Raw genomic sequence first — 110,572 nt, 5'->3', positions numbered from 1 at the left:
AGGGACCCTGACTCCGCTTGGGCAAATCCCTGCACTCAGGTTTTCCAAAGCCCGAAGGTGGGGTGTGCAGCAGTGGCACTGTTAACCCTTTCACCGCCAGCTTCTAGAACACTCCTTGAAAAGTGGACCGAGTGGGATGGGGGCTGTTGACAGCAAATCTCTCCCTCCTGCCTCTTTACATTTCACTCAGTTGAGCCTCACTACGCCACAAAGACTTCCCTGGGGATTTCGTTCCTCTCAAAGGCGGATCCTGCTTACTGCCTGGTTCTCCAATGAGCTGGTCTTGCCTCCCCCAGAGCAGGGCTGCAAACAGGAGCAGAGCTCAAGTCCAGAGCATTTGGGCGCAAAGTCTGCTCTCCACAGAGCCTGGTTGTTTGTTCTGCTGTCGAAGAACATACCCGAGAGCAGGCAGGTCAGTGATTCCTGGAGTTGTGTGCCACACACTAAGGCTGTGTGCCAAGGAAAGTATGAGTGCATATGTGCTCTGGTGAGCGCGTGTGAAAGGCGAGTCTAGGTACTTGTGTGAAGAGTTTCGTGTAGTACGCATATGGACAACAGTATCTGTATTTCTGAGCAGCGTATTTGTGGGCCTAATCATTTTATTTTCCTGTGTGGTCCACAGTGTGCATTTCTGTGTGTCTGTGTTACCAGCAGTGTGCTTCTGATTCTGGGATATACATGGTGTGTCCCCATGGGTATGACTGGCAGTGATGTGGAATTCTGTGTGTGTGATAAATGGGATTTGGGGGCTTTGAGTGGACACCAGCCGTGTGGGAGAACAGAAATCACTAGCCCAGCACAGACTTGGGATCTCTAGATCCATTCCCCACCCTCCCTGCTCACCTATCAGGCCCTCCCAGCCCCGCCCATGGCTATCTCCAGGTCAAGGTCCAAGGCCATCCCAATGAGGTAGCCACTAGGTGGTTCTGGCTGCAGCTGGCAGCACACTAGGCAGATGGGGGTAGCTGAGAGGGAGGAGTGAGACCGTCCCACAGAAGGAAATGCATGTTCTGCAAACTGCTACAACAGCTGGCCCAGGGGAAGGGGCCATTGCCAGACAGCTCCCGTATGGCTTCTCCAGTTCTCACCTGAGAGGTGGGCAGTGAGATGGCCTGCACTGGAGGTCTCCGGCCTCACATGCTGCTTTTAAAAGCACATGCTGCTGCCTCTGGGTTCCCGGGTAATGACATTACCTCTGGCTTTGTATCTCCCTCCCTCTCTAATCCCCCATGGCAGATTGGGCAGTTTCCTTGGTTTCTCACACCACCTTGTTTTTCTTAAGGCTCTTTTCTCCATGTCTGCTTTCCTGCCCTGGCTCCTGTCCTCATCCTTCTATATCGGAGGAACACTGCAAGCCAGTCCAATGGTCTCCCAGCCCGTTTCCTTCTTCACACTGGCCACAGAGATGTCTTTCTAAAGGACATCTCTACTCCTGTCCCTTGCACCTTTGGGGCTGGCTGGAGGGTAAGGTCCACACTTTAGCCTAGACTCCCCTTCTGGGTTCTTCTCCTTTATGAAATGGAACCTAGCCTACTTATTAATACCAAAGAGCTGATATTTATTGAGTTCTTATTATGTCCCAGATAGTGTGCTCAGAGATGTGCATGCATTGGCTTCTTTGATTCACAACAACCTTGTGAAATAGCAACCTTTGTCATTCCCATTTTACAGATGAGGAAACCAAGGCATAGGGAGGCCAAGTGACTTATCTACTTCTAAGTGGCTGACTGGGATTCGATCCAGCCAGCCTGCCTGCCTCCATAGGTTAACCTCTGAGTAGAGGGCTCAGTTAAGAACTAGAATTTCCTGCTTGCCTAACCCAACTGTAAAGTGAGGAAGTCTGCCTGGGGAAACCTGAGGTCTAAGAGGCCTGTTAGAACACCGATGTGCTGCTTTTGGGTTCTGAAATTCGGGTTGGGCAACTTGACACTTCTCCCTCCCATTCTCAGCTCAGCCTGGCTTCCGTAACCAAGAGGAGGAAGACCTGTGAGTAGTGAGCAGAGCAGGAATCAGGAGACCCAGGTGCTAACCCCAGATCTAGCCTTTAGTAAGACCATGGTCACTGGGTCTTGATTTTTGAACTCCTGAAACAAGAGCGTTGGTTTGGATGAGCTGCAAGACCATTTCCAGCTCAATCCACGTGTCCTGTACCTTCAGGCAGTTTGTTTGACCGCTTGGACCCTTGGTTTGCTCATTAGAATAAGGGTGATCACCCTTGCCCTCCTCCCGTGGGATTACCCATTATTCTCAGCAAAGCTGGGGCACAGTAAACATCAGGGGGTTCCAGATAGCCAGCAGTTCCCACACCGCTGTCCAACAGCTGGAAATGTGGCCGTGGCAGTTCTCAAATAGCGGCTCTCTGCTCGGGTTAGAAGGGCAACCGCCTCCCGGCCAGTCACTTCAGATGTTTCCCTGTGGCCCCAAAGAGCGAGGTTGGAGCTTCCCAGTCTGGAGCTTCTGAGAAGGGTTCACTCTGAACGGAAAATGCAGGGCTGGAGGCAGGAGGCTGGGCGAAGAGCAAGGGGCGGAGCTGGGGAGAGGCTGAGAGAGAAGCCCCGTGGCAGAAGGGGGAAGAAGGAAGACAGTGGGAGAAGACACGGGCGGGGGTCCAAGAGCACCAGATGGGGCAGGACTGCAGGGTTCCAGTTCTGCCTGCCGCAGAAACGCTAAGTGCCCTTGGGACAGTTGTCTGTGAGAGGGAGAGGGAGGTGAGACTTTCCGAGGGCCCCTTCCACACTTAGAACATCACCACCATCCTCCTTTTCTCCCATTTTGAGACAGCAGTGGTTTGGGCTTCTGCTTTCTCTTTCCTTTTAGTTTTAATTTAGTCCCCCGCCACTTCTCTCCATTGAACTTTGGCCACAGAAGCAATCTCCGGTGTCATTTAACAGCGTGTTTTGGAGTAAGCTGGGTGACAGGGACACTCAAATGTCCACTCTCAAGGATTAGGAGGCAACAGTCTTAAGTTTTGATATCTTTAGTATCCACCACATATGGCATGGCATACAGGAGGCATTCCAGAAGTGTAAGCTGCAAGAGTGAATGAATGAATGAATGAATGAAGTGCAGGGATTCTGAATAGTGGCTGCTGCCTCCTCTGCCACAGCTCCAAGGGAAAAAAAATGTGATTTGCTCTGCAGGCACCTGAGTCTTAAGTGGGATTGTTGCTTTAGCCTTCCAACTGGCCACCCTTCCCTCACACGGTTGGTTTTTCTCAAGTGTGTGGCTAGATGCATACCTTCCCTCTAAGAACCTCCAAAGGCTCCCCTGTGGTGCAAGATAAAATCCTGACATTCCCCCATAGTTGGGTGCACACTCCCATTTCTAATGCCGTCTGCCTCATCCCACAAGCCCTAAGGGTCTCCCTCCTACTAGAGACCAATCCCAGAATGCAACCCACCTTAACTGAAAAGCAAGTGAAAATTGCACCTTGAGGAACTACAACAGGCTTGTACATTGCGAGTGATCAGTTTCAGCTATCCTCATTCCTGGTTTCTGGGAATTCAAGACATTCCTGGCCTCTCTGCTTGTGTGTTCCCCTTGGCCTCAGGGGGCCTCCCCCTTCTATTCCCTCCGATTCCATCACTCGTTCCTTGCCACTCCCAGAACTGTTCTTCCCTCGGCACATGTTTTTAAGGTGCTTTCATGTTTGTTTTTGGGTGCCTCTGTGATCTGCAGTTGACTTGATAGCAGAATCAGAAAACATCTTGGGATCCACTTATCAGCCTCCTACAACGGGGCCTGGCTCTGGGCAGGTGGTGGCCGACAGCTGACTCCGGGCAAGGCAGGCCCCCGCCGAGTACTTCCCTGCATTACCTCATTTCCATCTCAAAGGCTAAGAGATGGGTGGAACTGGACGCCCTGTTCTCTAGATGAGGAAACTGAGGCTCAGAAATGCCATGCTCCCAGTCAGTTAGCGGCAAGGGCCTGACTCCACAGCTTTTAACGTGGCAGCTTTGTTAATTTGTCTTTTGATAATAGTTGCAGTAAGTTGGGTAAATACCCAAAAAAGCTCTCAGCTGACTCTCCTGGGATGTGGGTTCCCAGCCTGGTGGAGGACAGAACAAGATAAACCATCTTGCTTTCAGCCTCATTATGGCAAAGATGAAGATAGGACTCTTTAAAACCACTGGGTCCAGGGGCGCCTCGGTGGCTGAGTCAGTTAAGCGTCCGACTTTGGCTCAGGTCATGATCTCATGGTTTGTGGGTTCGAGCCCCAAGTTGGGCTCTGTGCTGACAGCTCAGAGCCGGGAGCCTGCTTTGGATTCTGTGTCTCCCTCTCTATCTGCCCCTCCCCTGCTCACGCTCTGTCTCTGTCTCTCAAAAACAAATAAACATTTAAAAAAATTAAAAAAAAAATTGTTGGATCCAACCCTTCACTGTACAAATGTAGAAACTGAGACCCAGTAAGGGCAGTGGCGGGCCCAAGGTCACTCAAGTTTCCCAAACCCCGTGCCCCCTGCACAGCTACTATAGCAGACACACTTGATTTGTCAAAGTAGGTCAGGTCAGTCAGGATAGGGAGCAGGGCCCCCCAGTCAGCAGGCGCCCTCGCACCTCTGTCACCGTCACCAGACAACTTCAGACCCAAGTCGCAGAGCAGAAACACATCCGATGGAAGGGAGACGGAGAAGCTGCTGCTTATCAGTGATCTTCACAAAGTAGAAACTTTCCACGGGCCTCCCCAGATCACGATCACATCTGGTGCCCTTGAAGAGCTCAAAAGAGGAAGTTTTGGTTTGGTTGTAATGAATGAAGAATGCACAGAGACACGTCCAGGCAGCAGAGGGAGGAGGGAGTATCTGAGACCTGGAGGGGACTGAGGCAGCCTTTCCAGGCTAGATGTTAGCTCAGACTCTCACTCGGATTCCCAGTCAAGAGCATGAGGGTAGAACTTACTCCTGGGTGGGTGAATACCTCAGGCTGTCATGAGGACAATCCAGCGGCAGGTCTAGGTCAAAAACACAGACCCCGTGGGAAATATGTTTATGTGTCTGTATGTGTGTTTCTAGTTAGAGAGGAAAGTGGAAAGGGAATGACTTGGGGGCACATCTTACACTGTCAATGTTAGAGAAAGCCAACATCCTTTCATCCAACTCTCCTACTTTGTAGATAAGAGAGTAGAGACTCAGGCAGGGACAGAGGTTGGCCTGAAGCTAGAACGCATACATGTGGCAGATGCAAATTTGAACCCAGGTAGCTAGACTCCTGGTTCCATCTCTCTGGATGGGGGCAAGTGGTGAAACAGTGGGGGGACTGGCAATTGGCTGGAAGGCATTGACCCGACCCTTCTCTCCCCCAGGACACTTAATCGGCACCTGCCACCACACGCTGCCATTCAAAGCACACGCTTCACTCATTTCACAGACAGAGGCTCAGTATGTTTTTGGATTTGACAAAGCCCAAAGCAGGGCAAGGGCTGCCATAAGGGATGGAAGCTGGGAAGGGCTGAAGAGGACGATGGGGAGTGGAGGTGGACGGGATTTGTGGCTACGGCTCTTCAGTTGCTCACATGTGAGCAGAAGTGACCGTGCTGGGCCTTTAGTGGCCTGTGGGAGTGGGAGCCTTTCCTAAACCCCAGCTGAAGACAAAAGCCCACCCCTGACCCCCTCCCCCCACCCCTGTCCCTTCCTTAGTCTCTGGAGCTGGAGCAGTTAGGCTCGGTCATGGCGGCTAGTGCTGCTGACCATTTCTCGGCACAGGTGCCAGCCAAAGCTGGTCGCCCTAGTCCTCGCCTCCACAGATAGCCAGCAGGGCCTTCAGGAAGTCTCCAGAGGTGTCACCCTGGCAGGAGCAGAGGAAGAGCAATGAGTTAAAACAATCCTGATGGCCTCAATGCCCCTTCCTCCCAGCTGTTGTCAGCCTAATGTCTCCCAAACACACAAATGTGACCATGTCCCTTCTGTGGCTCCCCACTACCCTCAGGAAAATGTCCAAGCTCTCAGCCTGGCCTCAAGGCCTTTTGTGGTCTGACCCCCATGAAGCTTGGTGGCTTCACCCCCCTCCCCCACTTCTGGGAGCATCTAGGTTCATCTTCCTACTTTAATGCCTACCACTCCTGTGTCCAACATGCCCTCTGCACCACTCCCAAATCCTGCCTGGCCCCTGATGCCCCTTCTTCTGTGAAGTGTTCCTGCCCTCTGTTCTTCCCTTCCTCCTCCCACAGCCATTAACACATGCGCAAATGAGATTCCTTATTTGAACAGACACTGTGGAGCACTTACTGAGTACCAGGCCCTTGCAGGAATTTATGTGAATGTCATTGTGTTTTTGACACATAATATCTGGCCTCCAGCAGAACTGTGGGAGGCCAGACTCTCCCTCTTTTTAGAGTGGCTCCTGTCATTTTTATTTTTATGATATATGCTTTTTTTCTCTTTTTTTGGTAAACTCATCATTATATCAAATCATCATCATTTTAAAAAATCATCATTATAAATAACGATGTAAGTCAAAGGAAAGATGATACAATAAAAATCTCCCATTCCTGACTTCTCTTTCCCCAAATCAAGAGAGAGCTACGATTACTGTTGTCTTGTGCGGGTTCCCAGCAACAATCTGAGCATATACTAATATGTATATGTGTAGAATGTCCCTTTTCTACACAAATGGACACATAGCACTCACACTATTCTGGGCATACTTTTTTTGGCTTAGAGGAGATCCGAAATCAGCAGATAGAGCCTCCTCAAGCTTTTTCATGGTTGTATTGTGTTCTATCGTATAGGTGTACCATACTTTCTTTAACCAGCTCTGTACAGAGGACTTCCAATATTTTGCTACATAAATATTCTCTTACACATCTTTGGGAACATGTGTAGCTAGGTCTATAGGATCAATTCCCACATACAGAAGCAGCAAGTCCAAAGTGTACGCATTTAACATTTTGAAAACTGCCAGACTACTCTTTAAAGATGTGCTAACAATGTACATCCTCCCCACCAAGTCTGTGTGAAGCTGCTATAACATTTCCCAGTCTTGTCGGCCAAGCCCAGTATCAAACTTTAAGATCTTGGCCAACCTCGAAGCCAAAAAAATGGGCTCTGTAAGTGAAAGAAGTCAGATACAAAAGATCTCACATCACATGGTTCTATTTCTATGAAATAGCCAGAAAAGGCAAATCTATAGAGACACAAAGTCGCTTGGCGGGCAGGGGTGGGAATAAGTAAGGAGGTACAAGGGATCTTAGTGGGGTGATGGAAATGTTCTAAAACTGGACTGTGGCGATGGTGCACAACTCATTAAGTTTGCTAAAAAAAATATTGGGTCACCTAGGTGGCTCCATTGGTTGAGAGTCTAACTTTGGCTCAGGTCACAATCTTACAGTCTGTGAGTTGGAGCCCCGCAGTGGGCTTTCTGCTGCCGGCACAGAGCCTGCTTTGGATCCTCTGTCCCCCTCTCTCTCTCTCTGTCTCCCTGCTCACGATATCTCTCTCTCTCTCTCTCTCTCTCAAAAATAAATAAACATTTAAAACAGGTGCACTTTATGGTCTATAAATAATATTTCAATAAAGTCATCTTCAAAAAACAAAATAGGCTGTTTTATCTGGAAATCTTCCTTATAAACCTTCGAGCCATCTGGAATTTATTTTGGTATACACAATGAAGTAGGTCTTTCATTTATCAATGTCCTGACTGAGAACTCCTTGAGAAAAAGACTATGGGAAGAGAAAGGACTTGTAATCTCATGGTCAGGGATCTGACACTCACGCCCCCTGCCCCACTGACCTCTAACCCCTCCCCCTTACTTCAATGGCTTGGTGGAGAGACTTGTCGTATTTCTCGATGAACTCCCGCCGGATGTTGAGCAGGTCGATCTCACTCCGGGAGATCATGATCCTGGTGAGGGTCTTCTCATCTGTGCCAGCACCCTGGTGGAGCCAGGTGAGAAGGAGACACAGGGCAGGAGAAGAAATAGGGTCAGGTCAGACAAGAGCTCATGGGTGTCTGTCTGCCTGTCCCTCTTTTCCCTCCAAACCAGGGTGGGGTATCCTGCCTCTGTCTTCCACAAGTAGTCCTGACCCTGCTTCCCTTGTGCCTGGGACTGGCCAGACAGGCAAAACCAACCTGTATGAACTGAATAGTATGCCCCCCAAATTCAGATCCACCTGGAATCTCACAATGTGACCTAATTTGGAAATAGGGTCTTTGCACATATAATGAGTTGAGGTCATATTGGATTAGGGCGGGCCCTAGATCCAACAGCTCGAGTCCTTGTAAGAGAGGACACATGGACATACACACAGAGAAGGCCATGTGAAGATAAGGCAGAGTCTGACGGAGGCATCCAGAAGCCAGGAAACACCAGGATTCCTGGCAACCACCAGGCGCTAGGAGAGACGCATGGGAGAGTTTTCCCCTCAGAGCATCTAGAAGGAACCTAACACCCTCATTTTTCACTGCTGGCCTCTTGAACCACAAAAAAATAAAATCTCTGTTGTCAATTTGTGGTGATTTGATAAAGGAGCCCTGGGAAATTAACAAGGGGCCTGTGCAGCAGGCACATGACATGGGATGTGTGGGCAGCCACAGCCCACTTCTGCCCCCACACAGCTCAGGAACACCAACTTGGGGGTCAAAGCTGGACGTGGTGAGTGCTCAATAAATGGCCATGATGTTTGGGGACTGTAGGCCGAGAGGGGTCTCAGGCTCATTCCCACCAAACAGCCTGCCCAGGCTCTGTGAGCAGCCAAGGGCAGTCCATTTGCTGGGCTGAGAAGGTAGCCAGAGTGGCCGGGGTTTTCGGGAAGCCGGAGCTAGTCCCAGAGCCCAGCACTTGCTACTTTTGTGATCCTTCGTCATAGGAGGTGACACTGTGTCACCTACTGGAAGGTGAGTTCTAAGAGGGCAGAGATTGAGCCCCACTCAGCCCTGTGTCCCCAGAGCAAGTTTCTCAACCTTGGCCTTTGGGGCCGTGTCATTCTCCGTTGCGGGATCTGTCCTGTGCATTACAGGCTACTGAGCGGCGTCCCCGCTCCCATCCCATCAGAGGACAGCAACACTCCCCAGGTTGCGTCTGAACATTGCCAAATGTTCCCCTGGGGACAAAAATCACCCCTACTTGAAAGCTACTATCGTGGAGCCAGACATGAGGCAGATGCTGGTAAATACCAAGTGGGTGGACACAGTTGCCATGAGTCCTGACCCGGGGAACTGCACACACCCATGTTTGCGGGTGAGTACAAGGGCAGGAAGGGAAAGGAACAAACATGCAAGTTTACCTTCATGGATTTGTACAGTTTGTCGGCAAAGAAGAGAGGCTTGTTCTTGACACTTTGAACTGGTAGGAAGAGGAGAGAGATGCAGGAAACTTGGTCAGAGGTGGCGTGCCCAGACTAAGGGCCCCGGCTGTATCCGCCCACCTCCTCTCCCCCCAGCCTGGGCCTGCAGGGCATTGCCAACCCTGGGCTTGTCCTCAGGGCCTGACACCTTCCCTCTCCCTTCCCGAAGCTCCTCCTCCCGCTCATCCTAGACCTGGCTCTCACTGGGGTGCAGCTCAATCCTGCTGAGGTGCCTGCAGCTAACCAAGGTGAGCGGAGGACACAAAGGGAAGAAACCCTCAGAAGCCCAAGGCACGGGGACTCCAACTTCTAAGTGCATCAGAATCACTGGAGAGCTTGTTGAAAACTTGGGTTCTAGGCTCCACCCTACAGGCTCAGATTCAAGAAATATTTTGAGCGGCAGTTCTCAAAGGATGGTTCCTGGACAGCTACAGCAGCAGCATCTCGGAACTTGGTGGAAATGCAAATTCTCACGGCCCTCCCCAGATGGGCTGAGAATGCCACTCTGAAGGGAGGTAACCCACTTTGCCCGGGACATTTGGGGTTTTAGTGCAAATCAGAATGGTTGGCCTCCCTACTCTGGTGCAGCCCACTGTTTGAGAACTACTGATTTGGAGGAATATTATGCCAGAGAATGGGTGTCTGTTGGCCTAACTGAAGGCACCATGTGAATCCCAGGGGCTGACTCTTGCCCCAGAGCCTACACGCTCTAGCCTCACTGGCAGCCCCTGCCCCCCACCCGTCACCACCCCAGATAACGTCTGCCTGACTCTGCCGGTCCCTGCCTTTTCTCAAGGCCCAGGGGGTCTCCAGCCCTCAGCAGCTACTGGATTTCAAGGCCCCAGAGCCCACACGAGGGTGTCTCAGGCAGCTCAGGGAGAGGGAATCAGACCCTAGTGCCAGAAAGCCAGAACGACTCTGGATATAAAGGTATCTCTGGGAGGAGGGCAGGGGGCAAGGGGCTGGAGTTGCGTACCCCAAGGGCATGGTCACCCAAGATGTGGCCATGCACTGGCTCAGGAACCCATGGGAAAGATCGCATTGTACACTAACCTTCCCAACTCCTCATGTATAGCGTGCACACCCTAGTCTTGCAGGACACTGTGCCCCTACCCGATGTTGCCATGCCTCCCCCCGCCCCCCATTACCTCCCCAGGGAAAGCTGTTCCGTCATCCTGCCCTGCAGCCTGGAACAAGTCCTCACGCTACCCCACCAACCACACACTGGCAGGACCCCCGCAGCAGCAGGGGTTATTTTCCAGTAATAGTAGCTTAGGAAGTTGCCACGGCCACACTTGTCCAGGGAATCTGGCCACGTTCCCAGTGTCCCCAGAGCCTCCCCAGGACGTCCATCCCCTTCCTTTGGTCCCCATTAGTTACCAATGGCCACAAACACGTCCCTGACATCCCCTGACATCTCCTTCTTGATGGTGTGCTCCACGTCGTAGTTGGTCATCTTGACAAACTCCTGGAAGACTGGCCCCAAGAGAAGAGGGTGGGTGAACTTCAGTTCAGAGGGAGGGGAGAGATCACCCTTCCTCTTCCCCCCAGGCCATGCCCAGGAAAGGGGGAAGGGGCAGCAGGTATGGCCACAGCCCAGGCCTAAGTGCACTCACTGGGCAGGACTCACTGAGCCTCCTTGGGCTCAGAGCCAAATCTGTGTCACGTCAGACACGGCTCCAGAGCCCGAGACCAGTTCTACCCAGGCTGGGGTAGCAAAAGGAGCTTGGGTCCTAGCAAAGGCTCTGCCCTGAGCTCACTGAATGACCTTGGGTAATTCCCCTTCCCCCTTCTAGGCCTCCCTTTCCTCCTGTGTCAAGTTGGGATAGAGATTAATGTAAGTAATCATCATGATGACCCTGAGGAAGTTACTATGTGCCAGGCATCGCCCAAAGGGCTTTTCACGCATTATATTTTTCGTATCCTGACAACAATTGTGTAACCGTGTAAAATCCCAACTTATAGATGAGGGAGTTAAGGCACAGATATTCACTACCTCGCCCAAGGTCACACAGCTGGTAAGTGGGAGATTCAAATCAAGGCAATCTGGCTCCCAAGTCCATTCATTTAGCCACTAAGCTAGAGCACCTTGAGTGCCAGGCAAATGCACGTTAAAAGAAAAATGTCTCAGTGGACAGGGCGCTTCATTGAGTACCTAATGTCAGGGCCACCATGTACTGGTGTGCCCTGTGCATGTGACAGCCTGGGGCTCAAAGAGGTGCAGGCGGTCCTTGTGCCATTAGCGCCCCTCATTGCCTTGTTCCCGGCAGACATCAGCAAAGGTTCATGACACTGAACCTTCGAATCTTCAACACAATATTCTAGGCAGCCACTACCAATCTACTGAAGTGGCCTTGGAGGCGGAAGCCACCTGCCATCCCTTATCTCAGGCATCCCACCTGCTTCCCTAAGGAGGTGAAGGGGGTTGGTCCGGGGCTGAATGTTAGCGGTAGAGCCAGGACTCGACTCGGCACCAGCTACAATATTCTGGGGTAAGGAGTGGGCAACCGGCTCCTCTTGTCAGAGAGAACGGGGAGGCTCCCATCAGATCTGGGGAGCTTCCTGCTACATTGGGAAGGGAAGGGACTGAGACCTCACCTCTCCGGAGATGCTGATAGCTACGTGTGCACAGGATCGTCATGAAACGTGTCTCCAGGGAAGTTTTGTCTCCACTGGGTGTGTCTGCTATTTCCTGCAGAGACCAGGTGGGGGCAAGGAGTTGGGAGGGAAGACACCGGAAGGCCTTGGTTATTCACTTTCATGTCTTTGCCTAGGCTGAGGGCAACTACCTAAGGAGTCTGACGTTGGCCCCTTCTTCCTTCGTCAGCCTCCACCTTCCCCACTGCCAGTTCCCAGGAACCCTCTGGACTGACACAGAGGGGCTTAGCACCAGGCATTTCCACTCTGGCCTCAGGACCTCGAGACTGGGACCCAGGGGAGGGCAAATAGGTACCGGGCACGGGGACTCAGAGTTCTTCTGTCCTTAAGCCCTTCTGAAAGCCCCTCTGGGAAAGTGGGTCTGTCCATGTGCAAAGAAAACAGCCTAGCCAGTGTTTAGCCAAGTGTGGTAAATGGACACATGTATTTTGACACACCACATATACATGCTGCTACAATAGTCTTCCAGCCAGCCACTAGCTCCATTTATATTGACATTAAATTTCCCTTTAAGAGTTCATTTCAGATTTCAAAAGGGCCCCTTGAAAGAAAACTACCCACGGCTGATGGCGTGTGGCACAAATCATGTGGCAGGTGAGCGGCTGAAATGTGGGAAACACTTGCCTGGCCCATTTTTTACCCAGTGGGGTTCTTAAGAGGCCCTGAAGCGGGGAGAGAGAACCTGGGGGCAGCCCCAACCACTGCCTGACTGGCCGCTTGGCCCTTCCAGAGGCACAGTCACTCAGCCTTCACTCAGAGAAGCCATGAAAATCCCCGCGAAGAACAGGACACTCACCAAGATCTCAGCAGCCACCTGAGAGCAGGGAGGAGAGAGAGGAGGGAGAGAGGGAAGGCTTGAGTCAGAGGAGGCTGGGAGAGGGTGGCTCAGGGGCTCTGGGGCCCTGGGGGCAGGGGCAGGGCGGAGGGAAAACACCTTTCCCTGATCTTTGGGCCAGAGCCCACAAGGGGGAGAGGCCTGGGAGTTAACTCTGAAGTATTCACCTGAGGGGTCGGGGCAGACACAGAACGGGGCACTCTACCTGGCACCCCCAGCCACCTAGGGCAACTCCAGCCCTCAGCACGCCTGTCTCCACAGAGCCGCCCAGAAGTTAGAGCAAGAGAAGTGCTGAATTCCCCACACCCTTTACCACAAGGGGGTCTGAGACCTGTCATTTCACCCCCTCAAGTTACAGCAGGAGAGACAGGAAAGCTGAGGTCAGGAAGGGAGGGGACTTGTGGGAGAAGGGCACAAAGCCAAAATCAGGTGGGACGATGCCAGCTGTCCAGTCATTTTACAAGGGTGACTTTTAATCACTGTGCTATGCTGAGTCATTAGGGCACTATCTTGTTAGGCAAGCAGCAGCGCCCTGGAGTGCCTGGGAACAAAATACAGCCAGCCCTGTATTCCCTAGACTGGGTTTTGCCCTTGCCTGTTTCCCTGAAACTCTGCCGACCACTTTTTTCTATTGGGCAAACCAAAACCATCCTCTTTATAAACTTCACAATAGCCTTCACTCTTTCCGGTATATAAATGGGCAACGTCTTTCAGAATTTTAAATGCACCTGCCATTTGATCAAGCGGTTATGTGGCTAGGAGTGTGCCTTTATCAATAGATTGGCCAAAGCCATTCAAGATATAATACAAGGGTGTTCACTGCAGCATAACTTTGTGACAGAGAAAAACTGGAGACTGCTAATAGCCCGATGATTTGATAAGCACACTATGGCTACCCAATAATGGAAATCCATGCCACTATTAAAAAGAATATTATTTAAAGGGAAACTCTCATCAGCACAGTAGACTGATAAGGAGAGTTTCCCTTTAAATTAAGCAAAAAAATTAAGGATAGCATATGTGTATAACAATGTTCCTTTTATCTAGCTAAGAAAAGGCTTGGGGTGGGGGGGTGCCTGGATGGTTCAGGTGGTTAGATGTCCGACTCTTGGTTTCGGCTCAGGTTGTGATCTCAGTTTGTGGGATCGAGCCCCGCATTGGCCTCTGCACTGACAACGAGGAACCTGCTTGGGATCCTCTCTCTCCCTCTCCCTCTCTGCTTCTCTTCCACTTGTGCTCTCTCTCTGTCTCTCTCAAAATAAGCAAATAAACTTAGGGGGAAAAAAGGCCTGGAAAGCCAATCTTTAGAAAAAAAAAAAAAAGTTTAGCTAAGGAAAGGTAAATGCACAGTCACACTTACGTATTTGGTGGTAAGCCAAGCTAGAGGCACAAGTCAAGATGGACAGTGGTTACCTTTGAAGAGAAGGGCTGGGAAAGCTTGTGCATTTTATTTTTCCGGAGATTTTATGTTCACATCTTCTCAACGTGCAAATGCGTTCTTTTTATGCTTTCTTTTAATGTCAGATAGGTGTTGTTGGAGCTACTGGGATTATGGGATCCTTTTGGCTTTTATTCACCCCTTTTTATATTAAAAACTTGGTTGAAACATGAGGACATTACATACAGTGACATAAGCCAGTTACAAACAGGGAAATGCTGTTTGATTGCAATTGCACGCGGTCCCCAGCGTAGTGCGATTCACAGGGACAGAGGGTATGCTGGTGGTTGCCGGGGCAGGGGGAGGGGGATGGGCAGTTACTGTTTAATGAGCACACAGTTTCAGTTTTACAAGATGAAAAGAGTTCTGGAGAGGGCTGGTGGTGATGGTTGCACAACACCGTGGATGTCCTTGACGTCACTGAACTGTATACTTAAAAATGGTTGAGATGGCAACTTTTACTATGTGTCATGTTTTATTATGTGTTATGTGCCTCTCACCACAATTTTTAAAAAGTGGTGCTAAAAATGCTAGCATTCTTTTAAAAAGAATCTGACGTGTCATTTTTCATTTATTTGAGCCACAGGACCCCAGACATATTTGTTTTTTCAAAGCATCTTTAAGACAGTAATATGTGTAATATGAAAAATGCAGTGGGATGCTAAAATAATTTTCCAAACATTTGACACAAAGGCTTTTCCTTATTAGCCTAGCTACTTTGGGCAAAAATCAATCTGGGAAGTTCCTCCAAAAGTTAAACACAGGTATCATAGGACCCAGCAATTCCACTCCTATGTACCTAAGAGACATGAAAATATGTGCATACACAAACATGTATACATGTGGGGCATCTGGGTGGCTCAGTTGGTTAAGTGCCCAACTTCAGCTCAGGTCATGATCTCATGATTCATGAGTTCGAGCCTTGCGTCGGGCTCTGGGCTGACAACTCAGGGCCTGGAGCCTCTTGTGATTCTGTGTCTCCCTTCTCTCTGCCCCTCCCCCACTCGTGCTCTGTCTCTCAAAAATAAATAAACATTAAAAAAATTTTCTAAAGCAAACACATACATGTGTTTATAGCAAGCAGCATTATTCTGAATAGCCCCAAAGTGGAAATAACCCAAATGTCAGTTAGCTGATGAATGGATTAAAAAAAAAAAAAAGATGGGGTGCCTAGATGGCTTAGTTAGTTAAGCGTCTGACTCTGGATTTCGGGTCAGGTCATGATCTTCTCAGTTTTCGAGATCAGGGTCTGTGCAACTCGGAGCCTGCTTGGGATTCTCTCTTTCTCTCTCCCCCCCATCCTTCCCCCCCCCCAAACATGTGCTCTTTTTCTCTCCCTCTCTCAAAATGAATACATAAACTTAAAAAAAGGTGATACATACATACAATGAAACATTATTTGGCAGTGGGATGGAATAAAGTACTGATATATGATAAACGTGGATGAACACTGAACATACTAAGTGAAAGACACCAGTCACAAAGGGCCACATATTGTATGGCACCATTTATATGAAACGTGTAGAATGGGTGAATCTATAGAAACAGAAAGTAAGTTAGTGGTGACTCAGGGCTGGAGGGTTGGGAGGAAATCAGAAATAAGTACAACATGTACAGAGTTTCTTTGGGGGGTGATGAAATGTCCTAAAATTGATGGTGGTGATGGTTGCATTCAATCTGTGAAGATGCTAAAAGTCATTGAAGCATAGGCTTTAAGTGGGTCAATAGTATGGTGTACGAATTATATTTCAATAAAACTGTTATATTAACAAATAATAGCCTGGGGATTGAGGTATCCCAAACTGGCACCAATTCTTCACTCTGAGTCTCCAGTAATTAGATTGCCTATATTATTTGTTGCTCAAACTGGAACATGGGGAGGATGGAAAGGAGGCTATCGGCAATCCCTATGGGGCAACAGGTGAACACTGCACACACACACACACACACACACACACACACTGTAATAACAGACCCGGACTTCCGAGAGCTTGGGGGTGTGCTGGACACCCAGGGTAGAGTGTGGGAAGGAGAAGGTGTAAAACAAACAGTGCCAAGTACTGATATGCATTATCTTTCTAGGAGGAACCTGGCTCTGCAGACCAAATGCCTTCAATTTTTGTTTTTGTTGTTTTTAAATGTTTCTTTTGAGAGAGAGAGAGAGAGAGAGAGAGAGAGAGAGAGAGAGAGAGAGAGAGAAAGAAAGGGCATGAGCGGGGAAGAGGCAGAGAAAGAGGGACAGAGAGAATCCCAAGCAGGTTCTGTGCTGTCAGCACAGAGCCTGATGCAGGGCTCGATCTCATGAACTGTGAGATCATGACCTGAGCCAAAACCAAGAGTCAGACGCTCAACTGACTGAGCCACCCAGGTGCCCCTCTACAGACCAAACGCCTTCAATTTTTGTAGACATTTTCCTCTGGCTTTCCCATTTTGCCTCTAGAAACCTATTTAAGGAAAACATTCCTGCATATGATGGAAGAATTGGTGACCAGGAAGAGGGTTGGTTAAAGAAAGTTTGGTAGCTCCTTAAATGGAATAGTACATGGCCATGAAGGGATGTCAATTTTTAAAAATAGGAACAGTGCTCACAGAATATTAATTTTTAACTGTTATACATCAGGAATGCATTTTTATATACACATAAAAAGATAACTAAAGTGATATATTCCAAAATACGAGCAATGGCTATTACTAGTAGGTTATGGATTTCTTTCTTTATTTTGGCTTGTCTCTATTTTCTAGAGGCTCTACAGAGGAATATGTATTACTTTTGAAACCAAGTATTCTGGCTCGAAGAAAATGAGCCCACATGAAGACTAATCAGGGTCTAGCATCTGTGAATCTGGACGGGCAGCTGAGTTGGGCAGGCCTCCGAGTTTTCCGCCCAGGTTCTCTCTCACCCCTTCGTCCTTGCAGTGTTAGCCAGCGTGGCCCACCACTGTCCCCTGCTGGCCATAACTGGAAGCACAGCCCCATAGGTAGGCCCCAGGTGGACTCATTCCCTGAAGATGAATTTCAGGGCGGAGGATGGATTTGGGGTGAGCTCTAAGGAGGAAGCCACGTTCAAATACCCTCAAGGGCACAATGAGACTGTTCGTAGTAGTACTTAATACACGTATGTTGAATAAGCGAACGAAATGTGGCCTCAACAGGCCGCCCCAGGGGCTGGGTTCCCAGGCTAGCCCCCATAAATATGCCCACATGCAGCTGGAAAACCACATTTAAACGGAGCCCTGCAGCTTCTGACACCTGCATCCCAAACCAGGGGCCGCACAACTGGAAAGCAGCAGCCACCTGGTCTGGAAGCTGCAGGGAAATTGCCATACTGGGTCCTGTATTAGCATAAACTTTGGAGTCGGGCAGGCCTGGATTCAAGTCACACCACAGCCACTTAGAAACCAAACCCTTGGATAGGAGCTTCATTTTCCTCCCGTAAAAAAGGGAATATGATAAAGTATAAAACAGTCTTAGCATCATGCTTTGTATTGGTATGCATTTTATAGTTTCGTAACCATTGGGTTATAGCTAAGGATTCTCGCAGCTCAGATGCTGGTATAACACTCCCCACTTCTCTGTTGGCGGAGCAGGGGTCGGAGCTGGTGCCTCCATCCCCAATCCATCAGGGTTCTTTTCAACCCACCAACTGTAAAGGAAGCGGGGCCAGATCCCAGTCTGTGGTGTCTATGCCCAACGCCTGGACCTGGGTCAGGTCAGAGGGTACTACTGGGAGCAAGGCACAGGTGAGTGGGGACAGTGCACACGGCCTCAGGAGGGACTGCCCAACCATAAGGACTCTCAGGGATGATGGATTTGGGGTTGTCCAGCCTCCAGACCTCACGCGCCCCAGCCTAAGGAGCAGGACAGAAGCAGAGCAGCTAAGAGACCTAAGAGAACCCTTGACTCCATTATTCATTTAATATTAAATATTTACTGAGTTCTGACCATGTGCCACTTTGGATACATCAGTGAGCAGGACAAAGATCCCAGCCCCGGATGAACTCATTTTCTAGGTTTTCCCAGGACACTTCCTTCAATCTTGGTTCCATTTCATAAATAATAAACTCGAGACCATTAGCACTCAGGGCCCCTTCCCAGCAAGCTTCTGGACCTGCTCCCTCTGGGTCAATTCTACCTGGGCCATTGATTTGCTGTGTGACTTTCAGAAGTTATTCATCCTCCCTGGGCCTCCATTTTCCCACTGTAACATGAGGAGTTTGACCTGGATGATCTATAAGTCCCTCTCAGCTCTGAAGGTCTGAGGGCTCTCAGCCTACTCTTCACCCAGGAAATGCCAGTAGGACCAGCACCACAGTCGTGAGAATCTTTCTGGAAGTTGTGAAAACACTCAAAGTCTTGCTTCTAAGGGGTAGAGAGGTGCAAGGGGTCCATGAGTCTAAGTATCCACCAATGTCAGCCATGTCCCTGCCAGGGGCCTTCCCCACTCCCAGACAGCCAGGGCCTGGCACGGACGGATGTCAGCTACAGCCACTTAGGGGGTTCTCACCTGGGCATCTTCCCGGGCCTGGTCCCGGTCTTCTCCTCCCTCCTCACGGTTCCCCTGCAGCAGGACCAGCGAGAAAGATCAGTCCCTGCACATCCACCCTCTTTACCCCTCAGCGGCCACAGGATGTTGGCTCAGCTACTCTGGCTCTCCGAACCCTTTCTCTCAGATTTCACATGGGGGCAATAATCCTGCCCTCAGAGCGAGACTGTTGTGAATGTTAAATCTGAAGGTACTTAGCTCAGGGCGACTCGGACATAATGAGCTTGCAGTGCTGTGTGTCGGGGCCTGGCGACCGGGTTGCAGGAAGTCAGGCGATGGTGAAGGAAGCTTGTGGGTCATATGGAGGTCACCCACGTGGCTGCCCTATGAGCTGGGGGCCCAAAAAGCTGGGCTGAGGGTCACTGGGGAGGGCCTGCTGGGAGAAGGTGGCACCAAGCCAGCTTTGAAAACTGAACAGTGAGGGGTTCCCGGGTGGCTCAATCAGTTAAGTGTCTGGCTCTTGGCGGCTCAGGTCATGATCTCAAAGTTCATGGGATCAAGCCACACGTCAGCCTCTGAACTAACAGTGCAGAGCCTACCTGGGATTCTCTCTCTCCCTCTCTTTCTGCCCCTCTTCTGCTTGTGTGCTCTCTCTCTCTAAATAAATAAACTTAAAAAAAAAAAAAAGAAAGTGAACAGTGGGAGAAGGCCTTACATGAGGCAGTCATGGTCTCAGCAGTGGGACTGAGAAGGCACGTGGGTGGGGAAGACACCCTTTCTTCATCAGGACTGGGCTCCTAGCTCCCTGCCATCGTCCCGGGCCCCCGGGGGGGGGGGGCGTGAACTCACTCACCGTGGCCAGAGAGACGAGGATCCTCTTGAAGTGTCCAGACGTATCTGAGCTCAGAGCATCCTCAAGGGACTTATGATAGTCTGAGACAGAGAGAGGGTGTGTGGACAGCTGCTGGGCAAGGATGGGGGGCTGCTTCTAGAACCTCAGACTTGAGCCAGAGCGCATTGGCAGGAGTGGTGGGGATGAAGGAGTTTGTGGTTGGTTCTTGGGAGCATCCAGCCATGGAATTGTGGATCGCGACACTGATGCCTCCAGTCCATCGCCTCCCTCCCCCTGTCCCAGCTGAGGACTCTGGGAATCCTGCCTCTCCTGCTTCATAGCCTCCCTGTCTTTCCTCCTGCAGGACAGGTGTCAGACCCACGAGCAGGGCTCAGGTGTGTCACTACCCTGCTCAAAAGGTCTACTGCTTTAAAGCTACTTACAAGGGGAAAGTTTAAACATTTTTGATGGGTACTCAAGATTCTTTAAAATAATATTGTGACCAAGCACAGGCCTTCTGAATGAGGGCTCAGAGTGACTGCACAGGCCGCCCACCCAGGACGCTGCCCTCCTGTCCCCCAGAGGCCTGGACATTCTCTCCTCTGTTTCCTCCAGGCCTTCGTGGAGCTGGGACTCTCTGCCTGGGGCACCCTTTCCTCAGACACAGAGCTGGGCACACCCAGGGGCTTATCACAGCCTTGTGCCTGAGCGAGGGGAGATGGGGCAGAGCAGTGGGGTGACGTCAGAGCTGGAGAGGTCACTCTTCTCCCACCACCTCCCAGCGGCACTGGGCCCAAGGCTTCCCACACTCACCTTCCTTATAGGCCTCACAGATGGCCCGGATTTCCGCATTGGTCCGAGTAGCGAGGATTTCGATGAGAGCCTTTTCATCTGTGCCAGCTCCCTAGAATGTGAAGACAAAGAGCACTTGAGCCACAGCCCTGATCCCCATCAGAGGCCTGAGGGGCCCCGGCCAAGGAGGTCCATGGTCCAAGAAACCACCCAGGAGGCAATCACACAGACCACCAAGCCTTCCTGGATTTTCTCCTTACCCCTAGACCAGAGATAGCACAATCACGATGGAACGTGCCAGCTTGTCAAGATTTCCAGAACCTTCCATGAGAAGTGCTTTGGGCCAAAAATTTAAAAGAAAAGAGTATGTGGTATATGGGTATGTGCATATAAAAAGGCATATACACATATGTCTCTGAATATAAATATTTATACATAAGGGTATAAAAAGAATTAGAAGTAATGCATCACAGTATAATAGTGATTATGGTCTCTGGGTGGGCGAAGCCTCACAGGTGATTTCTAGTTTCTTCTTTTTTTGCTCTGTATTTTCTCACATATTATTTTGCCAGAAGAAGAAAGTTTTGTGCTTTAAGGAAAAAAACATGCCGTATTTGTTTATATTTGGATTTGATGAGTGATCTATGGACAGATACATTAGGCCCTCTGGATGAAGATAGCTTGGGGGGATGTGCTACTCAAAGGTCCCCACTTTGGGGGAAGGGAGGGAGGTGAACAAGACAGATCAATCGATAGATTCAAATATCTGTTAAACACCTGCAATGTGCCAGTCACTGAACAAGCTGCTGCGGCCACAACTATAAAAAAAAAAAAAAAAAGTAAGGCGCGTTCACTGCCCTTGGAGGTTACTGCCTGCTGGGCGGCCAGTCCGTGGGTTCTCTGACCTCAAGCAGACTGAGGCTGACTGAGATCTTAACAGGCTCTTTATTAAAAGCAAGCACGTGGGGAAGACAGCCTGATCCTCAGAGCATCCTAAGACCCAGGGTCTAGCCCCACCCTTCCCTTCCCCGAGCTCACAGATGTGCTGGGCCTCCCTCAGTTTCCCATTTGTAAACTGTGGGAATGGAAAGCGTTAGGTCAGGTTAGCTCACTGGTCCCTTCAACTTCTAAACTCCGTGTTCTCAAATCATTTGCTTTTTTGTCGGCGCATTTTAAATGGACAATAATCTCGATTTGCTTTGCCCAGGGAATGTCTGTTTTCTTCTCTTAATCCTCAATGGGCCAAAAGCCCTAGTGGTTTCATGTGGTTGTCGGGTCAGGCTCTAGAGTCAGACAGAGTTGTTCTGAATCCCCGCCCTGTGATTTCATAATGCTGTGACTTTGATCAAGTAATTTGGCCTCTGAACATGAGTTTCCTCACTTGTAAAACGGGGACAAAGTAAAAGCCTTGCCTTGTGGGTTGAGACAAGCAGCTGAGCTAGTATACGGAGCCAGGGACAGGTTACTGGATGCTCCTAGAAAGGAGACCAGTCTCGGGTACAGCTGCTGCCTCGGGAAGAAAAGCAGCTCCAGAAAACAGCTGCACCAGGACATAACGCCCTTTCTTGCTAACCAATCACAAGGGCAGGTCTTCAGAGTTAATAGTGCCCTCCATGCCCATGACCTTGCTTGACCCACTCTAATGTCTGAAGGGCAGGGATGACTGCTCCCATTTCACAGCAGAAGGCATGGAAACTTAGTGCAAGTGGCCCAACATCACACAGTAAGTTAGTGGTGAGGCCGGACTAGAATACAGAATCCAACTGCTGTCGTTTTCCTTCCAGATCCATTCTGCTTCCTCTACTGCTCCCTGAGATCCCAGTGACACCACCCATCACTGGGCATGTGACCTCACTTGCATCAACCAGAGTAGAAGCCAAGATTTTGGTGGAACGCCGAGGAAGAAGGAACAGAGGTGCTAGCTGGTAGGACAGACACCAGCTGTCCTACTGTCTATCACGAGGAGAAACGGTTTCTGAGAGTGAAGCTACCACAGAGGGTAGACAACCAAGGTGGGGCAGAGATAAGAGGCCACATACCATTATTTGAGTCCCTGGACTCAGCCATGTCTACAACCAGATGGGAGTCCTCTACCTTTCAGTTATAGGAGCCAACACCCCCTTTGGTGTTCATGCTAGTTTGAACCGGGCGTGGGAAGGGCTCGGCCAAGGAGCTACAGCCAAGCCATTTGGGCTTGTAAGGAGCACCTGTGTCCCCCCACCACGTGCAGACTACACCCCATCCCATCGGTGCCCACACCATACCTCCATGGCCTTCTTCAACTGCTTGGCATCGTAATGGGCCGGTGGCATCATGAGCCCCAGAATCAGCCTCGCCAGGTCTCCAGAGATCTCCGACTTCAGGTCAGCCATCAAGTCCTACAAAAGGCAGGGCTGAGGTCACGCCAACATCAGCACTTGCTCACATGTGACCCAGGATAGGGAGGAGATATGGAATGAGGAAATAGGGGCTCCATGTGAATGCAGGGGATAGAGGGAGACTGTCTGTCTTTGCTGCTGTTTGTCTTTGTTTACTATTTAGAGGACGCTAAAGAGGGCGGGATAAAAAAAAAAAAAACAAACAGCAGGAAGACCCACTCTCCTTGGAGGCAAGGAGGCGGGCAAGGAAAGGGACATGCCAAAGGACATTGTTTCCATCCCGGGGGAAAGTCGCCAGCATGACACCAAGGCACAATAATCACTGACGCTCAGCCTTGGGGCCTTGAAGCCTCTGGAGCTCCGAGATCCAGAAAATGCTACATGAAAACAACTCATGTCCTTCATTTCTGCCCCCAGGTACTGATCACAAGGAAGCGGGGGATGGAGAGAACGTGTTGCAGGCAGCCCGAAACCGACGTGGGAGATACTCCAAGAACACGGGAGCCACAGGGAGCCACAGGAGCCCCGGTGCCATGAAGACCCAGGTGCCCAACTGTGCAGAGCTGGCAGTGACAGGCCACGCCCCTGGGAGGAGGGAGGGTGCGGGCCCCGGGCCCCCAGCTGAAGCCTCACCCGGCCAAAGTGTGACTTGAAGGTCTGGCGGATCTGCTGCCGCTGGGCGTTGCTGCGGTGCGTGATGATGTCGATGATGGTGTCCTCATCAGTTCCTGAATCACCAAAGCCACACGGCTCAGAGGGAGGCCCGTGGCCCAGCTTCCCCACGTCCCCCCACGGATGGGCTGTCCCAATCTTAGTCAGGGTAGAAGCCTGGCTAGGGCCCCTGAGCACCTGCAGGAAGCCTGACTCTGGCCCAAGCCACTGACTGCCCCAAGGTTCCTCCTGGCATTTCCATCTGTCTGCTCACTGGCTGAGAAAAAGACCCCCAGAGGAGTGGGGAGCCCTGGGTTGAGAGTCAGGGCCTCCAAGTTCCAGCCCTGGTTCTGGCAATGGCTGAGCAGGTCCTGGCCCCTTTCTGAGGCTCAATTTCCACACCTATACCCTGAAGAGCCCGGAGTAGTTACTAGGGGATCCTTCTAGCCTGGCAATCTAAATCCCATGGGGACCCCATGTCCCTCCTCTTCAACTCCCTGGAAACTGGAGCCCAAGTCCTTCTAACCACAGCAAGTTGACTCTGGGAGACATCAGGATACCACCTCCAGCCTCTCAGATTAATGCCTTGGACCTCAGACCTGGCACAGGACTGTACCTTTCACAAGTGATTTTATACCTGTCATCTTACAGTCCTAGCTGTGCTCGGTAGATATTATCATTTTTATTTTATTTTATTTTATTTTTTTTTAACGTTTATTTATTTTTGAGACAGAGAGAGACAGAACATGAACGGGGGAGGGTCAGAGAGAGAGAGAGAGAGAGAGAGAGAGAGAGGGAGGGAGACACAGAATCTGAAACAGGCTCCAGGCTCTGAGCTGTCAGCACAGAGCCTGATGCGGGGCTCGAACTCACGGACCGTGAGATCATGACCTGAGCCGAAGTCGGCCGCCCAACCAACTGAGCCACCCAGGTGCCCCGATATTATCATTCCCAGGAAACAAATGAAGATGAGGCCCAGAAAGGAGAGAACTTAAGCCAAGGCCCCTGGGAGGTGCCATTAGACGGACTGGGGGGAGAAAGGACGACGGTAGCCAGATTCTGGATGTTCTGTGCCTGCTGGCCTTTCTGAGAACAGGGCATCTGTCCAGAGTGGTTCTTCCCACGCGTTCCAAATGGAGAATGCGATGTGATAACCAGCAGGGGGCGCTCTCAGCCCAGAACTGGGACTCTTGGATCAATGGGTCCACATCTCTTCTTTTACACATGGCGGGGAGGGGGTGGACACTTGGAGGGATTGAAGGACTTGCCTAAAGTTACACAGTGAGTCTAAGGCAAAGCCAGTGGGAGAACCCAGGCTTTATAACCTAGTACTTTCTTCTGCACTAGAAAGGGCTTGTGCCAAGTTCCTTACAAACCTCCTCACTCCCCTGCTCCCTATACTCAGGGAGCCAGGAGTCTCCTCTGGAGGTTAGAGACTTATGTAAAATTTGCCTCATTCTATGGACCCTCCTTTGAGGCCTGAGCTCTTACTCCTGCCTGGCCCGCTGCCAAACATGCCATGCCCGCTGCCCCAGAGGCCAGCCTGCCCCCTTCGTGTCCCCTTACCAAGTCCCTTCATGGCCTTCCGCAGCGCTTTGGCATCTGCATCAGGGTTGAAGTTATCGGCTGGACGCACAGTTCCCTTCAGCTGCAAGAAGCAGAAAGAGACTCAGCAGGTGCCTGCAGGCCCCCCTGGGGGCCAAGCCACTAGAGGAGCATGCAAGGGAAGGGAGGCTTTCCCCACAAGCCCCAAACCAAGCAGCTTGGGGGGAGAGAGGCAGGGGTGAAGGCACAGCAGACAGGCCCCTGCCCTACAGCTGAGAAAGAGAGAGGAGGAGAGACAGACCCAGGCCTGGGAGCAGGGCAAGTGCTGGTCAAGGGAAAAGTAGCCAGCTTCCTGCCCCAGGAAGTCAGCTCTGTCCTAGCTCCACTGGGGCCTCCCCAGTCCCTTAGAACTGTGCCCTGTCCCCAAGGCCCTCCTGCCTCTTCAAGAGTTCCTCCCTGTGAAAAGGTAACCAAAATATCCTGAAATACCAGAACAGAATCTCCCAAATTTCAGTCACTCCTAAGTGAGGTTCCTGATGTCATATTTGCATACATCCTATGTTATTTCTTCATATTTTTATGTAATTCAACTTTTCTGTTTTACTTAAATGCATTCATTTTTAAGTACATTGAAATACTCCTAAAGGGCAAGGAGTTTTGTTCATTTTGTTCTTGGAGATATCCGAAGTATCCACAACAGAAGTAAGCACTCAAAAAATATTTGCTGAATGAATGAAAATAACTTTACACCGCTCTCATGAAGAGGAAATTGGTATGATGTGCCATAAACAGATGATAAGCGAAGAAAACAAATGTAAGAAAGAGAAAACCACGACGTTGTCGAACATCACCAAATTTAACGAGACGCCGTTGCTCGCCAAAAGCTCTGAACTTGAAGCCGGCTCTCTCAGCTGTTTGTGAAAAAGGAAAGCTGGGGAGTGTGGCACCCAATGGGGCCTCTCTGACAAAATGAGTTGCGTTGATGAAATCGAAAAGGAGTAATGCTCTCACTCCGTGAGGTTCAGTCTTATTTAATGCCGCGGAGGCTCCCCACCTCCACACTAATTCATTTCTTATATAATTTAAGGTCATCTGCAATGACAGCTCTTGCCTTGTAATTTGGGAAATGCTGTTCTAGAGCATCAGAGCTCAAGAGCCCTGGGAAGGCACTGAGCTTGCTGTGTCTAACACCTCATTCTAAACATGGAGACAGAGGCCCAGAAAGAGGGGGCTTGGTAAGTGAGTAACAGATTGCAAGGTTCCAAACGTTTTCACGTGGACCAAGTGTACCAGGGCCTGGAACGGTTTGCCCCAAGTACTTCTGTGGACCTTGGGTCTCCGGGTGGTCAGAACAACTTCGAATCGTCCTGTGCCCCTCCGGGTGCCCCTCTGTTCTGTTTTCATGCCTCCAAAGGCCAACTGTCTGCCCCAGGATGAGCAGGCCTCTCCACACAACCAGACATGTCTCCATTCAGCAAGCCCTGTTAGTAGTTAGTGGGCCACAACGCTTCCCAGTGTGTTAGAAGTTAATGCAGGAATCAGATGCCCACACCAGAAACTCATCACTCCTAGAAGACAAGGAAGCTTCAGATGTGGGAAACCAATGTCTCAGGTTGGCCACCAGGGGGCGGCTGGGTGCCAAACAGAGCAGCAGGAAGGTGCGAGCAGAAGAGTCCAAGCTTGTGGTCAAGAGGTCAAGCAGGAGGTGGGGAGGGTCTGACCTCTACTCGGGCCACTGCACTAAGCTCCCACATCTGATAGGCCACCTGCGCTGCCTCCGGGAAGAACTGGCCAGCAGCACTGGAATGGAGGGGGTTGGGGAGAGGACAGGAGGGAATGTCATCGTGGGCAAGGCTCCACACACACAACACACAGCCATGTACACACACATACGCCGACACAGGCTTTAAGTAAATCTGTTTGGCTCCACCTTCTCTCTAGCCTCATCCATTCAGAGTCCTCTCCCCCATTTCTGAAAACCTTCTACCCTCTCTTGAGACCCCCTGCAATGCTGGTTCTGCCCAGCAGCCTTCCTGGCCCCAACTTCCCAGCGGGATGGGATTTCTCGAATCCTCTGACCTCCCCTTTCTTCCTTATAACTTGAGTGATTTCTGTCCAAGTCTCCCCTTTCAAACAAGTCCATGACCAGCTTATGGCCGTGTCACCTCTTTATCGCCTCCTATAAAGCACCTGGGTATATCAAGGGCTCAGTAAATGTCTGTTGAACTGAAATCAACCCCCAAGGCACTTGTCAGGGGTTAACAGGAGGTTCTCCTATTCCTTACTTAACCGGATCCTTATCAGCCCTGGGAGGGAAAATCAGAGTACCTACAGCTCCCTTCCTAGCACACAAATCTGGTCAAGTCAAGCCCAACTTAATCTCTTCAATGGCTCCCACCACCCCGGGGAGAGGTTCCTATGCCAGGAGGAGGCCCGCAGGTCCCGCCCACCTCTCAGCCTCTTCTCTTCCCTGGCACTCTGCAAAAGTGTGGCCTCGGTTACAGAAACGAACCAGGCTACCCCTGCACATCACTAGGCCTTTCCTCCACCCACTCTCCTTCAGACCCTGTCTTCACCTCCTCCTCTTCCTCACCTTCCTCCTTGGGCCTCTCTGCCTCATTACCTCCAGGAGCCTCCCCCAGGATGGGCTAGTGCCCTGATCTGTGCATTCATAGACATGTATACTTTCCCCATCCCGAGACCACCCTGCACTGGTCTGTGTATGTCGCCGGGCTGTGGGCCTCACCGGTCCTTCCCTGCAATGCCTGCTCACAGAGGGTACTTGTCACAAGTACGATGAACAAATGAGTACGCAGAGCAGGCACCTGTATGTTTTCCATTTAACAGCTGATGAAACAGAAAGGCAGCTATGAAGTAGCAGGGCCTGGACCCTCACATTCTGGCTTCCAGTCCACACCCCCAGACTGACTTTCCAAGGTCACAAGAGCAGACATCTCCACGTCTGGGAGAGTACATTCACGTTCACACACACAGACAGACTTTCACCTGTGCGCTGTTCCCGGCACCGAGGAAGCCCCAAGCTCATCCAATCCATCCATCCATCAGGATGAGGGCTGGGGAGTCCAGGCCTGCCACCCCCCGAGGCCACTCCCTCCAGCCTGGGGCCAAGGAGACACTTACTCATCGTCACCCCCACATAGCTTCAGCAGAGCCCTCTTGTACTCGCCAGAGGTATCGTTCTGGGGAGAAAGAGACAAAGGTTACCTCTCACTCACTCCTGGGCTCCCCTCGGACTAGGAGGGAAGGTTCTACACAGGCCCGGATAGGGGAAGGCTGAACATTTATTCATAGCAGCCCCGACTCTCCCCCTGTCCGGGGGTGGTGGCTAAGACCACCAAACAGTGGTAATGCTGGCACGTATTTAACAACCTAGTCTCTGGGAACGAAAGCAAAAAAGCCCCGATTTGTAACAACTGCCAATTTCTGTGGTGTAAATACTTCCAACAAGGGATGCTTTCGAGCCATCAGCAGATTTCACTGAACATGAAGATGCTCGCTGCTCTCCCAAGCCGGTGAAAGCTGGCCCCAGAGCCCCACTATCCCCAGATAATCCCCAGCCTAGCCCTTCCAACTGAAATACTCCAAGAAAATAGGGCTCTATGAGCAAAAACACCGGGAAATGCCAAAACCGAACAAATAGATGTAGCCTATTTTATATCCCTCCCGGAGCTTCATAACGGACTTGACATGGTAAAGGCCGTGAGAAGTTCTGAAATAAACCAACGTGCTTATCTTTAAACTAGTTTTTTCCAAACATTTCTCATGGCACATTTTTGCACGTAATACCTATAAAACTCCTCTTTGGAAATATACTTTGGGGAACGTAGCTGGACCTCATAAAAGCTTGATCTCACTCACCCACAAAAAGAAAACAACCCAGCTCTCTCTCTCTCTCTCTTGGCCAAGTCTCATGGGCTAGACAGCCCCCCCCCCCCCCCGTCATTACAAATCACCTGGCCTGGGGCCAAGCGTTCTCCCCCTTGGAGCCTGACCTCTCCCTGCCTTTGGGATAGAGTCCTCACCCTTAATTCAGCCTGCATGCCCTTCCTGACCCAGTCCCACCTTCCTCTGGAGCTTTGGGACTCAAGTACCACCAGACACTTGCTTCTCTATCGCATTGCTTTCCATTCCCTGAATGTGCCACGAGGCAGGGGCTCCTGGAATCCCCAAGAGACTCCTAGCTCTCTGGGACGGCTCTTTCCTCCTGGGAGTGGCTCTTGAGCCCTCTGCTCCTCTCCGTACCCCCGTTAGCTCCGCTCACCTTGATCATGCTATACAGGGACTTTTCGTACTTGGTCCGGAATATCTCCCGAATGTCCAGCATGTCCAGCTCACTACGGGAGACCATGATGCGGATCAGGGTGTTGTCCCGAGTCCCCAGGCCCTGGAAAACAAATGGGTTTGGGGGACAGGGATGTGAGTGGAGGCTCAAGTGCAAACAGCCCCCAGCTTAGGTGAAAATACCATTGTCATGATGAGACAAAAGGAAGAACAAAATAAGTAAAATATTGCCACTCTCCCTGAAGCTCCCCACGTGTCCCTCCTGCTTCGATGTTCCCTCCCCATTCAAACATCAGCCCCATTCTTGGTTTTCCTTATCATTTCACCATAACTTTGCAACTCTAAGCATATACTGTTTAGGTCTGTACATCTCGGAACTATGTAAATACACCACTGTCCATTCATTTCTCCTGGTACTCCTGACGGACACTGGGTTATTTCTCATTCTTTCCTAATATGGCCAGTACTGCCACGAACAGTCTCATGAATGTATGCACACAGGAGCCATCTCTCCCCGGCTGAGCTGCCAGGCTTTACTTTGGCACAATGAAAGACAGTGAATGGGCTACAGTTCACTTGCCCTTGTGGGCTGGACACACAGGGCCGGGAAGGCCTGAGTTCCCGGGGCCTTGGGTCTGTGGCATCTGGCCACAAATGACTACATTCATGTACCCTGCTGTGCTATGGAATTGTCATCAGTTGCTGTGTGTCCTCTGCACAAACTAGTGGGAATCACTGTTCTCAGGTACACATCCAGGGTAGAATTGCTGGGTCACTGGGATAAACATCACGAGCCTTAGCAGACAAGAACAAGTATCTTCCAAAGTGGTCTAGCCTATGTACACTGGTTAATTAGTCATTCTGGTTAATTAAGATTTTTTCAGAGTGTGGGTTTCCAGCCCATCTGGCTGACGGATCATGTGCAGGCTGTCATGACACCCTGTGATCAATCAGGAAGTTAGAGTAGGTATTTGGGTGGGAAGGTGCATGGCCGGACAGCATCCCAGGTTCGGGAGCTCACCTGGGAAGAGTGCCCATCACTCTCTCCTGTGGCCAATCCCCTGAGGGCTCCTTGGCCAGTGGGCCCCAAAGACTTGTCAAAGAATCTCTACAGTCCCATGGGGATGGGTATAGACCCCCCCCACCCCCACCCCAGCTGGTTCCCACCAACCCCACCACACACCTTCATGGCCTTGAATAGCCTTTCAGCAAAATACTCTGGGGTGCTCCGGATACACTTCACTGAGAAGAGGGAGGAAGAGGCAGAGTTATTCTGGCGGTCTCTGGGTCAGGGTGGCCTGACCCCCTCTTTGTTTTTACTCCCTGGGGACTCCCAAGTGCAAACCCAGGAAGAACCAGGCTCCTGATAACCTGAGGCCGCACCCACTTTTAATGCAAACCCAGAGCATAACAATCAAGAAATAGGGGCTGTTGAAACGTGGGATGTGCATCTCAAAAACCCACTTCATCCTTCTAGTCTTCTCGGGTTTTGCAGGCAAACTGGGCCAGGTGGGGGCGGGGGTAGCATTTGGGGTGGAACTGGGAAAGATGTTTCTTTAGCCTCCGCTGCAGAGAGGTACTGGCAGCTACATCACTTTGGATCTTGCTGACAGGGCAGGCTAGAGGCTGACTGCCTGAAACAGACTTGGTAGGGGCAGCTCTGTGCAAGAGGACAGCCTGGGGATACAGCTCTCCCCACCCAAAACGCACATACTACCTACCCTAGGTGCAGGCATAGCGACTCCTGCAATGTCCAGCTTCTAAGGGCCTCTGGGTCAGGCAGTCCATCCTCCCTGCCCCCATTTATCAGATGAGGACACTGACACCCAGAGAGGACAGTGACTTGCTCCAAGTCAACGGCAGATTTGGGAGAAGCCCCTGGGTTTGAACCCTGACTCCACCACCAACTAGTCAGCTCCTGGCACGCCCCATGCTCAGAGTAGCCCCCCAAGTCATTACAAAACCACTCTCTGGCAAGTGACACAGCCTCCGTGAGATGTGGTTTCCTCATTTGTGAAATGGAGATAATGCCCACTCCTGGGTCTTTCTTCAAGATTAAACACTCAGTGCAGCGCCCAGCACACCATATATGTTCTACGCAAGTCCGCTCTCCCGCTGGTTATTTCCCCAGGCTCAGCGCTCTCTCTCGCCCTACCACACACACCGGGGGACGGAGTGGCAGGAAGTCCGGGCCTGAGGCTCCCCTCCCTGCCTCCATGTGCTCTGGCCAGCCTTCAGAATCCATCGCCCATCCGACTTTCTCCTTCCTGCCTCCATACCACATAACCCCCCTTTTTCATTCTTGGCCCCCTGTTCCTGGGCCAGAATCCCAGAATCCAGCAAAGCCCCTAGGAATGCAAGGTCAGGACGTACCCACAGCCAGCATCAGCTTCTCAAAGTCCCCGGACAGCTCCCCTCGGATGCTGGCTTCAATCGGCTTCCCCGTGGTCTTTAGATACTCATCAAACACTGAGTCAGAGAGACAAGGATGTTGAGAGTTTCCCATAACACTGAGAAGAACCCAAGACCTCAGGAGGGGAGGGCGCTGTGGCCAGGACTAGAGTGCCCAACATGAAGGTAGGGCTGGTATTTGCGGAGCTAGCTGGCAGGAGGCCTGGCACACCACCAGCCACTGTGCACTCATGCTGTGTATGAGGTGAGACTACATATACTTCACTCCAGCATGAGGACAGGATTGGTACTCAGAAGGAAAGGTTGAGCGTCCTGTTAAGGACTTTGCTGAGGGACTATACAGACCACCATCTAATAAAACTGGGACTAGTACTTGAGTTGTAGATGAAGTAGCTATCGTGCTTTATTAGGAGAAAAGGAAAAAAGAATGGAATTCCAGGCACAACCCTAAGGGACCAGCTGTAGGTCTTTCTTCTCTGGAACTTACCCAAACGAAGATGCTGCTTGCTGCGATTTCCCAAAATATAAATGAACTGGGCTTCATCTGTTCCCCATTTCAGTTCCCCTGCCTCGTACAGGTCCTGAAAGGAAAGAGGAAGGACTTCATTGAAAGAGGAGAGAACTCCCTGGCCAAGCCAATCAACTGCTGCTGGATCCCTGATCATACCAGTAATTGGTAGCCTCAGGACCTTTGCATACACCTGTATACCTTCTTCTCTTTCTGGGGAAACTCCTACTCAACCTTCAAGGCCCAGAGTAAATGTCCCATTTGTTCTCAAAGTACTTCCTGATGTCCCCAAAGCAGAGTTCTCTTTCCTCCCCTCCTTCCCACTTCTAGGCTCCTACAGTTTTCTGCTTCTCTATAGCTTTGCTCCACTGTATATTATAATGATATATATGTAATGATATATCCATAGAGAAGGTGTATGCCTGTCTCTCCCAACACTATCTGATTTTGTTCACTAGTGATTCCCCAGTGCTTGGCCGAGTGTCTGACACATAGTAGGTGTTCAATAAATATTAATTAACTGAACAAATGAATGAATGAATGACAAAAGCTCCAAAATATATCTCACCAATTTTGTATACATTGTGTGCCTTTGAAAGATAATAAATCCTTTCTTCAACAGCGTGCTGTAAAAATGCTGGCCATGAACTGGTTATTTCTGGTGTTTCATGCACATCGCTTCACCTGGGACCCTTCCCCGGATCCCCAACCTCCCCTCTCTCGGGGCTCTCTTGCTGTGCCTCCCTTGGTGCTGGTTTACCTGGACATCCTGTTGCACCAAATCCTCGCTCACCACATCGTCCGCCTCCCTGGTTCCCTGGGCAGAGACACGGGGACATGAGGTTCAAATACCAGAGCAGGGGCGGCAGGGAGGGGAAGGCCTGGATGCCAGGGGTGGAAACAGGGAGGGTGGTGGCCCAGAAGTGTCCTGGAGCAGTAACTTACAGCTGCCACTACATCAAAGCCAAAGCACCTACTCGGTGAAAGGGAATCGTAGGGTCCCGCCCACTGGCTTTTCCCTTTATCCTCAGAGCTGGGATGGAAGAGGAGAGTCTGGGCAATGACCAAGGTCCCTCCAGGTGTCCCATCCCGGAGCAAGCAAGGGCCTGTACTGAGAACAGGACCCCACACAAGTCCCGGTATGGCTCACGATGCCCTCCAACAATGATACTGCAGGGGTAAAGAGTCTGCACGTCTGCGTTCTACTGAGGGCTCCCATAACTTAACCCAAAGAACTCACCAGTGAGGATCTGAGATTTGGACCCTGAGATCCGAGCTCACAAGCAGTGAAGGCACCAAATCCTACTGGTGCTTCTGCTGCTCTGCCCACGCTCTGTGTCCCATCCGAAAAAAGGACAATACTCCCAGGGGACAGGGCCCAGCCTTACTGGACATCTTAGTTACGTGGGCACAGGTCAGACCTACTGCTTAACTCCTCTTCCCCCCTGGATCGTGCATCTCAGGATCCCAAAGCCCTTGCTTCTCTTGGGGACTGAGCTTAAGAAGACAGAGCACCTACATTTACAATCCATGCCGCGACACTGCCCACCGGCTGTTAGATGCTGGGGAGGAATTGGAGCTCTTCTCTCCAGGACAAGTGGCTTTGAACATGGGGGCAAAGGTCACACTTTCCTACTCCTGAGGTTCCTGACCGTTCCCCAGCTGCTTAATATGGGATACGGATTGCTATGGCAACAGAGAAAAAGCCTGGTGGCAGCCGTGGTAGAATGTGTTACGGGAAGGGACGAGGTGAAAGAAACAAAGAAGTGGCTGAATTTCTATATAAAACTTCCTAAAAGTTTGGTCCTTGGAGCTGGGCTTCAAACTTCTCAATACCTGTCCCCACAGAGCCTGTGGTCACAGAGACTTCCGGGCAGCCGGGCAGGTGAAGGTGGGGCAGTGGAGCGGGACATGTTTTCTAGCCCCCTGCCGTCACAGAGAACACAAGCCTGCTGTTGCCAGAACTTTCAGTTATTCAAAAGAATGTAGAAATCTGGCTTTTGAGCAAAAGCTCCCTATTTTTAAATGTTAGCAACTAACTCAAAGCATTTTTTTTTAAAAAAAACACATTGTGGGGGCGCCTGGGTGGCCCAGTCGGTTGAGCGTCCGACTTCAGCTCAGGTCATGATCTCACAGTCCGTGAGTTTGAGCCCCGTGTCGGGCTCTGTGCTGACAGCTGAGAGCCTGCAACCTGCTTTGGATTCTGTGTCTCCCTCTCTCTCTGCCCCTCCCCACTCTCTCTCAAAATGAATAAACATTTAAAAAAATTTTTTTAAACACATTGTATGGGAAAACCAACAGAAAAAAAAAACTTGGCAGATTGAAGTGGGCAGTGGACACCGTGTGCAGCCTCTTCATGGTCCCTTTTTAAGTACTCGTGGGTGGGAGGCAGGGGTGGCGGGGGTTGGCTGTGGGAGATGCAATGCAGGCAGCCCCAGAAATGCCACATCTCTGCTGGCGACACAGGGACGTGCCAGCCGTGTCAAACACGGCTGGGAAAACAATGGCAGGAGAGAGGCCTGGAGGGGAGTGGGAGGGGCGAGAGAGAGGGTGGGGAGAGGAAGGCCATAGGAGAGAATATTCCTGGGCACAAAAGAGAAGGGATGTGAGACAGAGAAATGCGGGTCGTCTTCTCGCTTCCACAAACCGAGGACAACAGAGCAGTCCCCTGGATGCTCAGATTCTATACCCACATGAGCCAGAGAGAACCCATCTCAAATTTGAGGATAAAAGGGAAGCTGGGGGAGGGAGCGGCCACAGCTTACAAGGACTTTATACCTGAGGAGCCACCGAGGAGCCCCTCACAGACCACCCTGTCTGGGGCAACAGGCAGAAGGTGCCCACAGCCCTCTGCCCGCACTCTGGTAGAGAACTCCAGGGAGGGCCCCAACGTAGACCAACCTGGAGCAGGACCACGAGCATCTTCTGGAAGTGGCCAGAGGTGTCGCCAATGATGTCAGCCTCCAGGTCTCGCTCGTAGGCTGCAGGGAAGGAACACAAGTTCTAGTCCCATCCCCATGAGACCTCAGGGATCCATTATCCAAGATGATCAAATCCCAAAACCCAGTCTCCATGATGGCCGTGGAAAGACCCAGGATGTATCTTTCACAGTGCTTTGTACTGACCCTGACACACTGAGATGGAATCTGCCCACTTCCCTTATCCCCACCTGTGCCATCTACCCAGGGTACCATGGCTGCTCACCTGGACGGTGGCTATGGCCTTCTAACTGTTCCCTCCTGCTTCTGCTCCCATCGCCCTCCAATCCACAGCAACCAGGGTGACTCTTGAAGCCCTCTCTGATCATGAGCTCCCCTGCTTCCCACTAATCTTGGAATAAAACACTGCCTCCTCTTGGCCTGCAAGGCCCCATGTGACCCTGTCCTGCTCTCGACCCTTCTGGCCTCACACCGGCTACCAGAATTAATTCTGCCCCAGGGCCTTTGGACTTGTTGTTCCCTTTGCCTGCAGGATCTTCTCCCCACTCCTTCCACAACAGGTTCCTTCTTTCTCATTTCCTCCCAAGACACGCTTTCCCTGACCACTTGCCTGGAGCAGGTCCTCCCCAATTAAAGTCTGATTCTTGTTATCTCGTTTGTTTTCTTCATAACACTTAACCACAATGTGTCATCACCATGTTTACCTGCGTCTCGTCTGTATCCCTTGTCACCTTGTTAGTCTGCGAGTTCTAGGGGGCAAGGATGACATGGGTTTTGCCCTCCCACCATATCCTGAGAACCTAGAGCAGTGCTGCACAGGGCAGCTATTTATGAGCGGGTGAGATGATGGACAGATCAGAGGGAAGGAGGAAAGCAGGTGGATGGAGAGTCCTAGGGCCCCACCCTTGCAGTTATCCTCACTGCCTATCTGAAAGTGCTGAACGGCCCCTTCGGCCCATCTCACCATCTTTGTATGCTGCCACCAGCTGGTGGATCTGCTCATTGGTCCGAGAAGCCAAGATCTCAATGAGGCACTTCTCGTCAGTGCCGATGCCCTGGGAGAAGAGAAGGGACACAGGCGTCGGGGCTGGGCACTTCTCGTCAGTGCCGATGCCCCGGGAGAAGAGAAGGGACACAGGCGCCAGGGCTGGGATGGGAGGCCACCACCAGCCATGGGCTGGGTTCCTGGAGTGGCCAGAGCTATGACGTTCCCAGCAGGGAATGTCAGGGTGGTCCTACCATAGCTCTTGGTCACCAGACTGGAGCCGCTTGCTGCCCTGAGCATCAAAAGACATAGATTCTAGTCCTGCCTCTGCCAGCAGCTTGCTTTGTGACCTCTCATTAAGAAACTGTCTTTCTGGGCCTCGGTTTTCCCGTCTGTAAAATGGAAAAGACGCCAGGTGCTCTGCCAAACTCCTCAGGACATCGAAGTCCATCTCTCACATCCTGAACTTACCAACATATGAAGTGCGTTCATGCTGGATAGCTCATCCGAGGCAAAGATGACAGCGCTTTACACACTGTAAAGTGCCAGGTACACTTAAGGGCTTTGATCCTTCTCTGCTTGCTGGGGGGCTACCCGCTCCTTCGACCAGACCGAGCTGCCCCTCCCATCCTGAACACACCTCCGCCACCGCTCCTGACGTTTCTTACCCGGCCCGGAAGGACCTTCTCACTCCAATCAACCAAATCCTCCCCAGGCTTCTGGGCACACCTTGATCTCTCATTTTCTGTGGCGCCCCCTCAAGTCACCCTGGGCCTGCCCTCCTGACCTCCTTTAGTATTCTCCTGGCCTTTGGGTATTGAGCATAATTTGTCTTCAGGTCCCTGTATCCTGCTTCCTCGGGGCTTACAGCTTACAGCTGCTGGGTTGGGGCCCGGGCCAAGGGCCCGCCTGATGAGGTCTGCCTCCCACCGACATCTGTCCCACTCTGTCCATCTGGAGGAGACTGTGGCGCCCGTCTGGGATGGGGTTTGAGCAAGCTGTCTCCTGCAGCAGGGCACCCTGCTGGCGGGTACAGGGCTCATGGAGTACGTGCTGCAGGGACCAGAATCTTCCCACTAATCACACCCCCGCCTGCAACACACATACACAGACCCACGCTTCTTACCGAGACGGCATCTTTAATTTCTTTGGCATCGCAATAGGCAAGTGGCCTCATGAGACCCACAATCAGTCGTTCAAACTTCCCCGTCAGCTCATACTTCAAGTCAGCAATGAGGTCCTGCGTTGAGGGTCAGGGGAAGGGAGGGAGGACGAGACGGAGGAGGAAGGGGAGGAGCACTTATGATAAGAATCACATTTAATGAGCACCTACTCTGTAAGGCACCAGGCTGCGTAAGCGCATGGAATTGTCACTTTTGGAGGCATGTGCTATCATCAACCCTAAGACACGGGCTTAGAGACGTCGGGTAACTTGCCCCAAATCATGCAGCTAGCAAATGGCGGTGCAGGATTCAAGTCCATGGCACCATGTCTCTTCCCCAGCATTGTCTGTTTACTTGTTTACTGGGTGTGTCTCCCACTATCTGTGAGTCCACAGGGCTGACACCTCACAGGTCTCCTTCCCCTGTGTAGCCCTAACACCGAGCACAGTGCCTAAGCATGTAGCAAGTGTTGGAGATGTATCTGTGGCTGAAGAGAAAGGAAGGCAGAACGGTCAGCACAGAGGCTGAGCTGGAATAAAAGAGGAAAGACCCTGAATGAACACACAGGCAAATGAAGTCAGCTCCCCAGCCCCACCCCACCTGCCCTCCAGTTGCCATGGTTACCTTGCCATAGAGGGACTTGTAGCTCTGGCAGATCTCTTGCCTCTGCCTGTTGCTCCGAGAAGTAATTAGCTCCAATATGGCCTCCTTGTCACTGCCTGGAAGACAGAAGGGCACCTGTTACCCTACCCCAACCTGCCTCCAGGAAGCCCACCAGGGCTACTCCCTGCAGTCTTCAGGACCAGCCTTCATGAGGCAGTGGTATGGGTGGGGGAGGATCTATGGGGACCCGTCAAGCCCCTACTGAGAAGGATCACAGCACCCACAGTCTCTGAGCTCGGAGGACCTGTGATCCAGCCCCCTCATCAGACCCATAATGAAACTGAGGTCCAGAGAGGAACAAGGTCTCATCCAAGCTTTTACAGTGAGACCTGGCTTAGAAAAACCCAGGTATCCTAACACACAAGACAGGGTTCCTTCAACAACGAGAAAAATAAAAGAGAATAACCAGCACCAAGTTCAGGGTAGTGGTTACCCCGAAGAGGAAAGGCAGGAGTGATGCTTCAGGAGTGGACCTATCAAGGAGGTTTCAACTCTACGAGGAAGCAAGTGCAATTCCTCAAGATGGGTGGCAGGCTGGTGGGTGAAGCTTCTATTATTTAGACCTTTTGGTTGGTCTGGAATAGTTCATTATAAAATTATGAAGACTAATACAAAGAGGAGACAAAAGAATCAGTGAGCATGTCTCAACATTTCACTGGCCCCCTTGCCCCCAGCAGGGGCGTGGGCTGTGCCCACATGTGGGAACGTCCCCAAGCTCCCCTTCCTAGGGCTCCCCTGCTGGTAGCTGAGCACCCACCAAAGCCCTTCATGGCCGTGTAGAGAGCCTCGGCGTCCCGGCTGGGGTCAAAGTCTGGGAAGTCATGAATGGAGCCCCGGTACTTGGTGCCCTGTGGAGAGAGAAAGGAGAGAGAAAGGAACGTAAACTGCTGACCTTGAGTTCCCAGCCCCAACCTCAGGTCACACTCTCAAGCCCGGGCACAGTCAGAGTCTAGGCTGAGTTCCCTTCCTCTGAAATTAAGCGCTGGCCACAGAAATCCTGGGCAAGGGTAGGGACGACTCTCCCTACACCTCCTGCCACAGCCTGTCCCCAAGGACAGTGCCATTTCCCCATGGGAGGGTGGCTCCGTTGAGCCCACAGTACTGCACAACCTTCCCAGAACCCAGGAGGGAGAAAAGCCAGGCTGAGTGCAAGGGGTAGAGATGATCCCTACAAGAGTAGGAGAGCTCTGCCTATTTTTACGGCACTTTACAGTTTATAAGGCCCTTTTGGCTTCACTCATGTGTTTCCAACTCGTGGGAGCATTTAAGATGATCTGTTATCACGAAAACAAACCAAGCCCAAAGAAGGAAAGCCTCTTGCCGGGGATCCCACAGACCCCAGATCTCTGGTCTGTTCCCCTCTGCTCTCCAGCTCTAGAAACCTTGCGGCTGCCAGCTTCTGAGGGGGAGGTCGTGGCCCAAGGGAAGCCCAGAGCCACCCTCAGAATTGATGCCAAGACAAGGTGCTGCCCTTCTGGGCCCAGTAAGCTGAGCTGGCAACTGGCATCTGAGGACAAGCTGGCTGGGTCCTTGGGGTGAAAGGGAGGAGAGGCAGAGCCAGAGGATCTTAGACATCGAACTTGAATGCACAATGGGCTGGTTCATAGAGAAGTCAGATGTGGGTCAGCTACATGGCCCCAGAGAAGTCAGATGTGGGTCAGCTACATGGCCCCAGAGAAGTATGGGGCCAGGAGAGTGGCCGAGAACTGGGAGAGCTGGGGATGCCACAGCCCAAGGCACTGAGCACACGGCATGGTGACAGGGCACTTAAGCCTGGGCCAGGGCCAACATTAAGGGCTGAAGATTCGGGGAGAAAGAACACCTGACCCTGTCTTTCATGAGCTTCGGACCCAGAAGAGAGACATGCACACAAATCAGCACAGAGCTCGTAATAAATACCCTAGGACAGAGGCACAGTAATTTGGGAAGACAGTGGAGGCCGGTTCCAGCTAAGGGAGGGAATCAGGAAAGGCTTTGTGCAAGGGTTAAGGGTGCACAAACACCATGCCTTAATGGAATAAGAAGCAGGGGCGCCTGGGTGGCTCAGCTGGTGAAGAGACTGACTTAATTTTGGCTCAGGTCATGATCTCAGGGTTCATGGGTTTGAGCCCTGCCTCGGGCTCCACGATCACAGCGCTGAGCCTGCTTCAGATACTCTCTCTGCCCCTCCCCCACTCTCAAAAATAAATGTTAAAAAACTTTTAATTAAAAAAAAAAAAGGAGTAAGAAGCAAAGGCAAAAATGAGCCTCTGACAGCCTCCTGCACCCCCAGGGCTCACACTGAAGGACCTGGCCAGCTGTGTGGACGCCCCTTTGGTTTGTTTGCAGATGCTGCCCCTCTGAGGTATGCATGCGTGGGCGCAGCGTTGCTATTTAAAGTTCTGACGGGGCCGGTGACCAGAAAAGGGACACGGCCTTCTTCCCGCCACCTGTGAATCCCCTGCAACCTGATCACACCCCTGGGCAGAGAAGGAGAGTTAGTAACACACGCCAAATCCTGGGACCAGAAAAGACACAGTCCCTTGAGAAAGCCCTAGCAGTGTGTGTTTTGCTCACCGAGCATTCCCAGCACCTAGCACAGAGCCTGGCACAACTAAGTACTCACTGAATATCTGTTTCCTGGATGGATAGGCATGAGGATGGATGAATGACTGTGAATATATTCTGAGCAAATCCAAGAAGACTTCCTGGAGGTGAGTTCTAAAATGAGCCCTAAAGGAGGAGTGACAGAGAGGCCCCAAGGACTGGGGGCGGGGGACGGGAAAAGCAGAGAGGGGGAAGGCTTGGCACAGGAAACAGCATGGAAAAGTCCCAGGCACAAGGGCAAGCAAGAACATTCAGGGAGGCGGCCCAGGTTCTTCAGCGCTCAGTGCAGACGCCCAAAGTCGCCAAGACCATGGGACTCCAAGGTGCCAGGAAGAAGGAGAAGAGGAGAAGGTGGCAGGGCACGGGTCGCGGCAGCAAGCCGAGGACCCTCTCCCCTGTTGCTGTTCCTGCACCTCTACCCTGCGCGGCATTGAGGACAGGGCTGCAAACGAAAGATGAGGCACTGCCATCATGGGGGAAGGGATGTCTTGGGGGAAGGGACATCTAATGACGGACAGGAAGCTCGATCAAAATGTTCCCTTCAAGACAGGCTTGGTGAGGAGCAAGGCCAATTTCCCATGTATGTCTTTGCACAAGGAAATAAACTCTTCCAGGGGACAGCGGCCAGTTTAGTTATCCCAGGAGGGTCCCTCAGGATCACAGCCACTAGAAGAGGGGGACATGATGGGGGGCCCTAGCACTGGTCCCATTTAGAAGCAGGAGACAGTCCTTCAAATCACCCAGGCCTGGTTTCCCACCATTGGTCATCCTCACGCCAACCTGAAGAATTCTGCATCTCTAGGTGCCATCTGTGTACCTGTCCCCTCTTCTCCACCTCACCCAGATGGCCTGTCACTCCTCGTGCAGACAGGTTCCTGGCCTCCAGCACCCATGGCCAAGGGGAGGGGAGAACAGAGAAGGGACTTTCCACCCTGAAATATTCAGCAGGTCCTGATGCCAGCTGGTGAGCAGCCTGGACCCTGGGGCTCTGAGGTCTCGGGACCCACCCCAACTGCTGCTAGAGTAGGAGCCTGAGGCCTCTCGGGAGCAGAGCTGATGTCACCTGGAGAGATGGCTGCCCAGCCAGGACTCCACCTCAGAGCAGCCTTGACCAGACCTGACCCAGGCCTCATCTCTGCAGCTGCTAGAGTTCCAGGTACCGGCACCTGCCCCTTTTGCCCCGCCCTCAGTGTTCTCATCCCCCATCATCGAGTTCAAACCCAGAACATCCTTGTGAAATGGATGCCACAGAGCCATGCATCCGGGGCCTTTCTGACACCACGCTATTTCTTCACATCTTTGGGCCTCAAGTTTACCACTTCTAGAAGGAAACACTGGGAGAATAGCACAATTAACACTGGGGGTGATCTGGACCAGATAAGAGTGAGCGGCTGGTTCTGTGCACGTGTGCGCAGGGTTTCTCAGACCTTCTGGTACTGTCTTCGGCAACCTTCTCCCTCCCCAAACCCTTGCACCCCAAGCGTGCCAAATTACTTTTGCTGCTCTGCACACCCTACATCAACTTCTCTCTGGCCTTCTGTTCCACTGTCCCCTCCCTCTGGAGCACATCAGCCCCCTTGCTCCTACCCAGTAGCGCTCTCCAGGTACCTTTCCGAGTTTCCCCAACCTACGTGCCCACAGAGCTCCTTTATGCCTCCACTAGAGCATGAGTGCCATGAATGGGGGATAACAGCTCATCTCACGGGATGAGGGACCTCTAAGCCTCTGCCACCCATTGACTCTTGCTTGCAGACTGTCTACTGCCCCCTGGTCCATGGCAACAAGAAACCACAGGTCAGCCAGGCAGAAGCGTGGCCTGGCAGCACTGGAACAGGATTCCAAAGTTCTGTGCCCTAGGTCCTGGCCCCTCTGACCTCCCAGGATCTGCGCTGCCCACTTGGGTCATGCAGAACCCTGCAGTTTGAATGCCTCCCAAGAAACAGCTCCGGCATGACTACATATGGGAAATGGGGAACAGCAAGCTATGCCTTGGACCTCTGCCCATAACCACTAACACTTTCTCTTCCTGGTCAGAGAGACCACTTGTGCAAGTGCACTCCTCAGAGGCTGATAGGGAGGTCACAGCTAGGACTTTTTTGAGTATGGATCCTGTATCACATGATACACTGTGCTCTTCAAAAATGGTGAAGATATCCTTAAGAATAGGTACCCTTAAGGCCCTTGTTCGCTGGGAGGCCCAGGGAGAGTCAGAACTCCCCCAAGATCACACAGCTCCTGTATTAGGTCTATGGCCAGCAGCTCTGTGATTGAAGTGAGGAGCAAAAGGGGCCAAGTCAGGTGTCCCCTGTGGGTGTTTTTTAAATGTTTTCATTTATTTATTTTGAGAGAGAGCGCCCACGTGTGTGTTTGAGTGGGGCAGGGGCAGGGGCAGAGACAGAGGGAGAGAGAGCATCCCAAGCAGGCTCCGCACTGTCAGTGCAGAGCCGGACACAGGGCTCGAACTCACAAACTGTGAGATCATGACCTGAGCCAAAATCAAGAGTCAGGTGCTTAACCTGCTGAGCCCCCCAGGTGCCCCAGGTGCCCCCTTGGTTTTATTCTCCCTTCCTGGTCATCATCATTGCAGTGGCCCTATCTCCTTCTCTAAGGCTAGCCAACAAGGGTCACTCTCAGGTGAACTGTGGCACAGAATGACACGTAGCTCTGCCCAAGGACGGAACCCAATCCTGGCCACGCCCAGGAGTAAAAGCTCCACCACGCCTTAGCTTCTACTGCCCAGCAAAGTGGTCATGCAGCATGAGAGACTGGGGTCTCCCAAGCCAGGATATCCCAGGTGCACGTGACAAGGGACACTTCCATCTCCAGAGCAGAGAGAACCCTCTAATGCTTTTGCCTACCCAGTAGCCATCTCCCTGGGGAACCACTTAAGCCATGTAGTTCAGGTAGGACCAACTCTACCCTCTGAATCCAAGTTACCATTGGCCCAGCCAATGAGAGCCAAACCTAGGACTTTTCCTGGAATCACTGGGAATAAATTAGGCTGTTTCCTCCAGGCTGCCCAGGAAGCAGAATGGAAGCCTAGGACAGCTGGTGTCTAGAGCACCAAATCAGGGAAGAGCCGCCCAAGAATGACGCCATGCAGAGGAACTCTAGTTCACAGAGGCAGAATCCTGACAATATCATTTGGGTCCCTGGAACCAGCCCAACCTGAAGCCCTGGGCTTTTCAGTCATATAAGCCAATATACATCTGATTAGGATGTTATATGCTGTCATTGGTCACTTGCAACTAAAAAGGATGTGATCTGTAACAGGAGCAAGCAAAGCCTGAGAACCTCCCCTGCTCCTTTCTAGATGAAGGTACCAGGGATCTGCAGAGTGGGCCTCGTGACTCTAGAAGCCCAGGAAAGGCAGAGCACAGGCTTCAGGAGGGGAAAGGCTCCTTACCTGTGCTGGTTTGGCCATGGTATCAGGTTTTGCAGCAGATAACGCTGTGGAGAAGAAAGAGACCTGTGAGATCTGGTCCCCTCCATTCTTTCCCCCAATTTCCTCACCCATCTTTCCTCCCAAGGGAAGGCAGGCTCCCCCTACTGTTTTCCAGCTGCCTCCAGCCCTTTTGGTTAAATTACCCCCCGGCCTGCTTCAGGGCCAGATGCCTTTTTCAGAAGACAATGAACAGACTAGCCTGTGTCCAGATACTCACACCAGGATGGGAAAGAGACTTGGAACCCAGAAGGAGACAGGGAGCGACCACCGACCCGCACGACTCCCCCAGGCGGTGCAGGGCACCTGCCCAGGTATCCCACTCAACCCTCACAGCGATCCTTCCCAGCACCAGATTCTCCCTTTCCACAGGGGAAGAAGTGGAGGATAGGGGAGTCAGGGAGGTTGCACCATTTACCCAAAGTCACACAGCTTAAAGATGAATGCAACAAAGTCCAGACTCCAGAGTCCATGCTATCTGCACCACGCATGTTCTATGTCTAAGTCACCAAGAATGGTTCCAGAGGCCAGGGCTTAACGTTCTACAGATGAGAGTGCTCAAAGGGCTCTGGGCCACCTGTTGCAAATATCTGAAGGGCTGTCGTTCCTGTGGAAGTCAGTGAGCATTTCTTTAGCGTCTACTCTGATTAGGCACTGCTCTAGGCACTGATGACACAGCAATCCGTAAAAGAGATTTTTAAAGCCCTGCTTTTCTGTGGCTTACTCCATAATGGGGAAGAATAACATGCATATGGCAAAAAGTAAGAAGAAAAGATAATACTTGGTCAGGAGAGAGTGACACGGGGTACAAGCCTAGGCTGAGTGATCAGAAGATCGCAAGAACCATGCCGATCCCTGGGGGCAGTGTGGTCAATGGACCCACTGTGGCTAATGTGGCAGCAGGGAGTGGAGGCAGGGGACCAGCACTGAGGACTTTTCGCTGATAGGACAAATGGGACACATGATCTGATCAAAGGGGGTGTAGGAGACAGCGTCTAGAGTGAAGAAATAAGGAACAAAAATGTCTTACCTAAAAAAGAAATGAAAAAGGGGCTGTAACTGGTTTGGAAATGGGAAGAACAGGGGCGGGGCAGGCTAATGGGCACTCTCAACAGGAAGGCAGGGATGGAAGTGAAGCAATTTTCCGGGGACAAGAGGAGAAGGAAGGGCCGGTACGTTCCGTTTCAGTCAGGACCGTACGACTGGGTCTTTTTAAACGATATCTGTGTATTACTTTTGAAGATTTTTTTATAGTTATTTATTTTTGAGAAAGAGACAGAGGGTGAGCAGGGGAGGGGCAGAGAGAGAGAGGGAGTCAAAGAATCCGAAGCAGGCTCCAGGCTCTGAGCTGTCAGCACAGAGCCCGACGCGGGGCTCGAATTCCTGAACCAGGAGATCATGACCCGAGCTGAAGTCAGATGCTCAACCGACTGAGCCACCCAGGCGCCCCTGTGTGTTACTTTTTAAAAGTAAGAATAAGAACCTCGATCAGCTCCTACAAGGAGCAGAACTAGAAGAGCGGAAACCAGGGTGGCATTTTAGCTCAGTGCTTTCCCGTTCTCCATGTAGCCCACCACCACCAAAAGAAAAGAAACCCACCCCCCCCCCAAAAAAAAAAAAACACTTAGGGGAAGTCAGCCCTTGACCTCAGTCCATAATCCTGCTCTCATCTTGGGGCACTAGAGACAGTGTGACACGGTAGAGAGAACACAGGTTTTGGAGTCAGGTGGACAGAACTGGATTGTCACTTATTAGCTACGTGCCCTTCAGCATATTGCTCATCTCTGAGTTCAATGTCATCTCAAGTACAAAACTGGGGCTTTCCCTTTGCTCCCTTGCAGGACTGTTGGAGGAGGAGACATTTTAATTGAAGTCAAGGGCAGAGCACAGGAGGCCAGGTACTCACTGCACTGGTGGGAAGTTCTGACGGGGCTTTGTTGTGTTTGCCTGTGTCCCCAGTGCCTGATCATGAGTCCCCCACACTGCAGTCAGCAGATAGACAGGAGGAGGGGCTGGGAGTGAAGAGCAGAGGACAGAGATCTGTCTGCAACCCCAGCAGAGCTTGAGGAAACCCTGCTGTTTCCCTGACAACCAGGGGCCCCTCTGTACAAACATGCAACTCTCACCAGGAAATGGAAACTCCCCCCCCCCCCCCCCCCCCCGCCAGGCGAGGAGGGCCCAAGTCTACCCCAGGGCCTGGCGGGGGAGCCAGCTCAGGGGTTTCCCAGGCCTGGGGCATGGTGTGGGCAGGGGGTGAGGGATCCCCAAGGCCAGCATCGAAATGGACAGAAAGAGGCCTGGGAAGTCTGCTGAGGCAGGCAGGGCTAAGGCCTGTCACCTGCACCTCCAGTCTGGAAGCATTTTCCTTTGGCCTTGTTGCTGGAAACTTCAGCTGCTGGCTGTAGCCCAGGCCCATCTGGACGAGAGCCCTTTCCAAGGAGAGACGGCTTAGAGGAAGGGCCTCCAAGTCTTTGGGAAAATGTCCTCAGCTCAGAGAGCAGTCTGTGTGTGCTTCATGTGAGTGCTCGTCTTGTGTCTACACAAAAAGCAAACTTCTTCCAGAACTAGAGGTTGAGACGGCCATTTGTGGGGTGGGGAGGGGTTTGAATCTCCAACAGCCCCTCCTCTGTGGGCTTAGGGAAGCCCTGGTGCTAATCAGAGGCGCCATCTATCTTGGCTTTACAAGGGTCTCTGACCCCTCCCAGAGCAACCCAGACTGTACCTCTCAAATTGGTTGAATGAATGTGTTATATACAATATTTCAGAATCCCAGAGGGCTCTTAACCATCCACTACTTCAGGCCCCTCATTTTCTAGATGAGGTAAAGGCATTTCAGGGAGGGTAAGTAACTTGCCAAGGCCCAGACAATGGCCAATATCTGTGCCTCCAAGCCCCAGGTCATAAGCCCTTACACCACTGTGGGCCCTGGCTGCAATGGGATATTAGGAGAGGCCCAAGAAAAAGACCTAGGTCTGATTCTCAATCTGTCTGTAACCTCAGACAAGCCAGGTTCCCGTTCTGGACCTCAGTTTCTTCATCTGTAAAATGGGGATAATATCACTCTCTCTTTGGGAAAATCCAGAGTGGATGAGAGAGGCTTTTATAGATTTCAACCATGAATTTTCATAGCAAAATCTAGAATATTAGTCTCAGGGGCTTCTCTCCAAGGTCACAGGATTCTTCTCTATCCCTAAGCCTCCCCCCTACCCAATATGCTAGTCTTATCATCCTGGTTGAAATAGCTTCACAAGACTGGCAGGTATGGCCATTCTAGACCTGTGCCTCTCTCCTCCCAGGAACCCTGAACCTCTTCTAACCTGGATATGCAACAGGGCTCATGATGACTGATCATTCCAGAAATCCATTCAAGGGTGGGGGGCGGGGGGTGGGCACCTGGGTGGCTCAGTCGGTTAAACATCTGACTTTTGATTTCAGCTCAGGTTGTGATCTCACAGTTTGTGAGGTCGAGCCCTGTGTCAGGCTCTGTGCTGACTGCAGAGCTTGCTTGGGATTCTCTCCCTCCCTCTCTCTCTGCCCCTCCCCTGCTATGTGGGTGCATGCCTCTCTCTCTCTCAAAAAATAATTATTTTAATTATTTAATTATTAAATATTATCTGATAATAATTATGTGATTATATAATATAAATAATAAATATTATTAGTTATTATTTAATAATTAAATAATTATTGAGAGACACAGAGCAAAAGCTGGGGAGGGGCAGAGAGAGGGAGACACAGAATCTAAAGCAGGCTCCAGGCTCTGGTCTGTGAGCACAGAGGCCGATGCTGGGCTTGAGCTCATAGACCATGAGATCATGACCTGAGCCAAAGTCGGACACTTAACCGACTGAGCCACCCAGGCATCCCCCCAATTTTTTTTTTTTTTTAAATCTATTCAAGGGTAGAGTCTCCCAGTGGCTTTTTGCTACTCTGGCTACCCCCCTGCCTTAGTCCTTTAGCCTGCAAGCCATCAAGTTTCCTTCCTTCCCCTTTGGGAGCTCCAGACTGATTCCAGGAGGAATGCTCTAGGGTAGAGAACACACCAGAGCTGGCAGGACTTATGGCTTACCACTGCCCAAGTGCAAGACCTGGGAAACCACAAGCTGGACAGGGGAAGGGTCTTGCCAAATCATGCAAGAGGCATGGGCTTTCAGGTAGGACCTCGCTGGGAGTCACAGCTCCACCCCCAGTGTGTGATTTAGGTAAACTACCTTAACTGAATCTCAATTTCCATATCTGCAGAATGCACGTAAAAGTTATCTCCAAGTACTGGTAAATAAATGAAATAGCAGATGAAGAGCCCTAAGCACAGTGCCTATTACAGAATAAAGTCTTAATAAATGGTAGCTTTTATTATGATAAAACCAAACATTTACAGTGGAAGCAGAGTGGCATCGTAATCAAGAATGCAGGCTTTGCAGGCATGGCCTGAGTTCAAATCCAGACACATCAGGGGCACCTGGGTGGCTCAGTCGGCTAAGCGTCTGACTTCGGCTCAGGTCACGGGTTCGTGAGTGCAAACCCCGTGTTGGGCTCTGTGCTGACGGCTCAGAGCCTGGAGCCTGCTTTGGTTTCTACGTCTCCCTCTCTCTCTCTGCTCCTCTCTGGCTCACACTTTGCCTCTTTCTCTCAAAAATAAACATTAAAATAAATAAATAAATAAATAAACCAACATTTATAAAGGGGAAAAAACTCCAGACATTCCAGAAAATTCCTAGCTCATGACCTATGGCAAGTTCTGTCATTTCTCTCTAACTCAGTTTCTGCATCTGGGAAATGCTAATATCCTATGGTTTTTGGTGAAAATTCTATAAACTAAGGTGGGTAAAATACTCAGCATGGCCAGGAACACATTAAATGTGTAGTAAGTGTAATTACTACACATTTGGCTTCTGTTATCAAGGTCACCGTTGCAGAGCAGTGGTCTCCAAAGTGGGGTACACTTCAAGCCATTGGGGTACAGGACAAAAACTACAACTTTCTCAATTTTTTTTTACCTTGTCCTTTTCTGTTGCATTTGTGCCACATATATACAGTTATAAGACGCATGTTAGGGGTTCAGGCTGATAGATGTGCACAACCAGGAGTCTGGACTTCAAGGGAATAAAGCAGATAGAGGGGACAGGAGATGTCAGACTGAACAGAAACACCAGCATAAGAAAAAAGCATTTCTGTTCTCCAAAGATGTCTTGCCTACTTTGGAGGAAGACAGAGCGCTTTCAGGGAGGGTGGCAACGCTGAGCGTAGGGGGTAAAACCAGGTGTGTGGGGGAAGTAAATGTGAGAATAATCAAAAAATAACTTGGAAGGTCACACAAACACTCAGCCAGACCTCTGTGCCCCTAGGGCCTGGGGACTCTAACTTGGGCCAGGTCACTCCTTGCCCACTTGTCCCCAGGGACCCCTTTCAATGCAGGCCATCTTAGCTCAGCATCCAAGGCTCACGACATCCTTCCTGATTTGTCTTCCCCTCTCTCTCCTTCACCCACCACCACACTCCTTCCCCACTAAGCCCACACAACCCCTTCTACCAGCATTTTCTATCCAGCCTTCTAGCATCAAAACCAGTGCTTTTCAATTCTGGCTTCATTAATGCCACCTGGGGAGTTTTTCCAATTTACCAAAGTGTAAGGTCAATGCCTAGAGATTCTGACTCATTGGTTTCTGGGGTGAGGCGTAGGCTTTGGTAATTTTTAAAAACTTTTCTAGGTGATTCTTCCAACTCTTCCAGGAAGCCAGGAGGGATTTCTCTTGCCTCTGAACCCCCCATAGTGCTCAGAAATCACCTATATTAGACTGGCTTGGGTCAACCATTTGGATTTACCACTCCTCAAATAGAGGGAGGTTGCTTTCCTCCAAGGTATTCTAGGAAAAAAATCTACCTCAAACCCTCCAGGTTATCTGATTCCAGTCTGTCTTTGAGTTATTTTACAGCTCAGTAATTTGTAGGTAAATGGTGGTAATATAAAATAATTCTTATAGACACCCTCATACTATTCTATCTGATAAAGGTCCAATTAATTCCCCTCTCCTTCTGCCGGAAAAACCAGTTTGCCTCCATTTGAAAATTCCTTTTAAAAAAAGTGTCTAGTGATTCTCTTTCAAGCTGGTTTTAACATCTGCCTGTCCAGTTATTAGTAAGTTAGTAGAATAAAATCTTGGCACATGATCATTTTTATATCTTTTGAATCACAATTTTACTGTTTCTTAAAAATGACTGTTCCTGCTTCTTTGCTGTACCCCTTAGCATAGGGTATGACTCATAAGGATTGTTGGGTGAAATACATTGAGCTGTTTTAATACTTTCTTAGTGACCCCGTTGGGGGTAAAAAAAATCATACAATAAGAGGACATCCAGGCTAGTGGTTTTCAAACTGTGCTTAATTCCTCATTATATAGCCAGGAGAGGAAATAACTTGAGGGGTTAAGTATAATTTGCCCAATGTCACTAAGAAAACTAGTAATGAAGCAGGGGCTCATTTTTCAAAAAATATTTACTGAGCTTGTCCATTGGCTGGAGATGGGGGTAGAATAAAAACTGAGACCGATGAGTCTCCCACCCACACAAAGCTGGCAATCTAGTGCAGTAATCCTCAATTGTTTTGGTCTCATATACCACCAGTAACAAACAACAACAACAAAAAATTGAGCATTCATCACGATAAAAATATATTTTGTAAGCATGAGATTAAAGGCATATGTAAGAAGAGGCCTGTCTCTTCCTGTACCCCAGAAAATCATCTTCGCGCCCCCCAGGATGTGTGCACCCGACTTCAGAGGCCCCTGGCCTATAAAATCGATATCCTTCCCTTCCCCTTTTCCTGATGGCTCCTCCCCCAGCCTACAGGAAGACACCAGGATCAGCCTGCAAGCCTTTGATGAAGCCAGGGGAAATGCCATTCCTGGCCTTGTGCCTGGGCACACCCCCCCAGCTGGAGGCACTCGGGTTTCTTAGAGAGCAGTGTCTCTCCCTCTCCTGACCCAGAACCCTTGATCTCAGGGTTGGGCAAGTCCCCAGGAGATCCTCGGGCTGCCCCAGGTTTAGAATTGGATGGGCCTGGGTTTGAACCCCAGTTCAGGTCACTTTTGTGAGAGACAGCAATGTGTAGTGTCTAATGGGACAGACGCTGGAGCCCCATTGCCTGACAGTGAAGCCTGACCTGCACTTTGGGAGCTGTTTGGCCTTGGGTAAGTACTTAGCCTCGTATGCAAAACAGGATAAAAAGAGTGCCCAGCTCAGAGGAGTGCTGGCGAGGACAGAAAGAAGACACATCTAGAGCCTCAAAGTGGCCCTGCCACACAGGAAACACAACGTTAGACGTTAGTATTATTTCTTCCCTAAACTTCTGAGGTCTTACTTCCCACGTCTGCAAAATAGGCATGGTAACATCATGTAATATATCAAGGCTTCGGCCAGAGCCTGACAAGTTGGAAGGGTTCAATAAACAATGCAGGTTACGATTTTATTATTATTTCAGATGCACCAGGACACCCGTTTTACAGATGAGGAACCTGAGGCTCAGGTCACCTGACTTCTCAAGCACCACACCCTTCTGAGATGACAACGGTAGCACTTGCTTCTCTGGGCACAGCACTCTGCAGTTTACAAGGCGTTCTCACAGCTGCTGTCTTATAATCTCAGGAGGGTATCAACCTCCTCCTCATTTTACAGGAGGGCAATCTGAAGCTCAAAGAACCCAAAGACAGTCATTTCTCCCTAGCCAGTCTCTGTGGGAGCTTCTCAATCCCAGGAGGAAAGGAAATGCAGTGGCTGGATGCCTAGCCAAGAAATTTATAAGCATAACAGTCCTCCCTTCCCAAAGACTCCATCTCCTCCATTGTGGAGGTGCAGGGAGGGCGGGTGTGAGGACAAGACCCGGACTTGCATGCTCAGAAATCAGGGTACAGACCACATCCTGCACTTTGTCCCCACCCAGGAAGTATCTTGGAGAAGCTGGGTGGGGTGAGGCTAAGTGATACCACTGGGCCTCCCCAGAAAATCCTAGAATAATACAACATGAGGAGTCATGCAGCCTGCACCCATTCTACCAGCTGGATGCCCTGGACACATCTCTTACCCCTCTACAGAGGAAGGAACTAACGCCCAGAAGGGTAGATGTGCCCAGGGCCCCAGCCACTCAGAGGCTGGGGCCGAGGCTGGAGCCTGGTGGCCCAAGGCTCCTGCTGGGTGCTGCACTGCAGATGCTCCAGAGGCTGGCAGCTTCCCAACACTGCAGAACTCCCCCGCCCCGTCCCAGGGGTCAGCTCCAATAGGCAAGGTTCCGCACTTCCAAAGGACAGCCCCCCTCCTTTGCACACTGGTGTCCACATTCTGCCCCAGCAAGAGCTATGGCCCTTACTCAGAAACCGCAAATATTTTCTGAATCTGAGCAGCCAGTGCCTTGGGAACAAAGGGTGGAAGGCAAGGAAAGATGGATGAGTGACTGTCACAGCTGCAGAGGGGGATGCAGGCCTGTGCCTCCCTCCCTGGCCCCACCCAACTCCCAGAATCCTAAGTCCTAGAACAGTTGAATCCTAGAACACCAGCGCTGGAAGCGACAGCCAGTCAAGCAGCCTTTGCTACGGATGGTTAACTAAGCCCCAGAGAGGGAAGGGCCTTGCCCAAGGACCCCTCCAGCACCTGGAACTGTAACCCTGCTTTCCATGACTTCCAGGCCAGTGCCCTCTGCATGGCACAGGCCTGCCAGCTGGAAGGGCAAGGTCTGCAGGAGCTGCAGCTGGATGGATCATTCACCTGGAAGGGCCAAGCGGGACAGGATATCCCTCCTGGGTCAGTGGGCTAGCAATTTAAGGTGTGCTTTGGGTGGGGCGGGGGAAGTGAGGGAAAAGAGCAGAAGGAGGAAACCAGAGTCCTTTCACCAACCCGGGAGCCATATGGCCAAATTTGGAATTGTCAGGAAGACCCAAGGGGGTTTAGAGAAAAGCAAGGGGAGGGAGGAAGCAAAGGCTGGATTCTCTTAGCAAAAGCCCCCACCCGCACCCCTTCCCCTTACAGGGCTTACAAGGGTCGCCCAGGCTTCCCAAGCCTGTAATCAAGACTTCCCAAACTTGCAATCATTCCTTGCAGCTGACAAATAAATCAATTTTAACGATACCCATCATTTCCACCAAGAGGGTCTGAGTTTATCAGCTCTCGACTTGGAAAAGGAACGTGAGGCTCAGAGAGGGAAAGCTACGGATTCAAGGTCACACTGAAAGTTGATGGTGAAGCTGGGATTGGATTCAGGGTATTTCAGTCCCATGCGGGTATTTTGGGAGTTATCTGAAGCCCCAAGAGCTTTGGTTAGGCCTAAAATGGGCTTCCGGAGAGCAGAAAGAAGGGTGGGGCCTCCGTCCTTAGAGCCCAGCTCCAAGTCTCCTTTAGGCCAGCGGTGATCCAAAGGGGACGGGCGGGTCCCTGGGGTGTGAACAAGCCAGCCCCCCCCCCATCGGTCTGCACACAGAGCCTTCTTTCCAACAACACCCACAAACCGCTGCACCAGCGGCTGGACGATATGACTCTTCCTGCAGCCTCAGTCTCCGTTTGGCCTCAGCCACACCCTTCCCTGCGGGTCCTTAGATCCCCGTCCAGCTGTCCCCAACCCTAGATCTTCTAAGTCTCTCCAGCCCCCGCCCCCTCTCAAAGCGCGGCCAGCACCCGGCTCTGCGTCTGCCGGGTTGCCCCCAGCCCCTGGACCACACCCGCTGCAGGTCGGTTCGCCCGCCCCTCTCCTCCCCTCCTTTCCCCTCCTGCTCTCCCCTCCCCCAGCCAGAGCGCCTTCGCCTCTGCTTCTACGCTCGCGGCTCTAAATTTGCTCCACTGCGTTCCCCCAGGCACGTTCAGCCCGCGCCCTCGCGTTCCAGCCCCGCCGCCGCTCCCCACCTGCCCGCGCCCTCCACCTGCCCGCACCCCTCCCAGGAGCCTCGCGGGAGGCACAGGTCAGCAATGACTGGGCGTTTATTGCTCGTCCCCGCGTCCCTGCAGCCCTCAGGAAGGGGAATCCCTCGAAGCGATCCCCTCTCCGGCCTCAATCCACTCACCGCGCGGCGGAGGCTTCCTGTAGCGGACCGGGAGACGGACGCGCGGTCGCGACGCGGAGCTCGCAGGGTGGGAGCCCGTTAGCCGTGCAGGAGCAGCAGCGCGGGGCGGGCCGGGAGGACAGCGGGCGGCTGCTCCCCCGCAGGACACGTGGCGCGCGAAGGCCAATCGGGCTCGCCCCGCCTCCTCTCCCCCAGTCCCACCCCCAAGTTCATTCGCTCCTGGAATCTTAGAATGTCACCAGCCCGGAGCGGCCCAGCCCCACAGCCCGGAGAACCTACGTCAGTGCTCAGACCCCCGCAAAGACCTAGAGAAAGTAGGGGGATTTGGCCAAGGCCACTCAAGGCCAGTAGTCAGGGCTTCCGATTCCCTGAGCTGGACATTTCTCCCCCAAATTGCTACTACTTGCCAAAACTTTGCTGAGAAACCGAACATTGAGACTTGACAAAATTGAGGCCATGCACTTTATCTGCCTGGTCAGATTACATTCCTCAGTAGCCCCATCATACCCGTGACATTACTTACCCACTTTTCGGAGGAGAGCCCAGAGACGTCCAGGTCTTTGACCAACGTGGCACAGCCGGTAAGTTGTGGAGCTGGGATTTGAACCCGGCCTCAGAGACTCCAGAGGGACACTTATTAGAACTTGACTCTGGGGAGTGCATAGTTCACAGGAAAGGCAAAAAGACCAGCTGTTAAAATCCAGGGCTGTGTGGAAAATTCTAGAACATAAAAAACAATAAACTATTTGAGAATACAGAAGAAATTAAGAATGTTGTTCCCCCAGGATATTTGTAAAGACTTCCTGGAGGAGGTGGTCCTACAATAAAGTTCAGTAGTATCTCCCATCCCCCACACATCTGCCTCAGTGGGGCGCCTGGGTAGCTCAGTCAGTTATGCGTCAGACTTCAGCTCAGGTCATGATCCCACAGTTCGTGGGTTTGAGCCCCATGTTGACACCTCAGAATCTGGAGCCTGCTTCAGATTCTGTGTCTCCCTCTCTCTCTGCCCCTCTCCTGCTCACACTCTGTCTCTCTCTCAAAAATACGTGAACATTAAAAAATATTTTTTAAAAAGAAAAAAAAGTTCTGCTTGGGTGAAAAGATGGACAGATGGCAACCCTGGGCTCCCCACTCACCTGCTGAGTTTGCATGGACAAGACATGTAACTGCTTTAAATATCAATTTGTTCATCCAAAAGATAGGGATGACCAAAAGCTTTTTCCAATGGTTGTCCTCAATCTGTCACCAGTTCAGAGTCCTCTAAGAATTCTACAAGGAGACCTGGGTGGAAAGTATGTCCTTCCATCTATTTGTAGGCGCCAAGGGCAGGCTGCTCCAAGATGGGTGACTGTGGCATAAAGATTATTTTGAGTTAAAAGCAATCCATACCCAGCAGATTCAAGGAAAGCTCTCCACCTCCCCCTCAACTGCCTAAATTTACACTGGAAAGAGCCTGTACCAAGAAGAGAGCTTTTAACAAGACATTCCAATTAGCCTAAGAAACTTATCTTCATAACAGGCTCATATAAGTGTTGCATAGCTTCAGTGCCTTTGGGGTTTCCATGTTTATGTGGATTCCTTATGTATGAAACTAAATTTGATTTTTTCCCATTAATCTGTCTCATGTCAATTTGATTCTTAGTCTAGCTAGAAGGATCTTGAAGGGCAGAGGATGTTTTTCCTCCCCAACATATTCGTTCCCCCAACAACATTTATTGAGTACCTGCTGCATGCCAGGTACTGAGCTGGGAGATGGAAGGGAGCAAATAGGAAGTGGGGGCCCTGACCTGCCCTCATGGAGCATCCACTCTCACAGAAGACAAACAGTTAGGTCATTGTTACAAAGAAGTTTGGACACTTGTGATCTGTGAACTATAAAATACAATGCTGGCCCACAGCAGATGGACCCAACCTAGGCATCCAGGTGAGAGTGATGTTGACCAGAAAGATGAATAGAATCCAGTGGGAGACTAAGAAGAAATTAAAATAATTACCTTATAATGAGATCTGTTAAAAATAAAACCACAGGCCCAACATGGTGTCATTGAGGCTAAAGTCACAAACCATGGCTTGGGGATTAATACCTAATCCGTTTCAACCTCCCCCAGAAATGTAGGCTTCACCGGTCAGTCAGGAATTTTTCAATCAGTGCCAATGAATCTGCCACGGAGACCCCCCAAAGAAAGATGAGATGATCTACAGGATAAGACCCCTTGCTTTTCTCCCTAAGGAAAAGCCACCTTGCCTGGAACACCCCTTTTCTTTTGCTAATAACTTTCTTGCTCACCCTCCTTCTATAAAAACTTCCATTTTGTACAACTCTTCCAGGCTCCCCTCTGCCTCCTACGTGGGACATTGCCCAATTCATGAATTATTTAATGAAGCCAACTGGATCTTCAAATATACCTGGCTGGATTTTGTTTTTGTTTTAACAGATCTTCTAGTAGATGAGGCAATACCTTCTTAGACAGATTATAAAGGGGCTGGCCCCAGAGTGGAGGTTGGGGTTCCTCAAGCATCATAAATAGTAGCTGCCGTTCACTGAGCATTTTCGGTGAGCCGGGCAGTGTTGTAAGAGCTTTACTTGTGATGTTACATTTCATCTCCCCAATTCATTAGTAAATCCTCATTCAGCACCTGCTATGGGCCAAGTACTATTTTCAGAGCTTTATCAGCAAACAAAATGAAGATTTCTGCCCTCCTGGCCTCTGCGTTCCAGCAGAGGGGAGACAGATACGCGATAAGCAGACATGACAGTATCTTAGCGGGTGACAAGTGCTGTGGACAAAAAGAAGGAAAAGCAGGTGAAGGTTCCCAGGATAACAGGAAGTTGCAGTATTCTGTAGGGTATTCGGCAGGGGCCAAACAGCGTGAACGACAGCGTGGAAGAGGTAAGGAAGGTAGCCAAGCTGTAGGAAGAGTGTCTTCGGGCAGAGGAAACAGCTGGAGCAAGTGCTTGGAGGCAACAGTAGGCCTGGAATGTTCCAGGAACAGCAAGGAGGCCAGTGTGGCTGGAGTGGAGGGAGGGGGAGGGGGAGTATCAGGAGAGCAGAGATAAGGAGGGACCCAATGAAATGGGGGTGAGGAGAGGGCTTGTGGGCCCTTGTAAGGACTTCACCTTTTACTCTGAGGCATTTGGGGAGCTGTTGCAGGGTGTGGAACAGAGGAGGGACAGGACATTTATTTTCTTCTTTCTTCGGAGGTAAAATTCACATAACATAAAATCAGCCATTTTAAAGGGAACCATTTAGTGACATTGAGTACCTGACCTTCACATTGTTGTGCAACCACCCGCTCTGCGTGGTTTCCAGCCGGTTTCATCCCCCTAAAAGAAAACCCTGTTAAACAATCTCCAGTGTCCCCTCCCCCAACCCTTGGAAACCACCAGTTTGCTTTCTGCCTCTATGGATTTGCCTATTCTGAGTGGGTCATACAAACGGAATGGTATTATGTGTGGCCTTTAGTGTCCGGCTTCTTTCACTTAGCATAATCGTATCAGGGTTCTCCAGAGAAACAGAACCAACAGGGTATATAGAAATAGATATATATAGGAGGAGGTTTATTACAGGAATTGGCTCAGGCAGTTATGGAAACTGACAAGTCCCATAAACTGCCGGCTGCAAACTGGAGAACCAGAAAAGCCAGGGGTGTGATTTAGTTAGAGTCTGCAGGCCTGAGAATGGGGGTGGGGTGGAGGGGTGGTCTGAGGGCAGGAAAAGATAGACGTCCCAACCCAAGAAGAGAGCTGCAGGGCGCCTGGGTGGCTCAGTTGGTTCGGCATCCAACTCCTGATTTGGGCTCTGGTCGTCCTCTCCCGGTTCCTGAGTTCGAGCCCTGCATCAGGCTCTGGGCAAAGTACACAGAGCCTGCTTGGGGTGCTCTCTGCCCCTCCTCTGCTCTCTCTCTCTCTCTCCCAAAAATAAATAAACTTACGAGAGAGAGAGAGAGCTGCATTTGCCTTTTCTTTGCCATTTGTCATTTGTTCCATTCGCCCCTCGATGGACTGCATGATGCCCGACCAGACCACATTGCTGAGGGCAGTTCCTTACTCAGTATACTGTACCAAATGCTAATCTCTCAGTGACTCATATGCTAACCATCACAGACACACCCAGGAGTGATGTTTTATCAGCTCTCCAGGCATCCCTTAGCCCAGTCAAGTTGACATGTAAAACTAACCATCACAATAATGGCCTCGAGGTTCCTAAATGCTGCAACATGTAGCCCCACTTCATTCTTTTTATGGCTGAATAGTATTTGATTGTGTGGATATATCACACTTTGCTTATCCTTTCATAAGCTGATGGGCATTTAGCTTTTTTCCTCTTTTCGACCATTGTGAGTAGTGCTGCTATAAACATTTGTGTACCAACCCTTGTTTGAGTACTTGTTTTTAGTCCTCTTATGTATTTACTAAGAGTGGAATTGCTAGTCCGTATGGTAATTCTATATTTAACTGTTTGAGGAACTGCTGAGCTGTTTCCACAGAAGCTGCACCGCTTTATATCCCCACCAGCAATGCACAAGCGTTTTCCATGTCCTTGACAACCCTCGTTATTTTCTGGTTTTTATTTTTTGTTTAATGCCGTCCTGGTCAGTGTGAAATGGTATCTTGTGGTTTTATTTTCTCTTTTTGTAGCTGAAGTGTAGCTGAGTTGTTTTTTTCCTTCTTTTTTTGGTATCTCGTGATTTTGATTTGCATTTCTCTAATGACTAATGATGCTGAACATCTTTTCGTGTGCTGATTGGCCATTTGTACACACATCCTCTTTGAAGAGATGTCTATTCATGTCCTTCGTCCGTTTTAATTTTTTTTTCCTTTGCCTGTCTTTAAATTGGGTTGTCTTTTTGCTGGTCAGTTGTAAGAGCTCTTTATATATTCTGGAGTTGATATATTTCTGTGTCAAGGATACTGAATACTAATGGGGGGCAAGAGTAGGCACTGGGGATCTGTTAGGAGGCTTTTGTAGTAATCTGAGTGAGAAATGCTAGTGGCTCAGCCAAAATGGCATAGAGTTGGTGAGAAGTGGTTAGAGACTGGATATATTTCAAGGTGGAGTTAACATGATTTCCTGAAGGATTGGATATAAGGTGACAGAAAAAAAGAGTCAGGAATGATTTCAAGGATCTTGGCCTGAGCCACTGGAAGGATGGAGTTACTCTGAACTCTGATGAACAAAATTGCAGGAGGAGAAATTTGGAGAGTGAAAGTGGGAAAAAAGATCGACTTCAAGTCTGTGACCAGTTTCGTAAGATTTCTGTTGGACATCCAAGAGGCAATGTCTAAGAGCCATTTGGATAGACAAATCTGGCATTCAAGAAAGAGGTCGGGCTGGGGATACAAATTTGAAAGTTACAGGCATATAAATACTGTTCAAGGCCAGAGAAAGCAATGAGCTCATCAAAGGGGAAGAGAACCAAGGGTCACTCCTACAGTAAGAATCAGAAAGAGGAGAAGGACCCAGCAAAGGCACCTGGGAAAGAGCTCACAGTGAGGTGCAAGGAAACCCAAGGGGGTGTGGTGTTTTGGAAACCAAGTGAATGAAAGGGCTTCAAGGAGGGGGGAGTGGTCAGTTGTGCCAAAGGCTACTCTTAGGTCTAGTAGGACAAGACCCAAGAATCCATCACTGTATTTAGTATTATGAAGGTCAACTTTTCCCATGGAGAGCAGATTCCGTAGAGTGTTGGGGACAAGGGCCTTAGAGGAACAGGCTTAGCATAACAAGTGCAAACTACTTATTCCAGGAGTTTCGTCACAAAGGCCAGCAAAGGAAATGGGGCATCCCTGGTGGGGGGATGAGGATCAAAAGGAGAGTTTTGGATTGTTTTTTGTTTAGGATTGGTGAAATCACAGCATGTTTGTGAGCTGATGGGAATGACCAGATAGAGGGTGAAGAAATGGAAGAGAGAGGGGAGCGATATTTGGAGCGAGAATAGTATCTAGTATACAAGTGGAGGGGCTCTTAGTATCCTTAATTTGGGGTAAAGATTACTGAAGTTCAGAGAAAATACAGCATTTGCCCAAAGTCAGCCCAGATGACTGAGGCAGGATTGAAAGCCTGGTCCCCTTGACTGCCTGGGCCCAGGGCCTTATTCCCTGAGCTGCAGAAACAAGGCTAATATACTGCTCATTTTCTTTGACGGCTCATCTTATTTCTAGGAATCAGTCCTAAGAAAAATAATTTGAATTACAGAGAAAGCTTTTTAGGTCCCACACCATATTTTTTAAACACAGAAAGGAAACAACATAAACATCCAGGGGCTGTGGAGGAAGCAAGTAAGCAAATGTCACACACTGTCACTGACTGGTGGGAACAAAGCCTGGAAGGAGGCAAATATGGGAAGGAAACATACTGACATGACTTCATCTTTTTGGTTCTGTTCCAAGCCCCTTCCTATATGGAGTGGCCCTTCCAAAATGTTTGTGAGACAGAAAGACAGTGTGGTGTGGAGGTGTGGCCAGAACAATGCACTGGGATTTCAGACCGTCTTCCCCCTCTCTCTGGGCGGTAGTTTCTCTGATTTCAGGAGAAAAGTTCAAAATCTCTGGGCGGCCCTCTGGAGAGCTGCAAGTGGGTAGATACTGCCACCTGCTGGCAGGTCCCAGTTCTGCCGGCCTCCATCAGGAGAGTGTGCCCAAAGATGGGTCTCACTTTTAAGTTTAGTTAAAGAAAGGAGTCCCCCGGGGCAGGGGGACTGTTCATATGAACACCAGAAAAACCCTCTTCCCCTACGAGAAAGGCCTATATCAGTGTCCGGTATTCCCCCGAAAGACTTGGGGATTGCCCCTCTGTGTGGGGAAGAACACAAGGACTTTCTAACCACTTGGCACAAAACAGATTATTTTTGGCTATAGGTCTCAGGGATGCGAGGACACTTAGTTTGGGGCAGAGGTCACTTAGCGGGTGGAGAGATAGAGAAATAGAGTGCAAACAAAAAATAGGCTTAAAAGTCACAGAATCACTTTTCTCATGATTTTTATTGTTTCTCTTGGAAAAATATTAGGCGTTCATTATAGATAGTTCATCAAAAGATAGATAGTTCATCAAAAGATGAAAATAATTTAAAGCCATAATCCTATAATCCAAAGACAGCCTACATTAACACTATGATTAATATCATTCTTTTATTACATAACAACATCAACAGCAATAATAATAATAATAGCAACATTTATGGATCACTTATATGCCACTCATGTATACTTTCATTTGTTAAAACCTGGAACTTACTGTGAATATTATTTTATCTCTGATATACCTTAATTTGTTATGAACAATATTTTATGTGATTAAATATTCTTCAAAACATTTAAAGTAACTATATCAAATTCCATTATATGGTAATAGTATAAGTTATTTATCTAATCGCCTGTTGTCAGACATTTAGGTTGATTCTGAATTTTTCAGCATGGCTCCGAGATTGTTTCCTAAAACTTGAATTCCAGGTAAAAGAGCAATGAATATTTTTTGAGGCTCCTCATCTTTCCAAATTGGCCTCCATTGAGGGAGATCCAACCACGCTCTCACTCACAAGGTAGAAGAGACACCATTGAACCTTAGGATCCTTACATTTATTTCATAAGTCACAAAGCATGTTTGCATGCATTATCTCTCCACCGTTGAGGTAGGCAGGGCAGGCACTAGAAGGTCATCTAAGAGACGTGGAACCTGGGACCTACGGAGGCTCCATCACTTAGCTGCCAAAACATAGCTATTTAGTGCCTGACCTCAGACGGGAACTAAGTTTCCTGATGTCATACTGTCGCTTGGATCCCGTAAACAAACTCACTTCTTTTAGGCTTAACAGCACATTTAGGTCTTCAGAAGGCTTCTTTGACATGAGAGTGTATTACAGATCTTCCAGGAAGTTTATCACCCCACAGCAAGCTCAAGCCAAGAGAGTACTTTTACTCCTAAGGGCAAAGTTACAGGAAAGCTGGGGTCACTGGGAAGAGGCTTGAAAACAGCTGTAATTAGAAAAAAAGCTGTGTAGTACCGTGCATTAGAGCACAGTCTTTAAATTAAAACGCAAATAAGCAAAAACGCCCTAGGGTTCTTACCGCATTCTAGCTGAGTGACCATTAACCATTTTTATTCCCCCTGAGATTCTGTTTTCTTAGTTATAATATAACTAAGAAACTATTAATATAATATTAATATATTATATTAATATAATATAACTATTATACTATATATATACTATATATACTATATATATAATATATAATATAATATAATATAATATAAATATAATATAACTATTAAGGTAATAATATAATATATTATTTATAATATAAATTTTATAGTATATACTATAAAATATATACTTCACAAGTTTGGTGTTGGACATAAATCGCTTAGCAGCAATTAGCACATAGTAATGAGAGTAAATGTAAACATTGTTGCTATTATTATTATTATTATTATTATTTACTAAATGTATGGAGTCCTAATCTATTAATAATAAGAAGTGAGTGTTCTGGCTGGCTTCTATGACTGCACTCTTTAGTTTTGTTCTGTTACTATCTGTACAATAGGAGAGAGAAGGTGATGCAAGTAAACTATCTCTTAAGATTCCCTTTGTTCTTGGGGCGCCTGGGTGGCTCCGTCGGATAAGCGTGTGACTTCAGCTCAGGTCATGATCTCACGGTTCGTGGGTTCGAGCCCCGTGTCGGGCTCTGTGCTGACAGCTCAGAGCCTGGATCCTGCTTCTGATTCTGTGTCTCCCTCCCTCTCTCTCTCTCTGCCTCTCTCCTGCTCATACTCTCTCTCTCTCTCTCTCAAAAAGAAATAAACATTAAAAAAAATTGAAAAAAAAAAGATTCCCTTTGTTCTTCTATGTGAAGATTCTGAGCCTTTAACATTGAATTCTAAGGTTCCATTTACTGTTGAAGAATCTGTAAGTATTTGTTTCAGGATTCTGTGAGGTTAAGATTCTGTGACTCTGAGATTCTCTTTCTAGGATTCCAAGATCCCGTGACTCACTCGAAATTCTATTGAAACATTCCATTTCCATGGAATGAAGGCTCTTCTTGTAAGCCTGGAAGCCTACTAATAGAAGCTCATTATTCTTGTGGATTTTCCTTAAAATAGCACTTCTTCAGAAATTCCTTCCTAATCCTTTCTCCAGAGCACTTTTCTATTTATTTATTTATTTTATTTATTTTTATTTGTTTATTTTAGAGAGAGAGAACACGAGCAGGGGAGGGGCAGAGGGAGAGATGGTGCAATGATCTTAAGCAGGCTCCGTGCTCAGCTCAGAACCCTAAGCGGGTCTCCATCCCACCACCCTGGGATCATGACCTGAGCCAAAATCAAGAGTCAGATGCACAGTCAAGGTTCAGCCAACTGAACCACCCAGGCACCCCCTCCAGTGCACTTTATACACCCCTCCCCATTATCTCTCCTAGGATCCTACTTTCCCATCACAACACTGTCCTAACTGGTGGTCAGATCATTATTTGTGTGATTTTGGCTAATATCTGTCTCCATTGCTTGTTAAAGTAGATTCTCAGTAAATATTTGATGGATGAAACAGATGAATGAATGAATAAATACTGCAATTCAGAGCTTCTGTGAGTGCCAATTCCCCAAGGCCTACTATTCCAGAATCTCCCCACCTCCCATCCCCAGCCCACCAGTGGGCTGACACCCAGGAAGAGAATGACCTTTCTGTGATGTTGTCTGGCATGTTTGCACAGCGCCCCCTCTGCTCCCCACTCCTCCTTATTTGCCCCTTTGGGCCCTTGGGTTAAAGAGAAGGCTGTCTCTGCTTCTGAAACCAGGCTGGAGCAGCTCATTTATTCATTCAGCAGGTGTTTGTCTAGTGCCCACAAAGTACCAGGCACTGTGCTAGGGGACTGGAATAAGGGCTGAGCAATACAGACCTGGTCCCAGCTTTCACAGAGCTCACGCCCTACAGAGTGGGAGCCAGACATTCATGACGCAATCACACAAATTCCCATAAATAACAACCTGTGTTAAGTGCTGTGGAACAGAGGGGAATGGGGTGCTCCAAGAGCGTCTGGTAGCCAGCAGTCCAAACCCAGGATGTTGGGTTCCAGTCTGCCATGAGCGTTCTCTAGGGCCTTGGGCTGGGCTGCACGGACACTCTGTGAGATCTCTCCCCTGGGGAACAATCAGTGAGAACTTGGGTTCAAAGTGGTGGTGCCCTGCCCTGCTCCCAGCACCTCCCTTGAGAGCACTCTGCCCACGTGGCTGGAAGCTACACCATCACTTCTCAGAGCCCTTCCACTCCTTGAAGGACTCGGTCACTGAAAAGAGGAGGTTAAGGCTCTGCAAGGCCAGAGCTCTAAGTGTCCAACACCTTCCTTAAACGGATGGGGAAACTGAGGCCCAAAGAGAAGAGGCTGATCAAGGTCATACAGCAAGTGGCAAGGTGAGAATGGGGCCCCAAGCGCCGGGGCTCTCCATTCTCTGCTGCTTCCCACCCATCACACTACGTTCCAAGAATGCCCATTGAGTTTGTACAGAGGGAATCCTGTTTCAACCAGAAGCCAGGAGGCTTTCCACCTGCTTCCAACCAGTAATTAGCAGGTACACAAAACTTCAGCAAGAGGCTTACGGCTACATTTGGAGGGACTTGCCTGGTGGTGTTTACTTAGTCACAAACATGGATGAGTGAGAGTACATCCGGTCACGTGCCTGCGTTGCATACCATTCTTTCATTTTTTTTTTTTTAAACGTTTATTTATTTTTGAGACAGAGAGAGACAAAGCATGAACGGGGGAGGGTCAGAGAGAGGGAGACACAGAATCCGAAACAGGCTCCAGGCTCTGAGCTGTCGCACAGAGCCCGACGCAGGGCTGGAAATCACGGACCGCGAGATCATGACCTGAGCCAAAGTTGGACGCTCAACTGACTGAGCCACCCAGGCGCCCCACCATTCTTTCATTTAACAAGCATTTTCTTCAAGGAAATGTAGCTATTTGAGCCTTGAAGGGCTAGTTCTTGCTCTTTGTAGCATTGTTTCCAATAGCAAAAATGGAACCAGGTTACATGTCCTCTCCTAAGGGAATAATAAACAGTAGAGCCAAGCCATAGAATATTAGGTAGCGCTTTAAAAAGTATAAAGGTAGGTCCATATAGGGGGCCACGGAACACTGTTGAGTTCAGAAAAAAGCAAGTTTAAGAAAACTATTTGCGGTGTAAAACCATCTACAGAAAAACAAATTCACAAAACAATCCTTTGTTTCCCTGTGGATACACATATGCTTATGTCAATGCAGAAAAAGATCTAGAACATACACCCAGGCAGTAACCCCTGAGGAAAGCGAGGGTGGGGGGGGAGTGGGAAGGAGGGTCAAAGGGAACTTAAGCTTCACGTGGAATATTTTGTGAGAATGAATCTTATTTACATCTTACTTAGTTCAGAAAATTATTTTTTTAATGTTTATTAATTTTTGAGAGAGAGAGAGAGAGAGAGGCAGAATGCGAGCCGGGGAGGGGCAGAGAGAGAGGGAGACACAGAATCTGAAACAGGCTCCAGGCTCTGAGCTGTCAGCACAGAGCCCGACGCGGGGCTCGAACCCACAGACTGTGAGATCATGACCTGAGCCGAAGTCGGATGCATAACCGACTAAGCCATCCAGACGCCCCCAGAAAATTATTTTTTATAAATACCAACCTTTAGAGCAAGAGTTGACCAACGTTTTCTGCAACGGGCCAGACGGTAAATATTTTCGGCTCTGGGGGCCACGCGTCTCTGTACACAGCTGGGTGGTGGTGTAAAAGCAACCTCAGACAGTACGTACCGGAGTGAGTGTGGCCGTTTTCCAATGCTGCTTGATTCACGGACACTGAAATTTGACTTTTATATCATTTTCATGTATCGCCAAATATGGATTTTCAGCCATTTAAAAATGAGAAATGCCTATTTTGGCTGCGTGCACACTTGAAACTGGGACTCGTGAAGGGTTCCATATGTATATTGTTTTCAATGTGAAGCCATTCTTTGCTCAGGGCTGTGGAGAAGTGGGCTGCAGCCCACGGCTTTGGTCCTGCCAGCCCCTGCTTTAGGTCTGGTTCAGGCCTCACCCCCTCCTTGCCACACTCACCTGCTGTGTCCTCAAGTAGTCCTGTCCTTCAGGCCCTGTCATGACCCTTCTGTGACCTTCAGCGGCCCCTCCGGCTGCCTCCCAGCTCTCCCCGTCTGCCCTTGAGGACACTCCCCTTCTGGCTGTACAATTGTTTTTTTCCTGAGCAGGGCTCTGAATAGCTCCATTCACCTGGGCGGGGGGAACCCAGAGAAAGGAATTTTGTTTGGAGTCCTAGAGAAGCCAGGACTTTGATTTACCATTGAAATCAGTCCCCCTCACTTCTCCCCCCCACCGCCCCCATCCCTCGTCCCTGGCCACTTCCCTGCTCACACAGCCCCAGCAGTCCCTCTCCTGCAGTCTCTGTGCCACATCACCTTGGCTCTAGTTCTCTGCACAATGGTCTCCCGAGCCTGCTGCTGGCTGTCCTGGTGCCTGCTCATCTGTGTCATTTCAGGTATGGACATCAATCTCGAATCTTTTTATTCCCCGGGGGTCCTGAGACCCCCCTCCTTGTCTCTGCCTTTCCCAGGAGTACCCTGTTCACAGCATGGTGGGGATGGGGACAGTGAGCACTGGAACCCCTAAGCTCAGCTTATCCATGGACTGTCTGTGCCGCCTCGGCAGGGTCTCCTCTCTGAGCTCAGCTCCCCCATCTGCACAATGACAAGGATGGACTGCGTGATCTTGCAAACCCCTTCCACACCCCTGTGTGTTACATGACCTAAGGTACGGGAAACAATCTGCACAGCTCCCGGGTGCCCGCTACTTTTCAGCTCAGATCGTTGTCATCCCCTCCAGGTCCCGAGATGAGACTTGACATCTTCACGACTTTTCCTGGGTGACTTGTTGGCTTGGCAAACCCAGAAGCTGCAAAGCTAAGGATGTCTAGATGGCTCCCAGAGAGCCACTTCCCCCACAGCCCAGCGGTGCTCATGCTGGGAGGTGGAGCCTCTCCTGAGGAAGATGTGTTTGCAGCACCCTCCCGGAGGTCCTTTGGGGCCCTGATTCTGCCAGCACAGCCCCAGCTGGGGGGGGGGCACTCTAACCCAGCCCATGGTTGGATTTCAACTCCAGATCATCCAGATCAAATAGGATGCCAGACACAGAACCCAGAGATACCTCCAGCCGGCTTCTCTAACGACAGCCTATCAATGAGGGCGATCAGAGAACCGGCAGGTACCCCACACCCTCTCTTATCCTGCCCTCTGATTGGCTTGCTTCTGCTTCCTGGAAGGACTCTATCTGTGGAAGTCTGGCTTTGAAAGCCTTGGCTTTACATTTGCATTTGAAAAAGTTTACTATTTGTGGTAGGCAGAAAAACAGCCTCCGGAGATGTCTCCGTCCTTATCCCCAGAACCTTACAAGGCAAAGAGGCATTAAGGCTGGAAATGGAATCAAGGTTGCGAATCAATTGACATAGGGAAGTGGTCCTGATTATCCATTCATTCAGGTGGCCCAATGTAATCCCAAGGGGCGCCTGGGTGGCTCAGTCGGTTAAGCGGTTAAGCATCCGACTTCGGCTCAGGTCTCGATCTCTCAGTTCGTGAGTTCGAGCCCCGCGTCGGGCTCTGTGCTGAGAGCTCAGAGCCTGGAGCCTGCTTCACATTCTGTGTCTCCCCTCTCTCTCTGCCCCTTCTCTGCTCATGCTGTGTCTCTCTCTGTCTCAAAAATAAATAAACATTAAAAAAAATTAAAAAAAAAAAAGCCTCCTTGAAAGTACAGGAGGGACTCAGAGGAAGAGGCAGGGCCACGCTGCTGGCCTTCCACGCTGGCTCGAGGAAGATTCCATCCAATAGTGCTGGCTTTGAAGATGGATAAATGGGGCCATAAGCCAAGGAATCTGGGCAGCCTCTAGAAGCCGGAAAAGGCAAGGAAACAGATTTTCTAAGAGTCTGCAGGATTGCATCCTGCAGACACCTTGATTTTAGCCAGCGAGACCCACTTTAGACTTCTGACCTTCAGAATCGTAAGACGATAGATAAATTGATGGGTTTTTTAAAAAATGTTTATTTATTTTTGAGAGAGAGAGATCAGGCTAGGAGGAGAGAGACAGACAGACAGACAGACAGAGGATCCGAAGTGGGTTCTGTGCTGACAGCAGACCGCCTGATGCAGGGCTCGAACTCACAAACCATGAGATCATGATCTGAGCTGAAGTCTGAGGCTTAACCAACTGAGGCCACCCAGTCTGAGGCCACACAGGTGCCCCTAAATTTGTGCTGTTTTAAACTACTACTAAGTCTGTGGTAATTTGTTACAGGGACAATAGGAAATGATACACTATTCTTGACAACAGCAATTTATTGAGCTTCTGTTATAAGCCAGGCACTGCACTCAGTGTTTCACGTATATTATCTCATTTAATATGATAACAGTCCTGCAAGGCGGTGTTTTTGTTCCCATTTCCTAAATGAAGAAAATGGGGCTCAGAGAAATTATATGACTTGGCCAAGGTCACACAGCTAGCTTGTAGTAGAGCAAAGATTCAAAGCCTAGCTCTAAACCTCTGGCTCTAAAGTCCATCTTCTATGAACTCACCCAGGCTCCCCACCCCTTGTCTGGAGTGGCCTAGATAACTCCTTAGAGAATCTTTGTTTTAGATGCCAGACTGCAGTGTTCTAGGTCACCTCATTAATATACTGAGCCTAGCTGTTCTCTCTGAGGCTTAGTTTCTCAACCTGTAAAAAGGGGATGATAATGCTTGCTGGGGACACTTTTTGGGCTATAGCAAGGATTAAACCAGACAGCGACTTGGAAGAATTGTCTGTGAACTAAGTGCTCTCCCGTGTAAGAAATTCAGAATAAACCTACTGCCAAACTAGCACAACTTCCCCAAACCATTGCAGTACTCTATCCCTCCAGGGCCAGGCAAGGCCCCCAGGATAGATGTCCCCACCAGGGAGACCTTTTAGATCGTTGTGAAATAATAGAAAATAAATATATTGATCTCTAGTTCCTGGCACAGGGCTCCTAAAACCTTTGCAATTTCCTAAGTGGTAAGAACACTAGGAACATGTTTTGTTCTAATATTTGCCCTTGACCCTGGTTCCTGACACAGAGTTCCTAAATCTCTTCCTAAATCTGGGTGATAGGAGTGGCTTTTGTTCTAATGAGGTGACTGCCGGTGGACTCCTGGAGAGCTTCAGGGTGGGGGCTGGACACCAGAAAGATCTAGCCATGAATAGAAGCTTGGAACTTTCAGGGCCACCTCGCATCCCCCAGAAGGGGGAGAGAGAGGGTCTGGAAACTGAGGTGATGATGGATCGTGCCTCTGTGATGGAGCCTCCATAAAAACCCCCAAAGGGTGGGGTTTGGAGAGCCTCCGGGTTGCCGAACACGTGGAGGCTCTGGGAGACTGGTGCGCTGGGAGGGGCCATGGAAGCTCCACGCCTCCTCCCGCACCCCCTGGCCTACGAACCCTTCCACCTGGATGTTCATCTCTACCCTTTGTCATCCCCTTGTATAATAAACCAGTAAACATAAGTGTTCCCTGAGTTCTGTGAACCATTGTAGCAAATTATCAAACCCCCAAGGGGGTCGTGGGCACCCTGACTTATAGCTGGTCGGTCAGAAGCATGAGTGACAACCTGGGACTTGAGATTGGCATCTGAAATGGGGGAAAGGGCAGTCTTGGGGACCTTAAGCTGGGGGGTCTCATGCTCTTTCCAGGCAAATAGTGTTAGACCTGACTTAAGTTGTGCAATACCCAGATGGTGTCTCGGAGAACTGCTTGGTGTGGAAACCCCCTCCCCCAATCTGGTGTCAGAAGTCTTGTGAGTGTGGTAGTCGTGTGAGCGTAAATGACACACACACAAGAGATGTGTAGTTTTTTCTTAATAGTTGTGAAAAACAGAGGACTCAGGTTTAAACGTGGTGGTTTGGTTTCTTTCTTTATCTTGTCTTTTTACCCATTGGTACCTGTGTGTGTTGATGATGGTGGTTTGGGGCCATTAAAAAAAAAAAAAGACAATCGCTAAACTCCATTGGGATCTTTTCTGTTGCTGCTGTCCAAACATTATATCCACCGCTTGCCCCTGTCCCCTGCTCCCCCATGATGGATGGGGTAGCCTGAGGCTTTTGGAACTGGTGAAATAACCCATCATGTGGGAGGTTTTTTTAAGTTTATTTATTTATTTTGAGAGAAAGAGAGAGAGAGAGAGAGCACGAGCGGGTAAGTAGACTCTGAACTGTCAGCACAGAGTCTGACGCGGGGCTCAAACTCACAAACTGTAGGATCATGACCTGAGCGGAAATCAAGAGTTGGACGCTTACCCGGCTGAGCCGCCCAGGCGCCCCTGACCGTGATGGTTTAAGAAGAGGTGTGTGATGTGTGTCAGACTGGAAGCAAGAAGACCGGTTGGGTTCCTACATCAGCAGACTAGATGAGGTCTGACCAGGATTTGGACGGGGTGGTGACAGCAGTGGGCACGACGAGAGATTGTGTCTGGGAACTATCAGGACAGAGAGTAAAGAGCCTCAGAACTTGGTACGAATTGCACAGCCCTCTCTGTGTGAAGAGACGGTTGGGCGCTGGGGTAGTAGGCAGGCACAGGACATGACTGCTTCCTCTTCCACAGGGAAGAAAAGTTAGATCAGTGGTAAGAGCTGAAGATAGTGGGTCTGAAAGGTCTTTTTAGCAGGGACAGCCATTCAGCCCTAAGATATGCTGCCGGGGGTGCCTGGGTGGCTCAGTCGGTCAAGCGTTTGTTTGATTTCAGCTCAGGTCATGGTCTCGCAGTGTGTGAGTTCGCGCCCCGCGTCGGACTCTGTGCTGACAGCTCAGAGCCTGGAATCTGCTTCAGATTCTGTGTCTCCCCCTCTCTCTGCCCCTCCCCTGCTCATGCTCTGTCTCTCTCTGTCTCTCAATAATAAATAAATGTTAAGGGGGAGTGGGAGGGAGGGGAAAGTGGGTGATGGGCATTGAGGAGGGCACCTGTTGGGATGAGCACTGGGTGCTGTATGGAAACCAATTTGACAATAAATTTCATATTAAAAATTTTTTTTAAAAAAAGATATGCTGCCGGTGAAGCTACCATGGGTTCTGGAGCCAGACTGACCTGGGTCAGAGTTACAGGTCTCCCACTCCTTGGCACAGTACTGGGGGAAAGTGAGCTTCTGTGAGCCCCAAAGTCCTCATCTGTAAAATGAGAATAATACTTTGCATTCATTAAGAGGATGAAATAAAAAATATATATATAGACAGGGACAGGTACGATCCCAGAAACACTGCAGGCACCATCAGTGGTAGCTCTGGAGTGGCCTACATAACTCCCTAGGGAATCTTTGTTTTTAGATGCCAGACTGCATTTATTTATTTATTATTTAATAGTGCTAAATACCGAGCTCCTCATCACTAGACATACCTAAGTGCAGATTAAGTGACCTTTTTTGGAGCATGCTCTAGAAGGGTTTGAAATATTGGTGGCCACTTAGATAAGAAAGTGTGTGAGTTCCTCTCCATGGCCCCCCCACCCCCCGCAGTTCCATTTCGAAGGAACTCATTCTAAGGAAGCAATCTGATCAAAGGTGTGTAAGATGATTATTGCAGAACTATTTTGGCTGAGAATGCAGAAAACCCCAATGCCCAGCAATGAAGAAATGAATCATCATACATCCCTACCATGAAATACCAAGCAAATTGTTTGGAATATTTTAGTATACATGTTTATTGACATGGAGTGATAATCACAACATATTACTAAGTGAAAATGTAGGTTATTAAAAATATGTGTTATCCTGTTCCATTTTATTTTTTGACCATTTCTTCAAAATATGTGCATTAAAAATGGAAAATTGGAAAAATATGCTTTAAATACTCATGGTGGTTATCTCTGGATGGTAAGTTTTGGGGCAAATTTAACCGTTTTTCTCAGGTTTGTCTGTATTTTATCATAGAGTGAGGATTACCTTTGTAGTAGTAATAAGCATAAAGGGTAACAGAGCTCTGAGGTTCTATCAACTGCTAGGGTGAGGAGAGGACCCCATTTGCGATGAACAGTGAAAGCTGTTGACCCTAAACCCATCCTGTCTCTCCACAGCTGAAGTCCAGGAGCATGGCAGAACTCCCAAGGCTCAGAAAAAGAGAGGCTTCAAAGCAGCCAGCCCTGGAGAGGTGAAGCCCCCAGGAGCCCCAGGTGGGAAAAAACCCGAAGCAGACCTCAGCCAGAAGACCCTGCAGATGGAGGCTGCAGCCCCAAGCCTCCCAGCCTCCTCCATTCTGACACTGGTGTTAGGGAGGGGCCGCTTCCAGAAGGTGGGGGACTCTCTTAGCCTGCGGGCTGGGGATCCCCTGGAGCTTCGCTGCCGGGGGAAGGTGGTCCACTGGAGGGTGCCTGTATACCTGGAAGAGGAGGGCAAGGAACGCCTGAGGTATGCGATGGAGTAACTCCTCTGACTACAGGCATCTGAAAGAAACAGTGAGATGGGCTCACGAGACCCACCAGTTGCGGAGCGGTTTAACAGAATGAGAACCATGGCTTCCCACAATCCGGGATGTCAATTCTGGGGGCAGCAAATGGTGCCTGCAGGGAGAAAGGTGGCAGTAGTATGGGGGACAGGCTGTCTGACCTATCTGTGCCGGAATGTTGGGCTGAGACGCCCTTATGTCAGGGATGCCGTCATAGGGGAGGCAGAAATGAAGGCAGAGTTGACCCCACCAGCATCGCTCACCCCGGGTTCCAGAAGCAAATCAGGCAGAGGCTGGGACATAAAAGGGTTCAGGAGATTTGTCCACCTTTTCTCAATTCAGCCTCTTAGGGTGAGATTTCCTGGAACCCTGCCTCCTTTAGGGGGTAGAGTCGCTTAGAGGGCATTTACTGGCCTGAAGAGCGAGACACAGGGAAGGAGCCAAGGACAACAAAGGAGTTTGGGGGATGCCGTTTGCGATGCCATTTGCGATGCAAGGACAAGGTCTGTGAGGGGTAGATGGACCAATCAGAAGATGTGCATGAGGCCAGAGAGGCGAGCAATCGGCAAACCCTTACAGCCTAAGTGGGGAAGGGAGAAGACTGAGTGGGCCATGTGATGAAAGCTGGGGAGGGGGACTCTCAGACGACTCCACGCTGCTCGCTAGGTGTCCCAGGCCATCCCCGTCTCCTGCCTGCCTCACCCTGGCCCAGCCCCACACCTGTCTTTCAGAATCAAGCACTTCAGCCGTCACAGCCAGCTGCAGCTGGTCAACTCCACGGGCGCGGACACGGGGGAATACAGCTGCTGGGCTCAGCACTGCCAGGATGGCGAGGGCGCAGAAGGCGAGGCCCGCCAGGGAAAGACCTTCATCTTCTTCACAGGTGCCCCGGAGTCAGGTCTCCAAGAACGTCAGTCAAAATGACAAAGCTGGAACTAGCAGGCTGGTCTTCAGCTGTCAGTCTTAGAAGCCCTTACCAGAGAGGAAAAAGCACCCCAGGGCAGGAATGGGCAGGGAAAGAGGGATTTTAAGTCCCCGAGACAGACCTCATGTTCATGGGCGGTGGTAGAGCATCAGGAAACAACGAATCTGTACCAAGCTCATTCGTCTCTCTCCCTCCTTCCTTCCCAGACCCAGAGGAGCTCTTTGTCCCCACCGAGGATTATTATAAGGTGGTGCAGTTGCACAGCCATCAACCAGTCCTGCTTCCCTGCCAGGTGACCAACCCTCTGGCCCACGTGACACTGCATCAGGAGTTCCCCCCGGAGGAAGTCCCAGTGGATGGGATAGACATCTCCTTTGACGTGAAGAAGGGCTTCACCATCCACCGGCCCCGAGCTTCCTTGGCTGGAGCCCTCTTCTGCTTGGCCAGCCTGGGCGGCTTGAGACAAATTTCTACCAAGTACATGCTGATCTATATCAAGTGTGCGTGGGCCTAGGGCTGGGGTGGGTGGGGCAAGGGAGGATATGGGGAGAGATACCTCTTAGGGACTTCAGATTTGAGTTCTGTGGATCACGGAACGCTGACCAACCAACGAGCTTTCAACAACACCCCACGTAGTCAACCATCTTGTCCAGACAGGCAGCCAGTCAGCCAGCCATTGGTTGACACTGCATCAGTGCAGGCTTTCTGTCCATCCACTCATTCTCAATCATGTCACACTATCCCATCCATCCATCTGCCCTCAAGCCAACCATTCCATTCATCCATCCTCCATTAGATCACCGGTTCCATCATCTACCCATCCCCTGTCAATTCAAGCACCCCAACCATTCCCCTCTGGGACCTTACTCATTCCACCCATTCATTTCATTCAATGGTTCCAACAATCAGTTCAACATGTTTGTTCCCATTTCTCTCCCATCTTCTCCATGGCAGACCCGTCATCCTCCCCCAAACCCACCATCCAAGCTTCAGCAACATCAGTCCAACTGGGAGAGAACTTCAGTGTGACCTGCACGGCTCTGGGTGAGCCAGACATTGCTGTGGACTTTATCTGGGAATATCCAGGGCAGAAGGTAAGCCGAGGGTAAGAGGAGGCTGTGTGTGTGTGTGTGTGTGTGTGTATGTGTGCATGTGTGTGCGTGCGCTGACGGTGTGTGGGGCAGGAGCATGGGGGTGAGGAATTAGGAGGAGGGTCAGGAGCGATCATGACAGAGTGGAACCACTGCTTGACTGAGATTCAGAGGAACCTGACACTGCTTCTCTGCGTGACCTTGGGCAAGTCACTTCCCTTTCCTGGGCCACAGTTTCCTCATTTGTTAAATAGAGCTACTTCTCAGGCTACTGTATAAAATTCGTTCCTTTGTTAATTTATCCAACAATTACGGAGCACCCACCACAGGCCAGACACTGTGCTAAGTGCTGAGACCACAAGGATGAGGCGAAAAGAGATATGGCTTCTGCTGTCTGCAAGCTTACAGTGGCAAATGAACACGGTCATCAAGAGAATACTAAGTGCTACCCTGAGGATACGACAGGACGGATGTGATAGCACCTTAAGATAGAGTCAAGGAGTCTTCTCTGAGGTGACGTTTGAGTTGAGACCAGACTGGCCCAAATCTCATGAGAACAGAGCCGAGGCAAGTGCTCAGTCCCTGTGGCCAGTGTGTGTATAATAAGAGATGAACAAAATACATTAGCAACTGTCTCCTGGGCATCTGCCGTGGGCCAGACCTTCCTAAGGGGTTGTTGGAGAGGTGATAGTGATGTTCCTTCCTCTCAGAGAACTTAGCCCCACAGCCTGCAAACATCTGGAGAGCACCTGGGTCAAAGAGCAGATCCACCAGCACTGAAAACTTCAGGAATTCTTAAAAAGCCTTCCTGGAAGAGTGGGATTTGACATGAGCCTCGGAGGGTGGGCTGAACCCAGCAAAGACAAGGTGAAGGTGAGCTCCCCAGAGGCCTTAGGAGGGAACGAATGGGGGATAATCCTCCCATTTGTCAAAAATGGAAACTGAGACCCAGCAAGCGGTAAAGAACACACTCATGGTTGGGAGACATGGCTTCGCTGTGCTAGCATTTCCCCAAACGTGTTCCTTGGAATGGTAGCATACCAGAAAGTCCAGCCCCAACCTCCCAAAAAAGTGCTTTTAGGAAAACACTGCCTCTAATAACCATCGCCTGCCTCGGAGATTCAAAACTCACATGCACATGTGACAGACTCAGTGGCCGGAGTCTCCCCAGTTTAATTTTACTTGACTCAGTATTTCTCAAACAATTTTCATAATAGAACCCCACCTCCCCTTCTCTGGGGAGGCAGCACCCATTAACAACCCCACAAAACCAGAGTGCCGCAAAACCCACACCGCAGGGTGCTGCTCCCAGCCAAGTCACTTCCTGTATCTCCTTGAGTAGGAGAGGAGACCCCAGCTTCTCCCCAGGGACTTGAGAAGCCCACATTTCCCACAAAGAACCTGGCCTTTCAGGTGTTCTGATATATGTGTGTGACCTTGGGCGAGTCACTGTCCCTTTCCCTGAAGGGACACAGTACCTCTTACTTGCCTGCTGGTGCCTAAGTCAGAGACGACACCTGGGGTAGCTGACGGACAGTTATGTTTTGTCCCTGCGGCTGGGCCGACCCCCCTACGTCAGCGAGTGGGCCAGTGTCGTTCGCCAAGAGGGCCAGGTACAGCAGGAGGCAGGGAGTACCCTGCATGTGGAAGAGGCCCGGGCTGGGGACTCTGGCATCTACACCTGCAGGGCTACCAACCTTCAGGGCACGGGGACTGCCACCACCCGTGTCCGTGTAACCAGAAGCTCTCATGTGTCCCCTGCCCCTTCCTAGCTCTGTCCCTGGCTGCAGGCATCCTGGTGTGGAGCAGCGGGCAGAAACAGGGGTAGGTAACTGTGTGAACCTTGGTGTTGTTATGCCAAGCCGTTGTCCCCTGCAGAGCAGAAAGAGCCTTTGCACTGACCCCTGAGACTCTGCCCACCCATGACCTCTTCTAATGGCCAGCCATCACTCCAACATCGGGCCCCACTCCAAGGCTGGGCAAAGCTAGGGCCAGTGGGGTACCAGAAGTCCAGGAGGGAGTACAGAGTCACTGATGAGTCACCCAAGCCCAGACCATACTCCTCAATGATTCCTGCCACTGGCAAAGGTCCTCAGAGAGGAGCCACCTCCTCCCTGTTCCAGGAAAACACAGGGGCCAGATAAACACAATACCCGTGTTTCCACGGCTTGTCTGCCCCAGTGTGAGGCCATGACCGCAGTTTATCTCCTTGCATCCACCATAGGTTACTTGAGGGAAACCCTGCTCCCCATGACTTGCCCCTTCTCCAGCCCGGCCCCTCTCAATTAAAACCATGCTCTCTAAAGTGCATTCTGCAGCCTGAAGTGCTTAGGCTGGGGTAGAAAATTGGTCGCAGGAGTTTAGAAAATGCTGGACACTGCTTCCTTCTTGGAAATTTGTAGTGCACATTACCATATTAAAGGTTCTGAGAAGTCCTGCACTTTGCAGATCTGTTTAACTGGGCTGAATCTAGAGTTTCTCAAATTACTTGGCCATCGATTCTTTTCTTGGTCATGCCTATTAATGTGCAATGAATGAGTGGATCCCAGACAAGCTTTGGGAAAAGTTGCATGAAGAACTATGTGTGCACTTCTCTCCAGAGCTGTTCCCAAGGCTCCCAAATAGATAACTTGTTTTCCTATGGCTGGAGAAACAGCTCAGCACTCCTCTAGCCCTACTAGGGGAGAAATGGAGAAACAGTCGCATCTGAACTCCCAGAACTACACATGGCTAAAGACCAGACCATATCTAGGGGAATAAAGAAGGCAGTCTGGGATCTGGGATGATGGAGGAAACCTCCGTTCTACTGGATTGTCTTTTCTTACTTGCTGGCCTGGGGCCTGAGGCTATTGCTGAGGGATCTCAGGCAAGGCCCTCTGGCTCCTGTGATCTGTTTGCTCTGCTGCTGAAGAGGGATAAAAACCGGCTTCAAGGATCTTAGGCAGATGAGAGGAGGGAAGTGTAGCTGAGAGCACTGAGTTAAAATGCTCTGTGCAGGGGAGGGGTTATCATGATGGCATCCAGATGACCTGAAGCTTCCTGAGAAGAACAGTAAACCCACAGACGGTCTGGGCTGGACAGGCATGCTGAGGTTGGTTACTCTAGCCGCCCCTCTGCACGGATGGGGAAGCTGAGGGCCACATTCCGGGGTCCTGGCGCCTGGCATTAGGGGTGGTAGAAGGAGTCAAGATAGGGAGGAGTAAGAGAGGGACCGGAAGTGAGTGGGGCAGGTAGAGGTCAGAGGAGAAAGACTAAGTCACACATCTGATCCTTCCGGAGCCTGGGGAGAAAAACAAGCACAACACACGAAGAGCTGGATGACAGAGGAGGTCCTAGTCCTTGTTTTGGGGGCCCCACTCCCCACTTTGGTTTCCTTGTCGGTATAGGGATGAGGTCCCAGCTCTGTGTGTACCCGGGTGTCACTGAGACTGAGGGACCAGGAGGGCTGAGGAGTTGCTCTGGCTTAACCCCTGGGCTGAGCAAGACTCCGGGACCGGGAGCAGTCGCCTGCCCCACACCATACCCAGCCCCAGCCCCAAGGGCCTGCAGTGACCCCCTTACCAGCGGCCTGCCTTTCCCTGTTGATTCCCAGGGTGTGGGCCACTTCCTTTCCGGTCCCCCAGCCCCTGGTCTGAGCCTCGCACCGTCCTAGAATGGGGCACAGTAGTGACTCAAGTATCATTCGCTGGGTTCCCCTGGCTGTTTTAGAGGAGAGGTAACCTGAGGTTGAGGGAGGGCCCGACCAGAGGTGGGAACATCTCGGGGAGGGGGGGAGCTGACAAGTCAGGACCAGTGGGTTGTCACTTCTTCGTCAGATGGCCTCAGTGGCACTGGCTGCCCCTGGGAAAAGCTCGGGACTTCCCTGATTTGGACGGAGAGAACTGGGAGGGATGGAAGGACTCCTCTTTGCTTGTTTCCTGGGCCAACTCAGGGGAAGGTGCTTCTGGGGCCTCAAAGCCCGGTGGGTGATCCTGCACGGCCCAAGCCCTCAGGGCTCCCTGGGCTCGCACCCTGGCTGCCCATCTCTCTCCTGCCCTCCGCCCCTCCTGGGCATGGAACGAGAGGCCCCCGCTGTCTTCTCTGGTAAATCCTCAAGAGGGCGCTGTGACCACAGGCGTCCTGGCCCTGCGTCCTAGCTGGCGAGGAAGGAGACCTCCGTGGGGGTGACGGAGGCCAGAGGGAAGGCGGGGGAGGCGTCGGCCCCGAGGACCCGGTACAGCAGCTCCTCCTTCTCCTGCTGGAGCTGTCGCCGCAACTGGCACTCCTTCTCCAGGGCCTCGCGGGCGAGAAGCAGGTCCTCCGAGAGCTGCCTGTGGATGGAGATGGGCCTACGTCGCCAGGGGGAAGCAGCCCGACAGCGGCCGCACAGACCAATCCATTCCTCTGGGAGGCCTTCCTCGGATGGGCCGCCAGCCCGCTCCAGGGCCCCCACCGCCCTGTCGTCCTGTCGTCTGCCTGTGTGCAGGAGGCCATTCATTCGATTGGCTGACAGTGGAGTCCGGCCCTCCCAGGCAGACAGCTCCGGGTTCAGATCCGCCCCACTAGTTAGCTGTGTAACCTTGGACAAGTTATTTACTCTTGACAAATTTCAGCGTCCTCATGGGTACAATGGGACTGATCATAGGAGGACCCAGCTCTTCGAGTAATTATGACGATTAGGTGAGACCATATGTAAAGTATTCAACGTATTATGTCTGACCCATGAGGCAGGCTCTCATTTACTAAGCCTTTCGAACGAGTTCATTCATTCATTCATGTACATTCATTCATTCATTAGGTCACCTCAGCTAGAAATTTCCTGTCCCCTCTTCCTGTATTGGGCTTTGCCGTGGAGCCTGCTCAGCCAGGATGGGGACAGATACCAGTCAGGGCACTGAGACAGGTTTCTAGGCAGAGCTGGGTCCCTTGGGATTCTTGACTCCCATTTTCTTGACATTCCCCAGAAAGGCCTGGGCCTACCTGCCAATGCATTCCCCAGGCTTCTCAGAGACCCTCCTAAGTAGAGATTTTGGCCAAAAGGGTGGGGTGGGAGGAGAGGAGGCAGGGAGGCAGCTACCTTGACATAACCATCTGGTTGCGGCCCCGGACATGGAGCTCCTCATTCTCCTGCTGCAGAGTGGTGATTTTTTCCTCCAACATCAGATTTTTCTCTTTCTGCAACACATCAGAAGGAGCTCAGAAAGCCACCTGACTCACATGGCACAGTGTGTTTCGTCACCTCCCTCTTATCTGTGGTCACTGAAAACACCGACTCATTCTGGACTAGATGTTACATTTCGTGAGGCAATGAGATTACTTAAAAAAATGTATGTAACTAAGGAGGGGACACAGGGTTGCCAACTTTCGATTTTGCCACATGAGATGTAGGAAAAGAACACAGCCACTCCCACGTAACATTTCCATCAGTTCATAAGAGAATGGATATTTTTGGTTCTCCCAAAGTCAGAAGGATATAATCTATATAAATAAAATTACGTGTGTCTGTTATACTATTCCACAAGCGTGGTTGAACAGAATTCCCAGGGACTCTCTGAGACGGGCCTGATTAGAATGTAGGCTGTGTGGTACACGCGGGTGGGGAGACTCCTTCCAGAGCAACATCATCTCTGTTTGGACTCAGCCCCGGGTTCCCAAGGCCTCCCTTCTCCTGGAGACAAAGCCATCTGTGTGCCCAACGCCCACCACTCCCCAGGCCTGTCCTTGCTCACTCTGGCCTCCTACGTCGGTCCGATTTTTCAGCCTCGGCTTCTTCCCCGGCCCCTGCCTGACAGGGGACATCTGCCAGCCCCTCCTGATTAGCCAGGTTACCTGCCCTGGTGTCACCCAAGCTAGAGAAACATGAATAGTCAAGAAAAGCACGGAGGCCCTATGAGAAGGAGCCACTGCTTGACCCGGACTGGCCACAGACAGGCCACAGCCATCCCAGCATGGAAGGCAGGTCAAAGCTGGGGTGGACCAGGCTGGGGCCTCCTCAAACTGCCTTCCCTCCACACACTTTACAGAGGAAATGCCCGGAAAACAGAAGCCCAAGGTGTATCTTCCCAGCCCCCACCCCTCTTCCAGTCACACACCACTGTTTCCATGAGGATCAGCCGCTTGTCCAGCTCACGGATACGCTCGTTCTTCATCTCGATGACAAAGTGTAAGCTCTCCAGTTCCTGCTCCCAGAACTGGTTGGGGCTTCCGTAATCCTAGATGGGGACACGAAGTGGTCTCACCAGACCAGCAGGGAGAGAGGGGCAGGGGCTACCTGCCTCTTCCCCATTGTGCCTCCAAATCACTGTTTGCCTCTCACATGCCGCCTACTTCTCTTGGCTCACAGTAAGTGCTTACTACGCGTGATCTCATTCTAGCCTAATGACGCCCTTCGAGGCAGGCCCCACTACCACCCCAGCTGAGGAACCGTAGCGCCGATCGGGTAAGTCACTCACGCTAAGTGGTAGGTCAGCTCTTTGCACCTCGTTCCTCCTGAATCCAGAACCTGAGCATTTTACCATCCCCCCTGTGCTCTAAGTCTTTCTTTCCCCGCAGTGACATGAGGACCCTGTTTCTTCCAAGCTCAGGTCTGAGCCCTGGCCTTGAGGAAGGCCTGGCCTTTCCTGCTGCCCAGACCCTGACCTCCCTGGAGATTCAAGAAGGAAAAGTATTCTCTGCCACCCACCTGGATGTGCTTCTTATAGTCTCGGCTCAGAATGGACTCTTCTACCCTCTTCATCTTGGCCTGGAAGACCTCCAGCTGTGAGGACAGTCCATCAATGGTCTCCTGGAGAAGGGAGCGGGAGGGAGATGGTCAAAGCCTGGTTCATAAAGGCTGAAGGTGGACTTCTGTGCTTCCCGGAAAGGGGTCAGTTTAGGATTCTTCCGTCTATCTTCACTCTGTCCTACCCAACAATGCAGGCTTGGTTTGCTTCAACCATTGCCTGAAACACGCCAGCCCTATCTCTCATCATAGAGCCTTAATGGCTCCCCATGCCCTTGGGGACAATGTCCCGGTGTTTGAGGCTGGTGCTAGCTTGGCATTCAAAGCCCAACCTACCAGGCTCTGCACTTTCCCAGTCTTCCCTCTTGCTGCTCCTGCAGCCAGGCATCACACCAGTCCTTCTGCCGCTGGGTACATTCCTGCCTCCTACTCTCCCTTGTCAGGAGTTTCCTGCTCCCCAACCTTGCCCATTACCTTCAGGATAGAGCAGGGCTTCGATATGGCCCCCAGGCCCCACAGTTTGGCCCTCGCCTCCTGTCCAACCTCAGCTCCCTCCCACTCATACCCTTCACCCCAGGCATCTTGGACTTCTTTCAGTTCTACACGTACTCCATATTTCCCTCTCCTCTCCATGTCTTTAAGCACAGTTTTGTTTTGTTTTGTTTTGTTTTCTGCCTAGGGCATCCTTCTTACCCTTCTTCATTTGAAGAATTCCAACCCATCCTTCAGGTTCCAGCTAAGATTTCATCCCTCTGGGAAGTGCCTGACCTGACAAATTGGCTCAGACACCTTCCTTCGCGCTTCTGCCTGCCAGCCCAGTCACACTGTGGTGCCCGGTCCGTGAGGTCTCTAAGATCCTCCAACAGTCCTTAGAAAAACAGGCCAACCCTAATCTCAGAGCGAGTCCTCTTGAGCTGAGAGCCCAGTCGCCACGTGGAGGGGCTGGATACACGGAAGACACTCGTCCCTGTCCCTCACACCTTAAGTGGAGGCCGTGCTGTTTTCCCGCAGGCCCTTCCCTCCCCTGGCAGAGTCTGCCATGGCCCAGCTCTTCTCACCTGCAAGGTTGCCTTGGCCTCCTGGAAGGAGTGGGTGAGGGCTTCCTTCTCCTGCTCGTGTGAGGCCCGGAGGACTGCAGGGAAAGGAGACCTCTGTGAGCTCAGATACCCTATAGCTTTCTGGCAGGCGCCATGAGGGCGGGAGAACCCGCGTGATTAGCAGGGCCCCCCAGGGGCCGGGGGTCTGGGGACGGTCTTATTCAATCTTTGTTTGCTGGGCTTGCAGCTGTGCCAGAAATATAGGAGATATTTAACAAAAGCTCATAGAAATGGAAACAAATTATATCCTCGGAGGAATTGTGAACCCTACCAGATTGTGGGGCCACCCACGCCTCACTGAGGCCAAGACCCCAAAGATCCTGCAGCAACCTTGTTCATTTTGTTCACCACGCCATGGACCGTGCACAGAGCCAATGTTTTACAAGCTGGGTTACCCAAACTTTGAAACCGTTAAATCATCACTCATCAAACCACTGGCACAAAACTGCAGTCAGTACCTTTCGTCCGGGGCCGGGAAATCTACCTTGTCCTGATTCTGCTTCTTCACAACTGAGAAACCTTGTGAAGATCACCTCGAATACCTAAAAGTCCCATTGCCTCAACTGTGAAGTGAGTTGTCACTAAGGGATGGCCGAAGGATGGCATGAGAAAAGGACACTCAAGGGCTTTCCCTTGATTGATTCCCCCAAATCAATATAGTTTTATTTATTTATTTATTTATTTATTTATTTATTTATTTATTTAGTGGCATGTGTGTATGAGCAGTCATGTGAGGAGCAGAGAAAGAGAGGAGAGAGAACCCCAAGCAGGCCCGGTGTGGTCAGCAGGAGGTCCGGTGCAGAGCGTGACCTCATGGTTCACGAGATTGTGACCTGAGCTGGTCTCAAGAGTTGGACTTGGTCAGGCTAAGCCACCCAGGTGCCCCAGTATAGTTGTATTTATTATCCCTCCTCCTTTGTAGAGCTCCTTATGGAAAATTCTACCCTTGTCTCCGCTGAAAGAAGACAACTGAGAAGTGACCAACCAGTGGGCGGGATGGGAAATAGGACAGAGACGACAGGGAAAAAAGAGCTTCATACGACCAAAGGCCCAGGTATACATGGGCCTGCATCACAGTGGGCAGTGACACACACACAAAAACAGTGTTCAGTGACATAAACGTGTCAGAGCTGTCAAAATGGAAAAGATCAGCTGTTTGAAACCTACAGGCTAACTTTTTCCAAATCACGGGCCTAATTTGTTAATTTGCCTATTAAGATGGGTTCTGGGGGCGCCTGGGTGGCTCAGTCGGTTAAGCGTCCGACTTTGGCTCAGGTCACGATCTCGCGGTCCGTGAGTTTGAGCCCGGCGTTGGGCTCTGTGCTGATGGCTCAGAGCCTGGAGCCTGCTTCCGATTCTGTGTCTCCCTCTCTCTCTGTCCCTCCCCCATTCATGCTCTGTCGCTCTCTGTCTCAAAAATAAATAAAAAATTAAAAAAAAACCAAAAACCTTAAAAAAAAAAAAGACGGGTTCTGATTCCAGGTAAGATGGAAAATGTAAACTCCATATAGTTTGTCCCACTGAATGTAGCTATGAAACCTAGACAGACTGAATAGAGTAGTTATTTGCAGACTGCGAAAGGTAAATGGTAGCAGGCAGAGGGGGCAAGAAGACCAGAATTCAAAGTACCACGGAACCAACAGTCTGAAACAAGACTCAGAATCGTATGTATTCACATCATTTCAGAATATAATACAAAATTACTCAGCATACGAATCCAAACAGCAAAAGCAGGAAAATCTTAACTTGGCTGAGGAAAGATATTCAGCAGATGTCAACACTGTGATGCTACAGATGTTGGAATTATTAACAGAGACTTTAAGGCACCCGATACAAAAATGCTTCATGATCTGGGCGCCTGGGTGGCTCAGTCGGTTGGTCGTCCGTCTTCAGCTCAGGTATGATCTCGTGGTCCGTGAGCTCAAGCTCCGTGTCAGGCTCTGTGCTGACAGCTCAGAGCCCGGAGCCTGCTTTGGATTCTGTGTCTCCCTCTCTCTTTGCCCCTCCCCCTCTCACACTCTGTCTCTCTCTCACTCTCAAAAATAAATAAACATTAAAAAAATTTTTTTTAATATTAAAAAAATGCTTCATGAAGTAAGGGTGAATACTCTTGAAAAGCATGGAAAGATAGAAAGCCTGAGCAAACACATAGAAGCTATTAAAAAGAACCAAAAGGAAATTTTAGAACTAAAAAATGTGATAAATGAAATTTAAAAATTTCCTGGGTGGGCTCAGTAGCAGAACAGAGATGACATAGGTAAAAGCCAGTGAACTTGAATATAGATCAATAGAGATTATCTAGTCTGAACAACAGAGAGATAAAACGATTGGAAAACAATGAACAAAGCCTCAGGGACCCATAACACAATCCGGAAATGTCTAACATTCGTGCATCAGAGTCTCAGAAAGAGAAGAGAGAGAGCATAGTACACAAACCGTGTTTGAAGAAAGGATGGTTTGAGTGCTTCCCACATGTGGCAAAATGTAAACCTACAGATCGAAGACACTCCCTGGGCCCCAAAGAAAGCAAACTGAAAGTAATCCATACCCAGGCACATCATTTTTGAAAACTAATAACCAAGAAAAAATCTGGAACAGAAGCAGAGAAAAACAGTGCATTACTTAGAGAAAACAACAGGGAGAATGACTGTGGATTTCTTATCAGAAACCTTGGAGAGGAGAAAAAGTAAGAACGTAAATAAGAAATAAAAATGGCTGAAATAAAAGAACGGTGAATCAAGAATCTGATAGCCAGTGAAAATATCCTCAGGAAAGAAGGTGAAATAAAGACATTCTCAGATGAAAAAATACTAAAATAATTCCTCACCTGCAGACCTTCTAAAAGAATTGCTTAAGGAAATGCTTCAGACAGAAAGCAAATGATACCAGAGGAAAACTGGAAACTTCAGGACTATAGGAAGAGCAACCAGACTGGTAAACGCCTGGGTAATATTCTTCTTCCTCTTTTTCCTTGTGCTCTTTAAACTACTATTGGTGGTAAATCAATGTAAACAGTGTAACATTATCTGATGGGGCATTCAGTGTATGCAGATGTAATACCTAAGACAAACACAACAAAAAGGAGAGAGGATTGGGACTTAAGCAATAGTAAACTTTCTGCATTCCACTCGACATGGCAAAATATTAATTCTGGGGGCACCTGGGTGGCTCAGTCGATTAAGCGTTTGACTTCCGCTCAAGTCATGGTCTCATGGTTCGTGGGTTCAAGCCCTGTGTCTGGCTCTGTGCTGACAGCTCAGAGCCTAGAGCCTGCTTTGGATTCTGTCTCCCTCTCTCTGCCCTTCCCCTGCCTGTGCTCTGTCTCTCTGTCTCTCAAAAATAAATAAAAATTAAAAAAATTTTAAAATATTAATTCTAAGTTGTCTCTTAAGTATTTTGTAATTCTTAGAGCAAAGAATTAAAAAAAAAAAGAACTATATAGGAGATATAATTAAAAGACCATAGACAAGTTAAAGTGGAATACTAAAAACATTCGAATAGTCCAAAATAAAGCAGGGAAAGGAAAGTAGAGGATAAAAACAGAACAACCAGAAAACAAATACAAAAATGACAACCTAAATCCAACCATATCAATAACAACACCAAACTAAATAATCTAAACATCCTAAATAAAAGATAGGGATTGTCAGAATGGATCTTAAAAAAAAATACCCCCAACTATGTGCTATTTAAAAGAAACCCACTTTAAATATATGTCATAGGTAGATTAAAAGTAAAAAGGTAGAAAAAGCAATATTAATCAAAGGAAAGTTGCGGTGGCTGTATTCATTTCAGATGAAGTGCACGTAAGAATAAGGAATATTACAGGGATGAGGAAGGTCATTACATAATGATAAAGAGGTCAGTTCTCCAGGAAGGCATAGTAATCCTAACTGTTTATATACATAACAAAGGAGCTTTGAAATATATGAAGCAAAAACTAACAGAACTGAAATGAGCAACAATGACACAATTATAGTTGGAGATTCTATGCTCTTCAGTATTCATTAGAAAAAAGAAGCATAAAATCAGTAACAATATAGAAGAACTGAACACTGTCAACACACTGATTTCATTAATTTATAAACTACAACCTGACAGCAGCAGAATACACATTTATTCAAGTGCACATGAAACATTCACAAGATAGACCATATCCCGAGTCATAAAACAAACCTTAACAAATTATCAAATGAGCAAAATACAAACCATGTTCTCTGACCATAATGAAAACAAACTGGAAATCAGTCACAGAAAGAGAACTATAAATCTCTAAACACTTATGAGTGTTTTGATGAGCCAAAGAGGAAGTCTCAAGGAAAACCAGAAGATATTTTGAATTGAACAAAAATAAAAACACAAAACATCAATCTGTGGGATGCAGATAATTCAGTGCTTGGGGTGGGGGGTGATTTATAGCACTAAAGCCTTATGTTAGAAAAGGAGAAAGATCTCAAATCAACAATCTAAGCTTTTAGTTTAAGACACCATAAAAAGAAGAGCTAAGTATAAAGCGAAAAAAAAAAAAAAAAAAAAAAAAAGGAGAAGGAAGGAAATAAACAGAAATCAATGAAATTGAAAATAGGGGGAAGAAATCAATGAACCCAAAAGCTGGTTTCTGGAAAGGATTAATAAAATTGATAAACCTTAAGCAAGACTGACAAAGAAAAAGAGAATACACAACTACCAATATCAAGAAATTAAGAGGGAATACCACCAAAGACACAGAAGATATTTAAAATAATAGTAAGAGACCACTACGAGCAATTCCAGGCATATAAACTCGACAACTTAAATGAAATGTACCAATTCCCGAAAAAACTACAAACTACCAAAATTCACCCAAGGTAAATGCATAACCTGGGCATTCCTATTACTGCTAAAGAATTTTAATTTGTACTTAAATACTTTCTGGATAACAAATGTGTGAGAACAGTTGATTTCATTCACAAATTCTACTGAACATTTAAAAATGATATAATACCAATTGTATATAATTTCTTCCATAAATGGAAGAAAATGGGACATATCTCAACTCATTCTATGAGGCAAGTCATACTTTAAAACTTGAACTGGGCAGATGGTACAGAACAATTGCCCTCATGTACACAGACACAAATATCTTCAGTAAAATATTAGCAAATCAAATTCAGCAACATATAAAAAAGAGTAATAATAGCAGCATGACCAAGTAGGGCTTATGCCAGGAAGGCAAGGTTAGTTCAATATTTGAAACTCAAATCAGGGGCACCTGGGTGGCTCAGCTGGTTAAAGTGTCTGACTCCTGATTTCGGCTCACAGTTGTGAGATTGAGATTCTCTCTCTCTCTCTCTCTCTCTCTCTCTCTCTATCTGCCCCTCCCCCCACTCACATGTGTGTGCACTCTTAGAAGGAAGGAAGGAAGGAAGGAAGGAAGGAAGGAAGGAAGAAAGAGAGAGAGAGAGAGAGAGAGAAAGAAGGAAAGAAAGAGAAAGAAAGAAAGAAAGAAAGAAAGAAAGAAAGAAAGAAAGGAAGGAAAGAAAGAAAAGAAACTCAAATCAATGTAATCCACCATATTAACAGTCCAAAGAAGAAAAATCACACCATTATAGGGGTCATAGATCTAAATGTAAAATGTAAAACCATACAAATTTTGGAAGACAACATAGAAGATCTTTGTTACCTGGGGTTTGGCATAGAATTTTTAGGATACAACACCAAAAGCATAATCAATACAAGAAAAAAAAAATTGGAATTCATCAAAATTAAAAGCTTTGCTTTGTAACATACATTGTTAAGAAAATGAAAAAAACAAAACAAAACAAAACAAAACAAAACAGGGGCACCTGGGTGGCTCAGTCGGTAAGGCATCCAACTTCGGCTCAGGTCATGATCTCACAGTTCATGAGTTCAAGCCCCGCATTGGACTCTGTGCTGACAGCTCAGAGCTTGGAGCCTGCTTCAGATTCTGTGTCTCCCTCTCTCTGCCCCTCCCCTGCTCACACTCTGTCTTGCTCTCTTTCTCAAAAACAAATAATAAAAACATTAAAAATAAATAAAAAATAAAATAAAGAAAACTTCAAGAAATACACAGATTATTAAAAAACAAAAACACCACTTGTTTCTCCCAGTTATCTGTATACCACACCCCAAACAAATAGAATCCTGTATTTCCCCTCCCACTATGCTTTTGTTCATTCATTTAATACACATGTATGTACCACCTTATATAAGCCAAGTGATTTAGAAATAACTAAGAAAGAATTCTGACTGATGGTAAGAATTCAAGATAGGCAGTCCCTTCTCCTCTGGGGTTTTTACAACAGTAACATTTTCTTATCAACCTATCTATTATGCTAAAAAATAGTATCAAAGCAATGCACAGACAGCAAAGCTGCTTTCCCACAATAGCATCATGAGGTGGGGAAGGTACACTGTAGAGATACGGAAAATGAACTGAGATTCAAGGTAGATTCTAGAGATGTAGAAACTGAACTGAAGTTGAGTGACAGGCCCGGTATCACACAGCACATTAGAATTAAAACATAACTCTTCAAATTCCCAGGGTGAGGGCTTCAATTCCATTTCAAAACATTTTGTGCTAATGTTGCAATATGTTTCAAGAATCTTAAAAGTGTTCAGACCTCTGTTCTAGTTATTCCATTTCTGGGACTCTAAGGACATAACATGAAATGTCTGCACAGATTTATGCAAAAGACTTTCGGTGCAGTGTTACTTACAGTAGTTAAAATCTAGATGTCTAGACTCATGGGAAATAAGGAAAACCATGTATGCAGTGGTCTAACCTTTATAAATGTTTAAATTTGTTTTTTTCAATGTTTTTTATTTATTTTTGGGACAGAGAGAGACAGAGCATGAACGGGGGAGGGGCAAAGAGAGAGGGATACACAGAATCGGAAACAGGCTCCAGGCTCCGAGCCATCAGCCCAGACTCTGACGCGGGGCTCGAACTCTCGGACCGTGAGATCGTGACCTGGCTGAAGTCGGACGCTTAACCGACTGCGCCACCCAGGTGCCCCAAACCTTTATAAACGTTTAGAAGCAGCATGATTATTTGGAAACACGTTGGAAACAATGTCAAATGGAAAGAACAGGATCTTAACATTTTACATACAAAATAATCCTAACTGTATTTTTTAATTAAAATTTTTTAATGTTTTATTTATTTTTGAGATAGAGAGCATGAGCAGAGCAGGGGCAGAGAAAGACAGAGACACAGAATCCAAAGCAGGCTCAAGGCTCTGAGCTGTCAGCACAGAGACCAATGTGGGGCTCAAACCCACAAACTGAGATCATGACCTGAGCTGAAGTCGGACGCTTAACTGACTGAGCCACCCAGGCACCCCAATATCAGTGCATAGCCTGATGCAGGGCTTGAAGTCACAAATGGTGAGACCATGACCTCAGCCGAGGTCAAGACTCAGAGGCTTAACCCACTGCGCCACCCAGGCGCCCCCTAACTGTATTTTAAAAGAGAGTTCTGGGGAAAGATCATGCAAATACTGATGAATAAAAGAAACACCAGTATAGCATTTTCTAGGTCTGTTTCAATAGCGTCAAAAATACACGCAACCTTTGCCAAAGAAGATACACAAGTGGTCAAAAAGCACATGTAAAGATGCTCAGCAAAACTAGGCATTAGGGAAATGCAAATCAAAACCGCAATGAGATACCACTCCACGCCTCACTAGGACAGCAATAATAACAACAGCAACAACAATGGAAAATAGCAAGTGTTGGCGAGGATGTGGTGCAATTGGAACCCTCGGGCACTGCTGGTGGGAATGCAAAGTGGTGCAGCTGCTGTGGAAAACAGGTTGGCGGTTTCTCAAAAAGTTAAGCATAGATGTGCGTATGACCCAGCAATTCTACTTCTGGACAGATGTACACCCAGAGAAACTGAAAGCAGGTGTACAAGCAGGTGCGTCTGCTAGTGGCACAATGCACAGTGGCCAAAGGGCGTCCAACCAATGAATGGATAACAAAATGTGGTGTGTCCAGGCCAATGATAATAGAATATTATTCAGCCATAAAAAGGAAGGGAGTAGCTTTTAAAATGGAAGGGGAAAAAAGAACTGTAGTGCAAATGTAATGTGCACCATGGATGCACCCGGAGACATTATGCTGGGTGAAGAAAGCCAGACATGGGGGTCACGGATGGTATGATTCCATTTATTGAGCATCCAGAATGGACAAAACCCATGACCGGAGAGTGGATCAGTGGCTGCCAGTGACTGGATCAGGGGCTAGGAGGTTGGGGAGGTGCAGGGAGTGACTGCTTGGTGGGTATGAGATTTACTTTTAGGGTAACGGGATGGAACGGGATGGGGTGATGGTTGCTGGGCACTGAGAAGGTACTAAGTGTCACTAATGGTAAGTCTTGTATGTATTTTACCCATATATATATATATATATATATATATATATATATATATGGGTATATATATATATATACACACCCATATATATATATATATATATATATATGGGTATATATATATATATATACACACCCATATATATATATATATATATATATGGGTATATATATATATGGGTGTGCGTATAGATACAGATATAGATACAGATATAGATATAGATATAGATATAGATATAGATATAGATATAGATATATACTTTGCCACACCAACTCTACCAGAATGTTTTTTGAAAGATAAAATCATGAATGTGGCAAAGATTTTACAAAACAGAGTTCACTGTGTAAGTATCATTGCTATTATAAACAGTGGCAAAAGTTTGAAATTACCTAAATGCCTAACCAATGGGGCTCAGTAAATGAATAAGGGTACGCATTGGAATGCTGTGCAGTTGCTAAAACTTATATTACAGAAGTTTAATGACAAGATGTTAATACCATTCAAACAGAAAAATCAATTTATCTCCTCCCCCCAATGTATATGTGTGTGTATAGAAGAATATCCCAGGTGTATACAAACACACACACACACACACACACACACACACACACACACACAGAGAGAGTGAAAAGGATCTATATTAAAGGGGTAACAGTGACTAGTGACTGGTTCTGGGTAGAATTGTACACAATTTTAATTTTTGCAATAATAAAATAAGTACTAATTATTATTTGCTAAGTATCTTATGAAATATCAGGCACTGTTCTAAATTTTACCTATCCATCTATCTAACAAATCATTTAATTCTCATAAACACCCTAGGAATGAGATTAACTAAATTCTTCAAGGTTGCACAGCCAGTAAGAGGGGAAGCAGGGATTCAAACCCAGGGACTGTGGCTGCAGAGCCTGAGATCTTAACCACTATGCTATAAGATCGTATTGTTTAGTCCATAGATTCTAAATTTTCTATCATTGTTACATCACATATAAAAGGAAAGAAAGCTATTTGAAAAAAATAACTAACCATATAAATAACCTAACCATAAAATTTAAGAGCTGTCATCGTTGTAGGGAAGGAATATGGATATTTAAAAATTCTCCTATTTGTCTAGATTTTTCAAATTTCCTTTAAGGAATATGAATTGCTTTTAAAATTTTAAGGGAAAAAACGTCTCAACTAAGGTTAAACAAAGCATGGTGTCAGAGTTTTAAAGCCTTTCCTGAAAGGACAAGTCCAAGGATACTGAAGACTCCAGTGCGGAGGCAGCCAACTGCTTGTGGACCAGAGGCAGGAGGGGACAGCCAGAGGTAGGAGAAAAGGACCAGAGGCAGGAGGGAGGGGCCAGTGAGAGAAGGGAGGGGCCATATCAGGAGGGAGGGGCCATAGCAGGAGGGAGGGGCCATAGGCAGGAGGGAGGGGCTACAGGCGGGGGGAGGGGCTAGAGGCAGGAGGGAGGAGGCAGTGGGAGACCACCTGTGAACTCGGTGAGGTGAGGGCGCAAGAAGGACCCTTCTACATCTATGCTAGTGAAGCATTTCCATCCTTACCTTGCAGTGCCTCCTCATGCTCTGCCTCCAGGGCTCTTTGCTGTTCATCTAGTTTCTCTCGAAGCTCCAGCTCCCTCTCCTTCTCTACCTGGGGACAGAAAGTGGTAAGCAGTGTGAGATTGAGCAGGTTCAGCACAGCCTCGCTTATCCACTCCCGGAACCCTGGAGCTTTGCAGAGGCTGGTGATCAGAGTCCCACCCTGTCGTCTACGTGATGGGGACAATCTGAGTTCAGAGAGGGCACAAGGCCTCCAAGACACAGCAGATGTGGCTGACTTTGCTTCTTTAGGGCTTAGAAGGGGGCTCCTAGAGAACCGTCTAGGTGGAAGGCAAGTAGGGGTCTTCCAACCCTGATGCCCGCTCCAGGCAGGAAGTCTTTCTACTGCATCAGAGTGTTTCCTGACCTTTCATTGCATATAATGTACATAACATGCAAGCAGTTACAAATATTTATTCAAAAGATAAAGGACTCCCTTCTTGGTAATGGAGTAAGAGATACTTACAACAACAAAATCAAAAGTTGGTCCTCACTCTGGGACTTAGCGAGGTTAGCTGAGCAGGAGGTTTTCCTGTTCAACACAGGTGGGGTTGTGTCACCTGGACTTACCTGTTGTGCCCATTTCTTCCTGTCCTCTTCGTGTTGCTGGAGAATTCTGGTTATATCCTTCTGGCACCGCTCAGCCTCCTCAGATGCGCACAGCTGGACAGTTGTGGCTGTGAGTGAGGAAGCAAAAAATGCACACAGAGCAGAGGAGAAGCCAGGGTCCGGCAGAGAGGATGTGGGAGGCCAGGGCTAAGGGATGATAACTCTAGTGTCTACCTCAAGAACAGTTTCAGTTGGGAGATCAACCTCCAGAGGCCCCCCCAACCCCGCACATCTCTCTGGCTTGGGAGACCCTCCTTAGTGCAGGAGCCAGTGGGCTCATTTTGTTGTCCTCTAGGATCTACAGCAGAGCTGGTAACTTGCAGGACAGACTCAGCCCGTAAAGGTACAATTTGCTCTAGCTAATATCTAAATTTAAAAAATAATTAGTTGCAGGGTGCCTGGGCGGCTTAGTCAGGTAAGCGTCAGACTCATGATTTTGGCTCAGGTCATGATCTCGTGGTTCGTGCGCTCGAACCCCTGCATCAAGCTCTGTGCTGACCATGTGGAGCCTGCTTGGGATTCTCTCTCTCGCCCTCTCTCTCTCTCTCTCTGCCCATTCTCGGCTCACGCTGTCTCTGTCCTCTCTCTCAAAATAAATAAGGAAATAAACATTTTTAAAAAATTAGTTGGTGAGGTTTACTAACTGGGCAGCTTTTACTTCATGTACAGATGTCTGTCCAACTTGTTTTTAAGGAGCAGGAGAACTGGCAGTGTATGAAGCTGAGGCCGGCCTGTCTCCTGCTTTGTCCAGGGTGTGGCTCTGCCATTTACCCCAGGCCTTGCCTCTCTCTCCTGAGGCTGCCTCATCACCTGCTTTACCTGCTGGAGCCTGAAGGTGTCTGAGTGTGTGACCCATGACCTTTAGCAGGCCCCACCCCCAGCTGGAGGCAGAGGGGCTGCTGTGAGTGGGAAGGAGGCGCCAACAGGAAGCTTCGCTCTTGCTTAGGGAAACTCCAAAACCCGCCCTGCCCACGCAGCTGAGTCCAGTAGGCTCTGGGTGTGACCTAGGGCATGACCCATCCTCTCTGTGCCTCAGTTACCCAATATGTGAAATCAGGATAATAATAATACCCACATCACAGGGCTGTTGAGATAATTAAATCAGGAAACAATGGCAACAGCAATAATAGTAGCAAGGTAAGGAATACGGAGAGCATATCATGCCCGGGAACGTGCCAGTCCCGTTCCAAGTGCCTCATGGGTACTACTTGCCTAGTCCCCGCAACAACCCAACGTGGTGGGTACTGTCACTCTCCCCATTTCACAGACGAGGAAACTGAGAGACAGAGAAGTGATGCAACTTGTCTAGGATCACCCAGTTCACAGTCGGGGAGAAGGGCTGTGAATACACTGACCCCACGGCAAACGCTCCTAACTACCACTGTATCCTGCCTGCTTATGCACAAAGAGCAGGAAGCATAGTGCCAGGCATTTAGAAGTAGCTCAGTAAATGTTCTTTATTGTTTACGGAATGTTCTCTGGATATTCATTGTTGCTCATGACAAGCATTAGAGGGGCTGGCATTACTGGTGCGGTGGGTATTATTATTAACGTTAGTATTATTATTACAGAGCTCCATCGACAGGGTTGGCAAAGGGCACGAGGAGAAAGGTGAGGAACGGGGCTCCAGGCAGGAAGCCAGCACTGGGGGAGTGAGTCAGTGCCCTGAGTCCTGGGGGATGGCAGTGGTCAAGTACAGAGAACCCCAGACTCAAACAAACCATTTGGCTCAGCATCCCAGGCTTTGGTCCACAACCTGGCCCCAGCCAGGGAGAAGCTTATAAGACAGATATCGTCACCAACAATAGTCTTCAGCCCCACTCCCAGAGATTCTTAATTACTTGGTCGGCGGCGGGGCCCCAGAATCCGTATCTTTGATGTTCCCCCAAGTAATTCTTATGTACAGGCAGGTTACAGAACCTCTGAATTCTGGTCCCATGGCTGATCTGGAACTTAAACTTCATCTATAATGTCCCTGACAGTCTTCAGCCTGTAACTGGACACTTTCAGAGACGAGAGCTCGTTTCATTATGAGGCAGCTCTGATGGTTCTAAAACAACAATCACACAAAAAATCCTTTGAGATTGAACTGAATTCTGCCTGCCTGTTTCTGCCGCCTTGAAGCCCTTCTACTGACCTCTGAGTCACACTGAACAAGGCTTATCTTTCTTCTCTATGAGGGCACTTCAGACACTTGGAGAGAACTGTTGTGTTTTACTGCAGTATCTTCTTTCCAGGTAGAACATCCTCTGCTCCTTTAACTGCTCCTTATAGGACGTGGCTTCTAGATTCCTCACCAGCCTGATCTGCCTTCCACTGTACTCCCTCCAATTTTTCTGGATTCTTCTGAAAGTGTACTTTCCAGAAATAAACTCCGCACTCCAGGTATGGCATCAATAGCCAGGAACAGGCCAGTACAGGTCAGGACTATCACCTCCCTCATTTTAGACATGATACTCCTATTAATGTAACTGACTTAAGGTCTCATGAGATAATTAAACAGCTGTATCACCTTTGTTGGTTATAAGGGAGGAAACCTCATGGATGGTGGGGAGGGCATATGTAGGCCTGGCCACTCACCTGTGTCCCCATTGAGGGGACCTAATTCCTGTGGCTGTGGTCTGGGTAGCTGATCTGGTTTGCGGCGCCTCTGGAAGAAAGGAGACAACAATGACGTGAGGGTAGAGGGTAGAGGTCAGTGTGAGGATGGGTGTAGGATCCTTCCAAAGGCAAGACACAACTTCCAGTTATGCCAGAGTCTGCCCTGTATCCAGTTACTTAGGCTGCCTCCCCCACTAGCCAAAGGGGAAGGGGTTCCCAGAGCAGAATTTCTCATCATTTCCAGGCGAACCCTCACTGGGGAGTTCGATGCTGGTTGACCTGTCCTTAGAGCCTTGTGGTTTGTGCTGCCATCCACGGGGCCCTCCCTGCCCACCTCTTTCTTCTCCCAGGACTTGGCCAGACCTCCTGCTATTACCCTCACTCCAGTTATGGCTGAAACTTCCCAACCTCTAGTTCAGAGACAATTCCCCTTTCCTCTCAGGGCCTATGGCTACCACAACTTCCTTCCAAGTTCCCCATATTGGGGACAAAGCATCAGAAGTCCAAGCCATGATTTTACATGCTTATTCTTTGTTAGAGGGGGGTATTCCCCCAACTATAAGGAGGCAGGGGTACTTACCTTGACTGATGGGGGAAGACACCGTACTCAGGATGTACCGGACGCTATGATGTCTTATCTATATTATCTTAGCTAATCTTCAGAATGAACCTGGGAAATATGAATGTGCCCAATTTAAAGATCAGGAAGTTGAGGCTGAGTGACGTTAGGGCTCAACCAAAGCAGATTAGTGGATAATTGGCAGAGTCAAGTATCCTTGCCATACCTCTGGGCGCGTTAACCAACTTTGGCCAGGATTGGTTGGATCGGATCAAAGGAGGGAACCGATGCCAAAGGCTATATCCCAAAGCAGTGTCAGTGGCACCCAGATAATCAAGTTTCATAAATCGTATTTTTTAATAGGAGAGTTGATATGGGTTGACAATCAAGAATGACTGAAACGCTGCTAGGAAGCATACTTCTGGTTGGGGAGGAAGATAAGTCAAGGGAAGGCTTCTACAACCTTCTGCTCCTGCCCCACAGTGCCCAGCACAGAGCCTGGTACGGTGTGAGCCCCTGACAAGCTGGACCCAACCGGGCACCTCCCCTAGGCCCTGGTGCCTCAAATCTGCTCAGTGGCTGGGCATGCCTGACAAGTGGGTTTTCCTTTCACCCTGTTTAGACTCAGCTCCCCCTGCCCCGGGGAGCGGGGGTGCCTGGCCAGGGAACAAGCCAGGGAAGCTGTCAAAGCAGGAATCTGGGGAAGTGACAGGAGCCAGCCTTTCTATCCTGGGCTGCAGGAAGGAGGAGATAAATGGTTGTCTCATCCCCGTTGCCACGACTGGTTACACTAATCTGGGAATGTTTTTCATGGGACTGAGAATTCCTGAATTCCAGGCCTGGCTCTACAAAACTGGATAAATCTCTTCCCTCTTCTGGGCCCTGCTCCCTCCTTTGTGAAGGAGAGGCAAGGAGGTCTTAGTCGATCCCCATGGTGTTCATACTCGGAGCCTATGACCTCAGATCCTCTCAATAGCACTGACAGGCAGGGCTATTACAGGTAAGGACACTGAAGCCCAGGGAGGTAAGCCACCATCACACTGTGCCCTGATGTCAAAATTAACATCAGGACCAGGTCTCTGCACTGGGGCGCCTGGGTGGCTCAGTCAGTTAAGCGTCTGACTTTGGCTCAAGTCATGAACTCACGGTTCCTGAGTTTGAGCCCCGTGTTGGGTTCTCTGCTGTCGGCACGGAGCCTGCTTGGGTTCCTCTTTCCCCTTTTCCCTCTGCCTCTCCCCTGCTCTCTCTGCCTCAAAATAAATCAAATAAACATTAAAAAAAAAAAAAGAAAGAAAGAAGTCTCAGCCCTTTAGAGACTGGAGCTGCGTGGTTAAGAACTCTGGGATTCTAGAATTACCCAGACCTGGATTCGAATCTTAAATCAAACCCTGTGTGACTGTATGGCCTCTCCAAACCTCGGATTTCTAACGTTGCTTTAAGGATTAGATGGGATAATGCACCTATAATGTCTGACATATTCTAAGAGCTCAAACATTGCCTGAGTTTATTACTTTCTGAAGAACAAAGACCCTGAAATGCTTTGGGAGATCTCCCTCAGACTGGCCTGAAGTCAGATCATAAAGCTCATGAGAAACTGTCTTCTCCCAAATAACAGCCACAGAGAAGTGAAAAACTCTTCTCCACGAACAGCCTCCAGACCACAGGCAGGATGTGACTGTGCGCCTGAGTCCCCAGATCCTAACGAAACCACTCCCCAGGATTACTCCGTCAAATAACATCCAAGACTCATCACCATCCGTCCTCAGGCTACCAACCTCCTTGTCCGCCTTCCTTCCTTAGTAAATATTTGTAAACATCTTCTTCCGATTATAGTAGTAGTAATAATTTATTCATTAAAGGAATGTTACCTATGCTTCCTGATATTTTAATTTTTCAAATATATTATGAGCATTTACTACATGGCATTAAATATTCTGTACACATATTAATTTTCATGACTCGAACATTACATCCTTGTGGATGAATTCAATCATTTAACGCATAATCTGCATGAGTATTTGAATTATTTCCATTTTTTAATTTCCGAATTATGCTTTAGTGAACATACTGACTTTGTTACATAGCCAAAGCTATGGGTTCTACCCTCCAGAAAGGTTAAAAGAACTCACCCACTAACAGCACACAAGAAGGCCAGCGTCACTGCAACCTTGCCAACATAGAACAGTATCATTTTTACAAAATAATCGGCAAATTTGCTGGGCCCAACTAAACAGGCCTATTGTACTTTTGGTCCCAATATGCACATCCACGTGTCCAAGAGCATCCCAAGCTGCTCAAGACCGTCCCAGCATGACGTACACTCTCAGGCTTCCGGGCTGAGTTCGTGTAACATTTCTCCTCGGTCTCTCCCCAGGGCTGAGTTAGTTCCTATCAGCTCTATGCTCCAGTGTCTGTTCAGACACCCATGTGAGTACCTACCTGGCTACCCAGGTTTCTCCAGCTAGGCCAAGGGGCTCCTTGAGGACCAGGACCATTTTTGAAATCCACTTGGGATTTGTCCCAGCATGTGTGTTATGATGCCCAGAACAGTATTTCTAGGAATGTGGCCTATGGGCCTCCCGTATTAGAACCACCTAGAGTGCTTGTTTAACACAGCCCTCAGGCCCAGTTCTAGACCCACAGAATCCAAGGGTGCTACACGTGCCAGGAAGCTCCCATCTGCCCATCTATGCAGGTGGTTCCGATATCACGAAAGCCTGGGGACACAGAGCCCAGGGCCGAGTAGGAATTGATAAGCAACTACTGCATGGAAAATCCCCAGGTTGGGACTCTGGCAGCTTCCTCCTCAGAGGCCACGGAGCAGAGTTCACCCTGCAGTGGGAGAGGACAGGAGCTGGGAGGGGAACACAAGAATTTCCCCTTCCAAAAGCAGAGCGGGGAGGCCCAGGGCTGGGGGTGAGGCATTCGGATTGAGCTCTGGAGGAGGGCTAGCAAGGTCAGTGGGGTTTCCTGAGTTAAGAGAAACTTGGGAGAAGAGAGCTCGAGGGGCAGCTGGCAGCACAGGACGTAGGGAGAACACAGGACTGGGGGAGACACCTGAAGACCCGGGTTCCAGCTTTACTATGAGACATTAGGCAAGTCCCCCACTCTGGTCCTCAGTTTCTCTATCTGTCATGCACCAGGGTTGGAACAGGTGTTCTCTTCAGTTCCTTTGAACTCAAGGGCAGCCCTTCAACTAATAAGGCTGGAAACAGGGCCTTTATATCTTGGCAGCAACCATGGTTGTGGGGCCCATCTTCTTGTTCAAGCAGACCAGACCCGTGCTTTGGGTTCAACCTGAAGCAAACCTGGTCTGTAACGGGATGTGGCACAGTCAGGGCAGAGAGGGAGGGCGGTGCCAGATGAGCTCACATCGGGTCTAGTGAGACCCCTAGAATATGCTTGCATTTTGAAGGGTAAACTGACAAACTGAATGCATCCAGAAGCAGCTGACAAGACGTGGCAGGAGGCACGAAACCAAAGTATGGGAGGTGCTATTAACAGAACAAGTTGGTCCGCCTCAAGAACAGACAAGAAAACCTGGCCACTGCCTTCAAATCTCACAGGACTATCCTAAGGTAGAAGCTCTAGTGTGTGGCCCACAGCCTTGGAGGGCAGGACTGTGGCTGAGGACTAGAAGTTTCGAGAAGTTTCAGTTCAGCATGAAGAAGAATTTCAGAACTGTCCCCGGAACAGAGATAAGCTGCCTTACTAGAGGTTGGGGTTTGGCGGTGATAGTGAGTTCTCCGTCACTGGTAGCGTGCAAGAAGAGGCAACCTTCATTTCGCAGGTTGGACTGAGAGATCACAGAGGACCTTCAACTCCAACAGTCTGAAGTTCTGTGAAGTATCCTTGATGTTCAGCAAGGAAAGACCTCCACTAAGCATAAAGTGCAGATGGGATGTGAAACCCACCAGCATTAACATTGTATCAGAGGGCTCTGTTGAGTATTACCCGGGTTGTAGTACTTTGTAGTACAGGTGAATTTCCATAGTCTACTTCCCTCAAATTGTGAGCTGCATCAGGCAAGAGTGAGTAAGGCAGAAGCAGCTCGGATGGAGCCGCCCAGCTCTTCCTCACCTTGGGACTCCTGCTATGGTGGAAGCCAAGGCAGCCCTGAGGATAGCTCAGCTTCCTGAAGACACTTTAGGACCATCACTAACCTCGCTGTGGGGACCATCACTCCATGCTCTCCGTGGGCCTTTGGGCTTTGTGTATTTCTGATGGAGTGGTATGACATATCCCCTCGTTATTCCTGCTTAGCTTAGAGAGTTCAGTAATCAAAGGACCCTTTAGTTACCTGTTCCTTTCCTGTCCCGTAACTTGCCTTGGCCACATAGTTCTATCACACCTATTCTGGCCGAGGATCGCTTCCTGGGAACCAGAAGGCAGGATTGGAAGGGCCCCTGGAGACAGTTTATTCCAATCCCCACCTCCTATTTCCAGATGGAAAACCTGAGGCCCAGTGGTGGGATGGGCAGCATTTGCCAGAGGCCTCAAAGCATGGGAGCAGAGCCCTAATGAGAACCTGGATTCAAGGAGGCTGGAGGCCCTTCCGTTTCCTTTATGCAAACACCAGATTGATCCCAGTAGCTGAAGTGTAGGGGATAGATGATTTGGGGCCTTGAGGGACTCAGTCCCTGCTGTATCTGAGCTGCCTTTCCGGTGTCTGGACTCAGCGTGGGTGGGGCCCCACACCAGCAGTTTCAGAAGCTTACCAACCACAGGCCAAGCCTATTGGCTGAGGTAGAGGCAGGAAGGAGGTGGGGGTGGAGGCCCCAAGGGCCCCCTCCAGAAGTGGGAGGAAAGGCAAGGCCTAAAAGTTCAGGGCTGTTGAGAAATTAGCGTTCCCACCCAAATCACAGAGGCTCTGATCACCATACACACAGGCCTCAGCTTCCCTACCTCTAAAATGGGCAGAAGTATTTTGCCAAAGTAATGCCGGAATTTGATTTCATTTTACCAGTACCTGGGGCGGTGAAGATTTAGTTCAATTTGTTCATATCATACAGCGTGGGGTCAGCCACAACTGACTGCCCTGGGGATACAGATCAGTGTGGTGATACAACCGACCTAAAGGGAGGAGGGCCAGCCTGCACTCGGCTGTGCTGGGGGGCCACCGCCTATTCTCTGAACACCTGTGATGCCTCCAGAGCACCCCAGTCAGGGGCGGATGTGGTCTCGACTGCTCTTATCTGATCGACTGATGAATGAGACCTCAGGGGAGGACAGAACCACCTGCTCTTAAGCACCAGGACTACTGAGTCAGACCATGGCAGTCGGCGCGGCAGGCCTTGAATGCAGAGCTCATCCTCATTCACAGACAGAGAGGCTGAGGCCCAGACAAAGGCTTTCCAATGCACCACATTCCTTTTCCTCCTCCCCAGAGCCTACCTTTTCCGGCCCCCTACCAGCTTCCCAGGGCGTCTGCCAGTTCTGATCACCTTAGAGGGTCTGGTGCTGGACACGGCAGTCTGCACCATTTCTGGCATTTGGGTCAGTCTGAGACCCTGAAGGAGTGGGGCAGAAAACGACGTCAGTGGCCGGGGCAGGGCAAGAGACGTGCCGAGAGCACAGGTAACCCTGCCAGACAGCCACCTTGCTCCCCAACCCAATGGCAAACTCCCCAGTGGGTGTTCAGAGTCAAAACCCTGGCTTGCCACGTGCCTGCTGTGTGACCTTGGGAAAGTACCCTACCCTCTCTGGGCTTCTGTTTCTTCCTCTTTCTGGCACGGAGTTGGGCAATGGGATACATCGGAGTCCTTCTGGTTTTGACACACTTGGGATGTAGAAGAAGGGCAGAGGGAGGTCATCCGGACACCTCATCCTGTATCAATCCCGTCATACTCGTTTGCTCTGGGCAGAGCAGGGCAGGTGATCCGACACACTCAGCCGTCAACCCCTGCATGAAGAGGGCTTCTCCAGAGGACAAGAAAGGAGGTGCCTTTGCTCAGGAGGGCCTGGGTGGGTCTCCTGCACCCTTCACACCACCCTCTGTTCTCGAGCAGCCCCCGTGGGGAGGCAATAAAAGGAAGGGCAAGCTGACGGGGACCTCAGCAGCCACCCCAGCTTACAGGCGGCATACCCCACCCCCCTGCAATCGCAGTGCTTAGCAGAGAGGCGCCCGTCAGTGAGGACACGGCACCTCCAGGGCGCTCACAGCAGAGTCGTTTGTAACAGAGGCACACTGGAAACCAGCCTCACGTCTGTAGTGGGGGCTGGCTCGATACACTAAGATACCTAATACTCTGCGATGTCACTCGTAAGTTTAAAAACTGAAGCACGTGTTACATACCCAGTTGGAAAGGCATCTGGTAGACCACCAATATGCAAATAAACTATTTCTACTGCGCACAAAAGAACAGAGTAAAGGGCCAAGAAAAGCACAGGTTGATGGCACTTGTTTGTCATCTCCAGAGAAAGGACGAAGATTGCTGTGGCCAAGGAGGGGTAGCATTAGTTTTACCTTAATTCTTAGGACTTTTTAAACAACAGTGTATTCCGGGGCGCCTGGGTGGCTCAGTCGGTTAAGCGTCCGACTTCAGCTCAGGTCATGATCTCACGGTTTGTGGGTTCGAGCCCCGCGTTGGGCTCTGTGCTGACAGCTTGGAGCCTGCTTCACATTCTGTGTCTCCCTCTCTCTCTGCCCCTCCCCTACTCATGCTCTGTCTCTGTCTCTGTCTCTCTCTCAAAAATAAAGTAAAAACATAAAAAATAAATTAAAAAAACCCACAACAGTGTATTTAAACTTTACTTGTGTGCAAAGAAATTAACAAGAAGAAATACCTCTCTCTAAGCCTAAAAGCAGCCACAGCAGTCATTTTACAGATGGAGAAGTCAGGGCCCAGGGAGAGAACCTCCTATCTGCCATCCCACAGCAAGTTAGTGGAAGAGGCAGGAGTCAGTCCACTGCTGACTCCCAGGGCGGCCCTTGCCTCCGCAGGTGCCGCGGCCGGTGGCCGGTGGCCAAAAGCATCTGGGCCTCCTCGTCCAAGCACCTCCGCGTTTGCCACGCTCCCTACTCTTCTGGTGAGCCATGGGTCCAAGGGTGGGCTCTTGCTGTCCACCTTGACTGCTGGCAAGGCAGGGGCGAAGGCTGAGCGCGAGGGTGGGAGCCATTAACCCGAAGACATACAAGCTCCCCAGGGCTGCTGTAGCAAATCACCACAAAGATGGAGCCTTAAAACGGAAGTGTGCTCTCCCACAGTTCTGGAGGCTACAAGTCCAAAAGCAAGGTTGTCAGGTGAGTGGGTTCCTTCTGGAGGTTCTGAGGAAGAATCCGTCCTAGCTCCTTCTCCTGGCTTCTGGCAGTTGCCAGCAAGTCTTGGTGTCCCTTGGCCTGTGCGTCTGCATCCTTCCAATCCCTGCTTCTGTTACCGCATGGCCTTCTCCCTGTCCAAAATTTCCTGTTCTTATGAGGATAACTGTCATTGGATGAAGGCCCGTCCTAATCCAGTATGACCTCATCCTAACTGGATCCCATCTCCAAAATAAGGTCACATTCATGGGTTCTAGGTGCACATGAGTTGGGGGGGGGTACAGATAAATTTCCAGTACAGATAAATTTCCTAACATCAAGGCTATTTCCTTAAGGAGCGGCAGCAGGTAGGGTGGTGTGGAGCCATGGAGAAATGGCAAGGAGGTCTACAAGGTTCTGGCACATTCAGTGAAAGAGCTCCACCATTGGGGGAGAGGGAGACATGGAAGTAGGTCAGGTTGTACATCACTTATCTGGGGGAAAAGCATGGACGTGGGAGGGGTGTTTTAGGTATTGTAAGGCATCTGGCCTAGATGTTCGGGAAGATTCAGGTTTGAAAATAAAGTGACAAGATCAACGATTTTCAGGGATTAAAATTCACCTGGCGAGAAATGCCAGGTGACTTGTCTTCAGGTAATGGGCAGGTTTAGATCTCCACACGCTGAAGAAGGATGGACGTTCTCTTGCGCCTTCTCTCTGTCCACGGTGTGCTCACAGGGGCTCCCCCTGCTCTCCCTCCGGGTCCTGCTCTGCCTCCAGGTCATCCTGCACAGTTCACAGTGCTCTGAGGGTGGAGGACTGAGAAGGCAAAGATGGAACCCCAAGTGCCCCCAGAACTCGGGCCAACCATCAGGTTCTTCCTTTTATTGGAGGGTGTTCCTACTTTTTCCCGGTTTCTTCTTCGAACATGAATGTTTTATCGAGGCCCTTTAGAAACCTTTTCCTAGGCAGATTTCAGACACTCGTTTACTACCTGATCTACAAATACTGAGAGGTCAGGTGGCCATCCCCCCCCCCCCCCCAAGAGTGTCACCAGCTTGACCGACATAGCAGCCTGCTTCTGGGCAACTAATTTGAAGTTTTATCTTTCCTGTTCTCTTTACAACAACAACAACAAAAGACATGAAGCACAGGCCCCAAACTCAACACCCAATTTTGGCAAAGATGCAAGTCTTTAGGTGGCTGGGGGCCCTTGAGGGACCTATGCCAGCCACCTGGGAATTCAACTACAAAGGAAAAGAATAGAATTAAAAACATGTACATGTGCAGAAAATGTGTTGCCAAAGATTGAGTCTCTAAGGCAAGGATTATTAGAAATTTTTCTAATCGTCTTAGGTCACAGGGTACAGATGTCCCTTTATAAAACAGAAATCTGGCTTTCAATCTCACAAGATTTTCAGAATGCATATGTATGGAAGCCCGTAAGGGCTTTAGCTGGCATGATTTTACAGACTGGGCAAAAATCATTAGCTCGGAGGCTACATACACACCAACGTCTCCATGATGCTTGGGGCAGAGGGCTCGGTGCCCAGGAAAGTCAGCTTCCTTTCATACTCCCGACCACCCCACCCTCAGCAAACCAAGCTAAAAGGTCAGATTTGCCCTGTTCCTACTGACCAGATGTCAGGGGCCCGGACTTTCCTATTTCCCACTTACCCCAAAACAACCGTCTAGCCCCCATCCCACCAACCTTCAAAACCCAGCTGTCTCAGGAAGCCACCCCTCAGTCCCTCTGCTCCCCTCTGAGCTCAAAGCCACCCTCTCCCTCCTTAGCATGAAAACACAAGGATGCTCATGAAAAATGAGCACAGGACTAGGGCATATAAACAACCAAGGGTCCAAACTGGTTAAATAAGCCATGGAACATCCACAGAATATTAGGTGGCCATTAAAAATCATGTTTCTGTGGACGATTTAACAAAAATACACCCAGAAAATATTAACTAGAGTATGGCTATTTAAAACATATTCCTGGGGCACGTGGGTGGCTCAGCCGGTTGAGCATCCAACTCTTGATTCTGGCTCAGGTCATGATCCCAGGGTCATGGATCCCTGCTGAGTGTGGAGCCTGCTTAAGATAATCTCTCCCACTCCCTCTGCCCCTCCCCTGCTTGTACCCACATGCGCACTCTCTAGAAAAATATATATATATATATTCCCAATTGTATAAAAATAGTCACCCTCATGTATATTATATATACAGTAGGGAAAATAGAATGACACCGAAATATACACAGAGGCTATGTCTTAATGGTGGGATTAAAAGTGATTTTTAAAGTTCTTTATATTTTTCCAAGTTCCGAAATTTTGCCTTAAACATTATAATAATCAGAATTAGATTTCTTAAGCGGAATCCTAAATACTTGCTAGTCCCAATCCCCCCTTCTGTTCTTGCCAAAATGTCACCTGACCTCTGCTTGAACTCCTCCAGAGATGGAGAACTCGCTACCTTTCTTCCCCATGAGAAGTAGAATCTGGCTTCCTTTAGCTTCCCCTCACTGGCCACAATTCTGCCTTCTGGAACAACAGAGAACAAGGCTGCTCCCCAAGCCCCCTTGGCAACGCTTCAGAGGGTTGGAGGTAACGGCCAGGTTCCAGGCTTCATTGCCCCAATCCCCAAAGCCTTCCAAGGACATTCATGTCCCCCTGTCTCTCACATCCCTGTTTGCTTTCTTCGGGTCCAATCCAGGCAGTGATGTCCTTAAAGTATAACTGGGTCTCCCTTTTGACATTATGCACATGCCCTCTTATCAACAGCACAGTACTTGCCAGCCCGTGTATCAGGGACTCTCCTGCGTGCATTCTTTCATCTAATCTCTAGAACAACCCTATGACCTGGCAGCTAATCTCATGCCTATCTTACAGATGGAGAAACCGAGGCACAAAGAAGCCACGCCCTTTCCACGGTCACTTCATGGACCTGCGACAGAGCCAGGACTGAAGCAGCACCTAGCCCAGAGCCTGCTGTGCCGAGGGAAGAAAACAATGCGTGAACCCAGCTCTAAAGCCCACACCCTTAGCATCCATGGTTTTGTTTCGGAATTATTTATGCCTACGCCCGGGCTCTTCCACGTCAATCACTTCTGCAGCCCTCCCTCTCTCTCTCTCTCCTGGCCTGCTACCCGGAAGTGTTCATGAAGGGCTCCTGAAAGACACCCACTGAGGACCCAGCTGTGGGAGCAGGACCAAGTGAGTTCTCCGACACTCTACTCAGGGCTGAGGTGCCTGGGCCAGAGCCAAAGCCCGGGGCACTGGGCAGTTCTGACATCATGCCAGGCACACACACAGGGGGGCCACCGCGAGGCACTGGGAGCCCCTCCCCATCCCTGGTAAGCTACCGGGGATGGAAGGTCCCTCTGTACTCCCATGTCACTTCTACAGGCAAGTCCATGGAAAATTTGTTTCCTTGGTCCCTCCCCTCTGTCCATCCTCCGCCCAAGGCCTCCTGGGGACATGACCACATCACCCATGGTCTCAGTCAAGATGGGTTTAGGAAGGACCACGTGGTGTGGATGGCTCCACAGCACCCAGCTGCCAGCGATCCCCACTCAGGCATTCATTCGTCAGGATGTCAACTCATCCCAATCAGTGGCTTAGCCTCAGGCCGGGTCTCTCAGCTAAGGCCACCAGGCACAGGAGACTACAGAACTCAGCAAACCCTCTCATCCCTGAACTTGGAAGGACAGAGAGGTCCTAGTGGTCAAGCCCCTGTCCGTAGCCAGGGTAGTCCCCGCTGAAAGTTCCAGACTCATTCCTCGCCGCCTGTCACCTCCACTCTCCCCAAGGAGCCCCACCATACTGGGCTCTCTCTGGTTCAGCCTTGGCTCAGGCTCTTCCCTCTGCCTCGACTGTAACTCCTCCCAAACCTTCAGCACTCAGTCAAGGCATCCCCACACCCCCCTTTGCCCCAATCCAAGGAGCCGTCCTGTATCTCTTGAGGCTGAAGGAGGTACTGTTGTTGCACCCCAGGCTCACCCTGGCTTAGCCTGGCTCTTGTTTGCCCCCATTTGCTCACTCAAATATTTCCACAGCACCTGCTCTGTACCGGCGATGAGCATCAGGCCGGGTGTGGCAAACCAAGCTCAGCTGCACAGCTTTATCCCCAGCCGGCTCTATGACTTTGGACACATCACGCCTCTCTGAACCTTCGTGTCCTCACCTGTGGAGTGGTGAAGACCCTGCAGCTCAGCCTAGCTCCCAGGGCTTTTGCGAGGCCCGCAGGATGTGAGCGTGAGTACTCTGTCAACTGCCACTAAGGGTGAGTCATCGTTGCCTCGATCTGACCCTTCTGTAGTCTGAGCTCATCTTTGCACCTCCCATCCTTAGAGCCCTGTGTCCCCCCCCAGGGGACTGACAGCCTGTGAGGATGGCCTTGGGAGCATCCTTGGATAAGAAATTGGGCAGGAGCACAGCCTGGAGGGATGGAAACAGGCATGAACTTTAAACAGAACTGGCCTGTAAGTCCCGCCGCACAGGGGCAGAGGCCTGGCGTTGCTGGGGCAGGGAAGGAAGGCCAGACTGCCCTGAGGCCACAGAGTGAAGGCTTTGATGCCAAAAGGCTTTGGAATCACTAAGAAGCCACATGAAGCACAGAGTTGGGGTGGGGACAAAGAGCACTGGACTAGGGGGCTGGATACCCGGGGTCTGCTCTAAGTTACTCCTTCCCTTCTCCAGGCCTTAACCTCCCATCTGTATACTGGGTATATCAGCCCAGGCGATACCCAGGGCCCTTTCCCACTCGGATAGTCTGTGTGGACTTGACTTGCCCTTCAAAGCTTGGGGCGGGAGGGTCCAGTTCAGGCTGTACCAAGGACAGACAGGGACAGCTGGTAAGGCTCTCAGAAGGGCCAGGAGGCAAGGGAACCCATGCTCACTGTTGGAAGGGTCATGCCTAGACCAGGGCTCCTCTTCCAGTCTCCTTCTGTCCCTGCTTAGATGGAAATCACACTCGGCTCACTTTGCAGACTCAGATGCTGACATGGGTTCAGAGAACACGGACCCTCCGACCCTTAGAAGTCATCCCATTCATCTCTCTTCCTCTCCACGCAGAGGGAGAAACCGAGGCCCCGAGAGGGCTGAGGGCTTGCTGGGGGATACACCACTCCACCGGTGAGGACACGAAGCCTGTTTATGGCAGAGCCAGAACTGACGTCCACCCATCACCAGCTCATTCCAGTCGCAAGCCAGGCTCGGCTCTATCTGCCCACCATCCCTGTCAGCCAGCCCTCGGCTTCCACTGCTTCAGGCAAGCCTCAGTTTCCCTGTGGGATTAATGGAAGATGTGACTCTTTCTGGGTCAGAGCTTGGTGAGGTTTTTTGAACTAGGAATAAAGGAGGAGCAAGGAAAGTGGGAGAGGCATTGTACTTGGGGGGAAAACTCATCTTCCTGAACTAGAACTAGGCACAAGGCAGGGAAAGCTTGTCCTGGCCTTAGCAAAGCAGGAGCAGAGAGCAGGGAGATTCAAGTTTTATGAAAAATAACTACATTTTACGGCAGCTTGGAGCCTCTCAAGGTCTCCAGAGGCTCATCAAGTTTATGGGACCACCTGTCCCCACCTGGCAGAAAGGCAGGCAGTAGTAGGAAGAGAAGTTAGAACTTGAGGGTCCCCTCTTCCCTCTCTGTGCCCGGGGCTGTCCCCCGAGGACAGTCCTCCGGCCCCAGGCTCTGACCTTCTGGGCTGGTCAGACCTCAAGGGGCAGCTGGGCCCCCTGTCAGAAACCCGAGTCGAGTCTCCTGGGTCCTAACCCAGCTCCGAGGCCCCTCGGGGGAGGGACAGGAAGGAAAGGAAGGGCAGCAGCAGGCTGCAGATCTCCTCCCTCTTTGGCCCCTCCCAGCTACCCCCAGGACAGCCCACATGCACCGGCTTTGGGGCCTCGAGGAGGCTCCAGACGGGCGCTTCTCAAACTTTAAAGCCTGTTGTGAGCACCCGGTATCTCGTTAAAAAAGTCAGGTTCTATTTTGGCAGCTCCGGGGCAGAGCCTGAGATTCTGCATTTCAAACAGGTCCCGGGTGGTGCCGCTGCTGTAAACCCGTGGACCATTCTGCGAGTAGCGGCCTTAGAGATAATCTGCCTCCGAACGGTGGGAAAAGCGGAAGGCCCAGAGAGGTCAAGTCACTAGTCCGTGGCCACACAGCGAAGCTGCGCCCAGACCGAAGGAAGAGGGCACCTGCCACGGCACTAGACATTTCCCTACTCAGGCAGCCGGAATTAGCTGCGCTTCCCGGGCCCGGGGGCCGTGTGGCTAAACTCGGCTGCCCCGCGCGGCTCAGCCCGGGGCCGGGGGGTTGGTGGGGGAAAGAGCGTCGCCCGGCCGAGCTTTCCCCGCCTCCCTCCGCGCCGGCCTCTGGCCGTCCTCCGCCTGGCACCCCGGGGGGGACCGGCGGGGGGCCGGCGGCGCCGACAGTCCCTGCGGCGGAGCGGTTCCGCACCCTCCTCCCCTCTGAAGGCAAACTTCGCCGCCGGAGCCCTTTACCTTTTTGGGGGCTTTGCAGCAGCTCGGCCGGCTGTGTCCGCAGCCCATCCTCCTCCGGGGACTCCCGGACGCCGCCTGCCTGCTCCGGGGCCCCCGAGGACCCAGCCGCCCGGGCCCCGCCGCCCGCTGCGCGCCCGCCGGCCGGGGCTGCCGGCGAGACCCTGAAACTGAACCTGGAAGCGCAGACTTGAGTCGGAGCTGGGGCGGCCGCGCGCCGTAAATACCCGAAGAGCAGGGCCTCGGGGTTCGCGGTGGCACCGCCCGCGGCAAGTGACCAGACTCTCCGTAAATGGTGACAACTTTGGGCCAGGGCAGAGAAGATCCCTATGAACAATGGATGTTTTCCCCGACCCTTGGCAGAGACAAGGCCAGGAAGAAAAATGAAAACAATGATTTAGTAAACACAACAGCTACCATTTACTGGGAGCTGGGTCTGCCCTGGCTACTTTGTACATATTACTTTATTTTTTCCCATCTCCTTGCCACGAAGGTATTATTCCTTCCACTTTACAGGTTACGAAGACGAGGATCAGAGACGTGATTTGCCTTAGCTCACATAACTAGGAAGTACCAGAGCCCAAATAAATTCCAGTTCTAACTCCTGAACCTAAGCTTCGAGCCACGTCCCTACAAATACATAATGATACTTTGTTCAGTGGTAATGCCTCCTTTACTTCTGGGTCCATAGCTCTTTCCAGTTCACCAGCGTCTGTACTACTCTGTCCATCCTGGATAGATGCTACCCATCACAACAACCTTGTGGAGCAGACGGGCAGATGCGGTGGGAATAAGGGACATCACATGTCAATGCCCGGGGAAAAGAACTTTTATTTACCCTCACTTTGTTACCAGCTGAGGTTTCTGGGAGTGGCAGTGCAGAAAAAGCACACCTAA

The 110,572-nt window shown here is 49.8% G+C and overlaps 3 protein-coding genes across 5 annotated transcripts; 1 reads left to right on the top strand and 2 right to left on the bottom strand.

Moving 5' to 3' along the window:
- Positions 1-5,359: 5,359 nt before the first annotated feature.
- ANXA6 (annexin A6) lies at positions 5,360-54,071 on the bottom strand. 3 transcript variants are annotated; one of them, XM_042994008.1, is made up of 26 exons: positions 53,934-54,071; positions 43,858-43,901; positions 38,623-38,713; positions 37,827-37,921; positions 37,166-37,279; positions 36,019-36,109; positions 35,017-35,096; positions 32,876-32,932; positions 32,095-32,188; positions 31,569-31,664; positions 30,379-30,437; positions 29,176-29,298; positions 28,035-28,093; positions 26,615-26,693; positions 24,915-24,996; positions 23,331-23,425; positions 22,584-22,697; positions 20,341-20,431; positions 19,549-19,628; positions 18,717-18,770; positions 12,736-12,753; positions 11,880-11,973; positions 10,662-10,757; positions 9,222-9,280; positions 7,749-7,871; positions 5,360-5,784 (listed from the first exon to the last, which is right to left on the bottom strand). In XM_042994008.1, exons 2-26 carry the CDS (start codon positions 43,873-43,875, stop codon positions 5,725-5,727), a joined length of 2,022 nt encoding a protein of 673 aa, XP_042849942.1. In that variant the 5' UTR covers positions 43,876-43,901; positions 53,934-54,071; the 3' UTR covers positions 5,360-5,724. The 3 variants fall into 3 exon arrangements, with proteins under 3 accessions (XP_042849942.1, XP_042849945.1, XP_042849950.1); XM_042994011.1 differs by lacking the exon at positions 53,934-54,071 and adding an exon at positions 53,793-53,847; XM_042994016.1 differs by lacking the exon at positions 12,736-12,753.
- Positions 54,072-66,390: 12,319 nt separating this feature from the next.
- On the top strand, positions 66,391-76,352 carry LOC102967931 (platelet-derived growth factor receptor-like protein). The gene is made up of 8 exons (XM_015542582.2): positions 66,391-66,448; positions 72,033-72,363; positions 73,132-73,283; positions 73,532-73,825; positions 74,280-74,419; positions 75,943-76,141; positions 76,189-76,240; positions 76,295-76,352. The coding sequence occupies exons 1-8, from the start codon at positions 66,391-66,393 to the stop codon at positions 76,350-76,352; spliced, it is 1,284 nt and encodes a 427-aa protein (XP_015398068.2).
- CCDC69 (coiled-coil domain containing 69) lies at positions 74,253-109,845 on the bottom strand. Its single transcript, XM_042993996.1, has 9 exons — positions 109,679-109,845; positions 95,367-95,436; positions 92,748-92,854; positions 92,142-92,229; positions 82,175-82,248; positions 81,078-81,179; positions 80,488-80,607; positions 79,473-79,570; positions 74,253-78,726 (listed from the first exon to the last, which is right to left on the bottom strand). The coding sequence occupies exons 1-9, from the start codon at positions 109,724-109,726 to the stop codon at positions 78,549-78,551; spliced, it is 885 nt and encodes a 294-aa protein (XP_042849930.1). The 5' UTR covers positions 109,727-109,845; the 3' UTR covers positions 74,253-78,548.
- Between the last annotated feature and the right edge of the window lie 727 nt (positions 109,846-110,572).

This window comes from Panthera tigris, chromosome A1 (genome assembly GCF_018350195.1).
Source record: "Panthera tigris isolate Pti1 chromosome A1, P.tigris_Pti1_mat1.1, whole genome shotgun sequence".
NCBI classification, from domain to species: domain Eukaryota; kingdom Metazoa; phylum Chordata; class Mammalia; order Carnivora; family Felidae; genus Panthera; species Panthera tigris.
The sequence above is the reverse complement of the archived record's forward strand: the minus strand, read 5'-3'. Positions and strand labels throughout refer to the sequence as shown.

What these genes read in the sequence shown, in the direction of transcription:
- ANXA6 (XM_042994008.1), bottom strand. An exon ending in TCAAGTCACACTTTGGCCGG is followed by an intron (nt 22,698 to 23,330) that starts GTGAGGCTTCAG and finishes TGCCTTTTGTAG; the next exon opens with GACTTGATGGCTGACCTGAA. An exon ending in CTGTGAGGCCTATAAGGAAG is followed by an intron (nt 19,629 to 20,340) that starts GTGAGTGTGGGA and finishes TCTCTGTCTCAG; the next exon opens with ACTATCATAAGTCCCTTGAG.
- LOC102967931 (XM_015542582.2), top strand. Translation starts at nt 66,391, where the DNA reads ATGGTCTCCCGAGCCTGCTGCTGGCTGTCCTGGTGCCTGCTCATCTGT. An exon ending in GACCTTCATCTTCTTCACAG is followed by an intron (nt 73,284 to 73,531) that starts GTGCCCCGGAGT and finishes CTTCCTTCCCAG; the next exon opens with ACCCAGAGGAGCTCTTTGTC. An exon ending in GGGAATATCCAGGGCAGAAG is followed by an intron (nt 74,420 to 75,942) that starts GTAAGCCGAGGG and finishes CACCTGGGGTAG; the next exon opens with CTGACGGACAGTTATGTTTT.
- CCDC69 (XM_042993996.1), bottom strand. Translation starts at nt 109,726, where the DNA reads ATGGGCTGCGGACACAGCCGGCCGAGCTGCTGCAAAGCCCCCAAAAAG. An exon ending in TCCCCTCAATGGGGACACAG is followed by an intron (nt 92,855 to 95,366) that starts GTGAGTGGCCAG and finishes CCTCACTCACAG; the next exon opens with CCACAACTGTCCAGCTGTGC. An exon ending in ACTATAAGAAGCACATCCAG is followed by an intron (nt 80,608 to 81,077) that starts GTGGGTGGCAGA and finishes GTCCCCATCTAG; the next exon opens with GATTACGGAAGCCCCAACCA.